Source organism: Cupressus sempervirens, chromosome 2, assembly GCF_028749045.1.
Source record: "Cupressus sempervirens isolate cs-2001-9-10 chromosome 2, ASM2874904v1, whole genome shotgun sequence".
In the NCBI taxonomy this organism is placed as follows: Eukaryota; Viridiplantae; Streptophyta; class Pinopsida; order Cupressales; family Cupressaceae; genus Cupressus; species Cupressus sempervirens.
In genome coordinates, this window is record NC_143119.1 from 689,585,335 (window position 1) to 689,729,513 (window position 144,179).

The window sequence follows — 144,179 nt, forward strand, 5'->3', positions numbered from 1 at the left end:
TAACAAGGTTGGCCTTTCATAGGGCATCACTTCAGAAGAGTGAAAATGATTAGCATGTTACTAGTGGTTTTTCCCAAATTGGATTTCCACGTAAAATCCTAGTGCCAAATGTGTTATTGAATCAGTTATGTTTCATGTTTACGTTGTTGCAAAGTTGTTTTGACCCAAGAAAATAATCTACAAGTTTAAGTGATTGTATGATCTAATGAATGCATGCATGAATATGTTTTATGGATATGGCTTCACTAAGCTATGAAAAAATTTATTTGTACAATTGGTTCTTAGATAAATGATCCCCACCAAACCCCCCCCCCCCCACTCTTAGTTATTGTAAATAATTTCAACAACAATGATAGGAGTAATTGAAATGATTCAATTCTGATGTCAACATAAAATCTCCAAGTTGCCTTTACTCATATAATAGGTGGGAAAGCCCACACATGAGTGCAGTCAAAGGTTTAGGAAAACAAATTAAAATTTCAATATTCTCCCATTGTTTTGAGTTGACATAAAAGTCTATTTTGAATCCTGATAAATACCCAAGATTCTCCTAAACTATTCAAAGTCATCCTTGCTTAATGGTTTGGTAAAAATGTCTACTAGTTTTCTCTTAGATCTAAAAAGATCTATTTTGATTTCACTTATCTAAACCTATCTTATAAAATCATACCTAATTTTAATAATATTTTCCTTCTATGAAATAAAATATTGTTTGAATCAATCCTATTGATGAAATATTGTCACAATAATTTGTTCTTATATCTTCTTATCCTTGTTTCAAATTAATCAGCTAACATCCTCCTTAACAAACAACTTGACGTGTTATTGTATTGTCTACTATAGACTAATATGTAGCTATAGATAAAGAAGTTGTGGGTTTTTTTTTTTAGAAGCCCATGAGATTTTTCCCAAATGCAAGTGAAATATAAATCTAGATGCAGTCTTTGTTTCATCCTAAATTCTAATCAAATCAATCTTTGTGAAACCAACCAACCTAAGATCATCTGTTTAGTATAAAAAATACTATATCCTTTGGTACTTTAGGATTCGATAACTCTTTTTATAATGGTTCAATCTAGAAATCAAACATACTACAGACATCAAGTTTCCAAAAAAACATTTTCAAATTGTTAGATTCACATTTTTGTTGGAATTTTCCTAGCTCCAAAACTTCAAACTTATCATTGTTGGTATTAGTGTAGGCTTTCTATCATGCATTATAAATCTCTTCAAGATATATTTTGTATTGTTTAGATTAAGGGTTTAAACAACTTTTTTATAGGGGAACCAAAACAACAAAAGTTATTACAATATAACATTCATTAAAAATCTAGTAGGAAACAATATTGCGAGAAGCAAATACCGAAAATAGAAATAAATAGAAAAGAAAAACTAGCATCTAAACAGAACTGAGAAAAAGAAACTAACAATGTAAATAAAGAGAAAAATAGGAGACCACCAAACAGAAAGAACTTATACATTAAACATTAAGTTAGTTCTATGACTAGATCCTCCTTCATTTCATTGATTTTTTCAATGGCCGCATTGATGTCCTCCTTATTTGGCTCCATACTCTTGGCCTTCAATTTCCTAGTGTTCACTCTAGTTCTTTTTATATTCATTGGGGATTCCTGAGTACACTCAGGGTCCTCTAAGTTAAGAACCAACAACTTATCAACATTTTGATTCATATTTCTTGCTAGTTTATTTAGGCATTCCATAGTTACCCCCATAAACCCCTAGAATATTTTGGTCATATTATTCATGGCATGTTCCAATTTCTCAATTCTCTCAATTACAAACAAAAAAGACCATATCCTTTTCATTTGGCTCCCCTATTTTTCCTTTCTCAGAACAACCACATAGCTTACTTAGAATTTCATCTATATTACCATTAAGGGGTCTATAATTGATATTCAAGACTTTGATGGTCTTGAATAACCATTTTCCATGCAAAAAGAGTATAAATAAGTGATTGTCACAATGTACAAAGTGCCAAGGGGAGGTTCAACACTTAAATCCATGAGGTCATCTTCAAGAAGCTTAACATTAACCTTATCCATATCTACCTTATTGATCATAGGATAGTGCCTTTTGTTGTTATCCAAGTACACTAACTATCAAAATCATAAGTCACCTCTTTCTTCATCAATACATTTAGGAAAATGCACACATCATGATCCACAATCTCAATAAAATTGTCAAGAGAGGGAACCACTTTATCATTTTACTTTACATTTTCTTCTCTATTGGCCTCTTTTTCCTCCTCCACCATGCCATTCTTTGTAAGGAATTTGTTATTCTCTAAGTGATTCAAAACTAGGGGCATGCAATTACTAGGGGCACGTACATTTTTTTCACCAAACCACCATAATCCTCACTCTTCTCTTCTTTTGTAGTCTCTAAACTCTTGCTTTCCTCCTCACTTTCTCCTTCTAAATTTGTTTCCATTTCCTTTTATTTATATTTTTTTCTTCATTTTAATCAACTCATTCATAACATCACCTATTTTTTCAATTGTATGCTTTCCCTTCCCTTTTTTGCTAGCAAGGGTCATATGGGTTTTCCTGTATTTATCATCATAGTCCTTGGGAGGGATTCTTTCACATTTTCAACCATATACTCAAAGATTAAAACCATCAATCCTACGTACTAAATAGGTTTATTTGAATTCTCTCTATAAGCCTTGATACTGTGAGCCAAATAATAGAGTGGATAGAAAGGAAATAAATATTTTTCCATAAATCTAAAATATTTCAAAGGGATGTTAGAGGATCTATCATAATGTAAATCCAAGGTTATACATTGAATCAAAACCTTAAGGACCTTCTTCCATGGAGTTTTAATAGATGGAATAGCATATACCCACCCTTTTCTTTAACTAAAACACCATGCTCATTTTTAGGAAATTTATTAAGTGCTTCTTCAATGATTTATTTGTTACAAAAAAAATGCATACCTTTAGTTATGAGACCATTAATAGTCACCATAATGTCTATTTTCATCTTGAGAGATCTTCCTACCATTTTGGTTGTCCCCACCTCCTAGCCCTAGATAAAATCCTCCATTATTTCAAGCTCCAAGTCTTTCATTCTCTCCATAAATGTCACCAAATCACCATTTTCAAGCTTCTTCCAATCTTTTGACTCCATTTTCCACTTATCACAATTCCCTTCTTCATGCAACTTTAGAGCCTAGCCTATGATTTTAACATTGTAAAAAACCCTTTGTAAAATACCACTTAGCTCATTAAAGACTTCATACAAGAGAAAGCTGAGATAAACAACCAAAAGAACATAAAACACCCACAAATTCTATTAACATCTATGATGCATATCTTCACTTTCAAAAGTAACACAATCATTAAAAACTAGGTCCCTTAAATTGTCTTTCATTATTAGAAATATTTGTAATATCAAAAACATTACTGCAATGTCTTTTCATGAATAATGAGTGCTTTAAGATTTTTGAACTCCTCTGTGCCATCATTCCAATGTACGAAAGTAGTAACAACTACCATTTTAGCTAACACATAAGTGACCCCATTGACTTCTCTATAAAAGTGGTTAATATAGAATTTCTCTAGTTTATTAATAATAATTTTAGCTTCTTGAGTGACATTGTCTATAGTCCACAAAGAAATAGTGTTATTAGAGATAAAATGGAGAATATTAAGGGAATCTCCCTCAATCCATAACTATTTACTATGAAATTTCTCTGTCTATCTTAAAACCCTTGAAGTAACCTCATCTCAGCTAAATGATTCATCTAGGCCCTAAGAGGGACATAAATTTTTTTAATTAAATCACCTCTTTCATTTTTTACAATCTTACCACAACAAAACCCCTTGGGTTCCCCCTTAAGGTCCATCTTGAGCTACCCTTGGGGTGACTAGTTCCATCTTGCATTATCATGTTTCTCTTTGTTTACCTCCTTTTTGTTCACCCTTATTCATTCCATTTCCCCTCCATCAAAGATAATTTTTTTCCTAAAGGCTACGTTGGAAGTTCTCCACCACATTAGTTTTTATTCTTCCAGCTAGCAAAGCTGGCGAGCAGGTAGCATCCTTGAGCAGGTAGCATCCCTAAACAACCTATTGTTTCATTCCTTCCACAAATTCCACATTACATGAGGGGTTATAAGCATCCATATATTCCTATCCAAAAATTGTTTATGACATTTCCATATCAACCAAAAATCTATTATCTTCCTGTCATGACCCCTCCTAAAGAGAACCTTATAATTATAATTGGATAAAATATAATAATAGTTCATATACTATTGTCGATTATTTCCAAAAGAAATAATATTGATATAGATAAATAACTATGATCTATTTTTAATAATATAAATTATTATTATTCATAATAACTCTACTTAATTGTTTATAATAGTATAAATTACCATTCATAATAAGTTATTTATAATAACATAAATTGTCATTCATAATTATTTATATTATTCATTATCATTCATAATAATATATAGTATACATATTTAGCTAATGAGATTTACATATAGACATTTAAATATAAATTTAATAAAATACAAAATAAGCTAAAAACTAAACTAGGGGAGATGACCCAGTACTTGAGTGCGTTCCAATAGTTGTGACAGTAGTTGTTAACTTAATATCCATACTTGTTGATTTAATATCCAACATTTTTGACAAGATTGTACCAATGGATGTGACTTTAAAGTTGTTTTTGTTAATGATGATTACCCATAAGTGAATGAAAAGTGTCCCTTTTCCCAAAAAAATAATCAATAGTGTGATGCCACGTCAGCTGCACAAGTATGGGGGTCTCCAATGCACTATGATTGGTCTCACTTTTTTTTGGGGCTGCTTTGGACACTTTGACAAAAAGCATACTGATGTGGCATCATATTTGATGATGTGGCTCTGAAACCTTAGCTATAAGAAGGGGACTTGCCAAGTAAGCTATTATCAAAAAATGAGAGTGATTTGAAATTTCCACATAAGATTTTGAGAAGCACGAAGTTAGGGTGCACAACTACTAGATCATCTCCCCTATATATATATAAAATACAATATGACTCTTATAAATTATCAAACCCAAACTAACATACATAACTGAAGCAATACAACGTGTTCTATAAACAATTGATAAAATATACATTGGGACGTGTCCCCTCACTCACATCTGTTCTAGCCGAGTCGAGCATTATTTATGAGAGTGAGGGAGGACTTCGAAGGACGTCAAGAGATTGGATATAAAACGCATCAGCATCGAGTATATATACTGATCCACATCACGATATTTGTCAATACCTGCACCCAATTTCATCGGGTCCTGCATCAAGCATTAATTTCGAAATCTCCAGCAGGCTTTACGTTGAGTACTGACCGCAGTGTATCAAGGAACAATAGACGTCAGCAATTATAAACTTTAAGACGTGACCCGAAAGGAAGGGTATGTATTGGGTTCGGTAAACAAAACTCATACAAAGGCAAAGACTAAACATACTCACAGTGGTCGAACACGTATATCCAATTCAGTCTACAGCAATATAATCTCCTTCATAAAACATATAATCTACTCTTGCATCGCACGTACAGTCGGGGTCTGCTATATATATTTATAAAGGAATAAGACATTTGGCGCCAAAGACATAGAACACCAAAAGTATTATTTTGTCATCTCCTTGCTAAGTATATTGCAAGGTAGTGAATCTATCATTTGCAAGACATTTTATATTAAGGAGAATATACACCGAAATCGAGGGAAGATAACAACATACATTGCAGATTCATATATATACGTACAGCCATAATATATAAACAAGCATAATTGAATCAATCCAAGAGCAGATCAAGATACATATATATACGGAAGCATATTTAATAAAAGCATAGCAGATCGACATATATACAGATCACAATTATTAGAAGACGCTGGCATATACAGTCAACGTTGATCGATATATATGTTCATATTAAGATCGTGACCCTAAGGCAGTTCAATACTTATCTAAAGGAAGATAATTATATATTAACGAACCATTACATAGTTGCAAATCAATCTGGTGAAAGATCTTAAAATTTGGTTATATGGAATATAATAATCAAGCACTTCCATAAACATAAGCAGTATTGTTACTGGGTTTTTCACCTTCAAGTTGGAAGGTTTTCCCGATCTATATATATGTGAAGAAAGGGTTCATTATATTCCACAATAGAGTCCAACACAGATTATATCTTTGAAGAATAGACATCTAGATTTCCCATGCAAAAGCATATTACAGGAACATGCCTCCTTTTTAAGAATTGTCTAGAGTCAGTATTTTGTTTTGAAGAGCCAACTATTAAAACATGTTGATTTTTAGGATAATAAATTTATCCTAGACAAAAGCCCGAATAGGGGAGGCTAAAATTGGGCCTTGGAATGCCGCAACAACTAAAGCCACCAAGAACTTACCACTAGCATTATCATCCCAGATAAGTTGATCATATATTGACCTTCTAATCAACAGAGTTGAGTATGGTCATCACTTGGGAGATCCTCAAATCCATAATTGGAACGTTAATCCTTTTGTTCATTCTGTCTATAATTAGACACTAATGTTCCAAATATATATATATATATATATATATATATATATATATATATATATATATATATATATATATATATATATATATATATGCATCTCTCCTTAAAGGGATAAAATTCAATACTAGTGGAAATGGGATGATCATATAGCCACTTATTCTCCTAGAATTTGATATCCTAATGATTACCAACCTTCCATCTAGCTTTTAATTTGATAGTTGACTTTTCTTGCTAGATGCCATTCTAGAAAGTTGAAATCTGAATAAAAACATTCAAATCTAGAAAATTCCCTAAGCTTCGGTTGGAAGATAAATATTTTCTCTTAATGATTTTATTCCACTCTTTGTCATCCCAAAAATACACCATATTTTCTTTGCTAGAAGAGCAACATTGGTCATACTAATGGATTTCATATGTAGCCCTCCATTAGATTGGTGGGACAACATTTATCCTAGGTGACTAAAGCTAGTCTTTTTTATCCTCAAATCTAGTCCAAAGAAAATTCCTTTGGATTTTTTCTATGGCTTCCACAAACTTTCTAGGTATTCTAAACAAACTCAGGGCATAAACTAGAGGATTTTGAAGGGTTGACTGAATAAGCTGAAGTTTACCAATCTGGCTAAGTAAAGATCCTTTCTAACCATCCAATTTATAATTAAATCTATTCACTAGAGTCGACAAGATATAATATGAGGGTTTAAGACCTAACAATAACCCAAGATAGGATGTTGGTAGATTGTTAATTTTGCAATCCAATATACTTACAATCCTAACTTGTTTGTGGATAGAGGTATTGATGTTAAAGCATGCATATTAGTTATACTAGACACATTTGCATATGTTGTATTAATTGATTATGCATGCACTCAATAATAGTTTTCTACAAATTATTATGCATTTAATTGAGAACATATTTGTACTCTTAAAGTATTGACATACACTCAGTATTTTATTGAATGTCCTTAGTTTGCTTCTGTCAAAATTCCCCAACCAATATTTTTTGGTGTTCCAATTTTTGGAGAAATGTCTTTTTCCAGAAAATTGTAACCGATATTGTCGTTTCACCTAGTGGTTTCTTTATTTAAGAGCTTCACATCACATAGAATCATCAAAGAGTATTTTACCTTCTTTTGATTTTCATTATTTTCCATATATTTTGATTGGTAACAAGTCTCACCAAAGTGTTACTATGAGTGTTTCTATTGACGTTGGTGATGGGACTTGAACAATTATATGAACTTTGTACCCCTTCACTATCTTCTAACCTCATTTCCATCTATCAAATTACTCATAATTGGAAGTGAAAGATAAATGATTTCAAACCTAATTAATGTTTATCAGAGAACAACATAGTGGATAGATTATTAAAATTGGTAGAGTTTATCACATATATCACAACTCTGATTTATCTCATTTTTCATCTATTGAGCATTTAGTTTCATGTATTTCTTCTACCTCTAATACATTATGAATGGATCATGTATTTGAGGATAATGTTTTCAAATATTATGTATACACATGTGTTGAAACTGATATTTTTCATTGATTTCAACATATTTACACTTCATCTGATGTTCAGTGAGACATTTTGTCTAGTGCAGTTAGTGTATTAAAGATAAAATCTATGAATGCATATGTTGGTTAGATGGATGAGTGTAGTTGCTTTGTGTCAATTTATAGATGTTAACATGGTGATTGTAGTGAGCTATTTGTTTGATACAGTTGAGTTGTATTACAATATTTTGGTATGTCAACCTATGTTTGGGATATTTATCTATGTCCTAACTTCAATTATTTAGTGATTTGGAGATTCACTAGCTACTTTTCTAGAGTTATTTATGGTAATAGGTTGGTGCTCTTGAGGTTTAGTTCAGAGATGTTGATGGCTTATGAGATTAGAGTTGACTATTTAACACAATAAACCTTTTTCTAAAATTGGATGTAATATTCAAAACATCCTAAGTTGATTAATTCTAAGATCAAAGTTGAGATGGAGATAACGAAACCTCCTAATTGAGATGCAGATAAAAAAACCTCGTAATTTTATTGGGTTATTATTTCCAAAATTGAACTAATTGTGTTCAATCTTTCCAAAATTGAAAATATTTCATTATAATCAATTATATGAGAATTAATTTTTATTAGTATGCTCTTTAATTACATCTTTTAATTTTACCATTTTCATTATATCCAATTTTGTAGAGCAGTTTAACATAGTGACTTATTTTTAGTTATTTAAACATTTACTAAGTTCTCTCTTGTTTTAATTTTCCAATCCTATAATATCTTCATATATAACATTTTAATATTTACTCTGATTAAGTAAAGTGAGAAAGGGCCCAAACCTACTGCAAAATTAACATCATGGTCCATAGAAATAGAGATATGGTCACAAGGAATGACACCTTACTAAAGTAGAATAGGACAAAAAACTAAACCAACAGAACCAATAAAACAAATAATAGGAGAGAGTACAAAGAAGGGAGGGCCAAAACAAATTCCCAACAACAACCAAAATACACACCAAAAAAAACCAATAGAAAAAATCCATTAAACACCAAACCAGTAACACCAAACTAGTAAAATGACACATAAAAAATAGTGAACCCTGAACTAGTAGCACCAAACCAACAATAAAATGAACAACTATTAGACAATAGAAACCAAACACCCATTTCCCACCACATTAAGTGGCACAAAAATGGAAGATCACCCAACTATCTCCATAGAACCATTTCAACATATTTTCTTAAAATCTAATTATATAAACTTTCAAAACTAAAGGAAACATAGTTAAACTATAAGTTTCTTCTTCATTCAATGTTCCTCATATATTTATAAATTTTTTTTGTCTTCCTTGACATTAGAATTAAAATTCCTCTTGTGTTCAGATATGTTACTATAGTTAAATATACTACTAGTTGTTGTAGAGCTATTGCTACATATAGAGGAAAATTATATAGATAACACTTCGATTAGAAGATTTCATCTCAATACCTTTTAGTTACTTCTAGTTTTTAATCCATTTTTATTGGTATGATTTATTTTCATAACGTGGAACATATTTTCTACTTCTAGCATCTTTGGTAATAGGATTGTATAACTTGCTTATGAGATCCCACTCTAAAGAAATATCAAGTACCACATGCATGCATATTGGGCCTCTCAAAATAGCTACAGTGTATCCCAACATATGACTCTTATATACTATAGAAAGGAAATCTAAATCAATTTAGTGTGTTCAAACAAATAGGTTTTAGGGGTTAGAAAGAATGCATATACAAAATATGTTTTCTATAAGAGGCATCATAAATACTTTAGAGATCATTTTCCATATGCAAAATAGATTTTTTTGGCTATTTTGATCTTTTTAGTATTATGAAGATATATTTTTACTACACCACATGATCTTGTATATGTGCATGTATGATACTCCTAGGATATATGATTATTCCAATTTGTAATATAGAGAGTAGAGTAAACTATGGCCATGTCAAGGTCATCTAGATTAAATAGTCTAACCAATTTTTCTAAAGTAAACTATTAGGAACATTTTTGGAATTTTAAGACCCTAACCATAATAATGATCATGTATTTGAAATCTTTTTCTTGAAATTTAGATTAATGTGTAAGCTACACATGTTACCTCTATTATTATGGGAGTTTATTTGTGTGTGTTTGTGTGTCTAATTTGGTTGTTGAAATCCAAGGAAAAAAACAATTAGCCTGGCATGGAAACCGAGGCAATGATTTTTTTAAAAAAATTTATCAACAATTTTATTTAAAAAAAAGCCTTATCAGCAATGCAATAAAGGAATTTGATCTAGAGGTGGAAGATTATTTTCATCACAAAAAATAAACATGTGGAACACTTTTTGGGGGTACTCCCAACCCTTATACAACAACTTGGCTGGCCCTAGTGGCTTGTTTATTGGGTGAGTGCCTTTACTATTGGGTGAGTTCCTTTATTATTGGGTGGAGTATCGTTACTTGTCCCTTTTGAAAAGCCTTTCAGTGGAACCCATGTGGTTTTTTGAGGACTACCTTTGAACACATAGACTCTACCCTTCATGCCCTCGTAGCACTTGTCTCAAGATTTGTAGCCCCACACACCTTTGGACCCACACACTTGATGATGTAGGGGCATCTTGGGTATGAGGGAAATCTTGCATCACCCAAAAATATTTTTATTTTTAGCCTTTTTCTATTTTAATAATGACTAATAGATAGGGGGGTTATTATTTCTAGTAACTTACTAATTTTAGTAAGTTTTTTGTACGAGCTCAGAATGTCTTGATTGTTAGGATTAAGACATATTTAGAAATAAAAATTACATACAAATATAACCAATAATAGAAAATATTATATCACATAGAGAAGAACACAAGACACCAAGATTTAATGTGGTTCACCTAATCCTTGGGCTACATCCACTAAACAACAAGTTCAATATTATTATGATCTAGTGAATACAATTTGATTACAATTTCTAATCCCTTATAGCTCAATACCACTGCAAGAACTAATTTTTGCATCACCACAATGAAACAATCCTTAAGCCTAAGCCCTTTTATATGATTATTTTATGATGCTTTAGGGTTATAACATGACAGCCATATATCTGCCATATGTTGCCCACAATGTCAGCCATGGGCCAAAAAAAAATTTCAGCAGCTACCCCGAATCCCAAAGAGTTTATGAAGTATGTACAGTACTTCCCTGATCAGTCACCACAAAGTAACAATCTCCCACTTGGGGACTGATCAAACTCCACACTAGACAAAAATCTCCCACTTGGAGACTGGTCCTATAGAAATACCATCACCACATGGGACTTCCACTAAATCAAACCACCTTGGACTCTGTTGTTCATTTATTCATATTTAGTGTAGAAGACCAACTAGAGTTGAAGAGGAATTTAGCTTCTCCCTTGTCACTACCTTTTTAAACATATCTATTGGATTTTCATCTATATGGATCTTATCCACCTTTAACTGTCCATCATCCAAAACTGACCCAATGAAATTGTACCTCAACTGAATGTGTTTTGTCTTCGAATGAAGAGCAGATTTCTTGGCAAGATGAATGACACTCTGGCTATCTGTAAACAAATAATTATCCCTCTAAGGGTGTCCCAATTCTTCCAAGAAGAATTGAAGCCATATCAATTCCTTGCCTGCCTTTGTGGTAGCAACATACTCTCCCTCTGTATTGGATAAAGCATTAACATTTTGTAACCTAGAAACCTAGCTCATAGTTTCCCACAAATAGTAAATACATAACCTATAGTACTCCACTTGGTATCAATATCCCCTATCGAATCTAAGTCAACCAAGCCATATAAGTTAGTAATAGAGCCCCCAAAATGTAAACACTTTCTAGATGTATGTCTCAGATATCTAAGGATCCATTTGACTGCATTCAAATGCTCAATTCTTGGATGACTCATAGACTTGCTAACAACTCCCACTACATGTGCAATATCTGGCCTAGTACATACTATAGCATAGATCGAGCTTCTAACAACTAAAGCATAGGGTGCCTTTGACATCTTATATTCCTCTTCTTGTGTCTTGGGACACATCTCCTTAGTCAACTTAAAATGATTAGGTAAAGGTGTGCCAATAGCTTTAGCATTCTCCATAGAGAAATGTTGCAACACCTTCTCAACATAATCAACCAGACATAAAGTCAATTTTCTATTCCTCCTATCCCTACAAATCTTCATACCAAGAATTTATTTTTCTGCTCCCAAATCTTTTATAACAAATGTACATGCTAACTGGCATTTCAATCCCTTAATGTGATCCATGTTAGACCTAGCTACAACCATATCATCAACATATAAAAATAAAATAATGTAGTTGTCATTATCAAACCTCTTAAAATAAACACAATGATCTGAATGAAAACTACTATATCCATGTTCATGCATAAAACTGTGAAATTTTAGATACCATTACCAACGTGTTTTCTTCTAGCCATATAAACTTTTCTTCAATCTGCACACTAAGTTCTCATTACCTTTGACCTCAAAACCATGTGGCTAAGAAATATATATCTCTTCATCCAAATCACAATGATCTTGACTTAATTTTGGTATATAAACTTCAAGATCACCATCTTGGATGTATTACCCTACCAATTAAGGGATAGTAAAATAAACATATAAACTTCAAGATAATTTTTAAGTCAAGAATTGGACTTAATTTATTTGTTAGACCTAGCTACAACCATATCATCAACATATAAACATAAAATAATGTATTACCCTACATAAAATAAACATATAAACTTCAAGATATTTTAAAGTCAAGAATAGGACTTTATTTTGGTATATAAACTTCAAGATCACCATTGGATTACCTTTGACCTCAAAACCATGTGGCTAAGCCATTATACCAATTCTGGTCTATTTCTGATAATTTTTAAGTCCTATTCTAATAGGCAATTCTCATTTTGCTATTCACTACTTGACTTAATTGTCAGATGCAAAAAACCCTAATCTGCATTCATCATATTTCTTATTTAATTCTTATAGTACGTACTCATATTAGTCGCATTAAACCTACTTGATTTAATTATAATTTAATTATTAAGTATTTATACTTTAATTAAATTAAATTATATCCTAAGGCTAATGTACTATGGAATTAAATTTATTTAATTTAATAAATACGCATATCTTGATTAATTAAATGTAATTATTTAATTAAATGGGAAAAGTATTTCTAATTAATTAAACAAAATTATTTTATTAAATGGAGTACTTACTTCTAATTAATTAAACAAAGTTATTTAATTAAATGGGAAGCCATTCCTAATTAATTATATGAAGTTATTTAATTAAATAAGAAAAGTGTCTCTAATTAATTAAAGGATTATTTAATTAATTAGAAAAGGTAATTATGAGAGCATATCTCATTTTATTAAATTAAATATCCCTCCAAAATCTGTCTTCAATTCAAAAAAGGGAAATTTCCAGTTCACTATTGATAAAAAATGAGTTAAATTATTTAATTCCTTTTTCTACTCAAATTGAATCAGTTAACTCCTTATTTTACTCAAATTAAATCTATTAAATCCCTTTAATTTGGGTATCTCCCTTTATGACTGAACTTCACCTTTAATCCTGACCATTGATTGAAATCGATCTCAACCATTGATGGATTCCAGGAAAGTCTATTTAAGAGATCCTCATCTCTTCATTTTGAGAGGATGAATTTGGAGAATTTGCATCGAATTGTTGCTGGAATTCATACTCACATTTGCTCATATTTTTACATACATCTTGCATTCTTAGTTTAAATTCATCTAGCTTAAAAATGCATACATTTTTAGTTTAATGTCTTTTATTTCTTAGATTAATTTCTTGCACTTCATCTAGATTACTTGCACATTCATATAGCTTAAATTGCATTCAAATCCTTCGTTCTTACAGGGTCTAGTTGCTTAAACACCTCGAATCTGAGGATATCTGCCAAGCAATTCCCTTTAGATAGAAGGCAATAGGTCACTTTGCAGGTTGATTTTTAGATGAACAATCCAATGTTCATTACAGGATGAATTCGCATACGGGATGAATATTTTTTTTTAAAATCATTTTTTTGTTCTTTGTCCGTACTGTTCCGTATAGATTCGAGAATCTTCGCGCAAGACTGTTTATTTTTGTGTGAGGATCCAAGATCTTCGTGCGAAGATTCTTTCCATGTTGTGCGAGAAAGTTGTTGGGTGAGCGAAACTTTGTGTGAAACCTATTTCTTCGTGCAAGCCAAATATAATTTTACGTGAGCCGTAAAACTTCTTCGCGCGGACTGTCAGGAATTTTGTGTGAAACTTTGCTGACAGAGGCAATTTTTTTGCATTGATTTTCGTGTTTTCTAGTTTTTCTACTGACTGTTCACAGTTTCTAGTGTTTCTGTGTTTTTTGATTTTTTTGGAACAGCATAACAAGGGTTTGCGAGATAATTGAAAAAGCGTGATAAAGTCACTAAAAATAGTTAAAATCTACTAAGCGCATTGTGAGGATCACCAAGTAACCTTCCTCAGCTGATAACACTTCATTTGGATCTAAAACAAACATCTCTTGTGTCGAGCTTGTGTGTGCTTCCTTCCATATTTTCATTTTACAACACATGCATAATTTGATACTAGGATGTGATCTCCGTTAGTATTCATTTAGCAGGCTTAGGTACTAGTGATAGATTTAGATAGCTATTTTGGGTTATTGGACTCGCTAATCCGCCCACCCCTCATTCCACCTTGTGGTTGCAAAATCAGCACCACGTTAAAGGGGAGGGGTCTACAGGACAGAAGCATTAAAGGCTCCACTAGGCAACCCTTTTGTGCTTTCTAGAACTCACTAGTTTCTGAGTTGTGGACTCGTGTTAGCTTGTGTGAGAGGTTAAATGTTCCACATCTTTGGACTCACCTCACATTAGTTAAAGCGTTAAGTGTACCACCTTGTGCTTTTTTGATTGCTTTTGGATAGATTTGCTTTCAGAAATTGACATCTGTACACACATAGTAATGAGGGAGTGGGTTCCTAGTGAAACTCCTCTCTAAGACGGATTCCTTGTAGGTGGGGAGGATACTTTGAGCATCTTGCAGATAGATGAATCTTCAACTTGTTGATTAAGGCATGCTTTCTCCGGAGAGGTTGATAGATCACTGAGAGATGATATCATAGATCTTTAAGAGATAATCTTAGTTTAGCGTGTCGGATTAATTTGTTTTCTTTGATTGGGCTAAAGGTGAAAAGGTGTCAAAACCTAGAATCTGGAAGCTAAGTCCCCTTGTGGTACACTGTTGTGATTCGGTCACCTTTAGAGAGGGTTAATCATAGCAGACAATCCCTCTATAGGGAAAACTGTGATGACGGAACCTCAAGTAGTAATAGCCATTTTTGCCATGGTAGTGACAACCGCTATATAAATGTCCTTGTCGAAGAAATCTCCACGAGTGTGGTTCATTGTGGGTTGTTAGATCTCCCTAGTAGCTCTTGAAGATTAATTTCTCGGACTGTGTCAAAACCTCGGTGCGCCAGGATTAGAGGTCACCCCTAAGAGTCATAAAAGTTGCAGAGTCAAACCATTACTAAATACCTTAGAGAGGCCAACTTTTATTTTCTAGAAATGTATGCATGATTGCAAAACTCTTTGAAAACATACACAAATAGCTCTCTTAGGGATTAGCACAAACTAATTCACTTAATTGTTCATGTGCAAGGTTTCTTTTGCCCTTGCTCATTATTTTTAGATGCGCTTTAAATCACTTGCTTGCTATTCTACGTGCCTGTTTATCTGCCTGGTTATTGGAATGATAAAATTTTTCTCAAAATTAGTCGCTGTTGTGAAACTATTCTTCCCTTTCATGCGAAATCATTTGAGTCTCGCATGAAATCATTTGACACTCACGCAAAGCCATTTTTTCCTAACGTGAAATTAAATTGCTGTTGTGCATCTTCATGCGATCTTGTGAACATTTTTGCATGAAATTAAACCACTGTTACTGACCTTTGCGCGAGATGGAAACTTCTTTGTGCATCCTGTAAAATTTCTTCGCATGACCCGAAAAGGTTTTTCGTGTGAGACTTTGTATCAGCATTACCCATTTGGGTCTGTTCTAGCTATATGCAGCCTGCACGCTATCTTTTCTGCATTCGTTTATCGCTTTTTGTTTGCAAACAGTCCTAAAATAGCGACGCTTCGCTTAGCTGAAGACTTGTGTCTTATACCTTGAATAGTCTCGTCTCATAAGTAATTTTGGTCAATGTCTTAATGCTTGTTACACTTTATGTCACAGTAGTCATAATCTCTGGCTGTTCTAGCCTTTAAATTAGACCATTTGTGCCTTAGTGAACAACATTCTTGCTATTATCTTGTCCTTTTTGAGACTCAGTCTTAGTGTAGTCCTTGTCTAGGTTCTAGCTTCTTGTCCTTGCCTATGACTGTCACAACCAGAAGCGGCAACATGTTTTATCCTGATAACCTTAGATGAGGTCATCGTAGGGGTCATAATCGCGGTAGAGGTAGCTTACCTTTTGCTACGCAATCTGAATAGGGTAGTCATAATCGATATCAAGAACAACCTAGGGATGACAAGGAGAAAGAGAAAGAATATGACACTGATGAGGAATAGGAAGAGGTGGAAATCCTTCCTAACACATTGCAAAATGTTGAAGAGACAAAAACTTTCAAAAGGTCATGGGAATCCTACTCAACGAAGAGAAAGAAAAGTACTTTCTCAAACTTGCCCAAGAGGGAGCTAAACTGCCCACACATTTCAATGTGGAGACCATTATCACATGTGAAGAAGAAACTGAGACCGCTAAACTCCAAAAACAACTAAAAATTATGCAAGACCAATTGGCTCAGATGATGCATGAGAAAGAGAAACCCACAAAGACATACACATTGGATGTTCTTTGTTCATTCCCATTTGACAAAAGTATAAACATGCCGCCTTTCCCACGAGGTGTAGAACTACCCAGATATGACAAGTACTTTGGTACTACTGATCCCCAAGATCACTTGCAGGAATTTGGTGCTTTGTCTATGGAGTTTATACACAATCAAACGTACCTCATGCGTTTATTCCCTAGAAGCCTAGGTGGTTAGGCTTTGGAGTGGTTCTCACATTTACCTCCTAGTATCAACATGTTTGAAGAAATTGCTAATTCATTTGTTCAGCAATATTCTCATAACATTCAACATCCTGTAAATATTTGAGATCTATGCAACCTTAAATAGAAGGTTGGTGAGCCTTTTCTCACTTTCCTCCAATGGTGGAGACAACTTTACACTAAGTATTCCTGTAAAATCCCAGAAACGGAGAAGCTCGACATTTTCACTGATAACCTCTTACCTGATTTCAGGTATAGAGTCCAACTATCTATATCAAAGAATTTATGGTCAAGAAAGGTGAGCTCACTCTTTAGAGAGACACAAAACAAGGTTCCACTTCCAATAGGGATAAAACCAAACATGTCAACAAGAACCAAGAAATTGTACATGATGGGATTGTTGATAATGTCACACCAAAACCTGCTAAAGCAACATTTAATCTCACAGACTGCCTCAAAGCACCCAAATATGTTGAGAAGCCTTTGCCTAACAATAAGATGTCTGGAAACAAATTGAGAAACTCATGGGCAACATGACCCAAGCGAGAGTATATGCATTTGGGAGAACCTTTGGATGTGGTTTACAAAACATTGGTACAACACAAGCTTATCTCACCAATGGATAACCATCGTCCCTATGATCCACAACCATGTCCACCATGGTGGAATGAGACCTTATTTTGTGAGTATCAGCAAAACAAGGGACACAAAAGCAGCAACTATATAAACTTTCATCATAAAGTCTAGGACATGATTGATGCTGGTGAACTTGTGGTAGATGGACATAACAAAAACTCAGACCACAAAACAAAAACTCAGACATTATTACCATAAAGGGCAAGCAAGATAATGACAAACCCAAGACACCATTTTTCTTGAGAGGTCCTACTTCCAATAACATGGATAATGCACCTTTGCAACACTATGCTAACGCTGTTACTCATTCTCATGCGAAGTTAGTACTCAAAGACCTTGCACCTCCTACTTCAAATCTTGAACAACACAAAGACAAAGCCCTTTCTGGTCCACCCGGTAAAGTTGTAAAATACACAACAAACTTTACTCCAACCAGTTATAGTGTTCTAAATCAGTTGAAATGAACTAATTCTCACATTTCCATGTTTGAGCTGCTTAAAATCTCACCTTCTCATAGGCAAATTTTGGACAAAGCCCTCTTCCTCAAGATCTTGATATTGAGCAATTTCAATCCATGGTAGGTCACCTAACCTCACCTCATCTTACGACCTTCTTCGGGAGGATGATAACTCACTGAATCACCCACACAATCAACCTCTACACATTGAGGTTATGATCCACCAGACACGTGTTCATCAGGTACTCATTAACAATGGCGCTGGCCTAAATATTGTTTCTGCTACTTTGCTTAGACAATTGGATTATTCTAAGGACTCTATTGATCCTCAATGAAAGATCACTATTAAAGCATATGATGAAGTAGAATAAAGTCACTAGGTCTTGTGACTTTACCAATTCGTGTTGGTCCTGTCGAAAGGGATGTCACCTGTCAGGTGCTTGACATTCCCTTAGCCTACAACATTCTTTTGGGATGACCATGGATACATGAGATGAACGTTATGCCATCCACATACCACCAATGCATTAAATTCCCATTTCATGGTTTTGAAATTACTATTCCTGCCACTACTAGCTACACCTACAATATGCTCAAAGCTGTCGATTCTTTCATCCCTGCTAACCATGAATCTATCGATTGTCATGCCAATAAGCTAAAAAAAATTGAGAAGTCATTTAAATTGAAAGAAACTGGTATGGGAGAGTACCACATGGAACCAGTGTTGTCATTAACATCTATTCTAGAGTCCCCTCGACATTTTGGGAGACCCTCAAAAGCAAAGAAGCCATTCGTGCTGACACCTCAGACCAAGTTTAATGGCTCTTTTGTCAAAGCTATAGTTCCCTTAGAAGATGAAAGTGAAAACAGAGCCATTTTTGCATGGCTTTGCAAAGAAGAGGCTCCAGTAGACCTAACAAAACAAGCTCGAGAAATCACTCCTAATAAATATGGACCTGGTCTTAAGCTTATGAAGCATTTTGGTTACAAGGAAACCGACTGTATTGGGTGCAATAACAATGGCATAATAGATCCTATCAAATCAACAGCTTGAAGCAATAGTGACACAACTGGCCTAGGGTTTAAGAAGGTCCCATTCCATTTGGGATCCAATAAATTCATACCCATACCTGTGAGTTCATCTAAAAATGAGTCACAATCTGAGTCTGGTACTCGAGAGGAAGAATCTGATGATGAGGATTCTTACCATCATCCTATTCCTTATGATCTTGCTAAATTCTTTTATGAGCTAGATGACTGTATGCCACGTGTTAGCACTATGGATGACACTAGTGATTCTTCTAAGGACAACGCTGAGCAACTCAAATATCATTCAGAAAAGGGAGAATCTAGTCAGTCATACCATATTGAGTATTTGTGTAAGAATCCAGAGGCTGAAGGAGAGTATGCCCCTATCACTGTTGGGGAATTCTATAGTCTCTCACCATGTAGCACCAATTCTCATGAATATGAATTTGACAATCTTTCAGAAGTGGCTACTGATAAAGACATTGACCAAGTTCAAGTCTATGAAAATCAAATCGAAGTGGGTGAAACGTCTAGGGTTAAGTCATGAGGGTCTGATCCAACTAGTGTCCTAGAGTCATCAATTCCTGACGTTAGTATTTCGAGGCATTTGAATACACCTGTGGGTGAGGTCGCCGTAGGTATCAAATTTTTGGTCCATGCATTTAATGACTATACTATGAACACAATTGAATGAGCCACTACTCTCTCACTCGCACATCCCGAGCTTATAGATTGGAACCCCAATGCATCTAATGAAGTCCCCACATTCCAGAATGTCTATGCTCTTACATGTTGCCTAAATAGTATCGAACCTGTAACGTCTTCCACCAATGAGAAGAGTGTCAATATGACTGAGGCCAACATCAAATATCTCAGTCACATAATTAAAAAGAAAAAATGCAAGAGGTTCGATGGTGAAAACCACATTGTGGCAGCGTCGACTCCCAAAAATGTAAAAATAAAAGACGTATCCAAGGGTGAAAACCTCTCTGAGGTGCCTACAGATGAGATATTTGATGTCCTTCCTAGTCACTTTTAGGAGAGATCATCAATGTTAATAGAGCCAACATAGCCAATTAACTTGGGCATAGAAGAACATCCTCATGTGATACATCTGGCGCAGTCATTGTCGCTTGAAGAGAAGGAACAATTCATTGCCTTTTCCAAGGGAAAGAAAATAAATTTTGCTTGGACATATTTTGACATGCCAGGATTGGATCCTGATCTTATCATGCATCACTTGTCCATAGCACTAGGCATCAAACTAGTTAAACAGAAGCTTCCAAAAATGCATCCTCATGTTGCATTGCTTGTCAAAGCCGAATTGGAGAAACTTTTGAAGGCTGGTTTCATTCATGCAATTGATTATGCTGAATGGATATCCAATATTGTCACTATGTCCAAGCACAATAAATCTATCAGAGTTTCTATAGACTTCCGTTATCTTAACTTGGCATGTCATAAAGATGACTTTCTGCTCCCTAATATTGATATGATCGTGGACATGATGGCTGGCTATGAGATGTACTCACTTATGGATGGTTTTTTTGGATACAATCAGATAAAAATTATGCTAGAAGATCAAGATAAAATGGCTTTCACATGTGAATGGGGAGCCTTTTGTTGGAATGTGATGCCATTTGGTTTAAAGAATGCTGGAGCTACATATCAACAGGTTGTTACTACAATTTTCCATGACATGATGTATAGAACCATGGAGGACTACGTTGATGATACCTTGGTCAAAACTACTAAACACAATACTCATCTACAAGATTTGGGTCCCATCCTAGATCGTATGGAAAAATTCAGTCTTCAGCTTAATCCTAAGAAATGCGCATTTGGTGTCACATCAGCAAAATTGTTAGGATATATTGTTTTTGCAAAGGGAATTGAAGTAGATCCAGAAAAAGTACAAGCAATAATGGACATGCCACCACCTCAGAGCATTAGTCAGATGAGAGGACTATAGGGAAGGCTTCAATCTATTCACATGTTTACTTCACAATTGGCAGATAAATCACAACCCTTCACAAAGACCTTACATAAGGGTGTGAAATTCAATTAGAGCCAAGATTGTGAGCAAAGCTTAACACAGATCAAACAATATCTTATCAATCCACCAATCCTGATGCCTCCTATGCATGGGAAGCCTTTTCTTTTATACATTTCAGCCACTGAAACATCTTTGGGAATCTTGTTGGCTCAGGAAGAAAATGACAACAAAGAAAGAGCTATTTATTACTTGAGCCAAACATTGGTCTCTTATGAGAAAAACTACAACATTATTGAGAAAGCTTGCTTGGCAGTTGTCTTTGCTTCCCAAAAGTTGAGACACTACATGCTTGCCCACACTATATGGCTTGTGGCTAAAAGAGATCCATTAAAGTACTTGCTTAGTAAGGTAGCTCTCACAGGAAAATTGGCTAAATGGGTCATGATACTAAGTGAGTTTGACATCCAATATGTTGAACACAAAGTTATAAAGGGATAGGCAATTGCAGACCAGCTGGCCGAGGCACCCATACAGAGTCTTCTACCAATAAACATTGATTTTCCAGATGAGTCAATTCTAACACTCACTAACCATACATGGGTTATGTTCTTCAATGGGTCCTTCACACAACAAGGATCAGGTGCCGGATTACTTTCCATTACACCACAAAGATACTCATTGCCCAAAGTGTCATAGGCTAGGTAGTGTAATGGTACCGATAATAAAGTGGCTGATGCCATGGCCACTCTGGCCTCCCTGCTACAAATGCAAGAAAATGATCTTTGACACGAGTTCTTGGTGGAAGCATTACACTACCTAGCCTATGACATACTTGATTCCAAGATGATCTGTTCTATTATAGGACAAGAATCATCTTGCTACCAACAAATCTATTCCTACCTTCATAATCAAACCATTCCAAAAGTTCTAACCCAGAATGAGAAATGTTACCTAATCCGTAACGCTTCACATTATGTCATTATTGCTAATGATCTGTATAGGAGAGGTCTTGATGGAACACTCCTTAGGTGTTTAGAACCCGATGAGTCCAAACGTGCACTAGTTGATGTTCACGAAGGCATTTGTAGATTTCATTCCAATGGCTTGACAATAGCTCGCAAACTCCTTCGTGCTGGTTACTACTGGCCTAAAATGGAGCAAGAAATTGTTAAATATGCTAGGTCTTGCAAGCAATGTTAGCTACATGGGAATCTCATTCATGCTCCAGCCAGAGAGCTGATTCCCTCTGCTACAACATGGCCATTTCAATAATGGGACTTTGACTTGGTGGGGTAGATTCACCCAACCTCTTCCAATGGACATAAGTTCATTATCACCGCTATAGATTATTTCAAAAAATGGGTAGAGGCAGTCCCTCTCACAATTGCTGATGGTAAAATTGTAGTGCTTTTTATCACAAACTACATCATCTGTAGATATGGTGTACCGTCCTCAATCATTATTAACAATGGAGGACAGTTCAAGAATAAAGACCTCAAGGAACTGTGCAATAAATTCAAGATTACACAACATTGGTCTTCCATTTATTACCCCCAAGGTAATGGCCAAGCTAAGGCATCCAATAAGGCGATCCTCAAAATTCTTCATCGTACAGTCAGTAAGTCAGGAAGAGACTGGCATCTCCAGATCAACCCAGCCCCTGTGGGCATATAGGAAAAGCATTAGAACTCCAACGGGCATAACTCCTTTTGCATTGGTGTACGGGGCGGATGCTATGCTTCCAATAGAGGTCAAGATTCCTACCTTGAGAATCTCTATGAAAGGCCTTATCACTGATGATGACTATAGGATAGCTCAGCTTCAAGGGATTGTGTTGCTAGATGAACAACAACAAGTCGCATGTGATCATCTATGAGCATATCAACAAAGAATGACACAAAGCTACAATAGAAAGATCAGGCCATGTGACTTCCAGCTAGGTGATCTTGTCCTGAGAGAGAACCCTAAGAATCAACAACAATGAATGCAAAAGGGAAAGTTTGAACCAAATTGGTTAGGTTTGTACATCATTACTGCAGTAAATGGATCTAGCACTTATCAGCTTTCCACAACCGAAGGAGAAGTTCTTAAAGAGCCTATCAACACTCTCCACCTCAAGCGGTTTTATAGTTGATTTAATCTCAGCAAGCTCTTTTTACATATCTGTATGTCCTAAAAAAAATCTAAAAATCAGAAAAAGTCCAAAAAAAAAAAAAAAAAAAAAAAAAAGAGAAAACTTGCCAAGAAGGTGAAAACCTGGTAAACAGGTGCCTCTTGTTCCCAATGCCTCATCTTGTAGCATATCTTCTGGCTATTCTATATAGTTTCTTTCTCTTTCCTACTTCCTGCTCATATATCCATGGATTGAGTCTTGTCATAGCTCAAGGGCATTCCCCCTTAGTGTCACTATTTTTGAGATTCTCATAGAATCTCCTTCGCGACAGTCACCAGTGGTCCTCACTGTGTCTGCCTACTATCACTAGTGTTACTCTTTTTGAGATTCTCCTCATAGAATCTCCTTCGTGATAGTCACCAGTCATTCTGACTGCATCTACCTACTGTTGCTAGTGTCACTCTTTTCGAGATTCTCCTCATAGAATCTCCTTCATGACAGTCACCAGTCGTTCTGACTGCATCTACCTACTATCGCTAGTGTCACTCTTTTCGAGATTCTCCTCATAGAATCTCTTTCACAATGGTCACCAATTGTTTTAGCTGTGTTTTCCTACCGTTGCTTGAGTCATGTCTCAAGATTCCTTTATGGAAGATCTCTTTTGCGTTAGTCACCAGTCATCGTGGCTGTGTCTGTCTACTGTCGCTTAGTCCTTCTTAGGTTCTTCATCGTGAAGATTCCTCTTTGACCTCAGTCACCGGTCATTCTGACTGCATCTGCCTACTATTCTCACCCTACTGAAGAGATTTCTTTAGAATATATTCTGGACATTAGCACTTGACATCAATCCCAAAACATTGAACTCAAAAATGATATACGTGTTTGGATATGCTGAGCATTTTCTTTGTTTGATTTTTTTTTCTTTATCATGTCCCTTCGAGCAACTCGATGATGTCATCTTCGACTAGAGAAGTAATGACTAGGGGCATGATCTTTTTCTTTGCTTTTTGTTTGTGGTTTAGTTCCAATAACTTGATCTATTCCTATAAGAGGGGTGTCCACTATAAGAGCCTCCATCTCGTATTGGATGGTCGTGTGTGTATATGAGCAATGTTAGTATGCTAATAGAAACCAAATTTAAATAAAGCTTCTACAAACTAAACAAAATTCATAAACTTCAAGATAGACTAAGATGAACTCTCAATTGAGAATATGAGCCATTAATGGGCTCTCTCAATGAGAAGCTCTCTCGTTGAGTAGCTTTGTCTAAATAGATAGGATGTATGCTCAAGCTTATGCTTCAAAAAGGGCTTCAAATAGAGTTGGAATTTGGGTGTGAGTGTATGGTTTTGATGTAAAATGGCTTCTCAAAATGGAATTATGACTTTACTTCAAGGATTGTGTTATTTTGCAAAGGGGGAGGATCCAATTTATAGGCAAGAGGCTTGAGGGATTGAGGGCTAAGATGCAAGGATGAGAAAAAGCTCATGGAGGGCTCAGATTGCATGAGAGGAGAGCACATGGATTGTGCTTCCTTACAGCCAATCAAGGAGTGACACATGTCACATGGTGAGAGGATGGAGTAAAGGGGAAGGATGAGTCAACAAAGGAGGCTCAAGGGATAAAATCTTCATAAAGACCCTCATAATGACTTGTAAGAGCAATAAAAGGACTTGGAAGAGTCATTTATGGCCTAGTGGGCTTCATAAAGTTTTATGGTTGAGATATTTTGAGGGTGATGAGAACAATTTTGACTTGGACTTGATTAGGAGGGTTTTAAGCTTGCTTAGGCTTGTGCAAATGATTAGAGGATGGATTAGGATGGTTTAGGATTAGCTTAGGGATAGGCAAGTGGATGACATTTAATGAGGGTGGGTGAAGGAGGAGATATTTGTTAACTTTGGCTTGGGTTAGTAATTCTTAACCCATGTTTAGGGAATGTGACAAGGTTAAGAGGGGATTAGGATTAGGTTTAAAGACATCTTCTAGAAGAGTCTAGACTTTGGATGAGGATAAAGACTTTCTAGAATAGTCTAGAATTTCCTAGGATGAGGATGAAGACTTTCTAGAAGAGTCTAGAACGTCTTAGGATGAGGATAAATTAGATTTTTAGGAAATAAATAAAGTTTTATTTATTTCAAGGGTTTGGGTTGAGGAGATATTTATTAAAACTTTTTTAATAAACATGAGGATTAATATTTAATCTTAATTAAATATTTTGAGTTGAGATTAGGTGTAGGAAATGATGGGATTAGCCTTTAATTAAAATTAAAGAAGGATTAGAAGATTTTGGAAGAGGTTAGTGGTCTTAAGGAAATTGGCCAAGTTTTGGGAAAAAAATAAATTTTTTATTTATTTTGGGTTTTTTTGGTCAATTTATTAATTAAATAATTAATAAATAAGGAAATAATGTTTAAATAAGATTTAAACATTTTTGGGAGGGATTCCTTAATTAAATATTTTTAATTATGATAAAGGGATTTAATGGCATAAAAATTAATTAATTAATTAATTAAATAATTAATTAATAAATGATGATGTCATCAGGACTTTTTCAGAAAATAAAAATACTTTATTTTCTAAAGGTTTTTAGGTGTCTACAGTGTGTACCTCAACTCCTTTTATATGAATATTCCAATAACGTTGGTTCCTCTCCTTGTTTGTTGGAATGAAATCTTCATGCTATAGTACATACTGATGCTCATCCTACTAAATGAATGTACGGGTCACTGCAAGTATATCTAGCACATTTCTGTCTCAGGTTATGAACGCAAGGGTCATTGCGGACAGAATGAATACTGAGTACTTAGCATAAGAGAGATCTCCCTTGTGTTTGGTGTGCCTTTCATGCAAGCAACATTTAGGTCATCCTAGCGTCTATGCTTTGATGCTTATGTTAACTTGCTACATTAAAAGGGACAAATGTTCTGGTCATTCTGGCTTCTTGTGCCTTGAATTCTTACATTTAATCTCGACAACCCAATAACATATGTTATATTTATATTTTCATGATTGCGATGTCAGTGGGAATTGTATAACATACAAGCTTTATTTTATATCCAGTGATGATTAAGTATTGAGGCTTGGTAACCAGACCTATTGTTGCATTTAACATAGTCTAGCATTACATACTCAATTTGCATTAGCACGCAATTCGATGGTAATTATTTTCATACTCCACATGCATCAGATTCATCCATGGCTACACAAGTGTTTGGTTCGTCAATTCATGCTCTTGAATGGAATACTTGTGACTGTCAAACAAAAACACGCAACACTACGTAAGATGTCAGTTCATACATAGGTGTTCTATCTAAGTACAACATACATCTCATGTACATCAAAGAAAAAAAAAAATAGACAATGACATGTACACAGGAATACTTGGCTCAAAATTTTGTATATATATATCAAAAGAATGGGTCAGTACAAAAATGGGCGCTACTCAAGCACAATTGATCAAAAATGATACATGTGGTGCTGGCACACCAATCGATACATAGCCAGGGATCAAAATCAAAAATTAGGCATAGAGCATCTAACTCTGTCCTGAACCCTCACCTCCAGGAGGAGCAAGAGGAGCAGGGGCAGTAGGTGGTGGAGGTGGTGGTGGCATATCTAGCCTGACAGGAGGTCGTGCACCTCCAGACTCTCATGCGTACTGAGAGAATCGCTGAACCTGCAATGTCTCATTTGGCACAGCGTTGGTGTATGCAACATAGTAATACATAGTCCGAGCAGACTGGAAGTGGATCCCATCCTGCACCAGCTCTAGCCTTGGCTCTGCAGTCTCCATGCACTCCCTCTGACAATTTGTCTCCCAATTTCTCTCCACTAGCTGCGCATCTCAGACCGCTACTACAATCTGCAACTCTCCCAACTGTTGGGAGGCCGCACAAACCCGCTCCCGATACCTCCATACTGCATCCTGCACCCCACCTGTCGGCTGATTTGGCATATCCTCATATAACATCTCAAGTACCTGCTGTTGTGGTGGTGCCTGCGGCTGTGGTGGCACCTGCTATTATGGAGCCTCCTGCTGAGGGGCCTCCTCCTTTGTCCTCTACCTGCTGCATCGACTCTATCCACTCCCACTACCCCTGGCACTTGGATATGATCCCATCTGACATGGGGGAATCTGCATCTGCTGAACCTAATGCCAGACTCGTAACTGCTGCTATTGCTGAACTGGAGGCTGTGGCTATGCCTGCTGCTACTGGGGTGCCTATCTCTCTGTTTGCACTGCCTGCCCTGCCATCCCCACTAGATCTATAAAATGTGGGAATGGATGGCTAATCAAAAATACCTAATATGCAGGCATCATCCTAGCATCTACGATCGCTGGCAAGTAATCCCACTGAACTGCACCTAGGCTGTGGATGTCTATCATGGATCGTCTTGGATCCATCCATGTTGGCCACCCCCGCTCGATGTCCTTCTACAACCTGGCATAGGCGCAGAACTCAAGCCAAATATCTTGTGGTCAGCCATACTATCGCCACACTTAAGAGATCACAAATCTCTCCATAATAGATGTCGTCATGCCCACCAGTGGTCAAGAACTAAACATCCATGGTAACTCTCTCGGAGCATCATCCCAATCCTCTGTCTCTCGCCAGGGTTGCCATACAATAGACACTAGGTTATCAAGACATATCCTCCACTACTCTATCTTACCCAGGTGGGCCTAGGTAATATGCCCTTGATATCTACAAATATAGGGCTCCATGGGCTCCCAAGCATCCTCAAAAATTGGCCTACATACAGGGAGATGCTCCCAGGCCCAGATCTAAAACACATATACTCCCAATTCCATGGTCTTCTTCTCATGGAAAATGACCTCATGCATCTCATGAAAAAGATGGGCCAACATGCACTGACCCCACCCAAAGATCTCGGGTGCCTCAACCATCCTACAGAGCATGACCCCCCACCTGCACTCCAAACCATGATGTCCTCTGTCAGGACATAAGAAACAGCTCAGGAATATAGCTAGCATAGATGCCAGCCTATGTGTTAGTCCATAGGTATGCATGAGCTCATTCTAGTTGGTGGCCCTCCCCCTCGGTAGCTCTCTCTCAAACACAACTGATAATGCCTCTGTCCCTGCTTGAGGCACTGTATCATAGATCACCTGAGTACCATGGAAAGGAATCCTTAGAATCCTCCAAATATCCTCTGGAGTGATGGCCATCTCATCCATCGGCAAGTGGAAGGTGTTCGTCTCTGAATGGAAATACTCCACCAAAGCTATGAGTAAGCCGTGATTCACCATCACGACTAGAATTCAGCATAGAGAGGAAAAACCTAATTAGGCAATGTGTGCCCGATCTGCGTCATCCAAACTCTGCAATAACTCTCCATATGGCGGATAGTGTGACCTAAATGCAACATCTCCAAAGACCTCCTGCACACACAAAAAAATGACAAACAAACGATCAGTATCAAGTTGAAACAAAGCATCAAAATGAAATAAAATACAATTTTTAAGTGCGAAAGTCAAAACTGTCATAGAATTTTGCATGAAATTCATGAATTCTCACATGAAATTATACATTTTCTCGTGAAGACATTCTTTCTTCGTGCAAAGAATCATGCATTCACGTGAAAAAAGAGTTGCTCACAAGAAAAAATCAATGTCCGTGCAAGAAAAGAATATTTCGCGTGAAAATTGGATTGCCTCGCTTGAAGAATCTCTTTCTTTGCGTGAAACCAAATGCCTCCCGCACGAAAATCCTCGCCGCCGCGCGCGAAGAAGCAGACAACCCTGAATCTTTGCACGAAGAAAGAAGACCTTCACATGAGAAGAGATCAGTCTCGTGCGAAGAAAGATTTGCCCCCTAAAAAAAGGCTAAAATTTGCAATAAATGACCTCAAAATGCATGAAAACAAAAGTACAAAAATGAGAAATCGATGACTCATTGGTGGTCCATAGTCTGTTGGCCAGCTGTGTCATCTGGAGTGCTCAAAATGATGATATCTCACGTTCACTACCATGTCTCTATAAGAGCTCAAAATCACTATAGGACAAAAGCACAAATGAATTGAAAATGACCCTTCGAGCTCTTATATAGGTGTTGACCAATTTTTTCAAAGTGCTCAGATTTGCACAAAAATCACACCCCTGGCTAATTGGACCATTCTGGATCCATTTTTGAGATCAAATTCAAAATTTGACACACCTTATAGCCTCAAAAATGTGTTTTAAAATTTTAGGGACTGACACGATCAAATGCTTGTGCAGCCCAAATCTTTCTGATACTTTGTGATTCTTGGAATCATTTCAACTTTACATTCTCCATATTTTCAAAATTCATTGTGAAAATAGTCAACTTAAGTCAACTGTGGCTAAATCTAGTGAACTTTTGGTCAAACTTGGTCTTTGCGACTTCACAATCATTTCTATATCTCATGATATATTGCTTCAAATCATATTTCTAGTGTGCCATCTTTCAATTTCGCTCTCGAGGGGGCAGGATCTAGTTCCCATCTTATGTTCTCATCACTTGGGCCATCTCATCACTCGGGGCATCTTGTTCCCTTCTATCTGGCATCTTTGCCATCTATCTTGTATTTTCATCAATTGATCAACCTTATAACAACTCTTCTTAGAGTTCAATGGACAGGTATTGGGACAGTCTAAACCTCGACTCTTGAGAATCAAATCTTGTTTTGGGGATGATTCTATGACTCATGATTGAACCTTTTTATCTTGTATCGATCTTAGGTATCTAGGTGTTCTATCTGGATCCTTGAAGGTTTAGCTCTTTTCTAGAGATAGTCCTCTAAATGCTTTCAATCTTAGGTATCTAGGTGTTCTATCTGGATCCTTGAAGATTAAACTCTGTTCTAGAGATAATCTTCTAAATGCTATCAATTTTAGGTATCTAGACATTCTGTCTAGATCCTTAAAGATTACGCTTCATTTTGGAGACAATCTTTTAAATGCTATCAATCTTAGGTATCTTAGTGCTATGCTTGGATCCCTTAGGATTAAGTTCTGTTCTAGAGATAGTCCTTAAAAGCTTATCAATTGGTCTCCGTGTCATCACCTTCAGAACCAATCTCATGTTCGCATCATGCTTTCTGATTATCTTTGAATTGAACATACTGCTCGCACATTCATTCAAAGAGGGAAAAAATGTAATACCCCAAAATTGGCTCATTGCCATTATACCAATTCTGTTCTATTTCTGATAATTTCTAAGTCCTATTCTAATAGGCAATTCTCATTTTGCTATTCGCTACTTGACTTAATTGTTAGATGCAGAAAACCCTAATCTACATTCATCATATTTCTTATTTAATTCCTATAGTACGTACTCATATTAGTCGCATTAAACCTACTTGATTTAATTATAATTTAATTATTAAGTATTTATACTTTAATTAGATTAAATTATATCCTAAGGCTAATGTACTATGGAATTAAATTTATTTAATTTAATAAATATGCCTATCTTGATTAATTAAATGTAGTTATTTAATTAAATGGGAAGCCATTCCTAATTAATTATATGAAGTTATTTAATTAAATAAGAAAAGTGTCTCTAATTAATTAAAGGATTATTTAATTAATTAGAAAAGGTAATTATGAGAGTGTATCTCATTTTATTAAATTAAATATCTCTCCAAAATCTCTCTTTAGTTCAAAAAAGGGAAATTTCCAATTCACTATTGATCAAAAATGAGTTAAATCAATTAATTCCTGTTTCTACTCAAATTGAATCAGTTAACTCCTTATTTTACTCAAATTAAATCTGTTAACTCCCTTTAATTTGGGAATCTCCCTTTATGACTGAACTTCACCTTTAATCCTGACTGTTGATTGAAATCGATCTCAATCATTGATGGATTCCAGGAAAGTCTATTTAAGAGACCCTCGTCTCTTCATTTTGAGAGGATGAATTTGGAGAATTTGCATCGAATTGCTGCTGGAATTCATACTCACATTTGCTCATATTTTTACATACATCTTGCATTCTTAGTTTAAATTCATCTAGCTTAATAATGCATACATTTTTAGTTTAATGTTTTTTATTTCTTAGATTAATTGCTTGCACTTCATCTAGATTACTTGCACATTCATATAGCTTAAATTGCATTCAAATCCTTCATTCTTATAGGGTCTGGTTGCTTAAACACCTTGAATCTAAGGATATTTGACAAGCAATTCCCTTTAGATAGAAGGCAATAGGTCACTTTGCAAGTTGATTTTTGGATGAACAATCCAATGTTCATTTCAAGATGAATCCGCATACAATGACCATGTTGAAGTGTGTGTGTTAGCAGAGGCCACATATTCACAGATATAGTTATAATAGCCAATTAGAGAAACAGTTTGAGAGTTGTGGTCTTCCAAAGTTGAGCCAACCAAAAACATCCAAAATATATGTCAAAAATGTATTTGGCCAACTTTATATGTATTGTTAGAATTTTCTAGCCCTAGGTATTAAGTTTGAGTGTCTAGAATCTTCTTGGGTGACATAAAATTGCCTATTTGAGAAATTCCTAAACATTGTCTAAGACATCTCTAGGTGATAGTTCACAAGTTTGTCTTGCAGATTGTTGTAATGAAGGCACCCATGTGAGTTAGTATATTGTAATAGTGAATATCATAATTTTGCATTTGTGGTGATAATAATAAGTCCAAATTATATTCTCATAATTACTTTTTTTTCTTTTTTTATGTTATGTATTTATGGTATTAAAGGGAGAACCCTTAATCGAGTGGTATTAGACCTAGAGTTCTTGAGTGTGTGGATAGATCGTTGGCTATGAGATAATTCATAGTGGGATTGTGGTTTGGGCTAAGCATGTAGAAAAATCACTAATTGTGAGGCAGTTTCCACTAGGGTTTTAGTGGAAAAGTGAAAATGCCTCCATGAAGAGAGCATGGTGGAAGAGTCAAAGGTGTTACACTTGAGGATTTTAGAACCTTCAAATGGAAAATGCAAGAAATGCAAGAAAATATTTGTAAAGGAATGAATCTTTCCATAGGAGACAAAGAAAGTGAGGATGAAAGAGAAGAAGAAGGAAATGCAGACCCAAATGCAATAGAGGAAGTTCTTAACCCATAGGAGGCAAAGCTTTTTAAGGCCATTTCTAGTATTAAAAAAAGACCTAATTTTGATGTTCCCATATTTTTGAGAAATCCCACCTTAGAGGAATTGATCGACTATATCAATGAATTGGAAGAGTACTTTGAATATGAATATTGAAGATCTAGATTGGGTCAAGTTTGCAAAGGCCAAATTGAAGGGTCATGCAAAGCTTTGGTGGTAGGAGATCTAGTTGGATCAACAAAAAAGTGAAAAGGACAAAATCATTAGATGGGATCAGATGGTAGCTGAAATGAAGTGACAGTTCATTCCCATGGATTATGAGCTTGATATAATTAAGAAAATGCAAGGGTTCAAGAAAGAAGGAAAATTTGTTTAAGAGTATACCAAAAATTTTTACCTAGTTCTCATTAAAATCAGCCATGTAGAAGATAATAAGGAGAAAGTGGCTTGTTATCTTAATGGGTTAAGGCCAAACACTCATGATGAGCTGAGTCTAGTTTGAATGACTAGTATTGAGGAGGCATACCAATTTTCCCTAGGAGTTGAGGGGAAACTAAGCAAAAAATTTGATAACAAGAATAGTGAAAGAGGTTGCAGTTGAAGATCTAGTGGATAATCTTATAAAGGGTGAAATGATGATCAAAAGAACAAGTGTGACACTAGAAGTAGTAGTCAAAACAAAAGTGGAAAAAAATCCAATCATTTTTATGATCAGAACAATATAGATCAGAGAGGAAGAGGCAAAAGAAAAGGATTTAGAAGAGGAGGCTTCCGTGGGAAATGTTTTCACTATGGAGAAGAAGGGCATAAAGTATTTGAACGTTCCTAGTGCCAAGGAAGGATAGATCAAAGAATTAAAGGCCAGGCCATAGTTGTATATGTCGATAAAGATGCAAGATCATCACATTCCAAAGATGTTGAAAGAGGAGAAGTCTTATTTAACAGAAGAGTCTTGCTAAGTGGTGAAAATGAACCTAATCAAAAAAGGAGCTTGTTTCACACAAGGTACAAATGTGAAGATAAGTTTTGTGATGTGATCATTGATGGTGGAAGTACTAACAATTTGGTGTTAGAAATGATGGTCACAAACTTCAAATTGAAGAGATAGAAACACCCATGTCCATATCATATTTCTTGGGTGCAAGATGACCACAAGGTCATGGTTAGTGAGCAATTCTCAATGAAGTTCAAGATTGGAAGCTACTAGAATGAGGTACTTTGTGATATCATACCTATGGGCATATGTCATCTATTTTTAGGTAGGCCATGATAGTTTGACATGCATGCTATACATGATGAGAAAAAAAATACCTACACTCTGACCAAGGATGGAGTGAAACATAAGTTGAAGTCATTGAAGGATAAAGAAGAAAAGGTATGTAGTGCTATGAGAATATGTTTTGTTGATAGAAAAGAGTTTCTCCAAGGTATGAAGCATGAGGATATGTATTTTTCTATAATTCCAAAAGATAGTAAAGAAGAAGTAGAGGAGGGACCTATAGAAGCTGCAAGTATGTTGGGAGAGTTTTATGATATTATGTCTAATAATGTACTTGATGGATTACCCCCAATGAGGAATATAGGTTACCAGATGGATTTGATTCCACGAGCTAGTTTTCCAAACAAGTTAGCACACAAAATGACACTAGTACAAAGTGAAGTGTTGAATGGACAAGTTCATTTTTTGTTGCAGAAGGGGTTGATTCAAGAGAGTCTAAGTCCATGTGTTGTACCAATAGTATTAGCAAAAGAAAAAAATGGAGAATGGGGGATGTGCACATATTCTCATTCTATTAACAAGATCACAATCAAGTACAAATTCCTATTGCCAATAATGGATGATATTATGGACTGTTTTAGTGGGGCTGAGCATTTCACAAAGATAGATCTGAATAGTGGATATAATCATATTCGTATAAGAGAAGGTGATGAGTGGAAGACTCTTTCAAGATAAGGGAAGGACTGTATGAGTGGTTAGTAATGCATTTTGGGCTAACCAATGCACTGAGAACTTTCATAAGACTCATGAATGAGGTACTAAAGGAGTTTCTAGGTAATTTTTTCATTGCTTTCCTAGATGATATTTAGAAATTTAGTAAGATATTGGAGGAGCATTTGATGCATATCTAGAAGGTGTTTGATAAGATGAGTGGAGAAAAGTTACTAATAAACCTAAAGAAGTGTGGTTTATTGATGTACCTAGGATTTTTAGTCTTAGTAGAAGGTTTGAAAATAGACCTAGAGAAAGTAAAGGCTATCCTTGAATGGCCTACTCCAAAAAGTGTACAAAGTTAAGATATTTTCATGGATAGGGAAGTTTTAGTAGTATTTATGGACCCTTGATTGAAATAATGAGAGGGGATAGGAAATAATTTAAGTGGACTATAGGAGCAGGTAAAAGTTTTAATTTGTTAAAACATAAAGTTATAGAGCAACCTATTTTAGCACTTCCAAATTTTAACGAGGTGTTGAAAGTAGATTGTGATGCTATTGGTATTGCAATAGGATCTTTTTTTCAGCCAAGAACATAAACATGTTGCTTACTTTAGTGACAAATTGAATGATGTGAAAAGAAAATATTATGTTATTGTTCAGGCATTAATGAAGTGGAGACATTATCTTCTCCCCAAGGAGTTTGTTTCATATACTAATATCAAGCTTTGCAATATTTGAATAGTCCAGGAAAATTAAACCAAAGGAATTTTAAGTGGGTTGACTTTTTGTAGAGTTTGCATTTCTTTTGAAACACAGGAGTGGGAAGTCTAATAGAGTTGTAGACGCTCTTAGTAGAAGAAACATTTTTCTAACAAAAATGCAAATTGAGGTGGTTGGGTTCAAGGAACTTAGTAATTTGTATCTAAAGGATCCTAATTTTGGTGAAGCATGGAATTCTTGTACATTTTATGTTACTCTTGATAGGAAAAAGTAGTTGGATTTCATAATCCAAGAAGGTATGTTTTTCAAAGGAAGCCAATTGTGCATTCCAAGAAGTTAAATGAGAGAGAATATCATCAAGGAGAAACATAGTGGAGGATTGGTTGGATACTTTGGTTGAGATAAAAACTTTTCTTTGGTTGCTAAGATTTATTACTAGACACATTTGTAGCAAGATGTGAAGAAGTTTGTATAGAGTTGTAGAGTATGTCAGATGGTTAAAGGAATGAAGAAAAATATAGGGTTATATCAACCATGACCTATACCAGAGAAGCCGTAGAATGATTCTATTTTTGTGGTTGTTGATAGGTTTTCAAAGATGGTACATTTCATTCCTTGCAAGAAGACTAGTGATGTTCATGTGGTAGAATTGTTTTTCAAAGAAGTGGTTAGACTACATGGTCTACCAAAGAATATAGTTTTAGATTGAGATACCAAATTTTTTAGGTATTTATGGCATACATTATTGAAGAAAAAGTTGAAGTTTAGTTCATCCCATCATCCATAGACTGATGGACAGAAAAAAGTTGTAAATTATTTTTTGGGAAATTTGCTGAGATGTTTGGGTGGAGATAAGCCAAAAGAATGGGATATGATTTTACCACAGGAAGAATTTGCATATAATAATTCTATCAATAGGAGTACTAGTAAATCACCATTACAAATTGTATATGGGAGTAGTCCTAGAAATGCTTTTGAATTGTGACAATTGGATAAAGGAAAGATAAGTAGTGTTGAAGTAGAAGAATTTGTTGTACATTTGAAAAACATCCATGAGGAGGTAAGGGAGCACATCATAAAGATGAATACACAATACAGCGCTAAGGAAAATGTGAAAAGGAGGTATAAAGAATTTTAGATAGGTGAAGTCACTGATCATTTGAGAAAGAATCATTTTCTAGTGGGTACATGTAATAAGTTGAAGATGAACAAGTTTGGACCATGCAAGATAGTGAAAAGGCATGATTCTGGAAATGTCGATGAAGTGGAGTTTTGACCTCAATTGAATATTTCACTAGTAATTAACATTTTAGATTTGATAGCATATTATGAAGGAGGTGATAGAGATGAAATTGTAGAAGCATAGAGGAGTATTCCAGTAGCTAGTCTGGCTACAAAGGAGATTGATGAGATACTACCCAATCATGTTAGAAAAAGTACAAGGAATGATACTTATGAAGAATGCCTAGCCAAATGAAAAAAGGTGGCCAATAGCAGATTCATCATGGCTCACAAGGGAGGAGGTTAATTGTCTTTGTTTTCCTCTACACACCTAAGTCGTGATAGAGTCACTTCTCAAATTATCTCAGGTGTCTGATGTAGGAGCATCCTAGGTGTATCGAAAATCTTGCATCACCCAAAAATATCTTTATTTTCACCTTGTTTCTATTTTAATAAGGACTAGTAGACAATAGGGTTACTATTTTTGGGAATATACTATCTTTAGCAAGTTTTTCATATGCGCTCAGAATGTCCTAATTTCAAATTTGAATATTCATCCTGGATATTATAGTCTACAAGTTGAAGCTTAGTGTCATATCATGTGTATTCATGTATTTATTATGGATTTTTGGTTTGCAATTTTGGTACATAAACTTTAGGCTCACTATTGGAGGCCATAAAATGCTTAGTTCAAGCTTGAAAACTCGATGGATGGGTGCTTTCATTGATTATATCATGTACATCAGACGTTAAGGTTTCCAAAAAAAGTGGCTATAATAGCCAATTGAAGCAATGGTTTGAGAGTTATAGTCTTTTAAAGTTGGATCGACCAAAACATCTAAATTAAATGTCAAAAATGTATTTGGCCAAATTTATATGTATTTTTATAGGGTCTATTAGCCCTAGGTAATAAGTTTGAGTGTCTATATCCTTATTGGGTGGCAAAAAATAGTCTATTTAGGAAATGCCCAAAAATTGTCTAGGATAGCTCTTGGTGATAGTGTTAGGATTAAACCATGAATAGAAATAACAATTACATGAAAATATGAATAACATTAGAAAATAATATATCACACAAAAAAGAAAACAAGACACCAAGATTAAATGTAGTTCACCCAAACCCTGGGCTATATCCACCAAACAACAAGTCCAATACTGTTACGATCGAGTGATTACAATCTATAATCCCTTACAGCTCAATACCACTGCAAGAACCAATTTTCACATCACACATTCACTATGAAATATTTAACCCTAATCCTTTTTATACAAGCTTTTTCCACTTACAAAATTAGGGCTAGAATAATAGAAAAATAGTAGCCGACGCCTTTTACAATAGAGGGGCATTTTTGGCTTTGAGGCATTGCACCTAAAAATCCCCGCGGGGGCGTTGCCCCTTGAACCCACCCTAGACTACAATAGGGAACGCACCTAGGGTGTTGACCCATGACCTTGTAGTGGCATTGCCTCTTGACCCATCTTTGGGTTGTTGCCCCCAAACCCTCTTAGAAATAATATGGAGAAGAGCCATGCTAAATAAATCTCTAAGTCTAATTACACTCCACATCACAACGGTTTCCCACTTTGAGACTAATTAGGCTCCACAAAAATAACCTCCCACTTGGAGACTAATCATAGCACTACTAAACTTATAGCTCTCATTGGAATATATCAAACCACCCTAAAGCCTATTGTTCTTTTATTCTTGTTCAGTCTACAAGACCAACCAAAGCTAAATAGGAATTCAACTTCTCCCTTGTCACTACCTTTATAAAAATATTTTTTAGACTTTTATCGGTATGTATCTCTTCCAACTTTAACTATCCATCATCCAAAAATGATCGAATGGAATGGTACTAAAACTGAATGTGTTTTTTCTTTGAATGCAGAGCTAAATTCCTTGCAAGATGAATGACACTCTGACTATCTATAAACAAATAATTATCCCTTTGAACATGTCACAATTCTTCCAAGAAGAACTAAAGCCATATCATCTCCTTGGCTACCTCTGTAGTAGCAACATACTCTGCCTCTGTAGTGGATTAAGCATTAATCTTCTGTAACCTAGAAACCTAGTTCATGACTTCCCCACCAACAATAAATATATAATTTGTAGTACTCTTCCTGGTATCAATATTCCATGCCAAATATATTTCAACATAGCCTTGTAAGTTAGTAGTAGAGCTCCCAAAGTGTAAACACTTACTAAATGTTCCTCTCAAATATTAGAGAATCCATTTAACTACATTTCAATGGTCAATTCATCGATGACTCATATACCTGCTAATGACTCCTAGTGCATGTACAATACTTGGCCTTGTACATACCATAGCATATATCAAGCTTCCTACAACTAAAGCATAGGTTACCTTGAACATCTTATTCTCCTCTTCTTGTGTCTTTGGACACATCTCCTTAGTCAACTTAAAATGACCAAGCAAAGGTGTGCTGACAACTTTAGCATTCCCCATAGAGAAATGTTGCAACACCTTCTCAACATAATCATCTAGAGACAATGCCAATTTCCTATTCTTCCTATCTCTACAAATATTCATGCCAATGATTTTATTTTCTGCCCCCAAATCCTTCATAGAAAATGTATGTGCTAATTGGCATTTCAACCCTTAATGTGATCCATGTTAGACCCAACTACAAGCATATCATCAACATATAAACATAAAATAATTTAGCTATCATCATCCAACCTCTTCAAATGAATACAATGATCTAAATTACACCTACTATATTGATGTTCATGCATAAAACTATCAAATTTTAGATACCATTGCTGAGGTGCTTGCTTCAAGCCATATAAACTTTTCTTCAATCTACACACTAAGTTCACCTTACCTTTGACCTCAAAACGTTATTGTTGAGCCATATATATATATATATATATCTTAATCCAAATCACCATGAAGTAAGATTGGTTTAACATAAATTTGATCCAAATGCAAATCATTAGTAGCCACAATACTTAAAATAGTGCAAATAGAAGTCATTTTAACAATAGGAGAAAATATCTCATCAAAATCAATGCCCTTTTTCTATGCAAATTCTTTTACCTCTAACCTGGTTTTAAATATTTTCTTACCTCCATCCTCTTCTTTCAACCTATAAACCCATTTATTCTATATAGCCCTTTTACCTGCAGGCAACTTGCATAAATCCCAAGTGTTATTTTTCAGCAAAGAGTTCATTTCATCTTTCATTGCATAGTCCCATTGAATCTTAGTATCCACTTGCATAGCTTCATCATAACATTCAGGTCCACTAGCACTAGTTAGAAAAATAGAATACAAAGAGGAAGAAAATATTTTTGGAGATCTAATGAGCCTTCTTGATCATCTAATATTCACTAGTGTGTGTGGCATTTATTTTTGTGATTGTTGCATATCATGGGGAATGGTTGGAACATCATCTTTTAGAGTATCATCTCGCACTACATAATCATCTTCTTCCTTCCCACGTTGTCTTAATAGATCTTTGTACAACACTTTCTCATTGACTGTGACATCCCTACTTCTTATAATATTATTATTTTCAAAATCCCAATGCCTATAAGGGTATGTGCAAGATCACAGTCAACCAAACTATGCTCTTAAATGGCAATACAAAATCAAAAAATTAGGGTTATGTCAACTTGATGTGCAATTTTCTAGTTGTTATTGACTTTATATCAAAAAGTTAAGAGAAAAGAATCTCTAGAAAATTGAATCTAGTTTCTAAACTACTAGGACTTATCTCAGAAAAATAAAAATTGATTGGTCAAAATTTTGAGTTTTAATGAAATATTACAAAAAAATTAGAACAAAAATAAGTAGAGGTATGGTTGACCACCTTAATCAAAATCAAATGATAATATTTTTAATAATATTCTAGATATAAGTAGTAGACTCATGCTTGGATGTGACACATTTTTTTGGTATTTTTATTCTAAATAAATAATTAATAACAACCTTAACTAATTCAAAACATTACAAAATTCAATTTTTCATTCTTTTTCCTTATAGTAGAAGAAACATAGAATGTGATGCATCTTTTGGTTTTTAAAAATGTTGTACCATTTGAAAGTTATAGTTATTTTTCAAGTAGTGTGTTAGTCAACACTTTATATGTAACACCATTAGAAAATAAGTAATAATTACTTACTAAACATAGAATTTGACAAACCTTACATTTATAGAATGATAAGAAAATTCTTAAGAAACTCTTCTCATTTCATCAAATTTTGGTCAAAAAAAAGTCATCAGCTACATGTTTGAAGTAAAAATCACATAAAAACAAGCCAAAAGCACATTTTTAGAATGTTTTTAAAGTTGACCATATAGATTTGGTATCAAAAGATATAGTATACCTTATAAAAATATTAATTGTTTTCATTTAGTGTCAGGGTGGGTGGGAAAAAAGTTGGAATAGATTTTGAAATGGTTTGAGATATTTTAGAACTATAGATTTTTCAAATCACCACTTTTTGACACACCATGATCCTACACATACCCATAACCAAATCCATTAATGTCATATCCAAAAAAATTACACAGTTATTTGACTTAGCTTCTAGCTTGGTTCCATTTTTAGAATCTATATGAACAAATACTTCACAACCAAAGGTTCTAAGAAAAGAATAACTTACCTTCTTACCAATGCATGCTTCCTCTGGAATACCACAACCCAAAGGAGTAGAGGGGCCTTTATTAATCAAATATAAAAATAGTATTAACAAGCTTTTACCACATGTTTAAGGGAAACATTGCATGCAATATCATGCTTCTTGCACTCTCCATTATAGTCCTATTCATGCATTTAGCCACTCCATTTTCCTGTGGAGTCCTTGGAATAGTTTTCTATCTATGAATACCATTAGTGGAGCAATAATATTCAAATTCATGACTAAAATACTCACCACCATTATTAGATCTAAGACATTTTAATTTCTTTCCAGCCTCATTTTCAACCAATCATTTCCCTTTCTTAAAAAGTTGAAATATAGTAGATTTATGTGTAAGAAAATAAACCCATACTTTTCTAGTTGCATCATCAATAAATATAACATAATAATGAGAGCCACCAAGGGAAGATACCTGAGCTCATCCCATACATCTGTATGCACAAGCTCTAATTTCTCCCTTTTATTTTCCTTCCCAACCTTCACAAAACTCTCTCTCTCTTGTTTTCCATACACACAAATTTCATAGAAATTCATATTAACACATTTTAAACCTGGTAAAATATTTTTTGAATGAAGTACTTTCATATGTTTCTCACTCATGTGCTCAAGTATATTGTACCATAGTGTTTTATTAGAATCTACAACTATTTGTTCTCCCTAGTCAACTATAGTAACTATTCTTGAACATTTAGTTTTCTCTAAAATAATTAAATTAGAAGGAACCATATGACCTATATAAAGATATATAAGGTGCCTATTTTCACACCTTTTTCTACTACAAGGGAACCTTATGAAACCTTTCAATTTTTATCATTAAAAGTAACTACACAACCCTCATCACCAAGTTACCCATCTACAATTAAATTCTCACTCAATCTTGGAACATTTCTTAGCTCATGTAGTAGCCAATGATTCCCATTCTACAACTTAATCTTAACTTTTCCCTTTCCAACAATCTATTAGGGTTCATTATCCCCCTAATAAACAAGCCCAAAATCCCCTTAGACATAATCAATAAAATAACTTCTATGAGGTGTAGAATGAAATGAAGCACGAAAATACTTTCTAAAGATAGAAGCAAAGCATTCTCTTTGGATTCGTTACTTACCACATTTGTCTTGTTGTTTCCATATTGCCTTTTTCCTTCATTTTTCTTTTGAGTCCAATAGTCTTCCTTCTTATGCCTATTTTACCACAGTACCAGTAGTGGTTTAATCGTCTTGATTGAGACCTCCTCCCCTTTGACTTTCCTCGTGATTTCCTATGATTTCTATAATTGCTTCCTCTTTCAATCATTCTGCCTCTACTTCATCTGTTCAAAGTGCTTCCTTATGTAGATCTACCTAAGGATTTACTATGAGTTTCCTCACTCAGAATAACACTGATCACATCTTTATATTTTACGGTACAAGATCCAAAAATAGAATTAATCACAACCATTACCAAGCCATTCTAGCTTTCAGGAAAAAAACAAAAAATCAAGAGAGCCCTAATTTCTTCATCAAAATTGATACCCACAGAAAATAACTAACAATTAATAGTATCAAACTCATTTAAATGATCTACAATAGACCCACCTTCATTCATCTTCATATTAAATAAACACTTCATTAGAAATACCTTGTTTAAAGTAGAGGACTTTTTATACAATTTCTTTAATATTTCCATTAACTCTTCTATTGTCTTTGCTTTTGTAATATTAAATGACACCGATGGTGCTAAGCATAATCAAATGCTTCCAAGTGCATTTCTATCTAAAAGATCCTAGTTGTCATTTGTCATAGATCCTTAATTCTTGGTTTTTACTTCCAATGGCTTCCATAGATCCTTTTGATAAAGATAGTCCTCCATTTCCATTTTTGATAACTGAAAGTTTTGCCCATTAAACTTGTCAACCCTCAACTTACCCTCATTTTCCATCACTCCCACTCAACTATGAGACTCCCACTCAACTATGAGACCTTCCTACAGAGGATCGCTAAAAAAAATATGATGGTCTAGCTAAAAAAAAAAAAATGACAACCATCTAGCTCTGATACCACTTGTTAGGATTAAACCATGGACATAAATTACAATTACATGCAAATATAAACAATATTAGAAAATAATAGATTACAAAGAAAAGAACACATGACACTAAGATTTAACATGGTTCACCCAAACCTTGGGCTACATCCACCAAAAAACAAGTCCAATATTATTACAACCTGATTACAATCAGTAAACCTTTATAGCTCAATAGTACCATAAGAACCAATTTTTGCATCACACATTCATTGTGAAATCCCTAACCCTAAGCCTTTTTATACAAGCCTTTGTCACTTACAAAATTAGGCCTTGAATAATAGAAAAATAGTAGGTGACACCTTTTATAATATAAGGGCATTTTTGGCTTCCTGAAGACCTTGTAGGGGCACTGCCCCTTGATCCCATCTTGGGGGCCCAAACCCCCATAGAAATAATATGGAGAAAAATTGCACTGAATAAACCTCCAAGTCTAATTAGGCTCCACATCACAATAGATAGTTCATAGCTTTGTCTTGTAATTTATATTAATAAAGGTGCCCATGTGGGTTAGCATATTGTAATTATGAATTATGTAATTATGCATTTGCAGCAATAATAAGAAGCCCATATTTTGTTCTCACAATTATTGTTATTTCTTTGTTTATGTTATGTGTTTATGGTATTAAGTGGAGCACCCTTCATCACTTGACCTCATGCCACACATTCTATCCTTTGCACCAAGTTTGTGGGACTTTGATAAGCAAAAATTCCTTGTTTAGTACGGGTCCTCCATAGTACTCATGTGCAAGTCAAGTTTCCAGAGGTTGTGCATTATGTTTTGATAAAACATTTTGGACCATTTTTTTTATTATGCGAGTTATGAGTTGATTGCCAACCCCTTTTTGGGAGACTGCATGCTAGCATCCATCCTTAATTGCACCTTAGAAGTAGTTTACTATCTATTGTTCATTAGTGATGGACATCCTTTCATATCCCATGCTATGTGAGCTTCTACAAGATCCTCCTACATGTCATTTTTGACGCTCTACAATAGGTAATTTTGATCCTTTCGTGGGTTCCTAGCCATTGTTAGTTGTTTTCCAATAAATTTGATTTTGCATTAATTTTGGCATGCATGTGAATTATTTTCCCAAGCTATCTATTTCCAACATGTGGTACCATAATGGCTACCAACTATTTTTCTTCAACTTTGGCCCTTTTTATGAAAGGAGGAGATTTTTCACCGTGACTAGGTTATTTATCCCAACATAGTGTATTTTTTCTGGCATTTTGTTGCCTTGATGACCATTAGACCATCCAATTTGGGTTCATCACTTGCTGACATCACCACTATATTGGTGTACCTATTTTCCCTCCTCACTCTATTTGGACCTATCTTTACATTTTTTCTCATGTCTTGAGCATATGATTTGATTTTTGCAAACAAGACATTGCTGAAAGTTTGGTTTTGAGCTCAACCAATGACAAAGGTATTTTTTAGTTTGATACCTTTATATTTTTATTTTCTTCTATCAAAGTTAGAAGTTCTATTTTGTACTTTGGAAGACATATTTTGAGCATTTGGTCTTTGATTTGGGAATTCTATGTATCTTTGGAAAGTTTTTTTGGTACTCTTTATAGTTATGGTGGTTTTTTTTCTAGATTTTATTCTAGTTACATGAACAATTTAGTATTTTTCTTTTTGGCATACTGATGGATATCCTGGTTGTTTTAGGTTTGTGGATCGATTTTGTTTCTTTAGATCTTTTTGCATGGGATGCACCATCTATTCTAGTAGCCTTACGTCTCTTTAGGTCTTTATCAAAATCTATTACATACATTTTTGTAAATGCACTAAGATAAAGTGGTATATTCCATCTCTATTTTTGTTTCCATTATTCTCCATTTTTTTCCCTTTTGATTCAAGAAGTTTCATCTAAGGACAATCATGCATATTATTAGATTCTTTTGATTCATCATATTGTGTGTCTTCTTGTACATGCACTACTCTGATTAAAATGACATGGAAGGTTGATGTTCTTCCTTCCATGACATATATGAGTTTTCCTTCCATAACATATATGAGCTTGATCACCTCAGTACACCCATATGTATTGTTTTTTGTATCTTGATCATGGTTCATTGACATGTTGTTCTATTGGCTCACTTTTCCAGTTGTCTTTCACATCACCCTTGTCTACATTACTTGGGGGGGTTCTTCTATTGGTTCTTATCCTTCCTTGTATCATTTACCATTTAGACACTCTTATTTTTATTCCTACTATAGATGTAGCCTTTCATGTTTGATTGATCATATTTTTAGGCCTTGGTGTTCCAAGCCATCTATATCTTTGACTTTAGTTTTTTTCCTTTGTCTGTCTCTTGATTTGAGTAATTTCTTTTGGTGACACTCATATAGATTATAGTCTTGTCTACTTTGTTAGGTTCTTTTTTGGTGGAGGTTCTTTAGATCAAGAGTTACATTGTGGCTTCTTCATGCTTCAATGATAACATGGATGAAACCAGATGATGGATAGGTTAAAATTTATTTTAATGGGGATTCAAAAAAAAACCTAGGACCATTAGGGGTCAAGTGTGTGGCAACCTAGATGCTTCAAGAAATATATTGGTAGTTAAATTGGAGATGGCGAAGGGCTGACTATATAAATAATTAGGCACTTAAGCCACCCTACATGAAATTTAGATGGTTTGATGTATTAATATGGAACAAATCCACCATGAAGAAGATTCTCAAATTATCATCAACTTGTAATTGAAAATATTTTTTCATGAGCCTAGAAGATTAAATTTTTTATTATGAATATTCAAATTAAATTGTAAATTATTTTGAACTTAAAATTATCCCACATATATATGAAAGGGAACTCACTTACTGACTCATTGTCCAAGTTGATGGCATATATAATATCATGAATTGATTATCAATCATGGTTTTGTTTGATGCAACCTAAATTGATGGTAGATGTGTATAATGCAACCTCTTTTTATGAGGCAATGTTAGTGGAGGATGGTTAAGTGAGGTAGATCAAAAGGTCATTATTACACATGATTCTTTGGGCATTGGAATGTGTCTATGAATGATTTCTTTTGGTACACAACCCCATTTAATGTATTGGTGGTAAAGGAGGGTTTGTGAAACTTGGAAACTAAGATGGAGGCCAATTTTAGTTTGTAAGTGATTAAGAAGAAAATGTCATTCAACAAAAAAATTTTAGAGGAAAGATTAAGAATTGTCTTTTCCATGGATGACCCATTTTCTCTCACTATATTAGCAAAGTACAAAAATTATATGAAAATTGAAAACATATATTCCATTTCTTGTGCAAGGGGCCTCAAGTTTGATATTAAAAAAAGGAGGGCAAAAGAGTGGTTGAGAACTATGTGAAATTAGAATGACATCAAGGAATGAATATTTGTTTGGCCCTTGTTGAACTAGGGCATGATATTGTAAGTACATGAGGGAATCAGTTTCATGTTATTGGATCCCTAGAGAATATTCATTCTTTTTTATTGTAACGTGTATTGGAGAATGAAGAGAATAGGAAATGTTCTTGATAGTGAAAATAGGTTTTGAAGGGACCCTAAAACCCTTTATAGTGCTACATAATAAAACATTAAAAGACCAAGCTAACAAGAAGCAAAGCTAAAAAATGACTGCAACCAAAAAGTATAGCTAGAAAGGCCACCAAGATAGGGAAGCCATAAACAACAAAAAAAGAACAACCAAAACTAGGAGTGCATGTTGTTAAGGTGTTTTGAAGCCTCATTCTCTAGAGTGGCCATATTTCCTACAACCTCTTTGATCTCATTGAGCTCATTATTATACTCAGAGACATTATTCTTCTTGTTGGGCCTAGTCCTACTCCCTAGGCCTTTTGTATCAGCTCCAACACCCCAATCATCTATGATGATCATTTCCTTTTCCATTCCCTTTCCCTTGAGTATTTTGATAAGAACCTTGAGCTTTTCATTAGAGGCTTTTAGGATAACGTAGCTCTAGTTAGGTATGCCTCATAGGGTAGCATGAGTTGCATTCACTTTGTTACTAAGATCCAACACTTTTTCTTCCAAGCTATAGAAGGTAGCAAGGTCAACATACTAGTAAGACTCAATTCTATCCCTTTCCACATATGACTTATTTCCTTTCATTAGACTCATTCTCTCCTTAACCTCAATAATATGGTGGAACACCCATTTAATGGCCTTAAAGTTGTCCATCATGATGTTCTTAGCATTGTTGAGAAAATTGAAGTCATCTTCCTTGTTGAAGTCACTCATGATCAACATAGAAGGCTCAATTAGATTCTAGAGCTCCACCTTCCCTTTCAAGTCTTCGTGAATTTGTAGGTTGATAAATTTCTCTAGCAATCCCCAAGAAGATGTTGTCCATGTTGAAAGAGAATATTTTTGAAGAATAGAAATGATGGAGATTGTTGAAACCTATCATGGGAACAATCATTATTTTGTCATTGATGTCAAACTTGCTACTTATCGGTGAGTCAATTGCTACCTTTTGTTTGAATGCTATCATTTGATTGATTGATGAAGAGGATTTGAAAAGAAAGGATAACACGAGCACCTAGAGAAACGTTGAGTTATATGGTGTATAAAAGTAGCACTAAGACCAAGTAAGACTTTGATGATATAGTGTATTATTTATCCACTTAATGCTACAATGAAAGGATGCATGAGAAAAGACAAGAACAAGACTAAGCAAAGAAATGTGTGTACCAAGCCTAACTGAGCAAATAGTCAAAGCCAAGAAACTTAGTTCAGGATGAGAAAAGTGAAATTCAATATGTGTTGAGCAAAGGAAGTTTAGTACGTGTCAAGCACCAGTAAGACTTAGTTCATCCCTAGCAACATGGTGCTGAACAAAAATTTATTGCTGAGTGATAGTATAAAGATTTTAATCAATGATTTGATGAACTTGAGCCAACAAAGTTAATTTCTTGAATTGTGTATGTTGGAAATATATGATAGGTTAGGTTATTGAGTGGGGAGGGGTGAATTAGAAGCCAATAAAACTTTAAATCACTTCACCAATTAATCCTTCATATATTATTCTAATCTAATTGTGTGCATGAAAGAATGAAAGCAATAAAACATTCATAACACTTTGACATAAGATATGGTGACCTAGAAAGCTTCCAATTATAAAGTAAAACTTGAGTACTTGAGTGGGGATGATACTCACAAGCTTTAGTACTATAGTATAAAGTTGGCCTATTAAGGCTTAACATTATCCACTTTCGGTGATCTACCCTATTAGGAGCAAGAAGGACTATTAGATCCACCTCATTAAAGGATTTACAAACATATAGTGAAGTATGCACTCTATTAGGAGATTTATCAAAAGAATTTTATGTCCACTCGGTTAAAGTGTTTGACTGATGTACCTTTGAGAATGAATCATTGGCTAATATCTGATTTGGAACTATGATTTTCCTTTTAAGATTCCTTGATTTACAACAATCACCTAACTATAATTGATAAGTCTTTGTTGTACCATATGCTGCTTGTGGCCTTGTTCAATTTGCATATATCTTCTCTTACTTCTTCACATACTCATACTTAATTACTTTTGGATATGATACAATACATTACATATATATCAATCCAATTAACTACTTATTGGATTTATCTACAATACCAAATTCATCATAATTCACAAAGTCAGCCGATTGCTATAATATAGGTTCAAAAGAAAAATTCAATGATGTTCTAACATTCGGTAAACACTATCAACACTCAAAAAACTTTGGCACTCAATTGAAGTTGAATCTATTAGAAATTCTTTAGAATAACTGAGAGGGGGGGTGAATTAGTTATTCAAGGTCCAGATGTCCTAATAAAACATTTTACTAAGTATAGTGTGCCCATTTAAACTAACCATACATCCAAACTAAACATTATTCTTAGCAAGTTACTGATAAATCAACATTGAGGAATAAGACATGAAAGATGAATACATAACACAATGATTTACATGGACACTCAATTTGGGAAACACCACTAGTAACATGCTACTCCTTTCTCACTCTTCTAAAGTGATTCCCTGTGAAAAGCTTGACCTATTAAAGGCTACAAAACACATTGTTAAATGTGATCCGATTAAGGGATTTCAATGACCTTGTTAGAAATGAGCCTAGTTAAAGGACTTTAGAACATTCACTTGGAATGTCACCTTGTTAAAGAATTTTAAAAACGGCTATTAAACCGACCTAAGACCATAGGATTTTTCCCTAACTAATACAATTTCTAGAGAGTAACAATAAGGGCTTTTGATCTGACACAACTCACAACATAACTTGCAAATTTTAGATCTCAATTCAGCTCACAAATTTGCCTAGCTTTTAGTCTCTGTAGCTTTGACAGGTTGTCCTTCTTTCAAGATTTGTCTCCTTGAGTCTCCATACTCATTGTGCCAATGTAATCACCTCTATGGTCATCTATCAAAGTAGAGTCTTTGCGTTTTGTTCCTCCTTCTTGATGCCTTCTCCTTGTCACCACACACTATCTCCAACCACTCTTGCTTCTTGACCTATAAATCCTTAAATAAAAGTCTAGAATGGCTTTCCTGCTCTAATCTTTCTACTCTTATTTTGGATTTGAATGGATTAGGTAAGATACAATATATCTTCCCCTTATCTCATTTCTTCTAGAAACATCATGTAGAATCCTCATGTATTCACCAAAAAATGGTTAACCTAAAATTATATGCCACTAGCTCATCATTCTTATCTTCTATTTGGTTCACAAAATTCAAGGTAACAAACTTATCAGCTTAGATCTAGCAAATCTTTGACTTTTCAAGTAATGCAGTAGCTCGACACTATTGACTTTCTGATCCTCATCACATACTATATTACTTGGCATCTACTGTATTACTTGACACCTACTATGGATTCACTTGGCATCAACTAAGTTTTACTAAATCTTGGCACCTATTACATTTTCTCTAGCTCGGCACCTTTTGTTTCACTCTGCACACACTAGATTTTGTATTTTCTTGGCTGTTACTGATAATCTTCTTCACACTAACTAACTTGCTCAGCACCCATTGATGAATTTAGTCAAGCTTTGTAGACAATCTTGTTACAACTTATTCTTCCAAAGTTTATAAGTTAGGCCAACCTCTCTATATTCAAATGTATTATCAATACATCATTTTACCATTGTCTTAACTAACCCTTGCACTTTATTACAAAACCATAACTCAACCTTTCCTTTAGGTGCTTTTGTTACATCTTATTGATTGAATCCTCTTCATAAATCAACTAAGTTATAGTACTTGGATCTTATAAGAAATTTTCATTCCAACAAATAGTAGGTTTAACATCAATGAAAAAACAATGATTTTGAAAACATTCTTTATCAACAATCTCCCTTCTTCAATAATGATCTTTTCAATCAAACTTCAACAATCTCCCTCTTTGGCATTGATGGCAAACCAAACTGATCAACCAAGTTATCAAAGTGATAACTAGGTTAAAAAAATAAGTCAAATGTCAAAAAGAAACTTGTTGTCATTACTATTCTCATTAGCTTTCATATCTCCCTCTTTGCTGATACACTGTCTTCTCTTTTTTTTGTTCTACTCCTCTCTAATCTGTTATGCTAATTGATACCTTTGCTTCTACTTCTCCCTCTTAGTTTTTGTTTCCTTTCTCCTTCCTTTTTGTTATTTCTCATTATACACATTTGATCCTTTAGCTTTGATCAGTTTCTACTATTTCTCCCACTTTGACAATAATGCTAGAGATGTGTTGTTTCAACATCGTGTCATGGAAGTGTGGCATTTGTAGGAACTCCAATTTCTCCCTCTGTCACATTGCCTATGACTTGATTGGAATTTTAGCATTTTAATTACTTCAAGAAAAACCTAAAGTAAGGATCCTCTACATCAATTTATATCATTTTAGTAATCAACTCATTTGATGCAAGGTAGTCTTGTTGTTGCTCAGATAGCCTTAGCTAGGGGTATCACCCCTAACTTACCTCTAAGATACTCAAATGCATTTTTAGGTAATGTTTTTGTGAAAATGTTAGAAATTTGTTCCTTTGAGTTGACATATTCCATCTTCACTTGTTTTTCTTCCATCATTTCTCTTATGTAGTGATACTTAATAACAATATGTTTTCTTTTGGCATGCATCATAGTATTCTTTGATATGTTGATGGAACTTGTGTTATCACAATAGAGTATCATAAGTTCAGTTACATCTTCCTTCATACCTTGCAATAGATGTTTGATCCATACAACATTGGTGCAGTTGATTGTAGCAGCAACATAATCAGCTTTACAAACTTTTCCTTTTGCTAGTCCAAGTGACTAATCTTTCACCTAAGAAGGGTGCTCCTCCATTGGTACTTTTCTATCATCTATATTACTTCCCTATCTACATCAATGTACGCATTCAACTCAAACTTTCCAATCCTCTTGTAGTATAAACCAAAGTCATCTATTCCTTTTGGATACCTCATTATTCTTTTCACTGCTATAAGATGATTTTCTCTTGGGTTTGCAAAAAATCTTGCCACTATTCCAATAGATAATGCAATGTCTAGTCTACTATGTACAACATACTATAACTTTCTAATCATTGATCAATACATTGTTTGATTTACTTTAGCTCACTCATCATTCTTGGATAACTTATGTCCTATTACCATTGGTGTACTGACTGGTTTTGAATGCTCTAAGCCAAATATTTTGAGTATCTCCTTGATATATTTTGATTGAGTCACAAATATGTCATGTTTCAGTTGATGTACTTGTAATCTAAAAAAGAATTTGATTTCCCCAAACATTGACATCTCAAAATCATGTTTCATCTGATCAGCAAAATCTTTGCATAGTGCATCTTTTCCTCCAAATATTATATCATCAACAAAGGTTTCAAATATCAGAATATCTTTACCTTTCTCTACCTTGATATATAGGTTGCTATTGTCATCTATTCTCTCAAATCCTATCCTCGCAAGATATTTGTGAACTCTTTCATACCAAGCTCTTGGTTCTTGTTTCAAACTATAAAGTACTTTATGTAGTTTGCAAACCATATCCTTGTTGTCATCAACAAATCCCTCTAGTTGTTCTACGTAGACTTCCTCTTCTAGTATACCATTTTTAAAAGATGATTTTACATCTATTTGGTAGACCTTAAAACCTTTGTAAGCAGCATATGCAAGTAGAGTTCTTACTCCTTCTATCCTTGCAATAGGGGCAAATGTTTCCCCATAGTCTACTCCTTCTTGTGCATAACCTTTCCAGATCAGTCTAGCCTTATTTCTTGTGATCTCACCATTCTTATCTAGCTTGTTGCTAAATACCCACTTGGTACCAATCACATTCTTATCAATAGGTCTTTGAGCTAAAGTCCAAGTTTTGTTCTTCTCTATCTTCTCAATCTCGTCTTCCATAGCTTTACACCAGTCATCATCTTGTAATTATCTTTCACTATTTTGGGTTCAATTTTTCTTAGTAGACATGATTCATTTCTTCATCTATTCCTTGTCATTTTTTTGGCTTCCTTGTCACCAATGATTATTTCAATAGGATGATGTCTTCTCATATAATTGGATAACCTTGGTTTTTTCATTGTTTCCATGTTTGGTGTTTTAGCTTTAGAGTCACTATGCACATCTCTTTCTTGTAGTTCATCATCTCTTTCATGTGTACTAAGTTTAGAGTCAGAATGTGCATTTTCTTCATTTTGCAACTTAGCTTCTAAATGCAACTTAGCATTTACTGGTCCTAACTCAGCTAATACTAAAACTTGTTACTGATTCCCAAATTGATTGGCAGTTTCTTCTTCAGGAGGCATTCCTTCATAGAAGTATAAAAAAGATCTATACACTTCTAGTTTCTTGATGGATTCATCATTTTGAACTTTTGTATGCTCATCAAAATTTACATTTGCACTCTCCATAATTTTGTTAGTTTAAGTATTTAAACACTTATATGCTTTATTTCTAGTGGAGTATCCAAGCAATATACCTTCACAACTCTTTGCATCAAACTTTCCATTTCTAGAATCTTTAAGAATATAGCACTTACAACAAAACACTTTGAAATGTCTTACATTGGGTGAGTGACCATACAATAATTCAAAAGGTGTTGCATTTGTACCCTTTTTAATTTTTACTCAATTTAGGCTTTAAAAAGTTGTACTTATAGCTTCTCTCCAATACTTTAGAGCAACATTCTTCTCCATCATTAATGTTTTGGCACAGTCCATCACTAATCTATTCCTCCTCTCTACAATTCCATTCTGTGGGGAAGTTTTAGGTGCTGATATTTGTCTCTTAATTCCTTTATCATTACAAAATGTCTCAAATTCTTTTGATGTGAACTCTCCTCCTCTGTTTGATCTTAGGAACTTCAAAATCTTTCCTATTTCTTTCTCAACTCTAGCATTATTATATATATCTATCTCCTTTGTAGATTTGCACTTCTATTGGTCCACATAAGTCAGTATGGACTAACTTTAATACTTCTTTAGAAGTGTAAGTTTTACTTTTGAAACTTGACTTGGTTATCTTTCCTAGCTGACACTATTTGCACATTGTGTTGTCAAGCTTCTTTAGTTTAGTCAAGCCTCTGACTTTCTTCATTTTGTTGATGCTAATCAGATTATCAAAGTTGACATGACAGATCCTCTTATGCCATAGCCACACATCATCAAATTTTACAATAAGACAAGTAGCATCCACCATATCTAGGTAAAATAGATTACTCCTAGTTTGATCTCCTTTTCCTATCAGATTTCCATCAGAATCATAGATTTTGGCAATTTTGTCTCCAAATTCTACTTTGCATCCTACGTTGCTTAGCCATGACACACTTAGAAAATTGTAGTTCAATCCTTCAACATAATATGCATTATCACGTGAAATTTTCTCTATAAACTTAATGGAACCTTTTCCTTTGATTAGACATGGATCATCATTTTCAAATCTAATACTATTTCCATCATACTGAGTTAAGGTAAAAACCTATTTTTGTCTCCTGTCATATGATGTGAACACCCACTATCTATGATCCACCTGTCATTCTTTTTTACATAGGTTACTAATGTTGTTGCCTCATCTTCATCTGATTCATCCTTCATGGCTACATAGACTACCTATTGGTGTAAATAAGTATTTACTATTTACACTTGCTTAAGTTTACTTAGGTTAATGCATTATTTTATTATTTTATTTTGTGAGACACTTAGGAGTTTGTGCACCTTTTTGAGTTTTCATTTGACAACATAGAAGTACACAACTCTATTTTAGCACATGGTGTCTACAACACTAATTTTTATGTCACACCCTTGTAGGCTTATCCTCTCATCACCACACTTACTTCTGTGCTTAATAGAGGATAACCCATATCTAGTGGACATGTGCCTAGTTGTATGACTTATCATGTAGCTGATTACGAAGCATTCTAGATGTATCTCAAAGGCCTTTATAAATAGGCACTCCTAGTGTACTTTCATGTGAAATATTGAATATATCATCATTTCAATCATACTCTCTCTCTTGGTCTACAGTTGTGCTTGTGTTTGAGTTCTTGGTTCTTGGGTGAATTTTTCCCTTAGGAAAATTCTTACATGGTATTAGAGCTTGGAGATTTTCTCATCACATAGTCATTCAAGATCATGCTTGCTTCAGCACCTCAGCTCAAATCTAGAGTACTATAAAAATTGGGAGCATCAAGAGCAAGATTTGACCTCTCCATTGCTTCTAGAACATTGAATCGGTGAAGATCAACTATAAACTTGGCTACCTTGGCCCAAAGTCAACCGTGAGGAAATTTTTTTTTGCAAATTAGACCCTAGAGGCCTTGATTTGCAATTCGAGTATGGTCATTTTTTGCAGATTTAATTAATTATTTGGATGTGCATTTTTTCTCTTAGCTTTTTCAACTGCAAATTTTTCAAATATTTTTTTCCCTTTGGGCAATTGGTAGGGAAATTGTTTTGCAAAAATGGGTTGTTAGATCCCGACTCTATAGTGTGGAGAATATATTTATTTGTCGTAGGAGGTTATTTCTTATGCAATAGAAGCTACAACCAGACTGGTCCATATTGTGGATCAAAAAATTTTGGGTAGTTTAAAATCTAGCTAAGTCTCTACTCAACCTTCTAGCAAGAGAGCTACACTGGCAATGATTGCCTTACCAAACTCCCAGTGGTAGCTTATTTGATTTATATAGCATGTGGGTTTCATTTTATATATGCTAGAGTGTTTATTCCAAGTGATGTGGGATTAAACACCCCACCTCTGGCCATCACATTTGTAAATTCCAGCATCGATTGTCAAGTTCACAGCAATATAAAACCAACTCCAGCATCATGTTTTTATTCTGGCAACTGCAACATTTTGTTGAAATGTGACGCCCTTTGTCAAGCCTCTGACCTACAAACTCCAATCTTCTACCATAATATAGGGAATTTTGGTGATGTTTACTCAGTTTCGCATGCATCCTTTCTCTTTTGTGCATAAGGGATATTCTCTCCACAACAAAATCTCTGGTGAGTAGTTAAAAATCCCATCCATATTCGACCAAGTTTCTAGCATATTTTTCAAAAGGCAGCGACTATTTTTCACACTTCCATGCAAGAAAATTTGTTAACATGGCATCAACCTCTAGTCTCCATGTGTCACCCTACGTAGCAGATCTAGTCAACCATGTGAACAAACATACAATTGATACGTGGATTCATCCCAGTGACTCCAGAACTACCACGTGCCATGTGGAATTTGAACACATCATCTGCCACTATGATGAGCCATACTACCAAATGTGACTACCACGTAACCCTAGTTTAGTACCATCTGTACAATTCCATGTGTCATCTATATCGTACGGATGGTACAGTCACTTACTGCATCACCCCTAGCATGCTAATTTTTTTCCTACATCATCAAACCACTATGTTAAAATTGATGATCATTTGATTGTCAAAACCAAGAATTTTATAACTACTATAATAGCCATTTGACCATCAAATTTAAGATCACAGTTTTTCTCCAGAACCCTCTATAGATTGCTTTTCAATTTGGCAGCCTGACTTTGTGAGCCCATAACTTGAACATCTGGATCTTGATTTAGGTGCAATTTTATTTTAAATTGGCTAGAATTTCCTATATTTTCTAGTGGTGGTGTTGTTTTATAGTTTTGGTGCACATATTTTGTAGAAATTGCATTTTTTGGTGACTGTACCTACATAATCCTACTTTTTGAAACTTCAAACACTCCATACAAGCACATCTGGTCACTTTTTTAGGTTCTATTTTTTTTGAAAGTACATATTGTTTCATCTACTTTCCAGATCTAGAGTCAAATACTAGGTTTGTGGGGACAAAATTCTCACTTTTAGAATCAAGCCTTTTTTGGCATTGTAAAGCTTTGATTCTTTTTTAGAATTGCTGTGTTCTGAGCTACAATGCTTAGTGATAGATTTGAGCCTCATAAGGTAGTTGTAAAATTAAAATCAGAAAGTCCACTTTGTTCATTTTGACAACTAGCCCATTGTATACGCACTACTTATAAAGTGTCAAAAGCATCTTTTTTGGGGGGGGTCTTTTGATTGAGTGAAAAGGGGGGGTGTGTACTGTGTTTTTGTGTCTCTCTATTATGCTCTTTTAATTTATGCATCATGGGTTTTAAATGTCCTTCTCTAAATTCATGCAACTATTCTACATGGAAAGATATTACATGGAGTGGATTAATGGAAAAATGATATAGTCTTTATGTTGATGGTAAAATTCCTAAACCTACTTATGCTAAAGAACTTATTGATTGGAAAATTCAATACCAATAGTCTTTAGGGGTTATCAGGAGTTGTGTATATGGGGATCTTCGCTTTCACATTAAAAATTATTCAAACTCTAAAGAAGCTTGGGATAAACTTGAGTCATTGTATGGTAAGGTGGATGAAGAAAAGGGATTTTAGATTGAAGATTATCTACTTGTCTTGGATCCAAATAATTTTGACACAATTCAAGATTACATCATCAAAGCCAATGAGTATAGGGCACTTCTAAAAGATTGTGGAAATCCCATGAAGGATGACAAGTTGATTCCTCACATCCCGAAGAGGCTACCTTCTAAGTATACTTTCTTTGTTTAGAGTTTTAATACTCACAAGTTGACCATTAGATCTGCTTACCAGAAGCTTTCATTTGATGCATTTGTAGAGATGTTGATTGTTGAACAATCTCACTTGATGGATTTAGGACTTCTCAAGTCATCAAAGACCAAAGCCTTGGTGGCTAGTGATGAGCACCAATCAAGTCAAGGAGGGAAAAGTAACAACAAGAAGAAGCAATGGAAGTAGAAATCACCATCTGAGACACAACAATCTTCCTCACAGCAAGACATTTCTTCTTCCAACAAGAAGGGAAGTAATGACAAGAAGGAAAAACTCTTTTGTGCATATTGCAAAAATCCAAATCATGACGAGCATCATTGCAAAACTCACTAGTAAAAAAACAAAAATATATTACTAAATAAACTACTAAAAATTGTAGATATGTGATTAATTTTGATCATGTGACCAATGGTAGTTTATTGCCAGACATTTATCTCCCAACCAAACTTATGATTAAACTATTTTAGTCATATATTAGGTCATTGATTTAGTCATTTATTGTTGTTACTTGGTAGTTTATTTGGTAATTTTGGTAGTTTATTTGGTATTTTTTGGGTAGTATATATGGTAGTATATTTGGTAGTTTATTTTGATAGTATCTATGGTAGTTTATTTGGTAATATATTTGGTAGTTTATTTAATCATATATTTAGTCATATTAGGTTATGATGGAATTGAACCACCATCCTCCTACTTCTAAAGCAAGTGCTCTTCCATTGAGCTAGTACCCTTTAAAGAATAATGAAAAAAAAAACAAAAGTTGTCTTCCCAATATTAGATCTACCATGATCATGGTCACTGTGACATGATATACTCTTCTCAAAAAATGCAAATTTTAGTTATTATGAAAAAAAAAAATATAAATATTTATCAATAACAATTAAAAAAAAATTAAATTCTTATGTTCAAGCATCTAAAATTATATTTCATGTCAATTACACTTCTCTAAATTATTGTAGTGATAGACTCTTATAAAATATATTTTGGAGCACTTTGGCCACACACAAGTATTGTTTCTTGTGCTAACTTCTCAAAAAAAGATACAAATGATTATGCAATTTATTTTAAGAAAATAGACCTTTGTATTTAATAAAAACATTAAACCCCATTAAAAAATCACATCTATTAAAAGCTATGAAACTTAATCAATTAAAATACTCACTTTTTGACATATGAAGGTGCTAAAGGATCAAATATTTCCTCTTCTTTATGCTCAAGTAGGTGCTAAAAGTGTTCATTACACCTAATGTTGACATTTATTGAACCTTAGTCTACAAACAACATAAAAAGAGGAATTTGATAAAAATAAGGCACATGAAAAGAAAGTTTTTATCAATGATCTATAATTAAATTATTCCTAGTAATAGGAAAAGTGGTGCCAATTCGTAAATATAACAATGAACTAAATAATATGTTTATGATAATTTTCTTTAAAAAACCTATAACAAAAGGAAGTAATGAACTAGTAAGTCTGGTAGGCAATGGCTATGCTTCACCTGTTGATAACCCCAATTATAGGATAAGCCCTAGAACCATACATTGAGGGATCCTAAGGTGGTTGATCATAACTATAAACTTCATATCTATGATCATAATGTAATGTCACCTTTCTAGAGCTAGATTTGAATGATAATAGAACCTAAATACAAAGTTAAATAAAAAATAAATTAAATATAATCATAATAATAATAATAATAATGTTAACCAAATAAAATAATACACTATGAAATTTTATTATTCAAACTATTTGTAATAAAGAAATAAAATATTGTTAATAATATTACATAAAATAATTTATTATTACAAATATGGTTAAGAAGTAACATATAACATAATATTATTAATCGTCTATTTTATGATGATGAATATAATTAAAATAAAATATTAAATTATGATTATAATCTTATCCCAAGTCAACATTTTAATATTACATATGTAATAATAAATAATAAATATAAAAAGTATACCTTTCACCAGTTCTTCTTCCTTTTCTTCCTAGAGAGCTTTTGAGATTGAGTTATTATCATGTTTGAAATCTCCAATGTCAAGATAGATTTTCTATGAAGTTATAGAGAAAGCCAATAATTCATAGTGCTTAGAGGTTTTAGGGAAAGGAAACCATCAGAGAAAATTTTAAAAAATTTCAGCTTCTCATAAGTTGGTTGAACCTAGTTTAAACTAAAATAATGCTTCTTTTTCTAATAAAAAAATACCTAAAAAGATTTCATCTATTTCATCTATAGCAGTTGATCCAACTATGGCCAAAAGTTGGTTAAATAATAAGTCATATCTACCTCCAAGCATAGAATCCCTTGATCAGAATATAAGTTTATTTGAGCCAAAAGATTGTGCAAGGATGAAAGCAATGGAAAGCTACATACTAAATCTCTCTAATACAATGTAGTCTTGAGAAAATACTTCAGAGTTGGAAAATCATGAGAAGCTTCAATCTTCGCCTCTATGGTCCATCTTATGAAGGTGTCCCAATTTAAGTGTACCCTCTTACTAAAAATAAAAATGGGAGTGGAAAAAATCTGATGTCATCGATAGGATCATCCTTTAATGAAGAGTTAAGAAATGATGTTGTAGGTCCACAAGATGGAACACATATTATGATAACAAAATCTTATGGAGCACAAGTTGCTTATTCTTTTGTTTCCTCACAATGGACTTTGGGTGTTGGTCATTCATCCATACCTACAACAGAGATAATATAGAGATTTTTTAGTGTGGGAGGTTCTTTTCCTCGCAAGTTGGTTAGTGGTTCTATTTTGAGTGGTAGATTTGCTTCTACTAGGCAAGTGAACAAAGTCCTGAGAGATTCTGTTGGAAGAGAAAATGGTGACATAACTTACATGATGAATAAGTTCAAAGACATATATATTTTTTATGATTCTAAGAGCTCTTTATTTTCATGAGTATAGCTACAGGTTTCCATTACTAGGAGATGCAACTGTATTGTCACCTTACTCTAGAGCATCTATCACAGATCATGCATTGAGACCACATGGAATTTTGATGGCACATCTTCAAGAACATTAATTAGTTGTCAATGACATTGTAGTTTCACATGATCATAACTTTTTTGTAAGTGCATTAGATGATTCCATGATTAAAATCTGGGATAGATGAAGAATAGAAAAGGACATTACTTTTTGGTCAAGGTTGACCTACTCTATAGATGATGGCTGAGTACTTTATATTATAATGTTTGTATATGGGCCACAAGTTGTTGTGGCATCTAGGAGTGGTAGATTATAGGTTCTCTCTGTAAATTATCTTTTAAGAGAAGATGGCAGCATGATAGGTACATTGACACTAAAGATGTTGAAAAGAAAGAGACAAAGGAAGGAGCATTTCTAACTTTGCAAAATTTTTGTATAGAAGGTCCTCTAGTGATTCTTTATAGCACCCAACATAATGGTAGTCATCTTTGGGACTTAAGGGAACATATAAATGCAAAAACATTGAAAGAAAATCCAAAAGAGGGCTACATTTCTATAGTTGTGGTGGATCCATTTTAGAGTTGGTTTATTTTAATCTAGAGGGGTGCTAACCCTATGGGATGTGTGGTTTCATATCCTTGTAATTACATGGCATCATCCTATGGCTTTCTCTATAGAGAAAATGTCCCTTCATGCAAAAAATTCAAATTCTTTCCCATGTACAATAGGTGATCCCTTGATATATGTAGCTATAGGGACCTGTTAGATTATGGTGACTGATCAGGGAAGTACTGTACATACTTCATAAATAGTGGAAAAAAATTTTGGGCCATGGCCGACATGGTAACCATCATATTATGGCCAACATATGGTCGACATGTTGTAACCCTAAAATGAATAAAATACTTGTATAAAAGGGTTTAGGGTTAGGTATTTTTCATTATGTTGTGATGTGAAATTGGTTCTTGTAGCAGTATTGAGCTGTAAGGGATTACGGATTGTAATCAGGTTGTAATCACTAGATTGTTATAAGATCAGACTTGTTGTTTGGTGGACGGAGCCCAGGGATTGGGTGAACCACGTTAAATCTTGGTGCCTTGTGTTCATTTTTGTGTGATCTATTATTTTCTATTATTGGTTATATTTGCATGTAGTTTTTATTTTTGTCCATGGTTTATCCTAACAAGTGGTATCAGAGCAAGGTTGTCTTTTAGTTATCCTCTACAGGAAAGTCTCACGGTTAAGTCGGGGTCTCATGGTTGAGTGGGAGTGATGGAAGATGAGGGTAAGCTGAGGGTTGATAGGTTTAATGTGCAGAACTTCCAATTATGGAAGATGCAAATGGAAGACTATCTATATCAGAAGGATTTATGAAAACCGTTGGAAGGCAAAGCCAAAAATCAAGGAACTATGTCAGAGGTTGAATGGGATCTTTTGAACAAAAAGGCACTTGGAAGCATTTGGTTATGCTTGGCACCATCAATGACATTTAATATTACAAAAGAAAAGATGACAAAAGATTTGATGAAAACCCTAGCAACACTATATGAAAAGCCCTTCGCTTCAAACAAGGTATTTCTAATGAAGCGTTTATTTAATATGAAAATGGCAGAAGGTGGATATGTTGCAAATCATTTAAATGAGTTTAATACTATTACTAGTCAGTTATCTTTTGTGGGTATCAATCTTGATGAAGAAATTAGGACTCTCTTGATTTTGTGTTCTTTGCCTGAAAGTTGGAATGGCTTGGTAATGGTAGTGAGTAATTCTATTCCTAGATCTAGTACCCTAAAATATGATATGTGATCGGTGTTATTTTAAGTGAGGAAACTCGTAGAAAATCCTCAGGTGGATCTACATCAGGAAGTGCTTTGAATGCACAAAGTAGGGGCAGAACAACTGAGAGAGGAAATAACTCTAGAAATCATGGGAAATCAAGAGGAAAGTCAAAGGGGAGGAGGTCTCAATTGAGAGGACGAAATGATTGCTGGTACAGTGGGAAACCAGGGCACAAAAAGAAAGATTGTTGGAATCGAAAGAAAAATGAAGGAGATAAATTAGATGGAGACAAGGAGGCAAATGTGGTAAGTAACAAATTCAAAGAGGATGCTTTGCTTCTGTCTTTAGAGAGCGTTGATGATTCATGGGTTTTAGATTTTGGTGCTTCATTTCATGCTACACCTCATAGAGGTTATTTCATTGATTATGTCCAAGGGGATTTTGGGCATGTTTATTTGGGGGATAATGAACCCTGTTAGATTGTTGGAAAGGAAAAAATAATTTGCAGAATGGGAATCATTGGCTACTACATGAGGTAAGACATGTTCCAAGGCTGAGTAGAAATTTAATTTCAGCCGGGCAACTCGGTGATGAGGGTTGTGTAGTTACTTTAAATGATAAAAATTGGAAGGTTTCAAAAGGTTCCCTTGTACTACAAAAGGGTGTGAAAGTAGGCACCTTATATCTTTGTACAGGTCATATTTTTCCTTCTACTTTGATTGTTTCAGAGAAAAATGAATGTTCAGGAATAATTGTTGCAGTTGAGCAGGGAGAACAGATAGTTGTTGTAGATTCTGATACAGCGTTGTGGCACAATAGACTTGGGTACATGAGTGAGAAAGGTATGAAACTACTTCATTCAAAGAAAGTTTTACTAGGTCTAAAATGTGTGAATATGGATTTCTGTGAAAGTTGTGTATATGGAAAACAAAAGAGAGTGAGTTTTGTAAAGACAGGGAAGGAAAACAAAAAGGAGAAATTAGAGCTTGTGCATACAGATGTATGGGGACTAGCTCAGGTATCTTCCCTTGGTGGCTCTCATTATTATGTTACATTTATTGATGACGCAACTAGAAAAGTATGGGTTTATTTCCTTAGACAAAAATCTGATATATTTCAAACTTTTAAGAAATGGAAATGCTTGGTTGAAAATGAGACTCGTAAGAAATTAAAATGTCTCAGATCTGATAATGGTGGTGAGTACTGCGGTCATGAATTTGAACATTATTGCTCCACTAATGGTATTCATAGACAAAAAATTGTTCCAAGGACTCCACAGGAAAATGGAGTGGTCGAACGCATGAACAGGACTATAATGGAGCATGCAAGGAGCATGAGGTTGCATCCTGGGTTTCCCTTACACATGTGGGTGGAGGCTATCAATACTGTAGTATATTTGATTAATAGAGGTCCCTCTACTCCTTTAGGCTATGGTATTCTAGAGGAAGCATGGACTGGTAAGAAGGTGAGTTATTCTTTTCTCAATACCTTCAGTTGTGAAGCTTTTGCTCATATAGACTCTGAAAAAAGAACCAATCTAGAAGCTAAATCAAAGAAATGTGTCTTTGTTGGATATGGCATTAATGAATTTGGTTATAGGCTTTGGGATTTTGAAAATCTTAAAATTGTTAGAAATCGAGATGTTATATTCAATGAGAAAGTGTTGTACAAAGATTTGTTGCAGCAACATGAGAAGAAAGAAGATGATTATGTAGTGCTGGATGATACTCCAAAAGCTGATGTTCTAGCCATTCCTCATGATGTGCAACAACTGCAACAACAAATACCACACACACCAGTAAATGTTAGATGGTCAATGAGGAAAATTAGACCGCCACAAAGGTTTTCTCCCCCTTTGTATTCTAGTTTACTTATTGATGTTGGTGAACTTGAAAGTTATGATGAAGCTATGTAGGTGGATACTAAGATTCAGTGGGAGTCTAGAATGAAAGATGAAATGGACTCTTTTCTGAAAAATAAGACATGGGATTTGTGCAAGTTGCCTGCAGGTAAAAAGGCTTTACAGAATAAGTGGGTTTACAGGTTGAAAGAAGAGGAAGGAGTTAAGAAAATATTTAAGGCCAGGTTAGTTGTAAAAGGATTTTCATAGGAAAAGGGAATTGATTTTGATGAGATATTTTCTCTTGTTGTTAAAATGACTTCTATCCGTACTATTTTAAGTCTTGTGGCTACTGAAGATTTGCATTTAGAGCAGTTGGATGTTAAAACAACCTTTCTTCATGGTGATTTGGATGAAGAAATATATATGGCTCAGCCACAGGGTTTTGAGGTCAAAGGTAAGGAGAACTTAGTTTGCAAATTGAAGAAAAGTTTATATGGCTTCAAGCAAGCACCTCGGCAATGGTATCTAAAATTTGACAGTTTTATGCATGAGCATGGATATAACTGGTGTCATTCAGATTACTGTGTTTATTTTAAAAGGTTGGATGATGATAGCTACATTATTTTATGTTTATATGTTGATGATATGCTTGTAGCTCGGTCTAACATGGATCACATTAAGCGGCTAAAATGCCAGTTAGCACATACATTTGCTATGAAGGATTTGGGGGCAGCAAAAAAAATCCTTCGTATGAAGATATGTAGAGATAGGAAGACTAGAACCTTGATGCTATCTCAGGCTAATTATGTTGAGAAGGTGTTGCAATGTTTCTCTATGGGGAATGCTAAAGCTGTCAGCACACCTTTACCTGGTCATTTGAAATTGACTAAGGAGATGTGTCCCAAGACATAGGAAGAGGAGGATAAGATGTCCAAGGTACCCTATGCTTCAGCTGTAGGAAGCTTGATGTATGCTATGGTATGCACTAGGCCAGATATTGTACATGCAGTGGGAGTCGTTAGCAGGTATATGAGTCATCCAGGATTTGAGCATTGGGATGCTGTTAAGTGGATTCTCTAATATTTAAGAGGAACATCCAATAAGTGTTTACACTTTGGGGGCTCTACTATTGATTAATAGGGTTATGTTGACTCAGATTTGGTAGGGGATATTGATACCAAGCGGAGTACTACAGGTTATGTCTTTACTGTTGGTGGGGCAGCTATGAGCTGGGTTTCTAGGTTACAAAAGATTAATGCTCTATCCACTACAGAGACAGAGTATGTTGCTGCTACAGAGGCAGCCAAGGAGATGATATGGCTTTAGTTCTTCTTGGAAGAATTGAAGACATCCTCAGAAGGATAATTATTTGTTCATAGATAGTCAAAGTGTCATTCATCTTGCTAAGAATTCAGCTTTGCATTCTAAGACCAAACACATACAGTTGCGGTACCATTTCATTCGGTCAGTTTTGGAGGATGGATAGTTAAAACTAGAGAAGATACATACCAATGACAATCCAATAGATATGTTGACAAAGGTTGTAACAAGGGAGAAGCTGAACTCCTCTTCAGCCTCGGTTGGTCTTTTAGATTAACCATGAATAAAAGAATAGCAGAGTCCAGGGTGGTTTGATCCAGTGGGAGCCCCATGTGGTAGTGGTATTGGTACAGGATCAGTCTCCAAGTGGGAGATTGTTGTTTCATGTGGAGCCTGATCAGTCCCCTAGTGGGAGATTGTTAGATTATGGTGACTGATCAGGGAAGTACTGTACATACTTCATAAATAGTGGGGTTCGGGGCATCGCCTCAAAAAAAATTTTTGGGTCGTGGCCGACATGGTAGCCAACATATTATGGCCGACATTTTGTAACCGTAAAATGAATAAAATACTTGTATAAAAGGGTTTAGGGTTAGGTATTTTTCATTATGTTGTGACGTGAAATTGGTTCTTGTGGCGGTATTGAGCTGTAAGGGATTACAGATTGTAATCAGGTTGTAATCACTGGATTATAATAAGATTAGACTTGTTGTTTGGTGGACGTAGTCTAGGGATTGGGTGAACCATGTTAAATCTTGGTGCTTTGTGTTCATTTCTGTGTGATCTATTATTTTCTATTATTGGTTATATTTGCATGTAGTTTTTATTTATGTCTGTGGTTTATCCTAACAGGATCAATAAGGTGGCTTTGTGGAATGCAAAGGATGGTAGTTGTTAGAATGTATTGGCAATGCAGTTATTACAAGATCTTGTCTATTCAATAAATTAACACTTTTCAAAGATTCCTTCTTGAAATTAATTTTATAGTTCTTTCAAGTACCATGCTCTAAAGCTGGTGCAGATGTTTCTAAGATTCTTGTTGTATTGGCCAAGTCCTCAAGTCAATCTACTCTAAAGTCTAGAGTCAACCCTAACTCTGAAAGAGCAACATACTCAAATTATGACACATAATTATGTACAAAATTTAAATAGAAAGCAAGGAGCACTGAAACAAAATAAGCTTTTACATAAGGAGAATATTTTTATTCTTACACTCTTCTCTGTTACTAGTTTTTGAATTTGTGCTTTATTTTTTGAATCTATCTAGCGTAGATACCTTAGTTCTCTCTAAATAACTTACATTGTTCTTGTCCTTAGAGTCTAAACTATTTACCCCTTTAGATCTAATTGTATATTCCATTAGTTTAATTTTCATTCAAATTAAGTAACTCCAATTGTAGACAACTTTTCTTTTTTCTTCTTTCTTAAACCATAAATTATATGGATTAATGATTCCTAACTACTACCCCATGCTTTCTAAATTAAACAGTTGCATCTATAATATTTAAAAATACATTAACAATAATCATCACTCATATAATTTGTCACAAGAAAGATGAAAGTCTTTGCATGTAAAAATAAAAATAAAAATTAACATACCAATTCCAGTAACTAACCAACACTTGTTAGGGGGAGTAGAAGGAACTGACATCTTTGAGAGAAGATGAGATAGATTAGTGCTAGATTTCTCACTTATAAGGTCATCATTCATTGATGAATTTGTAGGTAACACCTAGTCATGTCAATATTATGTTTTTAGATCCCAATTCTTCCTATAGGATAAATCTTTAAAGCTTGTTAAATAATTAATGAGCCAAAATTTTATATATATATAATCTCCTACCAGAATTTGGGAATAAGTTAAACTTCATCGTTCCCCATATGTCTATATTGTTTGCATCTTTGACATGCTAAGAAAGAAATTTCATTCTATTTTAAACAAACACTTTGAATGGGCATGTGTGCATAGATCATCAAATGAAAATGATTCTTTAGAATACACTACTTTATGGCCAAATTCTAGAAGAAATTGTGGACCAAAAGAAAATTCATCATATGACAAAAATGTTCCTAATTGTTCTTTAGCTATAATTAATTTTTCTTTCTGAAAGATTAAAAAAATTAAAGAAAAATCAAACAAGCAAGATTAATATTATGAGCAGTGGTCATTTAAAGTTACAAAACTTTCACTACACTGATGTGTAGTCAATACTAGTAGAGTGCAGGCTCATAAGATGGGAAAGTTTTTGTAATTGATGTTCAAAGTATAAATCAATGATATTATTTAAGTAAATAATATATGAACAATATTACTAGTGGACATAAAAGTATTTAGGGATTTGTTCTTTCGAAACTCCATGTGGAGACATGCTCCGTAAAAAAAGGAAATTAGTTCTTATCTATAGAACACATATGAACTACATTAGCATGCAGTTGAAGTATCCTAAGAATGCCTCTCTAAAATAGCATTCATTTCAAAAAAGCAATATTTGATTGTCATCACTTGCTAACGTTCAGATTATCACATTGAAGAAGAGTTTCAAACTTAAAGTAAATTAGTCAATACTTAGGATTGTGTAACGACACCATCAGATAAAACCTAAATGAAAACAATGTCATTTAGGATAATAAATATAAACTTACAATAAAATTTCTAAGTGATTCTTGGCAAGCATAAATTATCTCTGGAATTTTATAAACCCTGGCTGCAAATTCAAGCATGCATGTTGATAGAGTAAATAATGATATATGCCTTGATATTGGTAAAGAACCGATTTACATAATCAGGAAAAGATATAAACACATATTCAAATATATAGAATCAAATAGAATCTTAAAAGGGGAAAAAGTAAGATCATTTTGTAGTAATTTTGTCTAATCATATTAGGAGATAAAGTCGAATGAGAGAACATGTTTTATATTTCAACATCCATTTCACCTATGCAACTTGTGCAGGGGGTTCGTATATTGAAGGCCAAGTTAGGTAGGTTTCAAATGCTTTGAGAAAAAAATCTGCCAACACAAATCCAAACACCATAACCCTTGTCAACACCAGCACAATCCACAGGAATGGAGAAAATATAAAATGTGTAGATCAAGATTGGTTGCACAAACTTCATCACCCATATAGTAAAATAGAGGAAGGGCACCCCAACCATATATAATGCAAGAAGAGTTCTCCAGAAGCATCAAAGTTTATTGGTAGATGGTTGGGAGGGCAAGGTGATGCCCATATACCATAGAGAGATCTAATGGGGAGGGGAGAAATCTGCTGCATTATTTTATTCAATCCCTACCTAATAGGATGAATAAAAACTAAAATAATATTCAACATATATAATATCCAAATCACTTAAAATGTGAGAGATCTATAGGGTATTCTATTATTCAAAATCTGAAAACATACCTGTTTATTGTAACAATTTGAATCATTCCAAAATAATTGAACAGTTTGAAATAGGTCGTTGAAGAAAGATGGCTAGGGCATCGATCAAAACAGAAATTGTACCTACATAAAGCCTGATTAAAATAGTAAATTGTGAACTAGCTTCTAGTAAATCACAAACTAGCTTCCAATCATTCATATCCACGATAAACCTTCCCCTGTGGCGACGATGCTATAGATGAAAACTCGAGTAGTTTATTATTACCTTGAATCCTGCAAACTAGGCTGAGCATTATAAGATAGGGAAAGGTCACTCATCATATTTTAGGGAAATTGATTTTACCTAAATTTTCGTTATTTACAATAATAAAAAATAAAAAAATTATTTTAATTTAAAAAATATGTTAAGAAGAAATTTGATATTTTGTCTAAAATTAATGTCTTTAATACCATTGTTGTGAAGTAGTATATTAATTATTTTAATTTTTAATATCATTCTTATGGAGTTGATTAAATAAGACTACATGTGCTTAATCATTCACCCAAACTTTCAAATCATGTAAATGTTACATTCACAAACTACTTATAAATCCACCCTAGTTGAATATTAACACAAAATGATGCCTCATATGACAGAGAGAACTCCATTGTACATTTCCTAATGAATGAAGAATTAAAGAAATAATTTCTCTCTGATTGACTATTCAAGTTCAAACTAGAATTGATGGATGTAAGAATACTGTCAAAGGTTTCACAAATATACTAGTAACAATACATTGAGATGATAATTTTTAGGCGAACAACATTATAGTCTTTGAAACCTTCTCTCACAATTTTTTTTCCAAACAAGATGGGCATTCATAATTAAAAGAAAATAAATCTTAACTAGAATGCAACATGTACAAAATATAGAAGGATAACTATTGCAAAGAAAAATCTATGAATTCATATGTGACAGGGCTCACTCTACATTTACAGAATACTCAAGCTCTATATAGAAGAGTTCATTAATTAGTAAATGATATTCAATATATCTTACAAATTATTTTTATATTAAATTAAAATATTTAGAAAGTATATATGCTCTATCTTATAACATAAATAAATATAAATTTAATAGTATTATTTCTATATTGATAAGATGTTTCCATTTTATAAATAGAATGTAAATATATTGCACCATTATCTTAAGTAACAAATGATAATAAATTTATTTCTATTATAAAACAAGGTTTTTGTTTTTTTAGAAAGGAATGTCAATCATTTTAATTTATATTATAAAATAATTAGAAAGTTTATATAAAATCAAAGAGATATTATTTTGTTCACTTTTCAAAAAATATATAGAAACTATTTTACTATAGCATATCTCATAATATAGTAAGTAAATAAATCAATGTATTTTATGATGATATTTTATTTTAGTAACTTATTCTTCTTAACTTTAATAAATAGAAGAAAATTGTATATTCATAATCTTATAGTCTAATTTTTAAAATTACTTCTTCTAATACTAATATTTTGAATAGATAATATTATGAAATGTAATATAAAAATTCAAAATGTTATTTTTATAGGAATTAGATAATTACAATATTAGATCGTTTACTTATAAGGAATTTAAAATATAATGGTGACATTATTTTATCAAGAAAAAAGATAATGTATTTTGTTATTATTTCTATGATATATAAGTATTGATAAGTAAAATTGTATAAAAATTTTGTGACATAAATTTACATTTGTAACTCATATCAATAAATATTTTAATAGGTTAACAACATTTTAGTTATTGTACTAAACTAAACTAGCAGTTGTGCATTTTTGTATGTGCAACAATGAGCCGATAGGAGTGTTTTCACTGTGAAGATAAAAAATTTACCAAAAAAAATGTCAACTCAACTCACAAACTAATATGCCTTTCAAACCCTACTCAACATTACGTAGTCAACATTATAGACCACCAAAACTATGAGCAAACATAAATGTCTTTTTTTTAAATGACTTGATTAATTTATACCAAATAAATACATTATAGACTATAAAGAAGACTATATAGTGATAGAAATTTTTTTTTGAAATGAAAGAATCCAATAATGTTACCATCCAATATTTTTTTGAAATAATTTTAACTTACAATAACTATTGTTTTAATTGGTGAAAAATTAAATATCTCTCTTTGAATTGATTTGGTAATAAAAGTTGTAAAACATTTTATTAATATTATTTTCATTCTATAAATAGAACTTAGCCACAATCATTTTTACATTTTAATAAATTATTGATTTATTTTTTTGAAATCAAAAAAATCAATTGCTAATTTCTAACCAATATATTATTTTAACTAAATTTATACCAATAAATACGTGATATATTATAGAGAAAATTGTATAATAATATTTGTAATATTTTTACTAATATTTTTTTATTTTAAAATGCATTATTAATATTATTTACATTTTATAAATGGTACTTGTAATCATCTCTATTTTTTATAACTTGCCAAACCAATATATTTCTAAAATCTAATATATTTTCCTTATCTTATATGTCATCTCTTTCTTATATGTTTTTGCATAGCAATCCATAAAATTATTATTAAATTCAAAAAACAAAAGACAATTCATTACCTTAACAATTTGAATGATAAAATTCAAAAATAGACATTTTCATTGTTGAAGTTGTGTGCTTAGGAAAAACACCTTCACTCACCAACATTTCATAAGAATTTTTTTTTTGAAATATTTTTAACTCATGATAACTATTGTTTTTAATTGGTAAAAAATTAAATATCTCTCTTTGAATTTATTTGGTAATAGAATTTTTAAAATATTTTATTAATATTATTTACATTCTATAAATAGAACTTAGCCACAATTAATTTTACATTTTAATAAATTATTGAATTTTTTTTTTGAAATTAAAGAAATCAATTGCCAATTTCTAACCAACATATTATTTTAACTAAATTTATATCAATAAATGCATGATAGATTATAGAAAAAATTGTATAATAATATTTTTAATATCTATAATAATGATTTTTTTAAAAATACATTATTAATATTATTTACATTTTATAAATGGTACTTGTAATCATCTCTATTTTTTATAACTTGCCAAACCAATATATTTATAAAAGCTAATATATTTTCCTTATCTTCTATCTAGTTTCTTTCTTATAGGTTTTTGCATAGAAATTCATAAACTTCTTATTATTTTTTTTCTTTTTAAAGACACAATTCATTACCTCAACAAATGTATTTGAATGATAAAACTCAAAAATAGACATTTTCATTGATGAAGTTGTTATTTGGAAATACATTTTCACTCACTAACATTTCATAAGATTTTTAATTTATAAACAAATTCTTAAACAAAATTAGAAACTAGGTCTCTTACATCCTCATGATGGATCAAATCTTGACACAATCATACTCCAAAATTCAAATGAAATCTAATGGATTGTGGAAATCCTATAGCTCTAAAATTAGAAAGTGGTTAGAGAATTAGAAACTTGCCAATGATAATTAAAAAGTAGAGGATGCTCAATACAATTTGGCTATCAACTTAAGTAGATTTTTTCAAGTTGTTAAAAGAATCATAGCTAAGTGATGGCTAAGAAAACTTACTTAAAGCATAAAACAAAAGAAAAAAATTGTTTAAATTAAACTATTTTTGGGATGGTAAATGTTCCCTAATGTTTGGATTAGAGAAATCATAAAATTGAAAATTTATATTGTGTTTCTTGATTATGAATAAATTCTGAGTCAAGAGGCTACAAAAAAATTTAAAAGAAAACATATAAATATCCTAAAAATATTCTCAAGATAGAAAAATTACAATAATGACACATACAATGGTACAATTGATTTTTTTTTGAAAATTTATGTTTCTATTAAGATAGATTGTGTTTTAAATCTAACTAGAGTATAATCTAGAATATTAATGAAAAAAATTCAAATCTAAATAGACTGTAATTTGGAACATTCATGAAAAAATTCTAACAAACTATACTCAAAGAAATCTGAAATAAATAAAAACTTGATGTTTGTATTTTTTCAAAATCTCATGCAATAGAAACACAATACACAATTCATCTAGAAAAATAGCGTACTAATTAAAATATTCTTTATTCCATCACAACATATAGTTACTCAAAATAATCATAGCTTTACAATATTTTATGACCTATTCAAATCATTAAATTATTCAATCGTGCAACCATAATATTGAATATTAATAAGAATATTAATTATGAACCTTAAAATAAGAGTATTTAATCTATTAACATATCTATGAATACACATTAACAAGATGAAAAAAAAATCTCTAATTCCTATCCAATCTAAAAACCCACATACCAACAAATTAAATGTCACATAGTCTCCCAAAGTTAGTAAAAAACTCCATCTCAAAAGCCAAGTTTCTATTGTACAATTTCATTACCACAACTTCCAAATACTGTTGATCACAAGTTTTCAACAAATTTAATGTTCTATTGCTAAAAATTTGCATTGGAAAAAAAGTGTAAGTTGTGGCTCGAAATTATTTCTACAACACAAAACCTAACCCCTACAACCAACATGCCCTCCCAAGAAAATCGTCATTGATAAATTGTGGAAAAAATTTGTGCGGAAACTATTGAATCAAATAATAGACAAAAGATATGGCATCCTGGCATTGTTCCATGGTAGAAGCAAAAGGATAAACACCTGCATCCACCTCTTTTAGTACTGATTATAATCCATTGCATAAATGAAGAGAAATTATAGTTGAGAATTTAACATTAAGACTCAAAATACTATATAGAAATAGTGGAAAATATAGAAATTTAAATTGAACAAATATATGGAAACTTTTTAATTATTAACTAGTTTTTTTAAATCATGAAGAAGGAAAGAGTTTTTATCCTTCATCAAAAAATAGTCTTACAAAATTTCTAGCAAAAAAATAAAATCCAGGAGCAAAGCTCCCACAATAAGCCTATCGGCTTAACAAGATATAATGGAACACCACTATTAAGTATAAAATCAATAAATTAGAGTTACAAATGTGATCTTTGACATCTACTAATTTGGATATGGGTTGGTTTGAGATTAAATAAACAAGATGTTTCATAACTCTTTTTATAATGAAAATACATTGCAAACCTTAGAACTATTGCTCATAAGGTTAATTGGATAATAAATCAATGTTATCCTAAATTTATGCATTTTAAAATAATAACAATAAAATTTTGTCCTAGGTTTTTATTATATAAACAATTTCTAGTGTAATAATTTTTGACATTATAGTTGAACTATTCCATTTTAAATGGCCATTGACATACTTTTTTCTATAGTTTTTATTGCATAGAGGAAAGAGGGTAGTTATTATTGGCTTCAAAATGACATTCAATTACTTGCACAACTTCTTTGAGGAATTATACCAAATAGTTTGCCTACCTTGTGAGAGAGAACTCCCTCTTGACACCAAGTATCTAACATAAATTTCTTAACAACCATCAAATATAATCATGTTGTATATTAATTGATTTTATTCTCAATACTGATGACAATATAGCCTCTATAAACAACCATTAAATTTTGTGGCTTTATCAATTTTATTGCCTACACTAATAAACCTTGTCCATTTCTACTATGTAGAACTATGCATTCTCACATCAATTTTTGAGGTATTCAATATAAGAGAGAATTCTAATTTTCTTGAAAAAAGAGTCTAAATACCTCATAAAGGTTATCTGAAATTGATGAAATATGTATGTTGTAGACTTGTTAGCTTAATGGATGCACTTGTATAGTCATGTGAGGAATATGGAACGAAACTATCAAAATTCATAGAGGAAAGAAAAGAAAGATGGATTTAAGGTTTAATTTATATATTTGGGACATAGAATGTCATATTTAGTCTATAAATCATAGAATACATAAACATTTTTTAGGAGAAATACTTTTGTAAATAATTCAGTGAATGCAAGCCTAAAGACACTACAAAGGGGCCATACCTATATAGATCCATGTCTTCATAGAAAAGTCTAGGCACTCCTCTTTAAAGCTCCTTCATAAAACCTTTAAATTCTATCAGCAACACTTAGTTTCATAGAAACCTTATTCTTCAAAATCAATAGGTAGATAAATATGAAAATGTAAGAAATAGTCCAAACTATTTGAAGGGTTTCACCACGAGATAGGGCTCTTTTGAATTTTATTAAAATAAAAAACTTTCAAAGTATTTCCCTAGTTTATAGGAAGGGATTTAATGTTTAATGATATTGAAAATACAATGATTTAATTAATATTTATTAAGTTTTTTTAATTTAATAGTTAATAAATATTATTTATTTACTAAAAACTTATGTTTACTCAATTAATATTAGGTGAAGAAAGATAATAATATTTCTTCTTTTTTCATTAACATTATTTTTAATTAATATTTATTAAGATGTAAAGTTATAATCATCTAATAAATATTAAATGTAATAAAATAAAACTAAAAATGTAAAAAAGGGGAAACATGTATGATATCACAATAATAGAATTATATGAACTACAATACAATAACAGTTGGAATGGTGACCATGATGCTAGTATCTAACCATGCAAAAGTTTCTAATTAAGGAAGATAACACTACTGGAATTTCGAGTGATCTAAAGATAATTTTTATAGCCTATTATGGTAACAATCCTATGAGTCTATAATATTATCAAATTTTAATGTAAAGGAGTAATAATTATTCATTTAATCATGTCTATTATGGTGACCAAATATCTAGTCATTTTTTTTGTCATTTTTATTTATTTTCCTAACTATTTATTAGTCATATTTCTACTAGTGACTAAAAGAATCGATGAGTTAGAAAATCTACTCAAGAAAAACAAGATTCAAGTGCAAGGTACTTCCAAGGATTCTACTCCAACCTCTTCAAAGGGTAAAGGGCAAGTACTTATGGCAAACACAAGTTTTATTTTGAAATGGATACTTGACTCAGGTGCCTCTTATCATATGGGTTCTTCAAAGGAAGACTTTTCTTCATTAAAGCAGTCAAAGGTATCACACATCTTCATGGGAGATGATACTAAAATGGAAGTTGAAGGGAAAGGACATGTGGAAATGGAAAATGGGGAATTCAAAGATGTTCTCTATGTTCCAAACCTTAGCTCCAATCTCCTATTAATTAACCAAATCACTCACCTTGGAGATGGTCACAAAGTTGAGTTCCTTCCAGATTCAGTGATGATGTCAAGTCTTAGAGATGATTCAATGGTTGCAGTGGGGAAAGTCAATCATGACAAGAGGCTTTATTCCTTCTCCCACTTTGTACCTAAGTCTCCTTATCAATCCTTGTTGACTCACTCCACTTCACAAATCACATTATGGCATGAGCAATTTGGTCACCTTAACTTTCGCTCTTTTCAGCAACTTTTCTCAAAACATATGGTCAAAGGTCTACCTAATATCAACTTTTCAAAGGAAGAATGTTCATCTTGTTTAGTGGATTTGAATCTCAAGGAGAAGTATGATAAACAGAAGTCTTCTAGAGCTCTAGTTATTCTTTAGTTGGTTTACATGGTTTTAGTAGGACCTTTTGCAATGACTTTAGTTAGCCAAGGATGCTACATCCTCACATTTGTTGATGACTTTTCAAGATTCACTTGGATCTACTTCCTTTGTCATAAGGATGAAATCACTCATAAGCTTCAAGAATTTAAGACTTATGTTGAACACAAATCAAGGAAATCCATTAAGGTTTTAAGAGTGGACAATGAGAATAGATATGTAGATAGAAGACTTAGGGACTTTTGCAAACTTGAGGGGATTGATCTTTAGAACCCACCAGCATTCAGTTTGCATAAGATAGATGTTGTGGCTATGAGGATTAGGACTTTCAAGACCATGAAAAGTTGCATGATAAAAGCCAAGTCTATTGATCCAACATTAGAAGTTGAAGCCATTAGTAGTGCTACTCACATACTTAGTAGGTCTCCTCATAATGCCTTAGATGGGAAGACTCCTTTTGAGGCATGGTGCGAAAAAACACCAGTTGTGAGTTACTTCAGAGTCTTCGATTGTCTAGCATGGGTAAACCTATCTTCCCAAAGTTGCAAGAAACTAGCACCTAGGCCTTGTACATTCATTAGATATGAAGACAAAGTAAAGGATTACAGACTTATGGATCCAGAGACTCATGAGATATTTGTGGAGAAGGATTTTCACTTTGATGAAAGTTCTCCAAGCTTATCCTCTACTCCTCTCTACACATCATAAACAATGGAAGCTAATAGTGACACTTGTGATAGTGCTTAAATAGATTCAGAAACATGGGGTTCTATCAACAGTTGCAGTGAGAGGTCTCATTAGTTTAGTCCACATGCTTACACTACCATAGTAAAAGGTCCAACCAAGTAGGGTACATCTCATCTTCTAGCTCCAGCTTCAGTTGACTTGGGAGACAAACTTGTGCACTTACCTCCTCTCATTGATGAAGGTGATCCTTCAATAGTTGTTGTAAGGGCTCACTCTAACCCTGATGTCCATTCTCTACATGATCAATCTTTTGTGGTTGGCATGATTGTGGATACTTATGTACAACAATTGGAGGAGGTCTCTTTGTCAGTTGAGGAGACAAATGGTTTAGTGGAACAAGTTTAATAGACATCCTTTCCAAATCTGCATTCATTCTTTTTAGCACAGTTAGAAGGGGTGAGCATCAGCATCAGCACATGGATACTTGCATAGGTTTTAGGGCCACCATACATCTTTAGGATTGTACCTTTGTCATTGTTTCTTCCTAAGGGGAGGAACACCATTATGCATTCTTGGACCAGCTTCTTCATTAGAGCAGCTTTCACTTGTCAACATTCTTCTTTGGGGGCAGCCTATTCTATCTCTCTTCTTCCTCTCATCATTCTCTTATGTATATACTAGATGTATGTTGTAATGGGGGGGTATTGATTACTTCATCCATCCATGCATCCTTATTCATCTCTCTTTTTGATGGAAGGTTTTTTCCATGAGGTTTTCCTTCTTTCTCGGCTTTATGAGAGAATGCATCTTCATTATGTACATGGGTACCTACTATGGTCTAGTAGTCAGGATCCATTATGCATCTTCATCCTAGTTTTTGTATGCTTAAGGGCATTCCCCTAAGTTGCACTTAAGGGAGGGTGTTGGTGTAAATAAGTATTTACTATTTACACTTACTTAAGTTTACTTAGGTTAATGCATTATTTTATTATTTTATTTTGTGAGACACTTAGGAGTTTGTGCACCATTTTGAGTTGTCATGTTGACAACATAGAAGTATGCAACTCTATTTTAGCACATGGTGTCTACAACATTGATTTGTGTGTCACACCCTTGTAGGCTTATCCTCTCATCACCACACTTACTTACATGCTTAATGGTGGATAACCCATATCTAGTGGACATGCTCTTCATTGTATGACTTAACATGTAGCTAATTATGAGGCATTCTAGATGTATCTTAGAGGCCTTTATATACAGGCACTCTTAGTGTACTTTCATATGGCATATTGAATATATCATCATTCTGATCATACTCTCTCTCTTGGTCTATAGTTGTGCTTTTGTTTGATTTCTTTGTTCTTGGGTGAATTTTTCCCTTAGGAAAATTTTTACACTTCCTCATCATCATTTTCATTAGATTTTTCTTCTTCAACAATGTAGCACCTTTTGCCTTTGTCTTTGTAATCTTTTCTATCATCATCTCTTCTATTTTTGTACTTGTTTCCTTCTCTATGGTTCTTCTTCTACATACACCTTGCAGCAATATGTCTTACTTCATTGCAATTAAAAAAAATGATACGGAGCTTACCTTTGAATTAATCTTTTCCTCTATGGAATCTTCTGGGTAGCAACACTTCCAATTGTTCCACATCTTCTTCATTTGTGTTGTTGTCACTGGATGTATATTTTAACTTTCTTTTCTTCTTCTTTGGTTTCAGCTCTTCAATGTCTTTCAATAACAACTTGGCCTTGAAAGAAGATTCAAGATTCTCGGGTTTGTAGTTATCAAATTTGGATAACTCAAATGAAGTAAGTCATCCCACTATACCTTCAAGATTTAGTTTGTTTCCTGGTATGCATCTCAATTTTTGGATGGATGATACTCTAATCGCATAGATGGGGAGCAAGGTTTTTAAAACTTTTCTAATAATAGTTTCATCATTTAAATGACCAGCCAAACTTCTTATTGCACTTACTACTTCCTTTATTCTAGAGGCATATTGGGCAATGTACTCACCTTCCTCCATTCTCATGCCATCAAACATTCCTTTGAGGCTTTCTCTTTTTTCTCTTTGGACATTTTAATTTCCTCCATAAATATCTAACAAGGCTTTCCACATCTTGAATGTAGAGGTACATCCCTTGATGTCATCAAATTCAGCATAGCTAAGAGCAAAGGCAATCTCTAGCATTGCTCGATTGTGCTCCTTCTTTTTCTTTAGATCTTCTATAGTAGGGACACTAGATGGATCAACATGTTCCACTTCAATTGAGGTTTGCACATGATCACCTATTCATCCAAGGTGTAGCTTCATTAAAATTTTCCACGCAGTGAAGTTATCTCTATTGAGCTTGGGAACTTCTCTCTTATACATCTTGATCTTTTCTTCTTCTAGTGTCTTTAAACCAAACTAGCAGACGGCTTTGATACCAACTATTAAATTTTTTTTAGAATAATTGAGAGGGGGTTTGAATAAGTTATTCAAGGTCTAGATGTTGGATTATCTTATTGGAAAGAATGCTTCTGAGGGGGGGGGGGGGGGGGGTTGAATAAGAAGAACTAGGCTTTTAACTATTTCAAATCCTTAATAACATATTTTAAAATGAGCATGCATCCATATAAACTTTAAGCAATCATAAGAAACAAATATGCATCACCACATAATACTTAAGATTTGGTAACCCAAAAACCCTCTAGGAATAAGAAGGTAAAACTGGGGTGGGGATGATACCCACAAAATCACTATAGTAATAATGTTTAACCACTTTTGATGGTCTGCCCTATTAAAGGCTTTCCCTATCAAAGGCTTTACACTATATCAATAGTGACCTGGTTAAAGGATTTACAAACACTTTACATGAAGTGTCACCCTGTTAAAGGATTTAATCACCTATTGAAAGGATTTACAAAATAGCTGCTAAGCTAACCTATCATCATAGGATTTACTTTCTAATACAATGGTTAAAGAGTATTAGGTATGATAAACCTGATGGCTTACAATCCTTCGATTGCTGAATACAGGCACTTGATCTGCTCTTCTGTGATCTTGATCCTTTTTTATCTGATACTCTTCTCTCTGATATTAGACTTCCTTATACACTTTTTCATGCTCTCTCTCTCTTCTCAATCTGATTTCATCTTCCTTATAAAAACACTCAAAGACTTAGGGTTAGGTATGGATCTACTATCCATATTTAATCTTTGATTTTTGCTTATTCCTTGCACATCTCTTATTTGTTGCATGCCTTCTCCATTTTTCTTATTCGCTGCATGTAGATTGAATAGGAAATATAAAATGATTTGATCTTATCACTTAGATCCTTTGAGATCTGTCTTATGTCGGCTATGAAAATGGTTTACATCTGAGTTTGTGAAGTTTCAAACTCATATGTTGATTCTATGTTACTCGGCACTTACTGCTTCCTGATGCTCGTCACCTTCTGTAACTCGGCTTCTGTATATGCTCATGTCTTTCTTAGCATCCTTTAAGACTCAGCACCCTTTAAGACTCGACACTTAAATGATGCTCGGTACTTAGATCATGCTCAACACCTATACTTACTCGGCACTTGACCTTCACTCAACACCTGAAGGCTGCTCGGCACCTGAAGATTACTCGGCACGTGATGTCTTTTTTGACTCAGCTGATGTTGTGGCTTGGTATACATGATGTACTCAGCTCCAATGTAGAATTTAGTTAAGTGTGTTGGCACTCAATTGTCAAAAACCATTATGAGGTTAACATTAGATGTCCTAATAAAACTTTTTACTAAGTATAGTGTGCCCATTTAAACTAACCATACATCCAAGCTAAACATTATTCTTAGCAAGTTACTGATAAATCAACATGCAAGAATAAGACATGAAAGATCAACACATAACATAGTGATTTAGGTGGAAACCCAATTTGGGAAAAATCACCAGTAACATGCTACTCCTTTCTCATTCTTCTAAAGTGATTCCTTGTGAAAAGCCTACCCTGTTAAAGGCTACAAAACACACTGTTAAATGTGACCCAGTTAAGGGATTTCAACCACCCTGTTAGAAGTGGGCCTGGCTAAAGGACTTTAGAACACTGACTTGGAATGTCACCCTATTAAAGGATTTACAAAATGGCTATTAAACCAACCTAAGTCCATAGGATTTTTCCCTAACAAATACAATTATTAGAGAGTAACAATAAGGGCTTTTGATCTGATACAACTCACAATATAGCTTGTAGATTTTAGATCTTAATTCAGTTCACAAATTTTCCTAGCTTTTAGTCTCTGTAGCTCTGATAGCTTGTCCTCCTTTCAAGCTTTGTCTCCTTGAGTCTCCATACTTGTTGTGCTAATTCAATCACCTCTGTGGTCAACTATTGAAGTAGAGTCTCTGCACTCTATTCCTCCCTCTTGATGCCTTCTCCTTGTCACTACACACTCTCTCTAACCACTCTTGCTTCTTGACCTATAGATCCTTAAATAGAAGTCTAGAATACCTTTCCTACTCTAATCTTCCTGCTCTTATTTTGGATTCAAATGGATTAGGTAGGATACAATGTATCTTCCCCATATCTAGTTTCTTCTAGAAACATCATGTAGAATCCTCCTATATTCACCCAAAAATAGTTAATTTAAAATTTTGTGCCAGCAACTCATCATCCTTATCTTCTATCTAGTTCAAAAAATTCAAGGTAACAAACGTGTTGTCTCAAATCTAGTGAATCTTTGACTTTTCAAATAATGTAGCAGCTCGACACTATTGACTTTCTCATGCTTGGCACATACTATGTTACTTAGAACCTACTATGTTAGTTGGCACCTATTGTGGATTCACTCGGCATCAACTAACTTTTATTGATGCTCGACACCTATTACATTTTTGTCTAGCTCGACACCTTCTATTTCACTCGGTAAACACTATATTTTTTATTTTTTGTTACTTGGTGATAATGTTCTTGGCATGAACTAACTTGCTCAACACCCACTAATGAATTTAGTCAAGCTTTGTAGACAATCTTGTTACAACTTATTCTTCCAGAGTTTGTAAGTGTAGCCTACCTTAGTATCTTCAAGTGTATTATCAATACATCATTTTACCATTGTCTTAACTAATCCTTGTACTTCATTAAAAAGCCATAACTCAACCTTTCCCTTAGGTGCTTTTGTTATATCTTATTTATTGAATGCTCTTCATCAATCAACTAAGTGATAGTACTTGGACCTTATAAGCAATTGTCATTCCAGAAAATAGAAGTTTTGACATCAGTGACAAAACAATGATTTAAAAAATTCTTTATCAACAATCTCCCTTCTTCAATAATGATCTTTTCAATTAGAATTCAATAGAATATTGGTCCATACTGATCACTTTGAGTAGCACAAACTTGGTCATCACTATATGACTCAGTGAACACTGAGAAACTTTATAGATACTGAATCACTTGGTTGACACTACATTACTCAGTCAACAGTGAATTCACTTCATTAACATTGTGAGCTTAGTAGATATTATAGAAATTGGTTAACACTATAGAGCTCAGTTAACAGTAATATCTTCATCACTTCTATTTGATAGCTTAGTAGAATCTGCGATGCTCAAGCTATATTGTAAACTATCTCAGATGCATGGTAGACACTGTGAAGATCGACATGAACTACATTCTAACTGCTTAGCTTGGTTGCAACTAAAACACTTTGTTAACATTACCAGATGAATGATAAGCTTGGCAGCAATGTAACCAATTGACTAAGTGTTAAGTCACTAATAGACAAATTGACCTTTATGTCAAAAATCTCCCCCATTGGCATTAGGGACAAAAATACTTATCATACCAAAAACCTAAATTCTCAAGATTACAAGTAAAATAACTTCCTTTATCAACATTCTATGTCTTCAACTTAGTTTTGACTTACTACTGTTGTAGCTCGCTAAATTACTTTGTTTTTCTAATTTTTCAAAATTGCTTTTGTAAACATATTTCTTGCTTAGTTGTGCATATATCTAGAATATGATAATCTTCTCTATACAAGTAATCTTCTTCTCTCCCTTTATCAATAATATTCTCCTTCTTATTATTAATAAACATATCTTCTCCCATGTTCTATACATCTTCTTATCCCCCTTTATGAAATAAATGCCAAAGGTGTATAATATCTATAAGTTAGTACAAAAATGTGACAAGAAATTAGTATGTACCTTCAAAATTATTTCCATAGTCTTCTCCCAATTCTCTTGCAATACCTTACTTGCATGTAAGGCTATCTATACCTCTACTGATAGTTTCATTGTGTGGTCAACTATGGAGATGTTATTGTCATGGATGAGTGTCTTTGAATGTGTAATGTTCTTTTTTAGTCCATCCATGTTTGGAAGAATCATGCCCTGAATTTTTGCAAGTGTGGTCCTAATTCTAGCTTCTTCCCTCAACAATTATGCCTAGAGATCTATCATATATTTGATCATTGTAGAGTGAGTCAAACTACAACAAGGATCAAGTAATAGCTGATGTGCACTTGTCTTCATATCCTCATCTATCTTGGATAATTTATCCTTAATCTCCGCTATAAAGATAGATGCATCACTCAATTTGACAAATAAAGAAACAACATTATTGACAAACATTTCCAATGTACCAAGAAGAGTAGATAACTCTACTTGTTCAACAGAAATTTTCTATGCTACATGTTCCAAAACTTTCTTTGCAAATTTTCTCTCAGCTCTCTACAATAATCTTTCTTATCCATTCAATTCTTCATTGTACTTGTTGAAAATTTTAGCTAATTGATCTAGAATAGGTTTCTCCCCATCAACCTCAATGTTCAAAGCATCAACAAATATGATCTTTATTTCCCTAAGGACTTGATTAATCTTATTCCTCTCTTCTCTAAGCTTCTTTTGCTTATCCCTTTTCTTCCAAAGTTCTCCAATGGTATCCATCTCTTTTGGAATGAAGTTAGAGGTATCCCAATTTGTATATTAATAGTGTCCTCATCCAAATCAATTTCTTCATCTTCTTTAAATTTATTCAAAACTTTAGTGCTTGGTTGAGACTGGGTCTCAATTATCGTTGCACTAGCCATCGCCGAAACAATAGAAGAAAAAGTAGGAATAACACCAACAGTACCAAAAATAAAAACATGAATACCATGTTTTTTCTTGATCAAGCCTAATGTTGGGAAGACTTGTTGATCAATAGATGAAGTGTTAGGGACTTCAGTCATTAAAATACTTATCAGAACATTTCTAGGGATTGCTTCTGTGCTTAGTGTTTCAGATTTGACCTCAACCAACTTAGTAGAATCCTTCTCTAAGCCTAATTGCATTAAGGTTTTTCTTGAAGAGTGAGGAAAGGAAGTCATAGCTTCTTTTGCAATCATTTTTTCATCTATTTCCTTAATACTCTATATTTATGGAAGACTTCCTCCAATGGTTTCTTCCTCTTCTTCCTCATCATCTAGATCAGCATTATCTGTCTCATCATCTCAGATCTTTATTTCTTCATCCACATCATCTTCTTCATCACCTTTGTCGTCAACATGCACAAAAAATTCACTAGTCTTGTGCAGCCCATAGATTTTTTTCCATGTGGTATTAGTAGACCACCACAAATTCAATGTCTTTTAGCAATATTAGACATGTATTGAATTTGGGTGTTAGCTTCTTTTGGTTTTCTTTGAAAGCTTCCTTCACTTCTTTTTTACTAAGACTTGGCACAAGCTTTCTCAAAATTTGTTCACTACTATCTTTAACGAATTTCATTGCTCTATCCCATTGAGGTTTGACTGATTTCAAAAGTAGATTAGAATTTTTTTTTGTTTTTAGCCCATCGAGTGAGTACTTTTACTTACCTAATTTTGTCACAAGGGTATCTTCAATTTTCTTGTTCTCCTCTTCACTCCTAGTCTCATACTTAAGAGACTTAAAGCATGTCATACATGTTCCTTTTTCCACCTTCTTCAATCTTTCTTGAAGGGTAGAGGAAAACTTTTGAAAGATAATCTATTCAGCTTCATCCTCTTCACCCAACTTTAGTTTCCTCTTGGATTTGGCAGATATTCTTGTAAACATAGCAAAAGAAGACTTGATAGGTTTGGTTATTATAACCTTTCCTTTCTTAGTAAGACACTCCTCTTCCTTAGGTTTTGCCTCCTCTGCATCCTCTTCCTCTTCATCTACTATATAATCTCATTTTCCCTTGGTAAGCATGAGAGGAGAGCTTGATTTCTTAGTTTCTTTATTATTTTCTTAATCCTTTTCCTTCCTCTGCTCACTGCTTGTGGTAACTTGATCTCAAGCTCAATTCTAGCCTCGGCTTCTTAATAAGTCCCAAAATATGTTTCCTTAGGATCCACAACCTAATTTATTAGATCCTAAATGATATCTTTAGTGTCATTAATGTTAATCTCATACTCTAGAGGCTTAACCCATGTCACTCTAGGCCTGACTTCCTAAATGTAAACCTTGTCATAGTTAGCCATGAAATAGATATCCTTCTCATAATCATCTACTAGTTTCCTAGGTATCCTAAATCTATTTTTCATCTTCTCCTTGAATCTCTCAAAATAATTATCGATGATATTGTTAAATTTTTCTCCCATCTCTGCTATAAACTCATTAATTTGGTACAGTACTAGAGTATCTTTTTTCCATACTATAGTTCCTTTAGAAGGGAAAATATTCTGAACATAGAAGAATAAACATGTCAAGAGAGAACCAAACTTACATGAATTTTTCTTTAATACTCAGATGATGTCCATGTTCTTGCTCACTTGATTTAGTAGCAACTTAGTAAGGTCAAATGACAAATTGTTATTTTCCACCTTGTATGCTAGGTCAACTGCTTTACATGACATGTTGTTCAACCAACTTGAGGTTTAGATTTTGTGAGCAATCACATGGATGGAAAATTTCAATTCCATGTCAGTTACACCACTTATTTTCATGTCTCTTCCATACCATTTTGAAAGATTCCTCTTTGCCAACTCAAACCGACCTAGGGGATTTTTTGGTCTTCACTTTATTCAACATGGAAAATTTAGTAATCCTATGTATCATCTTCTTGGTTACAAAAATAGGATGATCTAACCATAACTACATGTTATGAACACAACTCAACATGATTCTAATCCACTTCACTTGAAAATCCCTTGGCATATGCAAAATAAGCATCAAAACAGTTATCTCCAAATCTTTTTTTCTCAAGTTTTAGAACACCATACACACAAAGTTCATTAAATGCCACATTCATCTCTAGGGTTCCAAGCTCCTAAAAAGAGTAGTAGTAAAATGATTAGATTTTGTGAACAAGAAGTATCTTAGGTGGAATTTGGGATTGCGCTCTAGCAGGATCAAGTGCCTCTGCAATTTTAGGACTCAATTTGTACACATGATCCTTGCAATCAACTCCATGAACCAACATTTTAGAACCTTTATTAACCTTGCTAGCTAAAGATACCATCACTCAGTAAGGTTTTGAACATGGAATAATCTTTAATAGAAAATGTTTAAATCACTCAAAGGCTCTAAATTCACTCTATGCTTTATGCTCTAAAAATTCATGGTGAAACAATACATTTGATTTCCTCCTTTTAATGAATTTTAGTTTTTACAATCGCCATCAATGTTTCATACAAATATCCACTTAGTGGCAATTTGTCCTCCACTCAGTTTGGTCTTCAATGCTTAGAAGACATCTTCAACTTGGTAAGGTCTCCTAGCTCAGTAGAAACTACAAACTTGACATCTACATCTTGAAATAGATATGCAACCCAACCTTTCTCATTGTGGTCTTGTGACTTGACTTTTCTTAGTAAGGTCTTGAACTTCTATCATCACTCGATGATCCTTGTGAATCTTGAATATTGATACATGGATCTTTTTGCTTGCTACTTGGAACTAATGTTAGATAATTTATTTTGAATCACAATTCCAATAATCTCCATGGGGAACTAAGTCGAGGTAAACTTGTAACCCAACTCATTGACTTGGGTGTCAACAACTTTAGGACTTTGGCTTGCATTCTTTGGAGATTTTTGCACCCATTGATGCCTCATTTATTTTATGTACCATGATTATTGCAATTGTAACATTTTCCATTAAATTTTTCATTACCATTCATCCAACACTTATTTTATGTATGACCTATCTTACCACAATGATGGAAAGTAGATATTTTTAACTTTTGAGCTCCTTGTTGAGATGATTCACCTTAATCTACATATCCTAATCCAACTTTTCCTTTATGTTTATATTAAGTTTTCTTATTCAGCTGATTCATGCTTTCTTGTAATTTCATCACTCTTTCATTGGTTTTCTTTTCCATGTTGAGATCATTTTTTAGTCTTTCATTTTATGTCCTCAGATTGATAAGTTATTCATTTTCATCCTTGAGTTGATCAATAAAGTTTGTTTTCCAAAGGGATAGTTGTTGAATTTCATTGTCCTTTTCCTCTATCTCTTCTTTAGCTTCATCTTTTTTTTCCATGACTTCATAGAATCTGACTGATTGGATTTCTTGCTCTCTTTTCAGCTTTATGAATTCTTCTTGAAGATTGGAATTTTTCTCAAGTAGGTCTTTTATTTCTACATCAGATTCATCTAAATTTCTTTCTAGGCATAAATCTTCAATTCTTTCTTCTATGTAGAGATTGTCATCCATTTCCTTCTTAGCAATGATTAAGAGAGATCCTCATTTTATTTCTTGAGTTTTCCAATAGCTTTAATGGAAGATCCATATTTTCATTGTCAATAGCCTTTTCTAGCTTGTATACCTCCACTACCTCTGATCTTATCTCAAGATGTTAAACTTCTGATCCGAGAACCAATTTCTCTACTTCCAATAGTTGGGAACACATGGTAGACTAGGTTACTAAGAGGGGAGGGGTGAATTAGGAACCAATAAAACATTTATAACACTTTGACACAAGATATGGTGAACCAAAAACTTTTCAATTAGAAAGTAAAACTAGGGTGGGGATGATACCCACAAGCTTTAGTATTGTAATATAAAGTTGATCTGTTAAGGCTTACAATTGACCACTTTTAGTGATTTGCACTATTAAGAGTAATAAGGACTATTATATCCACCTTATTGAAGGATTTACAAGCATACAATGAACTATGCACTCTATTAGGAGATTTAACAAAATACTATTAAGTTCACCCAGCTAAAGGATTTGACTGATGCATATATTAGAAAGAATCATTGGTTGATCTTTTATCCACAAAAATGATTTACTAACTAAGATTCCTTGATTTGCAATGATCACCTAACCATAATAGATAAGTCTCTACTATACCATATACTACTTGTAGCCTTCTTTAATTCACAAATATCTACTCTTACTTTTTCACATACTCATACTTAATTAGTTTTGGATATGATACAATACATTACATATATATAAATCCAACTAACTACTTACTAGAGTTGGCTACAATACCAAATTCATCATAATTCACAAATTTGGCCCATTTTTGTAGCTCAAGTTCAAAAGACAAACTGATACAGAGTGTCACATGGAAGACTACAAACAATTTGCTTTCAACCAATTAGGCTCCACAATATCACAAGCTTATCCAACTGACTCCAAAAAAATGCCAAGGTTTGGGTATGACTTATAAGGTGTTCTAACAACTTCTAGGGTCATAAACAACCTTCCAAACTCGCTTATCAATATGATGTAATGAGTTACCGATAGGCTCATAAAACAGGCTACTAGGCCAACTTAGCAAATTTCCAAGGATTTTATAACTACAAAATCCTCAAACCAATGAAATAGAAATGGAATTTGAAGTATTTGATAACCCTTAACACATACCAAAAGATCACAACTTCGTTCATTCCAGCACTCCAAGGATCAGCCTAGGTACACAATCCAAGTAGGGCCCTATTTGCCTTGGTTTTCAAAGGAAGACCAATGGAATGGGTGCATAAACCAAATAAAAGTCTTTGGAACTCTTCAAGGGAATATTTTCATCACCAATCCACTCCCATTTGATCAAAACTTTAATGGTGATTTACAAACTAATTCAAACACCAGTAAATTTAGACTAAATCTACCATGCAATTTAGTCTAGGGCTTGCAAGCATCATTTGTTCCCTTTGTTTCTGCACTCAAATCTTTTTGAATCTGAAAGATAACTCCTAAATCTACTATTTGGGTTAGGATTTGTGTCATTCTAACCATACAGCAAAGAACTATATGTACAAATTGCACAAAGCCCCATTTTCACGAATTTTTCAGGTTACCAGCAATAAAACGCTTGTAACTTTTGTTATACAGCTCCAAATTCAACCAAACCAATTGCATTCAAAAGCTAACTCAAAGGAGAACCTTTCCACAACAGCCAATCACCATTTTCAGTCCATACAATCCATAGAAAATCCAAGAAACAACATGCTTAAGTAGAAAACAAGAGAAATTTTATTGATTTTTGAAACAAAACGTACATTAGATAGTCTATTCTATAGGGGTAAGTGCACCAAGTTGTGGTGCCAAAAAGATGACACCTCTTTTTCTCATTCTAGTTTTGCAAAGCACGCACGTGCTATAGTGCGTATGCACTATAGTGTGCACACACTATGGCTTGGGTGTGCCAAGCCATAGTGCGTATGCACTATAGTGTGTACTCATTAAAGTGCGTGCACACTTTTCAAAAAAAATTTACAAAGTGTGTACGTTCTATTTAAAAGTAAATTTAAAAGGCTTTAAATAGTGTGTGCGTGCTATAGCGCGCACACACTATTTAAAGCTTTACATTCTACCAAGCCTAATGTTTGGCTTTGCCTTGGGGATCCAACCCAAAGCTTTGGAGTCTATAAACTAGTCTGAGACATGTTTTTCTGCAAACATACAAAAAATTATTGATTTTTCTCGTGTGCTCTCCTTCCAGTTTCCTCATGGTTGAGCATCGATAAAATTAGGTTACATGACATTTTAGGTCTCTGTGTTAGCTACACAACCATATAATTTATTTTTTATTTGAATTATTTCAAGCCTTTCATCTATAATTTCTTTTGAATGTATGTCCATTTTTTGTCAAAAACCAACATGTACTAATTGGGCTATAGATTTTAGCTCGTTCATCAAATTTTGCAACAACTTAGTTTTTTTTAGAAACTAGACTCCATTCTACACACTTTGAAAAAAAGAAGTTTTGATTTTAGATTAGTTTTCAATCAATTCCAGGGGGAGCACACAGATATGTCATGTTTCTGGGATATGTCTGATTAAAAAATTTATTTAAAAAAAAATACACATTATAAAATTACCCAAAAAATCTAGGATAAACTACATAGTGTTAGGTAACTTTTGACTAGAGCGATTAAAGATTTTCAAAAAAAAAGTTAAAATTTTAGGGAGGCCACACTTTGTACTATGTTTTGTTTTTCTGGAATAAACAGTACCACTTTTTGTGGCCCCCTTTTTTGAGGACCTAAAACTAAACCATTTTGAAAAAAAATTAGTAGTTTAGAAACTAGATTCAGAGGACTATGACTTTTATTTTTGTCATATCTTAAACTTTTGAGCATAACCATCTTCAAATTCTTGTTGAAGTCCAAAAATTGTTGATTTCTGCAAAAAGGTGTCCACTTATACCCCCCTTTTGGCACCACAAATTGGTGCACTTACCCATAGAGAAGGTTGTCTTAGGCTTATATACACTTTTTTAACTAACCAACTAACTTTTAATTGGTTGAAAATAGTTATAACTCCCTTTTGACAACTTTTAAGCAATACTGTAAAAATTTCTTTGCAAGTTCTAAGCAACTTTTAGTGTATTTTGCAATATGAATATTGAGTACTATCTAAGACTTTTAAGACCTTCCTAAGACCTATCCTATACTCTTTTCACCCTTCTTAGGATGTATTAACTATTCTAAAACCTATTTATTTCCCTTATAGGTCTCAAAGGTTCATGGTTTATAGAAACACCAAATGAAGCTTGAGCCTTTACAAATGGGCTTATTAATAAATCTACTTTATCCTAAGACCTTTATTGCAAGCTTCGTCATATGTTGAACTCCATGGATAAGAAGGGTTTTGTCTTGGATTGGGTTGCCCTACACCATACTACCCCTCTTTGAAAAACTCAATCGCATGAGTTGGTATTGTATCAAACTGATATCCTGCCTTCTCAATCTCTGCTTGGGTCATCCAACTTGCATCTTTGTTGGGTCTATCTATCCATTTGATTAGGTAGGAGTAGTAGATTCCTCTCTTCCTATCCAAAATGCTCTCAATCTATGGTTTAGTGATATGTGGTAACGAAGAAACATCACTACTACGGTTATAACCTATTCCTGCATCACAAACATTAGTGGGTGGTTTATATGCATAAAGATCAAAGATACTAAAGATGGAAGAAAGGCCTATATCTACTGGAAAATCAATTTTTTAGGCATTATTCCCACATTTCTTAAGTATTTTGAATGGCCCTTCTTTCTTCATGAACAATTTAGTATACTACCCTTTTGGTAGCCTCTCCTTTTTAAGGTGTATCATTACTAAGTCACCCACTTTGAAATGAAGATCTCTCCTTCTTTTACCTGCTTGTTCCTTGTATTTTTCTATTGACATTTGCAACCTGTCCTTTACCTACTGCTATACATCTTTCATAATTTGTGCAAAATCTTTTGCTTGTGCACTTGGTCTCTCCATATCCCTGATATTTCTCAATTCTAGGATACCTCTTGGGTGATTTCCATATACAATTTGGAAAGGGGTCAAACCTATACTCCTATTAACTAAATCATTGTATGAATATTTTTCCTAAGGTAAAATTGTGTCCCATGATCCTCCATGTTGTTGGGTTAGGCATCTCAACAAGTTACCTAAGGATCTATTAATAACCTCTATTTTCCCATCAGATTGGGGGTGATAGGCTGATGAAAAGTTCAAATTTGTCCCTAATTTCTTCCACAATGTTCTCCAAAAGTGCCCAAGAAATTTAGCATCTCTATCTAATATGATGGACATAGGTAGGCCATGCAATCTAACTACTTTCTTAAAGAATAGACCTGCTATATGGGATGCATCATGGGTGGTTCTACAAGGTATAAAGTGTGCCATTTTTGAGAACCTGTCAACAACTACAAAGATGCTATCATGCCCTGATTTAGTTCTTGGCAATCCTAAGACAAAGTCCATGCTTATAGAATCCCAAGGTTTACATGGTATAGGTAAAGGAGTATACAACCCTACATTAGAAGTGTGTCCCTTAGCTTTTTGGAAAATCAAACAAGCATCAACATATTTCTAACCTCTGACTACATTTTAGGCCAGTAGTAGAACCTCTTCACTTGTTCTAGGGTCTTATCTAAGCCAAAATGTCCATACATACTCCCACAATTCTTCTCTTTGATTATATTCTCTCTACAACATCCCCTTGGTGCACAAAGCTGCCCGACTTTAAATAATAAACCATCTTGAATGACATACTCTGCAAAATCAGTATGATATTTATCTCGCATTTCTTGACATATCTTGTATATTTCTTTGAAATCTTCATCTAAAACATACATGTCCTTCTTGATAGAGACTCCCACACTTTCAAGTTCTATGCTTTGCACCATGAGGTTCCTTCTACTTAAAGCATCAATGACCTTATTGACTGTACCCTTTTTGTGTTTGATTGAAAAGGTATAGGCTTGCATAAATTCCATCCATTTAATGTTCCTTTGACTGAGTTTATCATGCCTGTTCAAAAAACTTAAAGCCTAATTGTTATTGAATACAATAAATTCTTTTGGAAGTAAGTAATGCCTCCATCCTTTTAATGACTGCACCATTGCATACAGTTCTAAATCACAAACTGAATATTTTTGTTTTGCATCATTTAGTTTCTCACTAAAAAAGGCCACTAACCTACCTTCTTGACAAGTTCTTCCCTCATGAAAGTACATTTATCCAAGTTTATCTTAATCCATTCTTCATGCAATCTCCTTATAACTTGATCTATATGCCTTAGGTTTTTTTCCTTGTCCTTGCTAAAGATTAGGATGTCATCAAGATAGACAACAACAAATTTGATCAAAAAGGGCTTGAGGACCTCATTCATGAGCCTCATAAAGGTACTAGGTGCATTTGATAGCCCAAATGGCATAACAAGCCATTCATAGAGCCCTTTCATGGTTTTGAAAGTTTCTTTCCATTCATCCCCCTCTCTTATTCTGATTTGGTGTTACCCACTTTTTAAAGCCACCTTGGAGAAGTAGTTGGCTCCACCTAGACAATCCATAAGATCTTCCATCCTTGGCATTGGGAACCTATATCTTATAGTAATCTTGTTGATATCCCTATAGTCCATACAAAGCCTCCAAGTGCCTTCCTTTTTGGGAGCAAGAACAGTAGGGATAGCACAAGGGCTCACACTTTTCCTAATCAAACCTTTAGAGAACAAATCTTTAATTTTCCTTACAATCTCTACATTTTGCTCTAGGGTTAGTTTGTATGGAGCCTTATTAGGCAATGTAGCACTAGGGATAAGATCAATGCAATGGCTAACCTCTCTCTTAGGTGGTAAGGAAGTTGGAAGGCTATGAGAAATAAAACCATGATATTGTTCTAAAAGGTTCCTCACTTCCTTAGGGCCAACACTCTCCCACCATTGTCCATCCTTAGATTTGTCTTGAGGTTTTACTACAATATTCCTTTTGGGTCTAGCTACTATGGCAAAGCATGGAGTGTCCTTCTCCCTTAAGGTCTGCATGAGTTCTTTCTCCCCTACCAAGGCAACATTACTAACCACATGATCTACCTTTCCATCATCTGGTAAGGGGTTCATAGTATAGTTTATGGCTCCCTTGGTTATAGTGTATACATTGGTTTCCCCATCATGTTTGGCTTTCACATCATATTTCCATGGTCTCCCTAGTAAGAGGTGGCAAGCATCCATATCTATGACATCACAAAGAATCTTGTCTACATATTCCCCTATGGTGAATTCTACCCATACTTTCTCATTAACAAGATTTTGTTTCTCCTTAGTAAGCCAAGATGCCTTATAGGGAAAAGGATGTGGTATCTTTTCCAAATTTAACTTGTTAACCATCTCTCTAGATGCTATATTATCTGTGGATCCAAAATCTACAATCACTTTACATACCTTGCCTTTGACCTTGCAAGTTGTCCCAAATAGGGCCTTCCTTTGTGGTGGTTCACTAGGATTGGGTACCTTCAAAAGTGTTCTCTGCAGCATCAAACATTCACCAGTCTCTAGATCTGCAGGCCTTGAAGTGGTGGAATGGTAGGAGGAGATACTTTGACCATCTTCTTCCTCTTGCAGAAATTGGGGCCTAGGATTGTCTCCAAGCTTTTGAGGGAACTTAAAGGACTGATGTCCTATTTGGTTACATGTGAAATATTTTCCAGTCAATACATTGCCTCCCCTTCCTCTACCATTTCCTCCTCCTCTACTGCTATTAGATTTCCTACCTCTAAAAGTGTCTCTATTGCTGGATTCATTTTCAGAGTTTTGGTTCTCCCCTTCTTCCTTAGAAGAATTGTTCCTCCCTTGAAACCTTCCTCCTCTACCTCTAAAATTGATTCCTCTTCCCCTAGTTGATTCTCCTCTTCTCTTGTGTTTTTCTTCAATCTTTAAAGCTATATTGAAACATTGATGGATTGATTCAATGGCAACCAAGGTCAATTCATCTTGGATACTATATTTTAGGTCATTTATATACCTTGCCAACTTTTTTTTGTTTGTCTCATACACATTTTCCCTAAGATTTAGATTATGAAACTCTTGGGTATATGTACTAACATCCATATCTCTTTGCTTGAGATTATGCAATTTCTGATGGATTAGGACCTCATAGTCCTCAAGAATGAATTGCTTCTTGATCTCTGCCTTCATCCTCTTCCATGTGCTGATCTTCTCTTTTCCTTCATCTTCTCTTTCACTTTGCAAGAAGTTCCACCAACTAAGGGCTGGGCCTTTGAGTTTTGTCTTTGCCAACTTGAATCTCTAGCTTCCAGGGACTTGATCACACTCAAAGTGGTTGTCCAATGCCTCCAGCTAGTCCATACACTCATCTGGATTTAGTTTTCCATGGAAATTAGGCAAGTCTCCTCCCTTTACCCCAACTCTTTCCAAGGCTTGCAAGAGTGGCCTTTGATCCCTTGGAACCTCTTCTTCATAAGGCTCCCTTTCAATTTCTTCTTCCTTTGATCATTTTTCCTTTTAACTTTTCCAACTCCTTCTTCATACTCCTATTTTCCTCCCTCACTGCTCTACTTTCTGCCATTTGCTCCTTCACAAGTTTGGCCAACTCCACATTGGCGATCCTCAAATGGATCTCCCTCTCACCTTCTTCACCCTTTGACATCTTGTGACAAAACATTCCACAAGAACCAACCTTGGTCTCTGATACCAAACTGATGCAGAGTGTCAAATAATTTTCTTTCAACCAATTAGGCTCCACAATATCACAAGTTTATCCAACTAACTCCAAAAAAATGCCAAGGTTTGGGGATGACTTATAAGGTATTCTAACAACTTCTAGGGTCATAAACAACCTTCCAAACTCACTTATCAATATGTTGTAATGAGTTATTAGCAGGCTCATAAAACAAGCTACTAGGCTAATTTAGCAATTTTCCAAGGATTTTATAACTACAACATCTTCAAACCAATGAAATAGGAATGGAATTTAAATTATTTGATAACCCTTAACACATACCAAAAGATCAGAACTTGGTTCATTCCAGCACTCCAAGGATTAGCCTAGGTACATAGTCCAGGTAGGGCCCTATTTGGCTTGGTTTTCCAAGGAAGACCAATGGAATGGATGCATAAACAAACTAAAGGTATTTGGAACTCTTCAAGGGAATATTTTCATCACCAATCCACTCTTATTTGATCAAAACTTTATTGCTGATTCACAATCTAATTCAAAAACCAGTAAATTTAGACTAAATCTACCATGCAATTTAGTCTAGGGCTTGCAAGCATCATTTGTTCCCTTTGTTTCTGCACTCAAATATTTTTGAATCTAAAAGATAACTCCTAAATCTACTATTTGGGTTAGGCTTTGTGCCATTCTAACCATACAGCAAATAACTATATGTACAAAGTGCACAAAGCCCCCATTTTCATGGATTTTTAGGTTACCAACAGTAAAATGCTTCTAACTTTTGTTATATAGCTCCAAATTCAATCAAACCAATTGAATTTGAAAGCTAACTCAAAGGAGAAACTTTAAACAGCATCCAATCACCATTTTCAGTCCATACAATGCATGGAAAACCTAGGAAACAACATGTTTAAGTAGAAAACAAGAGAAATTTTATTGTATTTTGAAACAAAACATACATTAGACAGTCTATTCTATAGGGAAGGCTTTCTTAGGCTTATATACACGTGTTTAGCTGACCAAATACCTTTGAATTGGTTGAAAATAGTTATAAGTCCCTTTTGACAACTTTTAAGCAATATTGCAAAAATTGCTTTGCAAGTTCTAAGCAACTTTTAGTGTATTTTGCAATATGAATATTGAAAGTTGTCTAAGAATTTTAGGAACTTCCTAAGACCTATCCTATACTCTTTTCACCCTTTTTATGATGTATTAACTATTCTAAAACCTATTTAATTCCCTTATAGCTCTCAAAGGTTCATGGTTTATAGAAACACCAAATGAATCTTGAGCCTTTACAAATGGGCTTATTAATAAATCTACTTTATCCTAAGACCTTTATTGCAAGCTTCTTCATATGTTTAACTTCATGGATAACAAGGGTGTTGTCTTGGATTAGGTTGCACTGCAACACAAACTCAATGATATTCTAACACTTAGAAAATGCTATCAATGCTTGACAAACTTTGGAACTCTATTGAAGTTGAAGTTTGTTCCATACAAATCACTTAGAGTAGCATGAACTTAGTCAACACTATATGATTTGGTGAAAAATGAGAAACTTGGTAGATACTGAATCACTTGATTAACACTTTGTGACTAAGTCAACACTGGATTCACTTTGTTAACACAATGAACTTGATAGACATTATAGAACTTCAACACTAGAGAGCTTGGTTAACACTAAGATCTTCATCAGTTCTATTGGATAGCTCCATATTCTTTGTTACACTTCGGCTATACTATAAATTGTCTCAGATGCTTGGTAGACACTATGAAGCTTGGTCTGAACTATATTCTAACTAATTAGCTCTGTTGGAACTGAATGTTCACTTGGTTAACACTTCCAAATGAATGATAAACTTGATAGCAATGTAACACCATTGAAGATAAGTATGATGAGCTACTAGAACATAATTCAAGATAAAAATATTTAAGATGAATTTTAAGGGGATTGTAAGGGAAGTTTCTATAGGGAACAAAATGGAAAAGACGAAGAATTCAATAAATCTAACCTAACCCTAAGATGGGCAATTGTGATGAAGCAGAAAAAAGATCAAATTTATCTATATAAGGAGATAATAGGCTAGAAGAAAAGTGTTAGAGTGAAAACTAGAGATATAAAGGAAGTCTTGAGGTGTTTCTTCATATGGTGGCAGAAGGAATGAACCTACAGTTGGCATACTAAGAATGAAGGCTTGAAGGGTGAACAAGCAATCAGAGATGAAGGAGAATGAATTCCAAGCAAAATGAAGAGCTGAGTGAGAGATCTATAATGTGCAAGTGAGTTTTTTTGTTATTAGATCAAGTCCTACTATTAATTTCAAGGCATTGTATTAGTCTGGATAAATCTTTAGGATTAAGGTTGGCCTAACAACAATGAGTAATCCTTTAATAAGGTGATATTCTAGTGGAATATTCTAAATTTCTCTAACAAGGCTCACTCCTAATATGGTTATTGAAATCCTCTAATCAAGGTCACATTTGATAATGTGCATTGTAACTTGTAAATGAGTTGGCTCCTTATAGGGCTCACTTTAGAAAATTAAAAATTGGTAGCATGTTACTGGTGGTTTTTCCGAAATTGGGTTTCCACATTAAATCCTTTTGTCAAACTATGTGATTAAATATGTGGTGATCCATGTTTATATTTTTTCAAAGTTTATTTGATCTAGGATAGTATATGCTAGGGTTTGAGATATTGGATGATCTAATAAACGCATGCACATGTATTTGTTAAGTTTTGAAAAATTTTATTTGTACATTTGGACCTTTAATAACTAATTCACTCCCCTCTCACTTATTCTACATTATTCCAATAGTTTATGTTCATATTTTTCCAAGTTGTCACCCTCCCTTTAGCAGATGATGTAATCATCACTTTTTTTTTCTTTCATCTATTCTTTAATAGGGTTGGTGGGAGTCTCAAATCCCTATTGGTCTCCCAAATCCATGTTTTGGATAGGGCTCTACTCTCTTCCCTCCTCAAATTGCATGGTCTCCTCTTGATGTTGCCACTTTTTCTTTTCCTTAGTGGGTCTTTCTTACATCCTCTTCCTCCCCTTCTATTTCCATCTCCTCACCTTCCTCCTCATTGTTCTCAAAGGATGTCTCCCTTCATTTCCTCCTCCATGGTTTCAAGGGATTTTTATCCTTCCTATATTAATTAATAGTGCTAGTCTTCTTAGACATGTACAAGATCCCCATATCTATGTCTTTGGCATCCTCATTAGATCTAAGATCATATTCAAAGTGAATAGGGTTGTCCTTTTTCAACCTTTTATGAAGCTCATCTTAGGAAGTTTTCTTCTTGGAATTTTTATTCTTACTCTTTCTTTGTTCAAAATCCTCATCAAAGTCTAGACAATCACTATCCTCCTCCTCCAAGGAGTTATCATAGTCATTAGAATCATCCCCATCACCCTCTATAGTCTTGATTTTAATGAAATTCCCTACATTGTTAGCTTTAATGTCCTCATAAATCAGAAGCATGAGGCCATCATGAAGGGGGGGATTTATAATACTCTAATCTCTCATGCCATTGATTCTATTGTTCAATGAAGAATACAAATAAAAAGGAATAAAAATGTTAACATTATGCCTAAAGTGATTAAGCATAAAAAAATGATACGTATAATCCATAGAGAGACTACCATCGAGGGTAATGTAGGAAGCAATGGCCCTAAGGATAATCCTCTAGAATTCCTTTAGAGACTTGGACTAAAAGTAGGTAATACCTTTTTACTGCACAGATTTCTTCTTCTCACTGGGTGTCTTCATGAAGGTGTCCACTATAGAGTTGAAGATCTTCCTATCTCTGTAAATCTTCTTACAAAAAATTGGGATGCATGTGATATTGGATATATAATCTTCAGAGATAGAATACTTCCTACCATTCATAGTGAAGTAACCTTCATTCCAATTTTCCAAAAACAACTAGGTAACTTGGGGATTGCCCCCATCTAGCTTCTCAAGGAAAGTAGCAATACCTCCTTTTCTCAACACTTCCCAAATTTTTATTCTTTTCCTCTATTTATCATATCTAGCAAGCTCTTGGTGCCTTTTTTGTCCTCCCATTCTCTTCACTATGTATGCAGAGAAAAAAAAAGAGATGAAGGGAAATGCAATCGATAGAAAAAAGATTGAGAATCTATGTGCGAAAAAGGCATAGTTATGGGGTGTACCACTGTCACTTGTACCACTTCCCATAATCAAAAAAATATATGGACAAATTAGTGCACATCACTATCTTTAATTATGACCCCTTCAACTCCAACCATCACATCATGATTGGTTCTTGAGATGATGGGATGATGAAGGTTTGCATTCCATATTTGCAAACTTTGACATGTAATAGCCAGGTTGGCCATGGTGTCAATAGCCTCATTGGCTTTGCAGTAAGTATGACCAATGAATTAGTCCTCAAAGGTATTGAGGATAGAAATATTTTCTTTTATAATGTTATGTATGGTCTAATAAGGATCAAATTGGCCTTTGAGGTATTTCACAATATTGAGTGAATCTCCCTCTAGCTAAAGTTTTGAAACACCCCTCTATTTAGCAAGTTTAGTAGCTTGGAGGGTAGCCATGGCTTCAATAACATGGAGAGTCTAAACACCCAAAGGGATTTCCACACCTATCCAACTATGACCAACAAAATTTCTTATCGCTCTCCCACACCCAACTAGCCTAGGAATTGCCTTGGCAGTCCTATAAAAAATTGCTTTGCTCTACCCAATAGGAGAAAGGTCCACCATAAATTAGCTATTCCCTTAGTAGGATCTTTGACTTTCTTCTTCTCCTTTAGGATCTCCTTCTAAATTTTACATGATACCTTTCCTAATTTGGCATATTTTGAAATTGCGATCAGAACCTTAAAGGACACTAGGCCTAGAGGGGAGGGGGAATTGCGAAAGATCCTATTGTTTCTTTCTTTCTAAAGGGCCCAAATGATGTGAGGGAAGGACATGACAAATAAAAAGGTGATTAGGGGAGAAAAAAAGGGGTGGGTAGATCTATTAGGTAAGGAAATCATAAATAATCTTTGAGAAAGACCAGAGAACCAAAAAAGTTGTCAAGATCTCTACCTAGATTTGAGAAGAAAAAGGAAAATGAAAGAAAAGGTGCTTGATATATTTCATATCAACTTTACAAAGAAAACACATATTAGGGATCACAATACCCCTCTCATTGAGATTATTCATGGTAAGACTTTTTTCTCTAGCACTAGGAAAAGGAAAAAAGTTGATCTTCAAAATGAGAATGGAGCTCCAAAAATTTTTCCAATTAAAAGGATCATTCTATTATCCTAGAGTTCCAACACAAGTTGAGGCCATAGAGAATAATTCAAATAGATTACCTTCCCAAATGATCATATCTAGTTCCATGCTTAAAGACGTAGAGTTTAAGATTAACATAATCTGGTTAAGGGAGGGATCAATATCAGTCATATTAATTCAAGCCCCATCTATCCAATAGTCCTCCACTTTCATACCAAATCTAGCTCACATAATTCCTTCTAGACATTGAGATCATTGAAAGAATTTAGTGTTTAGCCACTTATCATCCCAAAATCTAATTTGGTTTCCCTTCCCAAATTTCCATTTTATTCTTAAACTAGTAGTATTTCTAACTTTTAGAAGGCTGTTCCAAATATGGGACCTACTTGGGACATCCCTCGAGTAAAGATAATCAATCACTCTAGCTGAATTAAAAAGGTATTTAGCCTAGAGCACCCTGGACCATTAACCACCCCCATGATAAATTATCCATATATTCTTTGCAAGGAGGGCATTATTAAATTGCCTTATTTTCCTAAGTCCCAATCCTCCCCTTCTCTTAGGAAGGATAAGTTTATCCTAGAAGATAAGGGGAATTATCTTTTGGTCTTCATCCCATGAAAAAAGGAACCTCTTTTGAAATATTTCAATGGCCTCCACATACTTTTTAGGAATTTGAAAATTACTAAGAGCATAAGTTGGAAGATTTTGGAGAGTAGACTTAATCGGCTGAATCATCCCCACTTGACACAAGATGATCCCTTTCCACCCAACTAGCTTCCTATTGAACCTTTCCACTAGCACTTCCCAAAAAGAGTCTAGAGGTTTGGTTCATAGAGGAAGACCCAAGTATATCGTTGGGAGTTCTTTAACTTCACATGAAAGGATGTGATCAATCCTACTTTTTCTACCATGGAGAGTGTTGATAAAGAAAAAGGAACTTTTCTCCCAGTTGATAAGATGACCAAAAGCCTTGCAGTAGCTATTTAAGAATTCCTTTAAGATATTAGCTTCTTTAATACTAGCCATACCCCCCCAAGATAGTATTATCAACAAATTGGTTCAATGTCTTCCATCATGTTGCTATTGATCTTGTACAAGATAATCCTACCTAGTGCTTCACAAATAATGATAAAGAGGATCAGGGATAGAGGTTCCCACTACCTTAGCTTGTGAGAAGGTTTAAAGAATGAATATGGGGATTCATTCACTAAAACTACCGAGGAGCCCGAGGAGACCAACTGCATAATCAATTTACAAACTTTTCATTAAACCCAAACATAGAGAGGACTCTAAAAAGGAGACTCCAGTTTACTCTATCATAGGCCTTAGAAAGGTCCATCTTTAAGAATAATCTTTCCCTGTTCATGGCCATCATAGAATGAAAGACTTCATGAACATGAGAGATCAAATCTAAAATCTCCTTGTTAGGGGTAAAAAAAAATTATTGGGGAGAAATTATCAAAGGAAGAAATTTTAGGAGTTTGGAAATGAGGACCTTAGAGATTATCTTACAAAAAGCATTACAAAGGCTTATGGGTCTAAAATTGTTGATGGAGTTATCCCTAACAACTTTGGGAACTACCACTAGAAAAGTAGCATTAAGTTCTTTAAGAAGGTTCCTTGACCCAAAGATTTCTTACATCAATTTCACCAAATCCTCCCTAACAATGTCCCAAAAATGTTGAAAAGAAACAAGGAAGAACCCATTAGAACCTAGGGCCTTATCACCATCAAAAGAGAAGACCACCTTAGTGACCTCATTCTCTTTAGGGAAGGAAAGTAAAGTCTTATTTGCCTCGCTATCAATAATAGAAGGAATTTTCTTTAAGGGAAGCTCAAAATCATTATCTAAGAGTTACAGATCTTTAGAGAGGAAAAAAATGAAAGAAACTCTTAGAAGCCAATCTAATATCATCTTCCTCCTTCAAGCATCTACCATTACTCATTAGTAGAGTTATGTAATTTTATTCTCTATGTTTGAGAGTGGTGAGATGGAAGAATCTCAAGTTTCTATCCCCCTCTTTAAGAAATTTAGTTCTTGATCTTTGTCTCTAGAATGTTTCCTCTTTTCTTATAATATCATGGTATTCTAAAATTAGAGATTTTTCCTTTGCCATTGAGAAATCATCATACCCTTCATTTTGAAGCATCATTAGGATTTTGTCTAACTTGGTTTGTAATCTAGCATTAGTTTCAAAAATGTTTCCAAAATTTGTTTTGTTCCAAACTTTGATATTATCCTTTAACTTGCTCTATTTTTTGGCTACCCTAAACATAGGTGTGCCCTTGATATCAATGGAACACCACTCTAGAATAGCATCATTGGTATATGGGTACTCTAACCATATCTTATACAATCTAAAAGGCAAGATTTTTTTTCTATTGAAAGCCTCTATACCCAGGGATATAGGTGAGTGGTCTAAGCCAACCCTTATAATAGCTAAGAGAGTAAAGAAACAAATCCCTAGCTAGTCAAACTGCTCTATCCAGTCTAACTTGGATACACTAATTTTCTATTTTTTTATTAGTCCAAGTGAACTTCACTTCTTCAAGAACAATATCCAGGAGAGCCATGTCATTAATAAAACTCATAAGGTCCAATCGGCTAGCTAAATCACTATCAGCCCCCTCTTTCTTCTCTTGGATTTTCAGAGGGTTCTTAAAATTTCCCATCAAGATCCACCTTTCTTTGTCTAGATTCCTAATAGACCTCTTAATCTATCCCAATATCTAGCTCTACCTCTTTTAAAGGTAGGAGCATAAACATTTAAAATGAACCAGCATTCTCTATCCCAAAAGTTGACAAATTTCATGTCACCATGCTATTATCCCCTTCAAAAATAATATCTCCAAAAACCTAAACAAAGTTCCAAAGGATATCCAAGCCCCTTGAGGCTCCATCATAATTAGATCCTAAACAACAATAGTTCTTGCATAATTTTAGTTTATCCAATTTTTTCTTTCTGCATTTTGGTTTCTTGTATCAAACAAACATCCAACTTATGATCCCTAATAAGGTTCCTTATGAAATCCTATTTATGAGATCCATTCCAACCATGTATATTCTAAGAAATGACCTACATTGCTTTATCTAAGAGTAGGCCTCCCAGATGGTAAGTTGGATCCCATGTGCAATATCCCTTTTCACTTCCTCTTCTTTGATCAAGGATGTCCTCTTTCTTCCTAGAGTCTTGGACCTAGCTCCCATATCAACATTATTCATTCTTCTCATGCTAGCTAGTGATACAAGGGAGGGGTCTCTATTTCTTTTCTTTTAATGTTTCTTGGAAGTAGAAATTTTCCATTCATTAGAAGGAAGTCCCCTTCATCACTCTAGATACCCTAGCCCAAACTTGAGTTTCCCAACACATTATGCCTCTAACCTTCCTGATACAATGACTGGGTGAAACCATTCTTGCTAGGATCATCTTGTACTATAATCTCCCCTTCTTCAAAGGTCTTCTCCCCTAGAGATTCTAGGACTACTGAGATAGGGGTTTCTCGAGATGGAATGACAATCTTCAAAGTACCCTCCTCTCCTTCAAAGATAGAAAGCATCCTCTCCTTCTCTGATTGAACCTAAGAGTTAAGGTTTTGATTGTCCCCTACTCTGGAAGAGCAATAGTTCCTAGATTAGAATTACCCTCAATCTATTCCAATCAATCCTTGTTTTTTTCTTCCTTCTCCTTGATTGTGCATTCCTTTTTCTGGTATTTTTTCCTCTTCTTAATATGCTTCACCGAAGGACAAGGATTAGCCAAATTTTCAACCGTCTTGTAGTGGAAGCAAGCAAAGGGAACACTCCAAAAGTCCACCTACTAAATTCTCTTGCCTAGCCTGGACTAGATTTCTACTATTTTGGACATATGCTTACCTTGCTTCAACCCCACAAAAATTCTCACATGTGTTATCCTGCTCCTAGAGATAGTAACCAGATCAATGGAGTGAAGTTCACTAAAATAATCAACAATGTCTTTAAAAATATCCTCACACTAGAACTCCATAGGGAGTTCTAGTAAATAGATTCAAATTGGAGCTTGCTTAAAAAATAGATCATTTAAAATAAGATTAGTGGTTTAGCATTGTAAAGATAGGGAAGGCATCCATATCACCCAAGGACCTCCACACAATATCTTATCAAGATATTCCTAGAAAGAAAAAGAAAAAGATATGAATCCTTTCACCATAGCTGAAATCTCAATACATGTGATTGGGAGGCTGTGTTATAATTTGGTCTAAAGAGGAATGAAATGGATAGAGAAAAGTCAAATATAAAACTACAAGTTACTAGTGTGATGTGAACTAGGAAATTATAGTGAATGATCAAGATGCCAATGATGGTGTGGGATATGTTGGTAGAGGTGGATGAAACATGCAAAGACATGGGCAAGGTTGTGGGCAGGGAAGACATAATTTTATCTATGGCTATGGAAGATGCTAAGGTAGAGTGAACTATTGAGGCATGGTGGCTTGCTTGTCCTTCTAAATTTAATGTTTGTTTCCTTTTGAATTTTTCATAATAGTTATCGAATTGGTTTCATAAAACTATTTTTGTACCACATGCTAGACAATATGCTATTTTTGTGGTGAACCTTGAGTTATTTTGTAATATTAAGTATTTACCTTTGAAATAGGATGAGATATTTGTAGACATTTGTAATACAAAATAGAACTTTTTACTCAAAGAGTAGGTAGCGATAGGACTTGGAGCTTGGTGAATTATGATACTTGTATTTTGTTGTGCAATGTTGTATAGCTGGGGATGGTAGACTATAGTAGATAAATCATAAGACTTTTTTCTTCCAAAATTTGATTATATTACATTGTAAAACCTTTACTTCATTATAAATAATATAAAATAATTGATTCAGTAAAAATAAATATTTTTCTTCCTCGACCTAGTCCCTCTTACTTTGAGCTAAACAATGAAAAACATATTCCCTTCCATTCACATTAATTTAGATATGCCTAGAAATTATATCTTAGAATTGTTTCAATGATTGGAAACATTGATTCATTTTGTAATGTTTGGCCTTTTGACTAAACATATTTCTCCTTTATGGTTTTGTCCATTCCTTAACTTGCATTTTATGTCTTAGAATCACTTCTAGATATTGGCTAAATATCCACCAAAAATGTTAAAAATATAAATGGAAATTGAAAAGAAAAGTGTACCCCATGTAGGCTCCAAGGGTATGGACACTGTAGGCCACACAATGTGGTAGGATGACATGCATCTGCTACCTAGAGAATTTTTGTATTGGTGGGAGATATGAATACATTGTTGCTAGGTATTTCTTAGGAAGTACCATTATCAAACCAACAAAATATGTCCACACAACTATCGACTCTATCAAAAACATTTTCCCAAGCACTCTAGAATGAACTAGTTATCCTAGATAGAGTAAAATTTGAATGAGGAGTGAAAGGAGATGGCAATGTTTGTGGAGGAAGAGATTCAGGTAAGGATTCTTCCTCTCTATCTTATATCCTTATTCATAATTCTCATATGAACAAAGCAATAGAGGATGGAATGGTTATGCTCAAGGACAATGCCATTTTCCTACAATCCAATAGATCAATAAATTACCCTCTAGACCATACCTAAATGATTGGTTAGATAATCAACAGTCAAAAAAACTAGTGTATAAATTTTCCTTCTGTAGGATGATTTAGAGTAGAATTTTTCTTATATTCTTTAAGGAATATAAGTCTCAAAGGAGTGTAGTAGATAAAAAATTATGGAGGATTGACAACTCCTCCTTTAGTTTCATTCCCTAGTCTAAAGGCTGTGAATGAAGAAATAATGGCTCTTTCCTTGCCAAATTGTATTATAGTTGGCAACATCCCTCTATTTATTTGTAACATTATTCCCCAAGTGTTAGACCACATTGGCAAAGTCCTCAAAATCAGAAAGTCCTCCAACTTGCTTGCACACACAGATGAAAAAGTTAGACATAAACCTAGGAAAATACCTTCCCAATGATATTTCCTTCCTTATCCAAAGTGGTAATTATGTGTGTCCTCTTTTGTTCTTAGGCAACACCAATGTTTTCTTCCTTTTTAGGAAAGATGGACATGTCAGAAAGAATTTCCCTATTATGCTAAAGTCTAAGTCCTCTTTTAGTTCTAGTAACACTAAAAATAATAAGGTAAAGGATGCATATGTGATTAAAGATAGGAAGGGGCCTACCAAGGAAATTATTGCATTAAGTTTTGAGACACACAAGGTCTCAAAAGATCTTTGTGTGAAATGGATGCCCCTCAAGCAGTGTTCAAATCCCCGACTGAGGATGACCCTTTGGTCTTTACCTAGGAACCCTTCAACCCAATGATGCCCGCCCCATGTCTGGAATCCATAGGATTGGCTCTAGAAAAACCTAAGCATGAAACTATGAATTCCCAACAAATTTTATTGGAAAAGATCAAAAAGAATTTTGGACATAAATTTAGGAAATATTCTAATTGTTACCTAGTCCTACTACCACCTAAGGAAATAGAAGCTCTTCTCAAAGATGATGAACCTTTAAAATTGACACTAATGTCAAATGATCACAACAAACTAGGCAACCCTAAATAATCACCCAAGAGTGATGGCTTGTCGCTATTATGGATTCTTATGAGGCACATGAAAAATTAAATGGTTTTGACCTTGTTGTAATCTTGGCTAGTTCAAAACCTAATGCAACCCTGACCAATGGAGTGAACCAAAGGAAATTAACATCTAATATTAGAATTCCAAGTGAAGATGAAAATTAGGATCAAGAAATGGATGAATCCAATGAAGGCATAGTTGAGGCTTCTCAAGGGAAAGTTGAGAGTTTTGTATTCGATGCAAAAAAGAAAGGATGAAAACCTAGGAAGAAAATAGATGAAAAAGTAGAGGAAGTGGTTAGGATGTAGAAGCAAGGGGAATATTTGCCATGAGAGGTGGACATCATTGTCTACCACCCTTGCTAAACAATCTAAGGTAATAAAAGATGTTTTACCTAATTGCTTTAAGATATTTAGGTCTCCTAAAGGAAAACCTTACCCCAATTATAATAGTCAAATACATCTCTTGTAATGTGAGGGGATTGGAAACTCTAGATAGAATATATCATAAAAAGGTAGCTCAGAGATCATAAGGACATGGACTTCCTAATGCTCTAAGAAATCAAGGCAATTGGTTGCAACTTGACATTTCCCTTAGATGTATTTGGAAGGATGTCAAACCCTTTTATACCAAGCATGAGAGAGACAACAAAGGGAATGCAATTTCAATCATCCCTAACTGGAAGAACCTTGTACTAGAGTGAGGATCATCACTCTGCAATAGGGTTGTATGGGTTATGTTGGACAATCAAGGGAAGAAATTTGGAGTATGCTCGATATATACACCTAATGATCATATGACTAGGGTCACCCTTTGAAAATGGATGTCGCTACTTCACAATATCCCTTGGATAATAGCTAGAGACTTCAATTTGATAGAAAATCAACAGGATAAGATAAGAGGGTGAAATTTTGAGTGGAAAAGGGATAGGAAGTTATTTTGGAATAGAATGGTATCTAAGCACCTATTATTTTATCTGTTAGTAGGCAAGAAAAGTGAGCACAAGGGATATGGTATACATGGGCCAACTTCTAGAAATGTAACACTAGAATATATTGTAGACTGCACAGATATTATGTTAACAAAAATACATTTAGCTTCCAAATGTTTGATGAAGGATCTAAGGTGTTGGTATATCTATTTACACTCTCCAATCACCATCACATTATTTCCAATATTTTCTAGATTGATAACCAAAAAAGTAAAAACCCTAAGTCAAAAGTTTTTTCCCTAAATACTACCCTACTAAAAGATGTTGACCTCAATGTAGCTACAATTATGGTAAGGTGGTTTAACCTTTGTGTGCTAACACATCCAAATGTAATCACTAGATGGAATACTATGATAGAAAGTTGGAGAACAATATTCAAGACAATAGGAAAGAAAAGACCAAGGATATGAGAAGGAAGGAGACAACACTTCACAACTCATTGATTGAGGTAGAAGTATCCTTATAGTCCAACCCTTAGGATTTTTCCCACCAATATGATCTAATAGAAGCAAGAGATACATTAAGAAAGGTCCAAAAAATTAAGATTCAAGGGGGAAAAACTAGAGCAAGGAACAATTAAGTTGAACAAGGGGAAAAAACCAAAGCTTTAAGATTTTTTTTCAAATTCTTAAAACTAAAGAAGCGAGGGACAAAATTGACATTCTTAGAGAGGGTGATAACCTTATCACTAATCCCAGGGAGATTGTAAATATCTTTTCTCAATTTTATAAAAACTTGTTCACAATGGAAGAGCAAAATATGAATATGGAAAGTGAAAGGATCAAAATCAAGAGATTATTTCCTAATAGAATAGTAGAAGATGATAAAACAAGACTTAATGCTCTCATTTTCAAAGAAAAGATTATTCAAGCTATTACTTAGATGAACAATAATAAAGCCCTAGGGCCAGATGGAATACTAATAGAATTCTATAAAACTTACTTGGATTGGATTTGGTAAGACTTACTAATGGTGTATCAAGAAGGCTTTGATCAAGCCTCACTAGGAGCTACTATTAGTTCTCAGGACTAATTCAACTCATTCCCAAGTATGGTGATAAGACCCTAATTAAAATTTTGAGACCTATCAGTCTCCTCAACATCTCATACAAAATTATTGAAATACTGGCTCTTTGACTTAAAGACATCCCACCATATGTTTTTTATTAGATAAATAGATTTTACAGGGACCCTGAAACCCAAGAGTTAAAACATAAACAAGGCTGATCTAATAAGCATTAAAAGCCCAACCAAAAAAGAAAAAGTCTAAAGGTTGATAATAAGCACTAGGCCCAGCCGAATCGACAAGGGCCAAAGGAAAGGCCAAACAGTTATATTAAAAAATAAAAGAGGAAAAAGCCAAGACAAAAAGCTAGATAAAAATGAATAGCTAGAACCAAAGAAAAGAGCTAATCCTCATTCTTTCTTTCGTGCTCCTACATGACCTAGGCATCCTTGTAGGCCATTTGGTTCTTCTTGGCCTCATGTTGATGAGTCATGTGTACATCTTGGTCTAGACTAGTGTAAGTGATACTCGTGGTAGTTTCATCATTAGATATGGCTTTTCCACTATCTTTTCCTTCCCTATCCCCCTGCATACCTCTATCTTTAAGCCAATCAGTTAATGATAGAATGTTGTCATTAATCGAGTTGAGTAGTGAGATCATCTAGCTTGACATATTATGATTTTAATTTTCCAAGTTCTAGATCCTCCTTTTCGCTAGGCTAATTCTATCATCTTGGTTTGTCCCTTTCTTAAGACTCATTAAATTCTTGGCTCCTTCCATTTGACCCACCTTCTCCTTGACCTCCTCCAACTCATGAAAAAGCCACTTGATTGACTTGAAATTGTCAATCATTTTGTTACAGGCATTGTTCAAAAGGTTCATCCCAGTTTCCCTAGCATTATTAGAGATTGCCACAATCATATGGTTATTTAGCTCTTCAAGTCACAACTCCTCCTAGTTGTCCACAAATACCCATTTTGTTGTCCTCACATTAAAATTCCTCCAAGATTTCCTCCTATCTTTGGCCAACACTTCCCCCCCTTGCCTCATCTCCAGTATTGTCCTTTATCTTCTCATCTTGATGGGCTTAAGGATGGATAGGGGAGAGAGGTAGCAAAGATATATCCAATTTTTGTTGCGACCTCTTATCCTCCATTCCCACCCGCTTGCATTTCTGTCTACCCTGGTCTTTCTTATTTTCCTCCTACCTCTCCTTATCATCATCTTCAATCTCCATGTCCTCCTCTTTATCACTGTAGTCCTTCTCCCCATTCCCAAGCATCTTCTAACCATGATCCTTAGTTCTTTTTCTGCTAGGGGTAATGGGAGATGATGACTTCTTATCATGAGGCATAACATTTTTACTAGAGAAAGTTAACCCCCCTTCCTTAGAGCTAATGCTCTGAATATCATCCAAGTCAAAGGAGTAGCTTGAGCTTCTATTTTCCTCTTTCCTAGCCTATGAGGGGATGTTACTCATTGTCTAAGCCTTAAAGTGCTCATAGATAAGCAATAATAGTCCCTCGTGCAAAGCAAAGTTATTAGTGGGCTTCTTTTTGAAGCTAGACACTATGTTGCTCATGGAAGTCAACAAATAGAAAGGAAATGAAACTTCACTATAATGCCAAAAATGATTCGAAAGAATGAAATGGTGGGTATGAACATGATCAAACCTAGGGTCAAGAGTAATGTACTTGATGAAGGCGTAGAGAACATACCTCCATAGTTTCATTATGAAATTTGGATCATAGAATGTATCACTCTTTTCAGGGCATTTAGCTCCTTAGTTTTGTCCACAAAGTCCTTCACTACATTGGCTGAGAGCTTTTTGTCCCTAAAGAACTTAAAGCCCTCCATTAGAATCTTAGTAATAGCCAAAATCACCTCCTCCATTATTAGAAATGAAACCCCATTCACCTTGACTCTACCATCCTTCCATGAGCTAACCATGCGATCTATCACATTTTGATCAAAACCATGTAGCTTCATGATATATCTTGTAATTCTGCCCTATTCCAGCTTCTCCCACACTTTGTCCCTACTTCTCCATTTTTCCATCTTGCCCACCAATTCTTTTTTGCACCTTTCACTCACCATTTCAGTGCTTTGCACTCCCACAATTCTCATAAGTGTATCACCTAGATAAGTAGAGTAACATGAACACTAATGTATAAAAAGCATTCTCAATACTAAAAACAAGTAAACACTTATGATAGGACCGATTTGTTATCACCAAAAATGGAGGCAAACCAAGAATGGTAAGCTCCAAATGGTATAACACAATGATGCAATGGATTTGTCCTTGATTTTAGGAATGTATGCTCACAATTTATGCTTCAAACTTCAAATGGATGGATGGGGTGAGTGAAACAGGTTTCAACAATGAATTCATGAAGTCATTTTGCCATTATAATGGTATTTTGGTAGTTCATGAGCTCTCAAAATAGCATTATAAGTTTGCATGGAAGGTGGATGATTTTAGTGAAGGAAGAGGGTTCAATTTATAGACCAAGGGCTTGAGGGATGGAGGGTTAATATGGAAGAAGAGATGAAACCTTAAGGAGGGCTAGGATGCACTTAAAGGGGAGCACATGGATTGTGCTTGTTTAGCACCAATAGGGAGTGGACACTTGTCACAAGGAGGATGGGTGTGAGAGGATAGGATAAGGGTTAGTCAAAGGCTTGATGAGGGTGGTTGAGGATGTAAGAGTCATGAGTGAGGATGTAAGAGCCATTTATAGCTTTGTAAGAGCACTGAAGGCTTATGGTTGGGATATTTTGGAGGGAGTTGAGATTGTTGACTTTGCTTTGCTTAGGAAAGTCTTAAGCTCACTTAGGGAATATGACAAGGTTAGGGGGGGGGGGGGATTAGGCTTGGTTTAGGATTATATTAAGGATGTTAAAAATGTGAAAATGGATGGCATTCATGAGGGTGGGTGAGTTAGTGGCTAAGCTAGGTTAGTATGGGTGGATGGAGTGGATTAGGCTAAATGGAGGATTTAGGATAGGTTAGGGGCTATTAGATTTGAGGGCTTTATTTATTAAAGTGATTTATTTAATCAATAAGGGTTTTGGAATTAGATAGGAGAATAGGATTTAGTATCATGGAAGTGGTGGGCAGGAGGGATGCTGACGTCGGCAGTCTAGGTGAGGATTGAGGTGATCAGACTGGGGTACCTGGTGAGGTTGCCCCATACCCAGACTTACATGGCGATGGTCACAACATTGTGCAAGAGATGACATAGTGAGAAAGTGATGTTCCACCTGCCGACGAGGGAGATGACGGTGACACTAGAGGATGTGTATCAGATATACAGATTGTTAGTACGGGGGATGCCAATCATGGCGACAAGAGAGATGATAGCGGATGTAGTTGTTTAGAGACTAATGGGGCCAAGAGTTGAGTACAGGATCTGTCGGGGATAGTTTGCACTAGACAAGCATTTAGATCTAGTGGTGGTGGAGAGGAGGATCTACTTTTATGTGTTAAGGCTGGATTCGGGGTACATTGCCCCAGATGCAGGTGGTACATGAGTGACACTAGCACTAATTCCTGTGGTGATGCAGATAGTGGATGCAGGGCACCCAATGGCATGGGGTTCTCTGATGTTGGCTGAGATGTACTAAGACCTCCACTAGATAGTGTACCAGGGTGGTGGCTGGCATGGGAGGAGCATTGGGTTCCCTACATTGTTACAGGTGTGGGCTTGGGAGCACATTGTCGTGCTACGGTCGTTGGGGCGGAGAGACAGACAGGCGAAGGAGCCAGTGGCACACAGTTGGGCCGAGCCCCTGACATACCATCATATAGATTAAGTAGATTACTAGAGGGTGTCCATTGATGAGATAGCAGTAGTGGTGTGGAGACCATATATGAGCCTAGGACTATGGGCTAAGGATGGAGAGCAACTGCTATACACCATATCACTGTGTTTTGTGTTTGGATGGTGGGAGAATGTAGCAGAGTAGTATAGGCTAGACAGGACACTCTAATAGTTTGGGTGGTAGCAAGTGGCTCTAGGAGAGCCACATTGATATCAGTAGGTCACACATGAGCCAGTGTTAGTGTACAACCCATCCCTATGATGTGACGGGCTATTGAGAGCATGGCTAGAGTTGTAGCCATAGCAGTGGGTTTAGTTTGGGGGGTTAGCAGATGCAAGCTCTACTCAGGAGTATCGAGACACATGCATGTGGCCGAGGCTAGTGGGGAGAGCACATGGGACGAGGGCGACGGTGGCGGCAGGCGAGCTAGCTCGGGGAGCTCAACAAGGGCAGTATGTGGCCAGAGGATTACGATAGTGGGTACTAGTGGTTGCCCAAGACAAGGAGCTAGCTTGGCAGAGGAGGAGGATTGAGGAGAGGGGAGCTCATCCAAAGAGGAGAGCGAGGGAGTGGCAGGAGCTTCTGAAGAGAGGAGGAGAGCAGGGGGCAGAGGGGTAGGGGCCGCAGAGGCCAGTAGGAGGAGATGCAGGGGGATCATCTACCTAGGGAGGAGATGATGGATTGGCAAGGTGCTATGCCTCTTTATAGCAAGCTCATGAGGCCATTAGCCAGTTTCTCTGAGATACACAACAAGAGTGAGATCAGCTCCAGATAGAGCATGATCAGTTTAGACAGGAGCAGGATGTAGCAAAGGGGTAGGTAGATAGGGCAGGGCTTGAGGTGGGCAGACTGTAGATGGAGCTAGGGTGAACGAAGGGTAGGCTCGAGGTGGTGAGCCTGAAGAGGCAGGCAGCGCAGGGGAGGTTGGATGCACTAGTGTCAGAGGTGGCAATGTTGAGAGCGTAGGTAGTAGTGGGAGGGGGCTTGGATGAGTTGAGGAGACTGCAAGCTGAGGTGGAGGACCTAAGGGAGAGGGCTAGATTTTATTAGGGCAAGTATCATACAGCGATGCCAACAGCCTAGATTGAGCATTACAGGTGACTGAATCGGTTAGGTATAGAAGGGACACATACAGGGATGCAGGGTGGAGGGGATAGTGGATGGAGCACTGGGGGCTCATAGAGGATAGGCAGGTCTCAGCACATAGGGCATAGTCACAGGACAGGACATAGCTAGAGGCGAGACACAGGGATGGGGAGGGATGAGGTAGAGAGCTCCAGGATAGGAGGGGGATTGATGAGGCCACCACATCCACCACCAACAGTGCCAGGGGCAGGGAGGGAGGTAGAGCAGTGACTAATGATACGCTAGATTTTTATCATATGATGAGTATTTTGTGCAGAGCGGCCATTTTTGGGATACATGGAGATTTTTGTGTGGACTTAGACCCGTTTGTTTGATATGGACATTTAGACACTGATGGACTGTTATTCTTTCATTCTTTCATTGATATATAGATATGATGATTCTGGTGTTATATGTGTTATGGACCAGTGATGTGACATATAGGGTTTCAATACATGCTAGATAGATAGTGATGTTTTGCAGATATTGCTAATGATTGATGATGTAGGAGGATATATGCTATGTTTTTATGATTGTGTTGACAGTTTGTGATGCAAGATGTGATTTTTGATGACATTGTGTATAGGATACAAATTGATTGTGATGTGATTTTAGCTATGATAGTGTAGATATGATGTGTTTTTAATCTATGATATCATAGATGTGATGTCATCCTTGATGACATGATTTTCTTTTATGATGGTGTAGATGTGATGATGATGATATTTCCTATAGTATGATAGGTTTTTGATATGATGTCGATGATGTGATGTTGCTCTATGACAGATGTGATGTGATCCTGAGAAATTGATTGCTTTGGAGAGTATTTGATATGATGTTGTATGATGATAAATACAAACTATAAATGTAAAATGAATCACCATCTAAAGGATAAGCAACAAATTTATGATATGAAAAATGAATATAATGTCATGACACCAAAGATATGTTAACACAAACTAAAAATGGATCAAAGATTAAAACAAAATAAATTGATAAAATAAAATGAAAATACAAAAAATGAAGTACAATTATTTAAGGATGAACATTTAATGCTAAAATGAAAACTAACTTGATGAGAAAGGATGATAATGCTAAAAAATGAAGCACAATTGAATGATGAATAACTATGCTAAAATGAACCATAATCTAATGATGAATGACTATGCTAAAATGAACCATAATTTAATGATGAATGACTATGCTAAAATGAACCCTAAGAGGGAACAATGAATTTATGATATGCTGAAAGAACAAAAACTAAAAGCTACATCTATGACTTATGATAATCCTACGAGAATAGCATAAAAAGATCGAGAATAATGATATTTCATGATATGATAAAGGATACAAGTGATGATAAGATAACATATGAGATTGTTTAGGAGATGCAAGACAAACAATGATGGTGGAATAAGATAAACAATGTCTTGACTTATGATAGCGTTCTATGATATGGAAAGTGATCATAGGAGAGATTGAGTTTAAGGAGAATAATGTTGGGAAAAGAGTAACCAACAAACTCATAGCCAGGAGGATAGCAGAGATTTGAGAGCTAGGATAGTAATTTATGATAGGGATCACATAATGATGAGAATAAATAAGTTTGCATGTTCGAGGCTTTGAATCAAATGATTCTGAGGATGTAAAAAGTGATAGGTCAAGGGAGATGGGTGATGACAAGGAGGAGGATACTAGGGTTTCTAAAAAAATGAGATGTAGGGGAAACTTGATTGTGGGGTACTTCGTGAGTAAGTACCACTATGTAGTGTAAACACTTAATTTGATATAGGATTGTTAGGGATCTACCAAGGTTACTAAGAACATCAAGGCATTTTCCCCAAAATTATATAGGACTGACTCAAATAGGCATGCAAGGATTGCCCTAGCATCACACATGAGTCTCAGAGCGATCAGTGTTGGAATGGTGTTGGATGATCCACAAGCAAACGAGATTACGCAAGTGCATCATGTTTTATCGAAAGATGAAAACATGTTTGAAATATGCAAGGATAATATCAATTGACTCTCAATCAGTGAAAGATTGTGATCGTAACCAACCTCCTTAGGTGCTCCAATCAAAACACATCATGATATGAAATGATCATGGAGATCTTGAGGAGGAAACAACAAAAGTTACGTGGAAATAATCAACCAAAAAGAGAAAAAAAATAAAAGATTCTGCCAAATGAAAAAGAAAACGTTTGCCAAAGAGATCAACTAACGAGCTACTAATGGGTTGCAAACAAGACGTGGATAGTATGTACAAGTGAAACTAGTTAAGGACATGGGAACTCAAGACTAGATAACAAAACATAGTAGGTATATGCGTGATAGGAGAAAGCTCAGGATGGGGAGATAGCATTGTCAGAATACATGGTTTTGTTGAGGTGGGTTTATGTAAAGCGCGATTTATGTACAAGGGTCTAGATACTGCTATATTCATATAGGTATAGTATATGGGAGACAAGGGTTAGTGCAGGGGGTATGAGACACATGTTTACATGGGTAGTATATGCTACATATGGTAGGGATAAAAGGCATGTGATAGGGGAGATCTAGGAGAGTACAATGGTAAGGTACATCAAGTATGGTACATGGGATGCTATAAATGAGATGGGGTGTTACATAGTGTGAAGTGCCAGAGGATGATGTTTGTGAAGTATGGTGAATAATGATAGGGAACACCTTTGGAAAAGTGGGTGGGATGAGTGGTAGGATATGGAGGGGTGGTAAAGGGGTGTGTGTCGATAATAGATAATGGAAGAGTTGTAGCACACCTGCTACCTATTTGCTAGGTTTTCACTAGGGACCTATCCAAGGTGCTTGAATTGCCAAGTTTTCACCATTGGATGCTTGATTTTATGCCTTTTTCCTTTCCTTGATTTGAAAATTTTATCCTTAGGTTTAGAATTTCTTGAGGTGAATAATGTTGGTAGGATCATTTAGGACTTCACCTTCAAGGGTAGATAATTGGTAGGCTCCTGAGCTGAAGGATGTCATGACCACATAAGGACCAAGCCAGGTGGGCTTGAACTTGCCCTTCTTTTCTTTGTCAGCCTAAACCTTCATATTCTCTTTAAGGACCTTGTCACCTTCCTAAAAACTGCGCGGATGGACTTTAATATTGAAATTGCACTTGAGGCAACTTTGATAGACCATGAGATGGTCGTAGGCCTGTTGCCTTCTTTCATCAAGTAGATGAAGTTGAGTAAGTCGAGCCACTCTATATTCCTCACCAGATATCTATCCTCAAAGATAAATGTGGAGTGATGGGAGTTCAACCTCAATAGGCAAGACTACTTCAGCACCATAGACCAAGGAGTATGGAGTTGTACCAGTAGCTATACAGAATGAAGTGTGGTATGCCCATAGGGAAGGATTAATTTACAAATGCCAATCATGGCCAGAGTCATTGACAACTTTCTTGAGGATTTTGAGGAGGGTTTTATTAGTTGCCTCAGCTTGACCATTACCTTGTGGGAAATATGGGCTAGAAAAGTGGTGATGTATGCAGAGGGAAGTGTACAATTCCTCCATATCTAGGTTTTCAAAATTACCTCCGTGGTCTGTGAAAATGGTAGCGAGGATGCCAAAGCAACATATAATATGATATAATATAAACTTGGATACCTAAACTCTCATGGCAGTAACAAGGGGAACTGCTTCGACCCACTTAGTGAAATAATTAGTGGTAGTGATTATCCACTTGTGCCCTTCTAAAGAAAGTGGTGCAATAAGACCAACAAGATCAAATCCCCAGTAGGCAAAAGGCCATGGTGGTGCAATGGGCTATAAGTCTTGTGCTGGAGCCTGGATTAAATTAGCATGTTGTTGACAAGGTAAACATCATTTCACAAATTCACATGCATCTTGTTCTAGAGTAGGCCAATAATATCTAGCCCAAAGGATCTACTTTGCTAGCACCATCTCGCTCATGTGAGCACCACAAAGTCCAGTGTGTACCTCTTTGAGAGCCACTGTAGCCTCATTTTGATCTGAACATTGAGGGAGAGTATCATGATAACCACAATGATATAGGGTTTGGGTGATGATAGTGTAACGAGAAGCTCTACGAATAAGGTTTTGGCATTGGGTTCATGTGAGGTGAGGAGATATGATACCATTTAGTAGGTAAGCATGAATTTTGTGGTACCATGGAGATTGGGGACCAACCAAGATACATACCTATGTTGATTCATCATTCTCATATGCGAGTTTGTACAACTGCTCAACCAAGAATTCATATTGCATAGCTTCGCACGACATTTCTAAGAGGGAACCAATAGTAGCCATAGCATCAGCTGTCTTATTCTAGAGTCAAGGTATCTGTATGAACTAGATATGAGTGAAATGCTCCTTCATTCGATCAACCAGGTCTTTTTAAGGTAGCAGCTTGTCATCCTTGGTCTGATATTCATTCAATGCTTGCTTAATGATAAGCTGAGAGTCAGCATAGACCTGAAGCTCTGTGATATTCCATTCAATGGTTATCTTGAGTCCTGCCACAAGGGCCTCATACTCTACAATGTTATTGGTACATCGAAATTGTAGTTTGAAAGATTTAGGGATATAATCACCTTGAGGTGTAACCAAGATTATGCCCACGCCGGAGCCATGAGAGGTATAGGAGCCATCAAAATATAGCTTCCAGAGTGATGGTGTTTCTATCAAACAGAGGTGTTCATTGGGAAATTCCATGATGAGTGGGTGATCTGCAATTAAGGGTGCATCAACCAAGTGATCTACAATATCTTGACCTTTGATGGCCTTTTTTTCAATATATTGAATGTCAAACTCACTGAGAAGCATAACCCATTTTTCCAGACATCCTGTGAGTACTGTACGAGAGAGCATATATTTCAATGGGTCAATCTTTGATATTAGTTGCATATTATGACTCAACATGTAATGACGCAGCTTCTGGGTGGAAAATACCACTACTAAGCATGCCTTCTCCATTGGCGTGTAATTAAGCTCATAGCCCACTAATGTTTAGTTGATGTAATAAATAGCTCTTTCCTTTCTCACATCATCAAGCTGTGCTAGAAGAGCACCTAATGCTGTGGGAGTAGTTGTGATGTATAGGATGAGCAGGCACCCTACAATAGGAGGAACCAAAATAGGTGGGTTAGCTAAGTATTGCTTGATGAGCTCAAAATTGTGCTAGTAAGCTGGGTCCCATTTGAAATTTTGATCTTTCTTAAGCAAGTGAGTGAAGGGTTGACACTTATCTGCAAGCTGAGAAATGAATTGCTGAACTGATTGGAATTTTCCTTGCAAAGAATGAAGGTGCCAGAGTGTCTTAGGAGGAGCCATATCCATGATGGCTTTGACCTTCTTAGGGTCAATCTCAATATTGCGCTATGACACAATCAAGCTGAGGAGCTTTCCTGAAGTAACACTGAAGACACACTTCTTTGGATTTAGCATGAGATGATATTCTGCCAGTCGGTTAAACACTTCCTTGAGGTGAAATAAGTGATCCAGAGCATTGAGAGATTTGACTAGGATATCATCTATGTAATCCTCAAGTATGTTATGGATTAGGTCATGGAAGATGATAGTCATTGCGTGCTGATAGGTTGCCCCGGCATTCTTTAACCCAAATGGCATCATATTGTAATAGAATGTGCCCCAAGGTGTAGTAAATGTTGTTTTATGCTGATCTTCCTCTACTACAAAATTTTGGTTATATCCAAAGAAACCATCCATTAGTGACAAAAGTTCATGACCTGCGGTGAGATCCACAATGATGTCGATATTTGGCAATGGAAAGTCATCCTTTGGACATGCTTTATTAAGATCCCTGAAATTAGTGCAACTCTTGATATCACCAGAGGGCTTGGTAACAAGTACCATGTTAGAAATCCATTTAGAATAATCTATTGGGCGAATGATTTTTGCCTCCAACAACTTCTCTAGCTCTTCTTTGACTAATAAAGCCATCTTGGGGTGCATTTTTTGAAGTTTTTTTTTGATGGGCTTGGCCCTCGGATCCACTGCCAGATGGTGTACAACTAGTTTGGGGTCCAACCCCGGCATATCCTAATATGACCAAGCAAAGTAGCCTATATTCTCATGGAGGACTTCAAGAAGAAGCTCTACCAGTTTAGAGAGTAAAGAGCCTACAATGTATGTGATATGTGGTATCTCTATCAGACTAATATTTATGGGCCGAGTTTCTTCTGTCAAAACTGAAGATATAGGAGGTCAATGCTCCTATGGGGGGAAGATGAAATCTCCATCCTCAGGTGCCTCTGAGAGGTTTTCACTGTTGGATACATCATTTATTTCTATTTCATTTTTTGAGTCACCCAATGGCACTCTAGAGGAGTTTTCACCATGGGATATTTTTCTTTTATTTTTTTTCTTTTTTGTTTCTTTTGGAACTTCATTTTTGCGACTAGAGATTTCCTCCTCCCCGAAGTAACCTGCTGGATCTAGCTTGTAGACATATGCCGATGGTGGAGGTGGTCATTTATGTGGCATTTTTACCCCCATGAATTTAAGGAGCACGTGCTCGGTAGAGAACTCATCAACATGGATGACACTTGGTTGGTCCCAATCTATGAGTTCAGGGTGAGCGAGGGGGAGGTCTATGAGGTTCAAGGATAACTGGCAGAGCACAGAGGCTTCAAGGATTATTTTTTCAAGGAAAATATCATCATAAGCTTTCTTTTCAACTTCCTTAGGGATTTCTTCAACCTCAACGAGAGTGTTTTGGATGTTCGTAAAGGCGTGGCCTTCCATTGTACTGCCCCCAGTTGCAGGGAGTCCATAGCCCAAGCCTTCGGTTTTTTTCCCTTGGTGTGCTTCTATAGGCTATCTCATACCTGATTCTTGGTAGCCTAAACCACCTCCTTGATAATCCCATTGCTTCGTGGCCAAGCGATGTGACCAGGGATATTTTTGTGTAAAGTGATCAAGAAGTGCTTCACTTTTAGGAGGTGGCTCCTTGTATAGCCATGTGTTAATGTCTGGTGTATTTTCTGCTCCATCAAGGATACCTTTGGTGAGAAATGTGTTAGGGCCCAACTAGTGAAGTCAAGAAGTAGCTTCTAGTATAGGCCCTTGATGTATTGGGCGTCCTTGAGTATGTGGGTCAAGTGGTAGAGCACTACCAGCAAAAGCATCCATGAGACTATACTCGCCACAACCTTGGTAGTTGATCTTAATCATGGAAAGATTGGAGGCTAAAATGGTGTCTGAATCATGGCAGGTACCAGAGGAGCTAGCCATGGTGGTGCCAATTTCCATGCCAGGACAGTGATTGGTGTATGAAGCTTCAACTGCATTGCAATAAGCAAAGGGTTCAGGATCTGCGTGGATGGTTATCTCAGTCCCATTATGTGGGAATTTGACACACTGATGATATGTGGATGGAATGGCCTTCATGGCATAAATCCATGGGTGACTGAGGAGGATGTTATATGGAATATTAAGATCAACTACATGAAAAAGTGTTTCTTGAGTGACTGGGCCGACCCTGATAGAGAGAAAGATGGTTCCATCAGTCGTACACTCCAAATTGTCATATGCCTTGATGGTGATCACCTCATTGATGATATCTACTTTAGTATATCCTGCCTGCTTGATGAACTTTAGAGTAAATAGGTTGAGAGCTGATCCATTATCTATCATGACATGCTCAACTGCAAAGTCAGAAACCATGATAGCTATGCAGAGTGGTAGGATGTGATTGGGTTCAACTGCTGGGATATTAGTGGTTTTGAAAGATAAGGCACAGGAGGTTGAAAGATGGCCAACCAAGTTGTGAAGCTTAGTGGCATTTATGTCGAAAGGTGTGACTCACATAGAGTATTGTCGAGGACCTTTTGATGAAGTGGGCTTGTTTGTAAGAGATCCAGGATGGAGATTTGGGCTGATGTGTTTCCAAGGTGTTCTAGGATGTTATACTGTGGCCCTAGTGAAGGTGATTCTGATGGAGATGCTCAAGATGGAGGTGGTCATGCTGATGGTGGTCTGACTTGCGTGGATACAGATGGACCAACTATATTGAGTCATGTCTGATGGGTAGCAACTACACACTAAGTGTCTGGGCCTTTGATATTGATGACATTGATAGATGGTTCAACTTGGGATATGCAACCAATTAAGCTACCATAGTCCAAATATGCTAAGGTATAATTCTGTGATATGTCTTGATTGTCACCTTGTTTACCCAGAGCTTTGTTAGGTTTGTTGACAAGAAGGTTTGCAGGTGCCTTTCTTGGGTTTTTGTTATGAGGAGGGAAAGTGTTTTGATACATCATTAATCTTGCATTAGGTGAGGGTTGTGCCCCCACTGTGATCCCCTTCTAGTCAATGAGGTTCTGTGCATAATCCTTAAGCTACATGCATTTAAGGGTAGTGTGCCCTTTGACATGAAGGAATTTGCAATATTTGTTATCTTTGTACCAAGATGCTCTAGAATAATTGGGTTCTAAGGGTTGTGTTTGTGGGTATCGAACAAGGTTATCTTTGGCCAATTTTTTGAAGATTATATCAAGAGGTTCCCCCAATGGGGTATATGTTCATGGTTGCCTCTGAACATGGGGTTTACTACCTACCGCTAATGTGATAGCATTAGTTTGATTATGAGGAACCTGTATTTGTTGATGAGTTTGCACGGGTGGTTGGTGATATGTAGGAGGTTACTATTGATAAGTTTGTTGTTGGTAAAACATGGTGGGAACATTGGTAGCCGCTCCAACAATATGGACCTGTCGAGTGTTAGTGGCACCATCTGTCACTGTGTTCTTGTTCTTGTTCCAATATTAGGTTTTGTCATTGTCTGACCCACGGTCCTAAGTATTTTCCTTGTACAGTCTAATGACACAATCCTTAATGAGACCTTGCTCAAGGCCCATTCCTTTTTCTTTGATGTCCTTGTATGTTTGCAAATAGTTCATAACCATGTGATGAGCGAGGCTAGGGTGTGCATTGTTTATGAACATCTTAACAAGATGGCGCTCAAGGATGGTGCAAAAGATCCTTGTTGTGAGGATCTGCCAATGTTGTAGGTACTCTATAAGACTTTCTCCTCCTTTTAGTTTTGTGTGGACAAGGTCCACCATAGATAATTCAGTCTCAACGAGATGGGTATACTAAGCCAAAAATGCCTCAAAAAGTTTTGCAAAAGTTTTAATAGTACCTTGAGGGATACAACAGAACCACTCCAAGGCTGGTCTTACTAGGCTTTTGGGAAAGAGCCACATGAGGAACACATCACTATAAGCTACCTCTTGAGAATGCATATAGAATTCCTTAACATGTGTGACTAGATCACTTTTCTCCCTAAATTTTTCAAACTTGGGGATCTCAAAATGTTTAGGAAATGGAGTCAATGTGATAGTCTTATCAAAAGGATATGGGCAATAATTTTCAAATTTGAAAGCGTTGGTGTCTATCCCCTCCTTAAGGGCTTTTAGGGCATTCTTCATTTCTTCCCATTCAGATTTTACAGGTGGAGGAGCAGGTACCCCTGATCCACGTGCCCTTGGTGGAGTGGATGCCATAGGTTGCTGGAATGTGGGTTGTGCATATTGTTGCATTTGCAGAGGTGGGTGTGGTAGGTAACTATGAGGCTACTTCCCTATGAGGTAGTTCTGTGTGGGTGTTTGGGCATACTACTGGTGTGAAGGCTGTGATAGGAATGGTGGTAATGTAGATGATGCTTGTGCCATGCTCTGGGAATATATACCATTCCCAATATATGTAGGTTGCACACTTGCTTGGAAGTAGGACTGATTTGAAGTAGGTGCAAGGTAATTAATATGCGACAAAGGTTTTACTGTAGAGAATTGCAGTGGTAGTGGATTTGGGCTATTTCCTAAAGGTGGCATGGAGAAATAGTTAGTGAGGGATGGGAGTGAATAGCTATGTGAAGTAGTGGATGATAGTGTACAAGGTGTGAATGCAACTATAGTGCTAGGGGGAAGACTAATGATAGGTGCTTGTGTCGCGGAAAAATTTCAAGGTCCCAGAGGAAAAGTGACTGAAGAGGTTTTGCTAGTTACAAAGGGGTTGATAGTAATGTTTGGTGGGATCCAGGATGAGGTATTGAACCCTAATGGTGGTATTTGAGTGGCAAATGGACTAGATGTGATATGGGGTGGAAACAAAAAGGTAGTGCTGCTAGGTGCAAATGGAGGATTCAGTGGAGCAAAAAAATGGGTGGTGGAAACAGATGCAAATGGTATACTTGAAGTTGGTTGAGATGTAGTATGCACTAATGGTTGAGTGAGAGTGGGATGAGTTTTCTGTGGAATAGGAACTGGCACCTGGGTCAAGGGAATATTTGGGTCTGTTGGTTCTACCTGAGGTGGTTTCCATCCAAACAATGGGTGAGTAGGATCTGCCATGTTGATAGGTGGTGGACGTCCAAACTCAAAGACACCAACATTGTCTTGTAAGAAATTTTCCACGATGGTTTCCTTGTTGTGATCTATGATGGCATTTACGATAGTAGCATGACTAGGTTGATTCATGAAAGCCTCAATATCTATGGATGATCCTAGTTCTTCTAGAATTTGTGCTGGTGGGTCTGATGGTGTCATGGATACCATAGAGTACAGCTGAGCTCGAGATGTGTTACCACTAAGACTAGGATCCATGTCTTTTTTCTATGTGTGCCTACCAAAGCATGTGGTGGGTGGCATGAAAGGATGCTTCTCCTAAATGTAGCGAGGGATGATATTAAGGGTGTCCAAATGATATGGTGCTAAGTGCAAGAAGCTTGTGTGTTCCTAAAATATGAATGCGGGAAATGTGATGGTGATGCAAAATGTGCGACCCTAACCTTTGGCTCAAAGTGATGTGGGACACCAAAAGCAACCTATTCCTAACAAAGTGTTGTGTTTTGAGGATGCTCAAGATGATTAGAGATGTGATGCAAAACATCTCTAAATGAGTGAGGAAAAAATGCTAAGATTTTAACAATGCAAATGGAGGATTCTTCTTCAACAGCCTAAGATGAGAGGATATGGTCTGACTTCAAATTCTTAGATGGGATAATGCAATTCCTAGATGAGAGACTAAACCCACAAGTGTGTAAGTGTGTGTGGAAAAAGAAATGACCTAATTAGAATGAGTAACAATAGAGTTGTTGATAAGGCTCGTATTAACACCACATCGAAGGGTTAGGTTTTGGATTTTGTAGTCCCATTCTATTTGCAATGCTACTTCAGCTCTGTCTTTCTCAATTTGATTCAATTTGGAAATTCTGGGGTTGGAGGTATGCTTCTTATGCTCTACTTCGATTTCCTTGTAGGCTGGTATTTGAGGAAGCTTAGCCTTCTTAAACTTAGTCTTGGGATGGCTTGACATGAGATATTTCTGAGGATTAAAACTCACAACTGTGGGGTTCTTTTGGAGGCAGTGACTACGCTAAGTATGCCCTATGCTACAATTGACCAAGTTTGGCAAACATTCATTCAAAAAATAAAAGATCAAGCAGTAGATAAGAACAACCAGATAGAAGTTTTGATTCCCAAAATGTGATACTTGCACCAAGGAGTGTGTATGTTTTACAAATGTTTCAATTAGTCACTTCAAACACATTAACATCCTAGGTGGTTGTCTACAAGGCTGACAGTTGGTTTAGCTAGGGAGTCCTTGATATACCTAAGGTACGTGAGGCCCAAATCTATAGATGAAACCGAAAAGATGTCACACAGCCGAGAGGAGCAGTAACCCACTTCTCCTCTTTCACTTCTCAAGGGTATAAAGTTCCTTGAGGCTTAGCCCAAGTTACAAAATTTTAATCTTAGGAGAGGTTTCTTTGGATTCACCTCCCGATCTTTATACTCCATCTGAATGCTAGAGTTGAGGTCGTCCCAAGGGGTGATGAAATCCCCATGTAGGCCTCCTAAAATTTAAACAAGATTTTGGATCTTGATCTTATGCACCCAAGATGGCCTCGAAAGAGGACAAGGGGAGAGAAGACTTGGATGATCTTGAGCTAAAAGATAGAGTTCTTTTCCAATTGACACTGAAGTTTTCTGATCTAGACCTTGCAAGCACTCATGTTTAAGATGCAATGTTTATTCCAATTTTGAAGCGTCAACAAAAGAAAATCCGATCAAAGAATGAAAACAAAAAGAAGAGTTAGGGTCAACACAACTAAACTCACACGCCCAGAGGCCCTCCACGTCAAGTATCGATTGATTTTCTTTAAGACATTCAAGATTGAGTGTGAGTTTGTTTTAAGCCCAAAATAAAGATGTGTAAAATATGATTGTCAAGCGCACGCCTGGAGGCCCTCCATGTCAATTGATTTTTGTTCAAATTTTAAGGTCCAAACTTGAAGTTTGATCGATCTAATCTAGATTTGTGGACATTCACAAAATCTTATAAGTTAAGATAAATCTTCAAAAAAAGAACTAATTAATTAGAATCAGATTGGAACACTTAACACCTTTTTCAAGTGGAGCCATCCCCATATATGGCATTGATATTGCAACCAATGGTTAAAATGATTGGTGGTTAGAAAAGTGACGAGTCTAAATGAAAACCACTTAATTTGATTTTTGTTGATTTATGTTAACTTAACAAATTTCCTAAGTGTTCAAAATTAAATTAGCTTAAGTTGCATGTGGAATTGAAAGTTTGTAATTGTTCTCTTTAAGCTCCAAAATGAAATATTTGATTTGTGGGGTTGTTAGACATACAAGTTCATTTTTCCAATTTGTAAAGAGAAATGACAATGATTTAGACCTGACCAACAAAAATTGACAGCATTCCCATGAGGGTAGCGTTCCCGCTGGAGTTTTCATTCGCGAGGATGCATTCCCACAGGCCTACCAAGGCGCGAGATTGCGAGGAAAAATAGGTAAAAGATAAAATAAAAAACCAGGGAGCTCATTTTGAACAGAGCGATCGCACTGGTTTGTGGTTTTTACAACTTTCCTGAGACGTGGGAATGATAGTCTCGCAAAAGATAAATTTATTACAATTTTAGAGACAATTTAAAAACAAGGGCACATTCCCACAAGCAGGAATGCCGATACTGATTTCTTTGAGGTGCGTTCTCACTGGAGGATTCATCAGTGGGGATGCAAAGCAAATTTTATGGCTACATGGCAGAGCTATTTTATGATGAACTGCGAACTCCCTGTCGCGGGTTCGCGTTCCCCTCAGAGAAATAGAAGCATTCTTGCATCATGAGATCGTGTTCCTGAAGTTGCAAGGATGCAAAAAAAGGTTTTTTTTCAAGCATTGACTATGCCAAAACTACTTAGAGGGTTGTATGCACATTCCTGCAACGGTCAATTGTACCTTGCAATCAAAAATCACAAAATGAAAACACAAAAGTTAAGGTTTACAAGGTTAGTTTTTCGTAGTTAGCCAAAACATAAAAAAGCAAAGCATTAATGAAGATTTAAAATGACCCTTGTGGGGTCCCACCGGGCGTGCCAAAATGTATCACCTAGATTAGTAGAGTAACATGAACACTAATGTATAAAAGGCATTCTCAATACTAAAAAAAAGTAAACACTTATGATAGGATCGATTTGTTATCACCAAAAATGGAGGCAAACCAAGAATGGTAAGCTCCAAATGGTATAATACAATGATGCAATAGATTTGTCCTTGATTTTAGGAATGTATGCTCACAATTTATGCTTCAAACTTCAAATGGATGGATGGGGTGAGTGAAACAAGTTTTCAACAATGGAGTCATGAAGTGATTCTACCATTATAATGGTATTTTGGTAGTTTATGAGCTCTCAAAATAGCATTATAACTTTGCATGGAAGGTGGATGATTTTAGTGAAGGGAGAGGGTTCAATTTATAGGCCAAGGGCTTGAGGGATGGAGGGTTAAGATGGAAGGAGAGATGAAAGCTTAAGAAGGGCTAGGATGCACTTAAAGGGGAGCACATGGATTGTGCTTGTTTAGCACCAATAGGGAGTGGACACTTGTCACAAGGAGGATGGGTGTGAGAGGATAGGATAAGGGTTGGTCAAAGGCTTGATGAGGGTGGTTGAGGATGTAAGAGTCATGAGTGAGGATGTAAGAGCCATTTATAGCTTTGTAAGAGCATTGAAGGCTTATGGTTGGGATATTTTGGAGGGAGTTGGTCAAAGGCTTGATGAGGGTGGTTGAGGATGTAAGAATCATGAGTGAGGATGTAAGAGCCATTTATAGCTTTGTAAGAGCATTGAAGGCTTATGGTTGGGATATTTTGGAGGGAGTTGAGATTGTTGACTTTGCTTAGGAAAGTTTTAAGCTCACTTAGGGAATGTGACAAGGTTAGGGGGGGGGGGATTAGGCTTGGTTTAGGATTAGATTAAGGATGTTAGAGATGTGCAAGTGGATGGCATTCATGAGGGTGGGTGAGTTAGTGGCTAAGTTAGGTTAGTATGGGTGGATGGGGTGGATTAGGCTAAATGGAGGATTTAGGATAGGTTAGGGGCTATTAGATTTGAGGGCTTTATTTATTAAAGTGATTTATTTAATAAATGAGGGTTTTGGAATTATATAGGAGAATAAGATTTAATTGATAAATAATAGGTTATTTGATTTATCAATTTAGGACTATTAATTAAATTAATCAACTACGGGATGGCAAAGGATTAATTAAATAGGAACTTAATTAATGATGCCTTTAGAGGTAGCTAAATAGGATTACTAAAGTAGTGTAATCAAATTTAGGTGTCTACAATAAGCATAGCCCTTTATAACTTCACCACCTGATGGAAATCTCTGTGTTTGAGAAAAAAGTCAAAGAAATTAACCTTACTATTGCATAGGTTTCATATGCAAGAAATAACCCATAAAGTGTGTTGAATAAACTCTAATAAATTCCACCTCTTGCACTTTCCAATATAGCCTTTATGAATCGTACCCTTTCCCCAAAAGCCTGTCCTAGTCATAATTGTAAATTTATCTCCTCCATACTCCCTTGGATCTTATCCAACTCAATCAGGCTCTTAACATTGACTGGAAATTTCTTTCCCAGTTGCTAGGTCATCTTTTGGTCAAATTTGACTCCTTTATTTGTGAACCAATCTGCCACTAGGTTTGCTTCCCAAAAAAAGTGAGTGACATGGACTCTATTAAATTTAGCAAGAGTTGCATGTGTCTCTTCAATTAGATTTGCAATCATCCACGAATAATGATATTTTCCATTTATACATTTAATAATGCTATTTGAGTCCCCTTCAAGCCAGATATTAGTAACTCCAACTTCAAAAGCCAATTTCACCACATGGCAAGTCACACTTGCTTCTGCAAAGTAATTAGTTTGGAAGCCTAGTTGGAGAGAGAAGGCCGCTACTCCCTCCCCAAACTCATTCCTTATTATGCCTCCACATCTTGAGGAGCCAAGGTTTCCCTTGGAGGCCCCATAAAAATTGGCTTTATGCCATCCTTCTGGGGGGAGAAGCCACTTGGCTTCCTGTCTTTTTAAAATTCTTACTTTTTCCTTCTCAATTTTTCTACCACCCACTTCGATATCTCCCCCCTTCCTTACTAGGTAGTTTTGCTTTATATTTTTATAGATCTTCTTCCTAAGCGCTATGATCAACTCCTCTCTGTCTCTAAAGATTCTATTGTTCCTCTCCTTCCATATGCTCTAGTAGTAGTGAGGTAAGATCTAGGTACTTAATTCTTGCAAGATAGATAGATTGAACAAATTTTTCCATTTGCTGAAAAAATCCAAGAGATTATCTAGCATGCACAAACTAATCCCTATATCTTGGGTAAGGAAACCCCAAACCTCCCTTGAGTAGGAACAATGAATGAACAAGTAGTTTCCTATTTATAGCTAGTTCTTACACAAAATACATCTACTTGGCAAAATCTATCCTCTTTTTATAAGGTTATCATGAGTGAGGATTTTATTCTGTAGGGCCAGCCAATAAAATATATTATTTTTTGGTGTAAGGCTAGGGAGCCAAGATCTCTACCATGGAGGCTTCTCTTTTAAGCTCCAAAGAGCCATATAACCTAAAGCAACAAAGTAGTTTCCATTGGAGTTGTCCCCCTAGATCATTTCATCCCTCTTGTTGTTGAGAGCCATAGAATTTAATATTAACATGATTGGTTTTAGGTCATTAGAGATTATAGAAAGATCTATCCAACCCCAGTCATTCCTATAGTTGTTGACTTTTAGCCCAAAATGTTGAATACATTGATTCACCCAAACTTCATATACAAGATTGTTCATAAGGGGACCCTAAATAAGTCAACTATTAGACTAGAACTAGATATCCTCCCCATTCCCCAATTTCCAAGAAACTTTTTCCTTAGCTAAGTCCCTGGCTTTTAGAAAGCCATTCCAGATAGGAGATCCTCTATGAATATCCTCACTAAAAAGGGTGAACTAAATTGAAGGCCTCTTAATATACTTGTTAACCAAAATGTCTCTCCATTCCCTAGTGTTGTTGAAGATATGCCATAATTTCTTTTCCAAAAGAGTCATTTTTAGATGTGTAAGCTTCCTTATGCCAAGACCTCCATATCTCTTAGGGAGATAGACTTTGTCCCAAGAAAGTAGAGGATATCTATTTTTCCCTTCAACTCTAGTCCATAAGAAATACCTCTGTATTTTCTCCATCCTCTCAGCAAATTTGACTAGAAACACAAAAAGGCTCAAAGTGTACACTGGCAAGTTTTGAAGGGTGGATTTAACCAGTTGGCATTTTCCTGCTTGACTAAGAGTAGCACCTTTCTAGCCAACCGAAATTTTTTTGAACCTATCCATAACACTATTCCAAAAGTAGTCAAGACAAATTGGTCCCAAAGGAAGCCCAAGGTAAGTAGAGGGAAACTTTCCCACTCCACAACCCAGAATCCTAGAAATTTTTCTCTGTCTATCCTCTGGGGTATTAATAAAGTATAAAGAGGTCTTATCCTAGTTAATAAGCTGACCCAACCCTTTGGAGTAGATATCCATGACATCCTTCATACCTTTTGCCTCCTTTACAAAAGCCTCCCCCCCCATGATAGTGTCATCCACAAAATGCTCATGCAAGAGAGGAAATTTTTATCCCTTTGATTCTACCTTCCTTCTTCTTTCTCTCAATAAGCCTTCCTATACATTCAGCTAGGATAATGAAGAGAATAGGCAAGAGAGGATCCCCTTGATGAAGACCTCTTGAGGGTTTCAAATTTTTCTAAGGATCTCCATTAACCAACACAGCTAGAGAGGAAGTAGAGACAAGCTGAGATATCAACTTGCAAAATTTTAAATCAAATCCAAAAGCCTTGAGCACCATATCAAGAAAAGACCAGTCTACTTTGTCATAGGCTTTAGAGAGGTCCAGTTTAAGCAACATCCCTTACCATTTTCCAACTTCCATGGAGTGGATCACTTCATGCACCATCATGATCGAGTCTAAAATCTATTTGCCTAGGACAAAACCCATTTGTTGCTGCGAAATGATCAAAGGGGGGAGCTTGAGAAACCTAGATGTAAGCACCTTCAAAATAATCTTGTAAAAGGAATTGCATAAACTAATAGGTCTAAACTTTTTGAAAGAGTTAGCCCCAGGAACTTTAGGAATGAGAACCGAAAAAGTGGAGTTAATCTCCTTAAGAATGCTCCGAGCTCCAAAGAATTCCTGAACAACCTTCACCACATCTTCCATCACCACCTGCCAATACATCTAAAAAAAGAAGGTAGGAAACCCATCTGGGCCTAGAGATTTATCCATAGGGAAAGAAAAGAGAGCTTCACGAACTTTAAAAGCTTTAGGAATAGCATGAAGCATTAAATTATGGTGATGTTGGATGATCTCAGGAATGCAAGCAACCATGTCTTCCTGGTCCACCTTAGATAGTAGAGGTGTTGGAAATGAGAATAGAGTAACTGAGAGGGGGAGGGGGTGAATCAGTTATTCCAAAAACTTTCCACTATCCCTAAGATGTCTAAATATACCCTTGATTTGATTAATAAAATGCTGAAACTTGATAATGCAGCAAATGATAAATATTAAGAACTGATATGTTATCATGCACAAAGTAATTCAGTAATTAAGAACACATGAGACACCAGTTTTAACGTGGAAACCCAATATGGGAAAAACCACCAATGTAACATTTTCACTCTTTTGAAGTGAGCCCTGTTAGGAGCCAACCCTATTAAAGGTTATAAAAACACACTATTAAGTGTGACCCTGTTAAAGGATTTAATCACCCTGTTAGGAGTGGCCTTGCTAGAGGTCTTTAGAAAAATTCAACTGAACTATCACCTTGTTAGAGGATTTATTGAATGGCTGTTAAACCAACTCTGTTAAGAGATTTTGAATACACTATTACAATGGTTAGAAAGCAACAATGAAATGACCTGATATAATGTCCAACTTATCTTTGCTGATTGCAGATCTCTATTATGCTTGACTAGATCCTTACTGATCAAATACAACTTTGCAGCTCCTTCAACACATCTGATCCTTCATCAGACTTTTCTCAACATTCCCCTCTTCATACTATAATTTGCATTCATAACTTCTCTTTCACAATTACACACTTTAATCCATAACTTGAATGACCATATATACCTTTCAGATTATCTAAGTCGGCTCAAATTTCTAACTATTCAAAAAATTACAACAATCGGCTAGAAGTAATTAATTTGCACATCCTAATACTGGCCAACCCTGCATGGAAAACTTTGTTCAAAAAATAATTCCTATGTTAACTGACTAAGCTCAGTGTATACAGCGAACTTCATGACAATCCTTCAGTCACCGGGAGAACTCGGTAAGTATTGAGTTTCCTGAGATAACTGAGTAAGCTTGGTGGAAACTACCCTTTGGAGACCGAGTGAAGCTTGATTAACACTGACTTCTTCATGATTCATTTGACGACTGAGTGAGCTCAGTGGAAACTAACCTTTGGAGACCGAGTGAATCTCGGTTAACACTAACTTTTCCATAATTCATTTGATGACTAAGTGAGCTTAGTGGAAACTAACCTTTGCAGATCGAGTGAATCTCGGTTAACACTGACTTTTCCATAATTCATTTGATGACCAAGTGAGCTTAGTGGAAACTAACCTTTGGAGACCGAGTGAATCTTGGTTAACACTGGCTTTTCACATTTCCTTCATTGACCGAGTTAGCTCGATTAACACTATCTTCCATATTTCCTTCGATGACCGAGTGAGCTCGGTTGGCACTGTAAATTGCATTGTAGACTGTCTGAGCTCAGTGAACTTGAGACTAATGGCTGATATGACATTTGCGTGACATCAAGGACAACATTATCCAACAATCTCCCTCTTTGGCATTAATGGCAACACAATATGTCATAACAGAAATGAAATTTTGGAAACAAGTTCAACAAGATAACAGACTTCTTCCTCTTTCAATAGTCTCCCTCTGTTAAGGGACTTCATAGCAAAATTTTCAAATATTCACAAATTTTAGAAGGATATGACAGTAAAATCTCTCCCTCTTTGACAACACATGCCAAAGAAAATAGAAGTTAAGTGAATTATAATGTACCTTTAGTACTAATTCATATGCAATGATTTTTGATAAAACTGCATCAACGGATAGATCTTCAATCCTGTATGCATTGATGCATCACTAGAACTTATTTTTAGTGGATTTCAGATAGGGGAATGACCCCTAACTTACCTCTGAGATACAAAAATGCATCCTTAGGTAAAGGCTTTGTGAATATGTCAGCAATTTGTTCTTTTGTATGGACATATTCCAATCTAATCTCCTTGTCTTGCACCAATTCTCTGACAAAATGATATTTTATTGCAATATGCTTGGTCTTGGAATGCATCACTGGATTCTTAGATATGTTGATTGCACTAGTATTGTCATAAAACATGACAACTGGTTCTTTGATTTCCATCTTCATTCCTTGCAATAACTGCTTAAACCAAAAAATATTTGAATAGTTTATTGGTGCAGCAACATACTCTGCCTCTGCTGTAGATTGGGATGTACAATTCTGCTTTTTGCTTGTCCAAGAAACTAATCTTTTTCCAAGAAAGAATGCTCCTCCACTTGTGCTTTTTCTATCATCAAGGTTTCTTTCCCAATCAGCATCAGTAAACACTTTCAAATCCAAATTACCTCCAAATTTGTACCATAAGCCATAATCTTTAGTTCCTTTCAAATATCTCATTATTCTTTTGATTGCCACTAGGTGAGTTTCTCTTGGGTTTGCTGAAAATCTTGCAACAATACCAACTGCAAGGGCAATATCTAGCCTGGTATGAACTACGTATTGCAATTTTTTAATCATAGATCTATACAATGTTTGATCTACCTCTTTGGATTCATCATCTTTGGTAAGTTTCAATCTAGTACACATAGGAGTTCCAACATGTTTACAGTCCTCCACACCAAACTTTCTCAATATCTCCTTGATGTATTTTGATTGAGTGATGTAGATGCCATTCTTATTTTGTTGAGTTTGAAGACCAACAAAGAATTTTATTTCACCAAACATAGACATTTCAAATTCCTTGTTCATTTGTTCTGAAAATTCTTTGCAAAGATCATCATGCCTTGTGAAAACAGTATCATCTACAAATATTTCTGCCAAGACAATCTTATTATCTGGTTCTTCCTTTATATATAAGCTACTATTATCATTAGTTCTTTGAAAACCAATCTGAATAAGATAGTTATGCAATCTTTCATACCATGCTCTAGGGGCTTGTTTCAGACCATATAGTGCCTTGTGTAATTTGCAGACCATGTCCTTTTTATCTGGATCAACAAAGCCTTCAGGTTGTTCAATGTAAACCTCTTCATCCAATGTTCCATTGAAAAATGTTGACTTGACATCCATCTGATAAACTCTGAATCCTTTGTGAGCAGCATATGCAAGTAAGGTTCTGACTCCTTCCAATCTTGCAATAGGAGCAAAGGTTTCTCCATAATCTATGCCTTCTTCTTGAGAGTATCCTTTGCATACCAATCTGGCTTTGTTTCTGGATACTTTACCATCTTCAGTCAACTTGTTTCTAAATACCCACTTGGTTCCAATTACATTCTTATTTTTAGGCCTTGGTACAAGAGTCCATGTCTTCTTCTTCTCTATCTATTCTATTTCTTCATTCATTGCCTCAATCCAACTATCATTTGTCAATGCATCTTTAATGCTTCTAGGTTCAAAATCAGCAAGTAAACAAGTATTTTTAAGTTTTCTTCTTATCAAAGTTCCTTCAAACTTGTCTCCAATGATCTGATCTAGTGCATGATGTCTTCTGACATATTTAGCTAATATAGGTTCTTTGCCTCTTGAATGAGTTTCATTGCTATCTCCTTGTGCTTCAATTTCATGTTCAGGTTGTTCTAGTTCAGTAAGAATTGGCTCAAGTGCTTCAGACTCAGTAGATACTTGCTCGGTAGTGTCTAAATGTTGTTGTGGCTTGGTTTGAACTTTTTGCAACTCGGTTACTGATGATTTTGGAGTTGAGGATTCTTGAGTAAACGAAATGCTTGGTATAGTATCTGGTTCAATGTAAACAAATCTTTTGTAATCTTCAGGTACCTTTTTGCTTTCTTCTTCAGATTTGTTTGCAAACTCATCAACTTTCACATGTGCACTTTTTATGACTTTGTGAGTGGATAGATTCAAACATCTATATGCTTTTCTTTTGCAAGAATATCCTAAAAATATTCTTTCATCACCTTTTTCATCAAATTTTCCTTTTCTAGATTCTTTCAAAATATAACATTTGCTTCCAAATATTTTCAGACAACTTACATTGGGTTTGTAACCATACTATAATTCATAGGGAGTTTTGAATGAGTCCTTCTTCAACTGTACTTGGTTTAAGGTATGAATTGTAGTGCTGATGGATTCCTTCCAGTATTTGATAGCAACCTTCTTTTCTATCATCAGGGTTCTTGCACAATCCATGATGGATCTATTTCTTCTTTCAGCTATTCCATTTTGTTCAAGAGTTCCTGGTGCTAAGACCTGTCTTTTAATATCTTTTTCAATGTAGAAGTTTTTGAATTCATGTGAGATGAATTCACCACCTCTATCTGACCTTAAGCATTTTAGTCTTTTTCTTATTTCTTTTTCTACTCTTTCTAAATACCATTTAAATTTCTCAAATGCTTCTGATTTATTCCTTAGATACATGCAAGTCATCATTCTTGAGTAGTCATCAAAAAAAGGAATGAAAAACTTTTCTCCAGTATAGCTTTCTATTCCAATGGGTCCACATAAATCAGTATGCACAATTTCCAATATATCTTCAGACTGATAGTTCTTACTTTTAAAACTAGTCTTTCCCATTTTACCAATCTGATAATTCTTGCATAGTCCAACCTCAGGTTTCTTAATGTTAGGAATACCTCTTACTTTCTTGAATTTTCTTATGTTTACCAGGTTATCAAAATTGACATGACACAACCTTTTATGCCATAACCAACTTTCTTCAATTTGAGCAATAAAACATGAGCATTCACCAAGTTCTAGATAGAACAAGTTACCTTTAGTTTGGGTGCCAGATCCTATCAGCTTTCCTTGCTCATTCAAAAATCTTTCCTTTCCATGCATGAATTCCACCTTGAATCTAGTATTGAGTAACTATGCCATGCTTAGCAAATTATGTTTAAGACCTTCAACCCAATAGGCATTATTACATACAAGTTCTTTGGTTAGACAGATTCTTCCTCTTCCTTTTATGAAATAAGGTTCATTATTACCAAACTTTAGACTGCCACCATCATAGTCCTCAAACTGATCAAACTTAGTTTTATCACCAGTCATATGATGTGAGCAACCACTGTCTATAATCCATGTATCATTCTTACTTATATGAGAAACAAGTGCCATTTTATCTTCTTCATCACTGTCAGAATCATCTTTAACAGCAATATAGACAATTTCATCCTCACTATTATTAGAATCTTTAGAATTTTCAGCCATGAACCATGATTTCATACCTTTTTTCTTGGATGCTTTGAAGTCTTTCTTGCCATTCCATTTCTTTTCATCATGGTTTTGCTTGTTTGGACACCTTGCTAGAATATGACCAATTTCTTCACAAGAAAAATAGATTAGAGGAACTTTACCTTTGTATTTTCCTCTGCCTCTAGAGTATTTCCTTGCTAGTAGAGCTTCAATCACTTCGAGGTCACTGTCTGAACTTTGGCTTGATTCATCTTCACTTTCTGACTGAGATTCCTTCTCCTTTTTGTTTTTCCCTTTGAGTGAGAGCTTGGCTTGAAATGCTAATTCAATGTTTTTGGAGGCTGGAACATAGTTATCAAAGTTATCTAGTTCAAATGTAGTTAGTCTTCCAACTATGGCCTCAAGATTTATCTGATGATTTGCTTCACACCTTCTTTCCTAAATTGCAAAAACTCTGATTGCATAAATGGGAAGCAAGGTTCTAAGAACTTTTCTTATAACTATTTCTCCTTTGATATCACCTCCAGATGCTCTGATTGCACTCACACATGCTTTAACTCTTTCAACATACTTTGCAATGTTTTCATCCTCTTTCATTCTCATTTGATCAAATTGTCCTCTTAGACTTTCTGCTTTTTCTCTTCTTACATTATCATCTCCTCCATAGATCTCTTTTAGCTTGTTCCACATCTCAAAGGCAGTTGTGCAGTCCTTAATGTCATCAAATTGATCATAACTGAGAGCGGATGCTATGTTTATCATCATATTGTTGTGAGTCTTCTTTTCAGCAATGTCATTGACAGACAATGTGCCAGGAGGTTCTTCATATTTTTCTTCAAGGTATTTTAGTCCAGTATCACCAATAGTAGCCAAATGAAGTCTCATCAATCCTTGCCATGCGGAGAAGTTATCTCTGTTGAGTTTTGGAATTTCTCTTTTGTAAGACATCTTGATCTTTGGCTTAGATCCTTGAAATCTTTTCTTGCAAGCACCAAAAGCTTTGATACCAATTGTTGGAAATGAGAATAGAGTAACTGAGAGGGGGAGGGGGTGAATCAATTATTCCAAAAACTTTCCACAGTCCCTAAGATGTCTAAATATACCCTTGATTTGATTAATAAAATGTTGAAACTTGATAATGTAGCAAATGATAAATATTAAGAACTGATATGTTATCATGCACAAAGTAATTTAGTAATTAAGAACACATGAGACACCAGTTTTAACGTGGAAACCCAATATGGGAAAAACCACCAATGTAACTTTTTCACTCTTCTGAAGTGAGCCCTGTTAGGAGCCAACCCTGTTAAAGGTTACAAAAACACACTATTAGGTGTGACCCTATTAAAGGATTTAATCACCCTATTAGGAGTGGCCTTGCTAGAGGTCTTTAGAAAAATTCAACTAAACTGTCACCTCGTTAGAAGATTTATTGAATGGCTATTAAACCAATTCTGTTAAGAGATTTTGAATACACTGTTACAATGGTTAGAAAGCAACAATGAAATGACCTGATATAATGTGCAACTTATCTTTTTTGATTGCAGACCTCTGTTATGCTTGACTGGATCCTTACTGATCAAATACAACTTTGTAGCTCCTTCAACACATCTGATCCTTCATCAGACTTTTCTCAACATTCACCTCTTCATACTATAATTCACATTCATAACTTCTCTTTCACAATTACACACTTTAATCCATAACTTGAATGACCATATATACCTTTCAGATTATCTAAGTCAGCTCGAATTGCTGACTATTCAAACAATTACAACGATCGGCTAGAAGTAATTGATTTACACATCCTAATACTGGCCGACCCTGGATGGAAAACTTTGTTCAAAAAATAATTCCTATGTTAACCGACTGAGCTCAGTGTATACAGTGAACTTCATGACAATCCTTCAATCCTCGGGAGAACTCAGTAAGTACTGAGTTTCCTAAGATAACTGAGTAAGCTCAGTGGAAACTACCCTTTGGAGACCGAATGAAGCTCGGTTAACACTGACTTCTTCATGATTCATTTGATGACCGAGTGAGCTCAATGGAAACTAACCTTTGGAGACCAAGTGAATCTCGGTTAACACTGACTTTTCCATAATTCATTTGATGACCGAGTGAGCTCGGTGGAAACTAACCTTTGGAGACCGAGTGAATCTCGGTTAACACTGACTTTTCCATAATTTATTTGATGACTGAGTGAGCTCGGTGGAAACTAACCTTTGGAGACTGAGTGAATCTCGGTTAACACTGGCTTTTCACATTTCCTTCGTTGACCAAGTTAGCTCAGTTAACACTATCTTCCATATTTCCTTCGATAAACAAGTGAGCTCGGTTGGCACTATAAATTGCATTGCAGACTATCTAAGCTCAGTGAACTTGAGACTAATGACTAATATGACATTTGCGTGACATCAAGGAAAACATTATCCAACAAGAGGGTCCCAAGAAAAGACAAAGGACAAGAAGGAAATAGCTTGAACTGATATTTCATTCTCCTTAGTCAGTAGATCCTGCCCTTTCATGATACCAACAATTCTATTATTAGCTCTATGCTTGAGAGTGGTTAGATGAAATAACTTTGAATTCTGATCTCCATCTCTAAGCCAGTTAACCCTAGATCTTTGTCTCCAAAACTTCTCCTCTTTTCTAATGATATTATGTAAGTCTGTAAGAGTTGACAACTCAGCCTCCCTATTAAGCTCATCATACCCATTCTACTAAATAGAGGGTTGAACAGAAATAAGTTTATCAAACTAGTCATCTTTCTCAAGAAAGATATGGCCAAAATCAGACTTCTTCCAAACTTTAACCATCCTCTTAACATTAATCAATTTCTTAGGAACTCTAAACATAGCAATGCCTTCCACATCTAATCCCCACCAAATTTTAACTTTATCCAAAATATTAGGATGAGAGGTGCACATTTTTTCAAATCTCAAAGGGGGGTTCCTTCTAGGTCCTATAGGAACAACTTAGTGGGAGATAGGAGAATGATCAAAACCAACTCTAGGTAGAAGACCTAACCTAGAAGAGGAAGACTTCAGCCAATCAAGAGAGATTAAAGCTCTATCCAATCTGACCTGGATATAATCCTGCCCAATATGTTTGTTTGACTAAGTAAAGACACCTCCCATTAGATCCAGATCCAAAAAGCCAAACCATTGATGAAGCTAGAAAGGTCTTGTTTACTTTCCCAGTATAGAGTCAGACCACCCATCTTCTCCTCATCCATAAGAGGAGTGTTGAAATCTCCCATAATGATACCTTTCTTTAAATTACCACTCTGCACCAACTCTCCTACTTTAGTCTAGTAATTTTTTCTTTCTCTTTTATTATTACGAGCATATAAATTAAGAAAAAACTAGTTTTCATTGGGTTAAATACGATAAAATTTATAGAAAAGAATATTACCTTCATTAAAAATTGATTCAACTCTAAAATGCTTGTTATTAAACAGGGTCAGCAGACCCCCAGAAGCACCCTCTGAATCTGAAGCTTCCCCACTCATCATGTTACCAAACTTGATTTTCCCCAGAAAATCCTTTTTCATCTTAGTTTCTTGGATCATCATAATATCAGGTCTCTGATCTCTGATCAAATTCCTAATAATTTCTTTTTTGTGGGCTCCATTAAGGCCCCTAATATTCCATGAAATAATCTTCATTTTCCATTTGTGGAACACTCCTGAAGAGTTCTTTCGTACCCACTCGCCAAACATCTTCTAGTCTCCTCCTCTCTGGTTTGCTTCTCTATTCTTCTACCTCTTCTTGCCACTATTCCCACACCCAGTTTATAGCTGCTTCTGGTCTCCACTGAAGAGGCCAAAGAGGGTTCTCTAACATATTTCTTCCTATTCTTAGGGGAAAGAGAAGCTTCTCTTTCCAATTTAGTGTCCAACGACCTAGATACAATGAGAGCATTCTTTGGAGTACTTGGAAGATCCTCCCAATCATCGAGAACCCTCTCCAAAACATCATTCTTGACTACTCTTTCAACTCCTACTCTAAAGGAAACAAGATTATCCTATAGACCTTGATAGATAATTATATCCTTCTTTACTCTATCCTTATCTTCTTCCTTGGAGGCCAAAACACTCCCCCCTTTAGACTCTTCAGGGATCCCTTCTAAATTAGCCTCCATCATAATCTGTTGAGATGCTTCCTTGCATTCTAATACCACAAGATTAACCTATTGCAAATTTTCTATCCCTTCCTCAACCTGAGTTTTCACTATCTCTTCAATGACTTCTTGAACTACTTTTGGGACATTTGCCTCTGGTAGTTCCTTTCGATCTATAGATCCTTCTGCATTTAAAGATTCCTAGGCTAGCTCCAAATTCTCAGATTGGGTAACATCCTTCTTATCATTGGTCAGAGATATTGCAACAAAAGATGGTAGCTTTTGATTTCCATCCTTCTTTACTTCTCTAGCCTTTAACCAACCATTTTAGAACCAGCCTTCTAGCCTAAGATGGTGGTCTTCTTCTTCCAAACTTTCTTGTCCCTATTGAGATAAAAAGAAGAAATAATCTTCTTCTTATCCATCTTAGCTTTCAAACATTGAAAAGCCTTATGTCCAATCTTAAGACAATGAAAGCATCCAAAAGGTACACTCTCATAGTCCAACTATTGAATATGAGTGCTGAGTTTAGACTCAAAACACACCACTTTAGGCATATCATCCCCTTCCCTTACTCCTATACAAATCGTTGAATAGGTCAGTCTACTCTTAGAAGTAGTGATAGGATCAATAGATAAAAGTTCTCCAAAAGAACTGGCCACACCCAGAAAAACATCCTCATTCCATAAGTCCAAGGGTAACTTAGGGAGTCTAACCCATACTAGAGCTTGCTAAAAAAAGGATTCATTTAAGTCCAATTTTAAAGACCATTTATGCAACACCAGTGTTTCCTATCCTATGCTCTAGGGCCCTTCACATAGAATATTAGCCATGTCCTCATTATAGGTGAAATCAAAAGAGAGAAACCCCTTTGCCATCATGGTAACAAATACCTGAGCTTTAAGATGCCATTTCTTCATGGTGAAGGACCACACCACATCAATGTTTGGTCTTTGACTGATAAACTTCCCAACCAGCATGGAGGCTATTGAAGCAATGTTATGATCAACTAATTTTTCTAGAATAGAAATTGTTCATGATCCCTTTTCCAAACCAGAAACAATCTTAACCAGAGGGAAAGATGACTTACTAGAGGGTTTGACACCAAAGAGCGCAACCCATTTCACTGGAAGATTCCCTGGCCTATCCATCTTGGGTTGAAGTTTTGGGTTGTCCTAGACTTCACCAATAGCACGTGAGTCCCCTTCCCCATTTTTTGCCTCTCCACCCTCTACTTGAAACCCCTCCTTCATACCTAGTTTCTGATTTCCTCCTTCCTGAGGATTCCCACCCTAGAACAAATTTAAAATTTGAACAGGTGCTTCCCGTCTGCTCCCCTGTCCATTCCTTCTCTCCATTTTTTGTTATATTTAAATCCTACCATATGTTATTAACTATAGACAAACTGGTTTTTTCAAAGGTAGGTATATTCTAGAGAACTTAATTACCTATTGGGAAACTATGGAGAGGTCCAAAGAATCTTGGAAGTAAACATGAATGTTCCTAATTGACAACGAGAAGGTATATGATAGAATAGAATGGAAGTTCATAGAATTGATGATAGAAGGGATGGGTTTCCCCAAGAAATTTTTCAAAATGGTACTCACTCTTATGGCGAAGGCACATGCTATTGTAGAAAGTCAATGGCCTAAGATCAAATTCCTTCTGTCTTCCAAGATCTATAAGACAAGGATGCCAACTTGGTCCCTCACTGTTTGTCATTACACCGAATAGTTTACAATATATTATTAGAGTTAGTTCTATCTCTCCAAAATTTAGAGGTATTATGTTGCCTAATAGAGAGGAAATCAATAATGTTCAGCTTGTCTTAATAGAAACTTCTTATGGTCAAATGGAAAAGGTAACTAGATATAAGACATGTAGTTAAATGGATTTGGTGTATAATGAGGAAATAAGTTGGAGGGATGGGTGTTGGACATAATAACCTTGCCAAAATAACATTGCACAAAATAACCCAGCCATAATAACCCAAGGACAAAATAACCCAGGGTCACAATAACCCATGGTCAAAATAACCCATGGACAAAATAACCCATAGTCATTCTAGATCAAGTTAGTATGCTTAAAAAGGGATTTTGAGGCACCATAGAGGACATTTAGGCCATTTTTAGACCATATATCCATTATATACCCCTAAAATAGCCTTAAAACATATTTAATATGCTTAAATAACCTATAAAATGGTAAATAATTATAAAAATAAAGACAAATTCTTGGGAATAAGCTAAATAAGAGTTATTATGAAAAGATGTAAGTCAAAAGGCATTATGAAGAGGCATTAAGGGGATATATAAAGTGGTAAAATTAAGAGCTTAGAGAAGTAAAGGAAGGAAGAAGGAGAGAAGAATGAAGGGTGTGTAGAGTGATAAGAAAAAGAGAAATCAAAATTCATTAAAAAAAAAAAGATTTTTTAATATAATTTTTTAAACATTATATTAAATTTTTCTAGGGCTTTCTATAAAGTATACAAAAATAAATATACTTTTAGGGAATCAAGAAAGTCTTCATAATTTTTAATATATACAATACCTCTTCAATTTTTAACAAGTCAAAAAAATAAGAAACTAATCATTTTAAATGGTTACACATATTTGCTTCATCGAGAAGGTGTCAATAAAATGATCTGGTGTTGTGTAGAATATTTTACAAATGAATGTTTAAGTTGGTGCTATACTACAACACAAATAGAATTTGGTGATGTGATTAGCATTATAGGACATAATCATGCTCCAAAAATTTAGATGATCACTACCAAATAGAAGTTTAATTAAATGAAAGACATGGCATGCTTGACTCAAGACTCTACAAGAAATATCATTTCTACTACATGTTCTAATATTTCATTACCGGTAGCAAGCGAAATACCATCAACCAATGCATTATCCAAAATGATTTGAAGGAAAAGAATAAGATTTGAAGCACCACCACCAAATCTTCAGACATCGAGAGATCTTATCTTACCAATTGAATATACAATTACCAATAGAGGGGAAAAGTTTCTTTATCATGATAATAATGATGAGAATTGTCTTATAATATTCACCACCATACAAAATTTGCAACTACTAAGAATCTGAAAATTGGTTTAGTGATGGTACATTTAAAATAGTACCAAGTATTTTTCAGCAGTTGTACACATTTCATGGCTTGAAAAATGATGCAATATTTCCACTCGTCTATATTCTTATGACCAACAAAACAAGATCAACTTATAGATAAGTACTTGTAAAATTAAAACAATTGCAACTTGATCTAAACCCAA

The 144,179-nt window shown here is 35.2% G+C and overlaps 1 pseudogene; it reads left to right on the forward strand.

The window, feature by feature from the left end:
• Positions 1–34,329: 34,329 nt before the first annotated feature.
• On the forward strand, positions 34,330–112,783 carry LOC149575262 (serine/threonine-protein kinase VPS15-like; annotated as a pseudogene).
• Positions 112,784–144,179: the final 31,396 nt, after the last annotated feature.